General features: G+C 44.6%; 2 protein-coding genes across 2 annotated transcripts in view; both read right to left on the bottom strand.

Moving 5' to 3' along the window:
• Nucleotides 1-10,230: 10,230 nt before the first annotated feature.
• LOC143208821 (uncharacterized) lies at nucleotides 10,231-80,353 on the bottom strand. Its single transcript, XM_076423666.1, has 2 exons — nucleotides 78,268-80,353; nucleotides 10,231-10,710 (listed from the first exon to the last, which is right to left on the bottom strand). The coding sequence occupies exons 1-2, from the start codon at nucleotides 79,361-79,363 to the stop codon at nucleotides 10,343-10,345; spliced, it is 1,464 nt and encodes a 487-aa protein (XP_076279781.1). The 5' UTR covers nucleotides 79,364-80,353; the 3' UTR covers nucleotides 10,231-10,342.
• Nucleotides 80,354-143,459: 63,106 nt separating this feature from the next.
• Nucleotides 143,460-144,179, bottom strand: part of LOC143208710 (uncharacterized) — an 8,029-nt gene continuing 7,309 nt past the window's right edge. The window contains exon 3 of the mRNA XM_076423368.1: nucleotides 143,460-144,179. This exon is cut by the window's right edge and continues 1,384 nt beyond it. The gene's annotated coding sequence lies outside the window, so the exon portion shown is untranslated.

Here is a 144,179-nt window from a genome sequence, read left to right on the forward strand (position 1 = left end):
CGTCCGCGGCCTAATGACACCTGCAGGCTAAAAAGCCATGATATTCAACAGTCGGGCCGCTAACGAACTCTTGCGGCGCGCGATCCGCTCGGAAATCCAGCGCGGTGTTGCGTTGCGTTGTGTTGCGTCGATCCTGAAGCGGAATCTCCTCGGTCGACAGAGGTCGAGGCATTCCGCGCAACGAAACGGCCAAGGTTTTTCAAGGAAAATCGTATAATTCCCCGGCAAATTGGCCGTCGAGGATAGGAGAAAACGGAGAAGCGTGCAGTGCATAATTCCGGGAAGATCCTCGAAGCGTAAACGAGCCTGGGAGAAGCGTGTTACACGGACGAGCCTGGGCGCTCCGAACTGCTCGACGACTTGGAGTTCACTCCCGCTTGCTATTCTCTGAACCAGAAAACGGTTCTCGACGGCGTCGGCGACTCAGTCCAATTGTCTCGATGCATTATCATCCTTTTTGGCCAGTATTTTGTAGCATTACAGTTTTATCAGTCAACGTTTGGTGGCTATGTCTCAGAAGTGAACCATGCAAGTTAGGGGACTTGGCTGGAATGGTAGCGTGAATGATACCGCGGTGTTGGTCACATCTGGACGTTAATAGGTCGATAAGTTCGACAGTTTCACCGGGTCACCCGTTTGACCAAGCAACCGTTCACTCGATTAATCAGTCTTTGACGGCTAAATGAACGGGGCTCGCTGGGAACTGAGCTTAGAATACCGTCCGCTTCACGGTGGACAAGCCTATACGCATTGTACACACAGTGCGGTCGGAACGTCACCGAACCGATTCGACGCGACGCGATCCTCTTTTGCCGGTTGGTCTAGTTAGCATGAACTGATTGCCACCGTTTCATTTTGCCGAACTCCACCGAGTCGTATCTATACATTTTTAAATTTACTACTTCGGAAATTCATTTTGCATTAATCACGTTGTGTGTTGCACGTCCAGACGCACTGAAACTACGTTTCTTTCAACGCTTCTATCAGCAGGAACGATTTTATTCGCTGGACACGCCGTTCTCCGAGAGGTATAAGCATTCTAGGAGGCTATAAGTTTAATATCCCGAGTGACAGTGGTGGATGTTGGTTTTACCGGATTGCAAATTAAACGGATTGACTAGGTTGTATGGTTCATCCGAGCTGATCTGCTAAATACAGTCTAGCGATGCTAATACTCCGTTCCGTTGATCAAATTGGAAATGCAGTCGATAGGCAGCCGTATATGAGAATATCGTTCGATATCCTACATAGAACGTCTGATGGGGTTCCTAGATTTGATACGAATTAATTTATGTCTCGGCGAGGCGGTGCGGAGCGAGTGTGGTAACGAGAAGAGGCCTAGGGAGGCTAAAAATGTAGGAAAGTATACGGTTGGATAATGACGGGGAAAGCCGGTAGCCTGGAATAATAAATGAAAACGTACCAGCAGAAATCTGACGGCGACTTCATTGGGCCTGACAGCCTGTAAACGTCGAAATCCGAGCCGTCAATCAATCAGTCTGATTACCCTGTTCGATCGTTCACGGTAACTAGTCTGTCCGTCGGACGAATCCGGAACGATCGCTAATTACGGCGACATTGGGTATGGACGATACCGGGTCGAACGCAACGATGGACTGTAAGGATACGTGTACGTAGCTAGAGGCTGATTCAAAAGGCTCGTTCCAGGTTCTCGAGGACCCATTCACTGGTTGAACTCTCGGCCGCGTGCAGCCAAATTAATCCCTTCTTCTCGAAGTTCTCGGGTTCGCCTCGATCGCCTCAAAAGGGAGGACCATTAATTCACGAACGAACCACGATTCAAGGATCCAAAACGGACGGGCCCTGGCTAAACGGACGAGAACAGAGAAAGTGGAGAGAGAGAGAGAGTGAGAGAAAGAACGAGATGCGATACAGCTTCACGCTTCGAGCGATTCGAGCCGACATCTCCTCGACGACCCTCGACGAGTCCAGTGAAATAATCGTCAACCATCTTCCTGATCTTCTGCTTCTGCGCCCATCAAAATCTGTGCGTTCATTCTTTCAAACAGACAAGCATACGCTAACTTTCATACAGTAATTCTTGGTTACCAAAATGATCTAGAGAAGTTGAAGAGCTTGGTGCATAGGATGAGTACAGATCCGAACGATCGGCAATATGGAAAAATATGTAAAACTTCAACGAGTACAATTTCAATAATAAGTGGACTTGTCCTACTTCAGTAAAAGAAGGATTATAACCTGAAGATGGTCCTTTTATAACATTTATTTTAAAATTAAGTGTCCTGGAGCCGAAGATCGACTGGTCATGCAAAGGGGGATCGTACATTAGGAGACGCGAATTGATTTGGGTAATCGCGTGAAAAATTATTGGCGCAGGCGATACGTGCGTACGGAGTGATCAGGGATCACGATGACGTCAGGTTGACGGAACGGAACGGAACGGAACGGAACGGTTACCGGATAGGTTAATGGTAAGGAGGCCCAGGACCGCGGCAGGGTCTGCCAGCGGCTCGGCTCCTGATTACAGACCTCCGGATCCCCTACACTCTCGCTCTCACCTCGGTTATTGTACCGGGCGAGGCCCGAGCATCACTATAGATCACCGGCTAGCCGGCAGTTTGTCCGATCAGCGAAGCCAGAAGTGTTGCAACTGGTAAGCGTGGAGGTGGTCCTGGGCATTCCAGTTTCTAGAGAAATTTATCGGTGGCGTTTCGCGGCTCCCACCTCACCTCGCTACAAATTTGGTCAAGGGAACCTTGCAAGGAGACTCGGACACTTTTCGTTCAACGATTCGTCTGCAATCTCGTACTCCGGCGACGCAAAACACTTGCATCTGACTGCTTTCAAATCGGGAGCAACGAAGTCACGCCCACTTAAACAACGAACAAAAAGGGTGCTGGATATTCTTCTTATTGGTTGTCTTCTATCTACTTTCCTGATGTCACTTGCTCTGAAGTGGATTTGTAGAACAAGTATAAGTAGAGATTGCTACCCGGGGAACTGTCTTGGCTCCTTTGGAATCGGGAGCCACGAAGCCACGCCCACTGAGAGACACCCAATTACAGTTTCAAGGCCGCCGGAGCGTATCTGTAGACCCTAAGTCTATTTCAAGGGTAGTGCCATCAATTGCAGTTCGAAAAATTATAACAACTACATCCTTTTTCCTTCTGCGGGCAAGCCAGAATGCTCCCAAGGGCAAAGAGCTTTCATTGCTCGCGGTATACCGATTTAAATACTCATTAATTAACCTCCCAGGTGACTTCAGCGTTCTCGGAAGAAGTCTGAAGTTATTCGGGCCAAGCTTGAACGGTGTTGTACAGGCTTTGGTTTTTGCGACAGCCGATCGAGGTCGCCGCTGATGGATGAGGCTCCGAAACCGCCCCGTAAACAAGAAAGCTACAACGCCCCGGTGGATTGTCGGACCACGAGCAGTGTATTAAAACGTGGCTAAGTTTTAATTAGCCCGGAGGTAAGTAGATCGTCGATCGCCGGCAGTTATGGAACGTTGTCGCGCGATCAAATAATAAATTGGCTCGCGAGCATTTGGTGCCTTTCTAGTAGGTCCTACTAAGTAGGAGGACGGAGCTAACCTGGAGTTGAAGAATTGCCTTCTGTAAGTACCCGGTAACGTCATCTACGATGGGAATCGACGGAATCTGCGAGCTCAGGTAGCAGAGAGCTAGCTTACTAGGTCCCCGATGTCGCTATCGTTCTCACGTCCGCGGGGACTATTAACATCTAGTTAGCCGAGGCAACACCTACAGGGGGGAGTCCAGGTGAACGTGGTCGGGATCGCGAGCTCTCGTTAGCGGAGGTATCACGGCCGAAAATCAGTCCTCCTCCCGTGTAAATGAATCCCGTTGGCGGGAGGAGGATCAAAGACCCCGGTAGGCAGGTAGAGTAGTCGGTCTGCGAGGAATCGAAAAAACTGCGGCTCCAGAAAGGGGGACCAGGGTGGAACAGCGAACGAAGAAGCTTAGAGAGTGGGTGGAGGCAGCAAGAGAGAGAAGGAGAGAGAGAGAGATTTCGGCGCAACGAGTGGTCAACCGAGATGTATCGTATTAACGAGGCCGACTGATGGATCCAGTCTAGATTCGCCAGTGTCTAATTACATTGTGGACCGAGGGAAACTCGTTTCTCGCGTGCTCAACCCGGACGATCCCGTCGAAATTATGGATCTGCCGCACGGGGCCGCAGCTGACTGACGCATGACTGGCTGCGGGTTAAGCGAGTCAACGAGTAAATGAGTTTGAATTACGGGGGCGTGTCAATGCCAGGGAAATGATCTGCCCGGCCCGCTATTGAGGAATCTCCGCTTGCCCGGGATTATGCAAACGGGTCCACGCCGCCGCTGCATGTCGTTAGCGGACGGAACACTCCGGAGAATGCTTTAACGCTCACCGCTAATCGACTCTCGATCTTTCTTTCCCAGATCTACCGGTTAACAGATCCTAGGTACTCTGGTTCTATCGAGTTCTATTTAATCCTTCAAAGTCCAAAAATGATTTCTATTATACTCGGGAATTTTGATTAAAGAGATTTTTGGGAAATAAAAGTCGCGTGCGCGCATTGATATTAGACTTGGGAATTTTTGTAGTGAAATTTCTGTGAAGGGTGCCTCAAGTTAGCAAAATTTTGAAGACTATACCGTTTGAAAATTTAAGCTAGCAAGTTGAGGCAAATGGACCTTTACGTAAGATAAAAATGTTCTACCTATTATAAAACACAAAAACAGAAACAAAAATTAATTTCTTCACTTGACGTTTAATTTAATTACAATTGACATAAAAGTTTAGAAAAAAATCTATCTTTCGACTCACACACGCAACGTATGCAAACCATAGGCGTTCAAGTAATTTATGTGCCGTTTCGGATCCACCGATCAATTTCCGTCACAAGTGCATAAAATCCGGAGCCGGGTAATAGCAAATAAAAGAGAGGGACAGCGAGAGGCGTGGCCTAACTTCGGCAGGTGGTGGGGCGCGACCTTGGGCGTGCAGTTCTCTCTGTAATCTCCTCGTCGATCGTATTACTTTGGTAAAGTTGAACACCGGGGTACATGCATGGAACGGAGGTACACTCGTGAAGTAATAATGCGGTAATGTGGAATATTGTATCATTGTGCCTGTCCATAAAGAGTGGCGGCAGATGAGACAGAAAAAGGGAATAGTGGTATTAATGTATCATTTAACCGGGAGTGAGTTCAGCGAGGGTGGGAAACGGTAGAGTCGCATGACGGTATCGATTAAATCGATAGTGCCCTATCGCGTGAACAATGGACAATAGAAATCGGCGGCGGCGGCGTCCGTGGACCGCAATCGAGAGGGAGATGCGATCCTTTTTATTTTTCATCGGGTGTCATTCTCGTTTCGCGGAGACCCGGTGGACAATAAGCGAAATTACGCCGGCGTACCGGCTGGATATCGGTTGAGTTATTGGTGTATCGGCTATATCGAGAAAATTGGCGGTGGTCATCATCGCCATTATGAATTCTTTATTTGGATGTTGCGGCGGCTGAATTACAGGGCGGCGCGGGCTACCTTGCTTACTGCTTCATATATCGACTCGTCGGTACCAGCGATGGCTACGAACCCCACTCGAACACGAACAACAAACCTCTTGCCATCGGACTGGTTGCATGTGTTCATTCCACAACCGGTCATTCATCGCATCGTCCACGGAGAGCCGTCGAGAGAGTACTTACACTTCGTGACACATCGCAGGCTCGTAAATACCATGTAAATCACCAGCTTTCTAAAAACCCGACTCCTTTTGCTTTTACATTAAAAATATTGTTGCGCCGAGACTGACCGCCAATTTCGATAAAATGCTTTTCAAATGATAAATCGACCCCTTAGTTACCGTGGAGGAGGTATTGCCTACTGTTTATTCAAATGCATCATTTACTTACGAAGCGTTTCGTCGTTGATGACACGCGCGTATCAATTTGTACAACGAGGAGTTTCTGTATTTGGATGCAATAACAATTAGACCGGACATCCCTTTCCCAGACCGCTGATGTAATTATAAGACTGTGGATTTTTGTGCAAAATAAACATTACTGCATTGATTGCGGTAAGAGACAGGAGCCACATCAAAATATCTTGCAACCTTTAAATATTTTCTAGAATTGCAAATAATATATCTGTTTTCAATCTCGAATGCTCAACTTTTCCGTAAATGCATAAAATCCACAATCTAATAATTACGCTACCGCAGCCAAAAATCTTTACCTGTTCCAAGGTACTGAATTTCTGAACGACCAGAAGACTCTCAGAATACAGAGAAAACGTGATCCGGAGTGAAGTGTACAAGGAATCCGCGGTTTTCCGATCGTCCTAATAGAATGTTCGGCTAATGGGGGTGCGGATGCGGGATTACGCTGGAGCCTAGAGTAATTGGTAGATCGGCGTTCGAAGTTCGTCGTTGATCGAGGATTTCACGAAGAGCAAGGCCCGAGGATTAATTGGCAGGCTTGGTTACGACTTCCTGGTTCTCCCGGGTAGCCGTCGAAGTAGCGACGTAAAACGCGGCTCGGCGAACATAACGTTCGATTACATAATCCCCCGTAATAAAAGCGAATCACCCCGGCATGGCACGGCTCGGCAGAAGAGATGTCTCGGGACAGCTGACGCGTAACGTTGTCGTCGTTTAGCCGACATATTTTTTTACTTCCCGTTGTTTTCGACGCGACGCGACGCGGCGATCATATCGCTAAAACGCGTCTTATCGTTTCTCGAGAGCGGCGCAAGAGCAAGAGCATCGCCGCGACTGGCTTTCGCACACACCAGTCGAACCGTAAAACGTGTAATCAGCGTGCATGCTCGCCGGGCGTAATCGCGCTTCTAATAGACATCCTAGATTCAGCGGCGATTAATCGATCAACGGGCCGGTAACGACGCGTGTTTTATATCGAGATAATGGACGACAGGCTAATGACGGGCTCATTAACGAGACTCGATATAAAATGGTTCCGTTTAACATCAGATACTCCCGGCTAACAGGAAGTAGGTCGGTAATACTGTTCGCCCGGTATCTTCTCTGTACATCTCTCATTGCGGGAGAGACTGGTCGTCACCGATGGCTAGTTAGCATTTCTATTTACGAGTGACCGGCTTCGGGAAAGCGCCGCCGAGACACCATTAGCCCGACAACCATCGCCGTCAAGCTAATCGTGTTTCGCCATTACGATAACAGCCTGGAAAATCCTGCATTTACATTTCTTGCTGTCTTCGAATTTAAACGGAATCTCAAATCGCGTTAGGACGATGCGGGAAACCGTATTACGAAACGCTTCGTTTAACTTCACTGCGAATATATTAATCTATTACGCGAGAAATGCGAAAGTGAGACAGTGGCGTCTCGATCATCTGAATTGATCAGGAGGAAAGTGCAGTTCGGATGATAGAACTGCCACTTCGCCAATCGTTATCGATTTGCTCCTCACTGTTCTTTCGGAATTGAAAATATTATCGAACATGCACTCACGAATAAAAATAAAAGTATTATGTCAGCACGCTGATATTGGACTAATAAATCGCATAGCAGTGTCAATACTTCTAGCTCGAGACTAGTGTAAAGCCAGGTTGCCGGAATCTAAATAAATATTTTAATAATTATTATCCTAGTCTGGTGGCGCAGCGATGCAGAGAGTGCTAGGAATTTTGTAATACCGGTTGTTGTTGTTAGCGAACGCCCGAGCCGAGATGACTGGTTATGACGACTGCCAGAGTTCGCTTGAACAGGTTCGACCGGGAAAGGCGAAATGACTTCATCTTAATAAATTACGGCTTCGAATAAACCTTGCAAACGACTTCAAAAGGTTCTGGGAAGGGCCGCGTGTATCACGCTATTTTTAGAGAATAATTCCTACTCGTCTCACGCTCGCCTTTGAAGGCCCGCGATGGCCCTGTGGATTTGTATCTGCTGCCAGTTTTGGATCCGTTGTAATCACCAGTAAATTATGTGTTAGTGAATTGTGGATTGTGAATTAGTGAATGATGAATTTTGTAGTAAATTCATCTTCTTTATTAATCTTTCCATGTTCCAATTGTAGATACATAAGTTGATTCTAAGAGTACCTTTAACATCACTGAAACTGCTCCTGAAGAATAAAAATCTCTTCATCCCCTGCAGATACTCACCTGATTCATCCAATACCCTCTAAAATAGAATAACTTGTTCGAGAAGCTAGATGAATCAGTTTGCTAAATGGCATACAAAGAAAATTTTAATAGGAAGTTGCATTTGGTCGGAGTAGTGAAGAACATAGTAAAGCTTGTGTGAAAATCAGTACATATTACTTTTCTCGCTAGTCCGGCCGAAAGCAATTTTTAAACAATTTTCTCCGCCTTTCATGTAGCAAACTGATCAAACCAGCTTCTCTAAAAATCTCAAATCGTGAATAAGAAATTTTTAAAAAGTTATCAGAGAGCTTGATCGCTCGAGCGGATAATTGAATCCCGTTGGGGGTCGCATAATTCGCAATTAGGAACATTATAGCAACATTTCACAGCGAGAGGGACTTACCTGCCGTTCAGATCCTCGGCTTACGTTCGACACAGAAGTGGATCATCGGGAGAGGGTGTGTGTGTGTGCGGTGGAAATCGCAATTACAGCGCGGGTGTATTTTAAATGTCTCCATTTATTTAGACTCACTATACACAGTACTAAGTCCGACTCGCACGCACACATGCACGCACGCACGCACTCTCAGCTTCCCTTTCACGCGTCTATCACCTCGTAAACCATGAAGCGGTGTACGCGATACGGATTTACATCTTCTAACGCGGTCGTAAAGCTCACTAATTAAACTGATGATCAGGTATATTGCAGTGTCCCATCTATCGTTTATAATTCTTCTCTTCGAATTTTTACTCTCTACTCGTGTGTCCCGACGTTCCTATCTCTCGTTTACACGTAAATATTATCGAATGGGGCTGTTTGGGGGGCAAAGGGGTGGGGCTTCGAGGGAGTCAAGGGATGGGGAAACGACGTATATACAACTTATGTACAAGGTCTGAGGCTCGCATCGGGGACGCCTCGTTTCATAATTTATAATGCGCTAGAATATTTGCTTAATAACTTATTACCGATGCTCTCTCGCTCACTCTCACTCTCTTTCACATCATCTCTCTTTCTCCGGATCATTTGGCTTTCTCTACCATCCTCCTCGTCACACAATAAATACAATATAATACAGGGTGTCTCGCGGATTCCGCTAAACCAAACAGAATCCCAGCCCGCCCGTCCTCGAGCGCGCAGACACAGGAAAACGGAATTTTCGATCTCCATACCTCACGCGCAGAATTTTCCCATCAACAGAAAACGGCGGAAAATACGGTTCTTTGTCTTTCAAATGTAGCAGGACAGTTCCCGTTCGTTCCAACTCGAACAGTTCCACACGCATGGATTCGAAAATTTTGTCTGCGCGAAGTCTGCAATTCGCTCAACTATATTTTGTGTCACGCCCCACTTGGCAAGACGGTACAGTTAGATTTCGTGCAACTCGTGCAACACCGTTGACCACCGCAGCTATTGTACTCGTCGGGAGCTCTCGCTTCGAGAGGGAGAGAGACTACTTCATAGAACCGTTCATTTCCATTTTGTTAGATAGGTACCGATTAAAAATCCACGCGTATACGTTCCCGCGGCAAAATGCCAAGGATGCCGCGGAGTTTCCCGTGTCTACGCGGCTCCTAACCGGCCCGTAATGTCTCTCGTAAATTCCTCCGTGTTCCTCAACGTTATCTGAAACGGCAGCAGCTGGAAAATGCTCGACGAGGACTCGCCGCGAACGGAAGCATTCGAATATCGAAAATATGATCTGTCGCGGAGGCGGGCTCGAGAGCCAACGGGGGCCTGTGAATATTTGGCAGTCTTTCATTTACACAACCTTCGGACCTGATCCACCGCTCAAAGAACAGCCATCTTAATCCCCTTCGTTCAGAAAATTCTGTTTCGCTGTCTTTGTACTATTCCGTCCCTGACTTCCAGTCTCGATATCCAGAGAAGACCATCCTCAATTCATCGTTCTCGCATTCGTACTCGCTAAAAGTCAGACAAGGGCAGAGATTGCCCCGTGGAGCGCTCTGGCTCCCGGGGAACGACGAAGCCACGCCCATGTGGTGATCGATCCGCTCCAGAACGCTCCCGGAGCAAAGAACTGGCCCTTGCTTGCTCCGAGCGGTGAGCAACGGAACCGTGGTCGTTGAAATCGAGGGAATCCTCTCGATTGTAGATCAATGCGAATGGATGATCGACAGGCAGGCTTGGCGGTGGCGGCTGCACGAGATCCAGAGGTCCTTTCGAGAGCCTCGAGGGAATTTCACTTGTCGTTGGGCGACCGGCAAGATGGCTCCTACGATTTCTCGTCCATCGAGCTGGGCAGAGGCCGTTTCTTCAGGATCCCCAAGTCCTGTACGTTCTCCAGGAAGGTCTTGTGGTGCTGAGCCACCAGGAGCGGGTTCACCGTCTGCACGTCCTTCTTCAGCTCCTCCATGTCCCTCTTGAGCTTCGCCCTTCGGTTCTGGAACCACGTGATCACCTGGGCATTGCTCAGGCCCAGCTGGGCAGCGATCTCGTCCCTGTCCGCCGGACTCAAGTACTTCTGGTAGAGGAACCGTTTCTCCAGCTCGAAGATCTGCTGGTTCGTAAACGCCGTTCTGCTCTTGCGCTTCTTCTTCGGCTGTTGCCGGTTGTTGAACAGGTTCAGATGGTTCGCTTGCTCTGCAACAGAAACGCAAACTCGAGATTAGACAAACTATTCAAGCACTGTCCAGCAACGATCTCCTAGCAGCACAAATTGCTAGGACTGCTGCATGCAGAGGAAATAACAATACATATGTTTGGAAACCTGTTGGCTCAGAGTTGTGATTAGGGTCAGTTTAAAGCAACTCGTCGTGGTGTACACTACAGTGTAATAATTTAAGAACCATGAACTGGTAATACTGCTTTCATCGAATCTCTGAACATTGGCCATGCGGTCTCGGTCCTGCATGAAACGTGACTGACGTCACACGTGCGTGCGCAGCCCAGTGATGATACGTAAGGCGCTTTTTTTCGCGCATGCGCGACGATTCTAGCCTCAGACGGCCTCAGTCAAGTACGAAGATCGGGTACCTTGGCCGCCCCGCTAATTTTGCAAAATTTATTATGACTTGATTTTGAAAAATGAATGTATAACATGTGTACGTGTATATATTGCGACAACAGCGTAGGGCAGCGCCAAGGCCACCACAGTTCCCCACAAACTTCGGAGGTAGATACGTTCCTGATTCGCGAAAAAAGCGCCTTACGTACCATCACTGGCGCAGCCGCTAGCTCCACTCACACATACACAACAACAGTCTAAGAATGTTACGTGAAATTATTTGTTTCGATAGTTTGGAGCCATCTTTGATGCCTCCTAGAACTTCAGAGCTAGCCAAAGGCAAACTGCTTTCCCGAATAACATTGTCTTGGCTAAAATTTGATTGTCCCACCCAGTAGAGAATTTCGTTTACAACGTCTTTGCCAAATAAAGGTGTTTCCTCAGACCATCATCTGTTCACAACTAACTTGAATGACCTTTGTGCGATTCATTCGAAAAGCTTGGGGGTCTGTGACGTTTAGAGACGTTTAGAGATTAAATGAGGAATGCGTAGAACAGAGGAGGCAGGAATAAAAGATAGCGGTCCCAAATATGATTCCCGAGGAAGATGGGTCCGATTCTACTTTCCCAGAATTCCTGGTCGAAGCTAGAGACTCCGTGAAACCTGGTAGGCTTCCATAAATACGCCTTAGAACTCGAGGGCCGCATCTAATATCGAAATTTCTTAATCTCCGAACGAGAGAATAGAGGAGAAATGCAAAACGAATTGGAGATCCTCGGGGGTCTTTGAATACCGGGACCCTAGACGGTGCCTTCCGCCGGGCTGGTCAGCTCCGAGCTACAAATCAGATGCATTTTCGAGCCGCGGAAGGGGATCGACCTTTCTCTCTCACTCTCTCTCTCTCTCCATAAAAATCGTATTACCTATTCGTTACGGTGTTCAGTCCGAGGAATTCCGGGACAGCTTGTTGCCCTAGGGACGCTAAAAGCCCAGTTGTGTTTCGGACACCGCGAAGCAATTATAAGTTCGCGCCGCGCCGGTTGAATAATTAAGAGGAATGACTCGCGAACCTGCGAGTTTTCTAACGTCCGATCGCCAACGCGATGCCGGTTCGATCGTCGCAAGGAGAACTCTAATTGGTGGAGTTCTTGCCGCGGGACGAGACTCTAAAACTCCCAGTGGCTTATACAGTGTCTCGATGCAATTAGCTGATTGTGTTGTTGAATAATTGAGTGCGACCCGAACGCTCTACGAAGCTGCCGCGCAAGCCGAGCCGTGTAATTAACGTCGAACGAGGATCGTTGTAACAAAAGAAGCTAATGGGATTACAACTTCCGGTTTTAAACACTCCGAAACGGTAGCTTCGAAACAATTAGACCACCGAGCAAAGTTCAACGCTGTGGAACTGTCGTTTCTGCGTTTCGCCTGTTTACGGTAAACGAACAATGAAAAATGACGCCCTTATCGCCAATTACCAGAAGAATGCGATCTCAGTAATTTCTGTATATTTCCTAGATGCATTGTTACGAACGTACATAGCTAGACCAAACTCAAAGCATATAATTCTTGGTCAATTGATACTATTGTAGTACCAACTCTGTGAGCAGTTTTCATTCTTCAGATGGTGGTTTAACCCCGAAGTCACTAGTTCAAATCAGACTGCTAACCCCTATCTGTTAACCTGTTGCACTCGAATGGCGATTCTGAAGCGTCAATAAAAATTATTTGTGTTTAACAAATTCTGAAAAATTTTAGTGTGCTTCATATCCATGAGAAATAAGTTCTGGAATTAAAATGGGTTCGATTGCAAGGGGTTAAAAAATATCGGACACTGATCGAAGTCTTTTCAATTGTTATAACGCTCGCAGAGACAAATTCTACGTCATTGAATAGAATTGTTTATTGCATTCGAAGACACTCTGCCATCTCGCAGTGCTTTTATAATTCTTGGATATAATAGCATCGATACAGTAAAAATATAAAGACCTTATAGCTCGCCTAATGTATGCACCAGCAATGAAAACGGGTGATCAGGACTTTCCGAGGTTCAATTGAACTTCTTCGAGTCGCGAGGAACAAGGACGCGCGCCAAGGACAAGAAGCATCCCGGAAAACGGATGCGGAATTCGCGATGGCGTTAGCCATTAGGAAATAATCGAGTCGAATGACGAAAAAAAGAGGCGGCCGATGAGTCGGGGACAAGGCAGTCGGGGAGTCCCTCCAGGATCAAAGAACGCCGCCATCGGTCACACCTGCGCAACCCGAGTGTACAGTCCCACCTGAAAGCTAGCCCCGACGGTGAACAATCAACCTTGTGCTCCACGGTGTCCGGAGACGTAGCTTCTTCTCACGTTCCGACCCATTGAACCCCGCCGATCGAGCCCGTTTCTTCCCGACTCGCTTACAAAATCTTCACCCGAATTAATCGGCATTTCCACGCGACCCGACGGCTCTAACACAATAAGCCTCGTAAACTCACAAAATCCAGGCAATTTATTCCATCGAACAAAAATCCGCCGTTGCTGAATTTCATTCGCGCACAAATGAGCAGATGTAATTTAAAATAGTAAAAACGTTAGTAGAATTTAAACATTCTGTCATATTATTTTCAACCTTTTATCCATACTGACAAGAAAATAAATTTCTATTTCACTGCAGTTTGTTATAATTCAGGTAAAACATTTTTATTTTGCATAAAGATCCGCTATCTAATAATCAATTTTTATATAAAATTATCAAAGGTGTCTTTTAACAGCTTTCGAAAAAATAGCGTTGTATCAGTTCATATATTACTAAACGTGTTTGACAAATTGCTGAACGTTCAAGTGTAGAGTTAAAATAGCTTCGAGGGCAAAGGATGAAAAACATGATAAATGTAGAGAACATTGCCACAAACAATAATTTCTGAGAGTCAGTGGAGAGTGTTATACGACATCTTCGACGATCAAACCGTGGATAAAACCAATATTCACTTACCGGTCCGAATTTATCCTTTCCCAGGATAAAAAGCGACCGGGGGATTTATGTAGGACAAATCGGTAATAACTCAGGAATGAAATCGAGGAGCCCGAACCCGATCCCTCGCCGCTTAATGCCATGTAAATTAGCATCGGAACCGAGCCTGATAAATCGTCGGGCTATTTCCGTGGTCGAAAAAGAGGACTAGGATCTCGGGGCGGTTCAATTAAATCGGCGAAACCCGGAAACACGATTCGACAAAGAGTTACTCCCTCGGACACGATTCTGCTCCAATAACGACGGACGGATAGACTCGGAAGCTCGGGGCTGTCTTTAATTGCAAATTAAAAGAGTCGCGTGATGGCGCTCGGGTATAGAATAACTGCTCCGAAACTGTTACATAAACGGTTTAATTAAACCAGTCGCGCGTAGATTGCGGATTTTATGTATTTATGAGATGAATAAGTAGGGGCCATTTAAGGCAGCGGAGAGATTGACAGAATCGATGAACGTCGCATTACGTTCGACTTATTAAAATTATTGGAGAAAGAAGGAAGTTTCTAAGCGGTTCCTGTCTCTCGCAACTGATGCAGGAGGAATATACATATGTAGCATATACAGGGTGTCCGAAAAATGTGCACTTCCTTGAAAGAGGCGAATCTTAAGGTTATTTGAAGTAATTTTTAACTAACAATATTAACGAAAAATGCAGACCAATCGCAGCAGCGTCTCGGCCAATGGCAGTACTACCTCCAGCGCGACTTGTCGCCGAGTCGCAATCCGCTCGCTATAGCCGCACGCTGATTGGTCCGTGTTTTTCGGTAATAACTCCTGAACGAAACCGCGAAGAACATTTTCGCAAATGGAAAAGTTACTTCAAATGATCTCGGCAATCGCCCTTTCCAAGGAAGTACAACATTTTTGGGACATCCTGTAGGTCTGCAGTCTGATTGCGAAGAATTTCTGTTGCGGGGAATTGCAATTATGAATTTTATGTTCGCCGGTATGAAAACCAAGGCAATCGGAGCAGATGATGGAGATTTCGGTTCTTTGCAAGAGTTATAAAGGTTCTTCTGCGAACTTTCGCCGACAGTATCGACACCTATCAGCCGGATAATATCTATTACGATCCATTACGGCCGAGAAGATTGCTTTCGTAACGTTTCCGCAGAGCACAGCCTGCGAAACGTTACGAAGCTTGCACCTCGTTCGCGTTTTCCGGTTTTCCAGGGGCACGCGTACATCAGACGGCTTTCCGAACCGGAAACGACTTAATTACCGGCCGGGGAAATTTAATATACGTCGAAAGCGCTATTACGTCGTGATACTACGATCTGTCGTCCCGACTGTTTAACGTCGCGAGCGATTTCCACTTTTTGCCGATGGAAATCGTTTAATCGCGGGACAAATGTCGCCGGCAAATGTGGCCGCCTTTGATGAAAAATTACCAATTTTATTTGCCGCTTTTTCATTAGAAGAATTATACCGGTGACACCACTCTGGAGACAGCCGGTCGACGAGAAAAACGCTGTTTATCCAGCAAGGTTCTAAAAACTATTAAAAATCATTCCATCGAAAACGATTGTTAAGCAAGGATGATCGCTCGGTAGTTTAGTTAGACCGCGTATTAGTAATTGTTGCAAGGCGGATGCGTAAGCAGTCGGTCTTTACGGCGAATTTTTGCAAGGCAGATTTTTACGAGTTCTAAACGCGCGGCGATTCGCGGCCGGATAATTACAGCTGCGTTTTGCAAACTTCGCGATCAAGGCAATTTTTTAGTGGAGGGTTTTGATGGCCGTCGGACACGTGCAGCAATTTTTTCCAGCGCAGCGTTTGCCATTTAACCTTCTGCTATCTATGGACACTGAGATGGAAGCTCGTTGCGTCGTTGCGGAATAATGGAGATCAGTTATATCGGCTATAGCTGCTCCTTTAGTTAGGCACTAGTTGCCCGAGGAAATTGGCAGTGATAACGACAAGGATCATTGTGGAATATCGATGTTACAGTAGTTGGGACCTCGTTAACACTGTGCAATGGAAGACGGAATTATTTGACCAAATAATAAATGGATTTTTACATTAATATGCTCAGTGTACCAAGTTTAGGTAGGATTTGCGAAATACGAAAGGGTTGAAAGAGTACTCAGTTAAATATTTACTACGTGAAACAAATTATTTCGACTTTATGTTATTTTCGAGGTTGCTGAATTGACAGTCAAAGTGTAAATGAGTGGTTGACATTTTTGTTTCTGCAAGTGCTACGTCCAATGTCTTTTCTCGAGGAAATTGTCAGCGATAACGAGAAGGATCGTTGCGAAAAATCGAGATTATGGTGGTCTCTTATCGGCGGGGAGGTATTTTTTAAATGGGTGGTTGGTTCGACTGGCGCGTTCTTTCGGCGAATCTAATTCGGTCGAGAAAAGTGGGCAACAATTTTGTCGTCGGCCGTCCATTTTGCCGGCCAGAAATACGGTGGCGGTCGAGCAGCAGAGAGAAACACACACAGAGAGCGAGAGAGAACGGAGAAACGACGATAGGAAGAGAGCGGAGGAGTGCTCGCCGAGATATTAGTTTCTGCGGTCGACTCTCTGCGGAGATTTAATTCGTTTGATGTTCACGAATTCGCCGCTTCGGCTGTCCTTTCGCAACCTGCCTCTCTCGCCTCGCCTCTCCTTGGTCTCGCCTCGGTCTCACCAGCCTCCCAGCAGTCGTCGATCTCCGACTCGCGGATTTTCTCACCTTTCTTTGTGATTATACAGGCCCTCGCATTTAGCCGCGATCCACTCTTCTCGCCTTGCTTTGCTTTGCTGCTTCTCTCTCTCTCTCTCTCTCTCTCTCGCTTTCTTTCTCTCTTCCTCTCATGTCCTCCCTCGCTGCTTGGCGACGATGCGCAACGACGAGACAGGACGCAAGGCACGGCGACGCGCGCTCTTGGATTTTCAGACGGCGCGGCGAAGCGAATGCGAAAGCTGCTTAGTGCCTTGACGCGCTGACTACAACACAAGGATCCTCCGTTCCAATGAGGATTCAGCTTCCAACTGCGCCAAAAGCGATCTACCTGGTCTCATAAATGCTAAGAAGCCATCTTTTGCCGAACGACTCCGATGACGAACGGACTCTGGATGCTACCGATTTTTGCATTCTGAGAAGCTGGATTAGATAGACCGAGATCCCGATAGCTGTGAAAGTTCAGATGTATTTTCTACAATTCGAAAATCATCGTACAATTGATGTGCGAATGATAACAGAGGTTTAAACCATAAAAAGGGGTAGTCCAGGCAAATTTTGAGGTGGAGGCACTAAGGTAGAAGTGGTTGAGAAAAATTATGCTCTCGCGCATTGCTGGTTCTATTTAGGGGATTCAGACTTTTGTAGACAAAGTGGTTAATGGTTCAAGTATGTACTAGCTGAGACACTTAAAATTCTCTGAAACTATCTGTGGCTAGCTTGGGGTGGACCAAGTGTCTCCCAATGTCCTCTTAGCCTATCTCGGGCTAGCCTAAATTGAAGGGATTTCTCCTTTAGGGACACCGATCTATATTGAAGCTATCGAGTTCATGCATTGAACAACAGCTTCCATCAACGAAAGCGATCTCGATCAGCTCGATCTTAGATCCGCGGAGATTCCAAATTGCTGGGGATGGCGAGAGGCCCGAGTATGTACGAAATTCCGGATGCTCGCGACGGGGTTCACGTGTTCGACCCTTGACACAGAAGCTCGAGCGTGCGAGCGTTCTCTGGAGAAACGCGACGCGCTCCATCCGCGTCCGGGCTGTTAAGTAGACACGCGAGGTCCGAGAATGATCGAAGCGCTGTAAAAAGAAAGAAAGAAAGAGAACGGGGGAGGGGGAGGAGACAGAGAGAGAGAGAAGGAGTGGAATATAAAAAAGGGAGAGAGAGAGAGAGAGAAAGCAAGAGGTGAAATTCCAAGTGCACCGGTTGCGCTTAGGCACGTATCAATTGCGAGCCGACACGCCAATTGGCGTGCGGAAACGCGGCTGACGGCGCGCCGCGCCGCTTCGAGTGCCGACGCGGTGACTTCCGCTAAAGGACGCCGTACGTCTCCGGATTAACGCGTTAAAACGTGATTTACGTTGATGGTCCGTGGATGGCTTGGATGGCGTACCGGGAGGCGACGACGACGAATCACGACGCCGCTTTTAACGTATTCGCGGCCCCGTAATCGACCGGCCCCCGGAGGCTGCCGCGGAGCTTAACCGAGTTAATGAGCCACGACCCCGGCTCTCTTGCGACTTTGATTCAGCTGCTAAGATATGCCCCATTTTGATGGGACACCTTATTGGATCCTACTCGCGGAAACTCTTTCTCCCTCCTCCCACCACTCTCTCACTCTCTCCCTTTGTTTTCCTCTTTCTCTTCCCGCGAACCGACGGATAGTCTGGGTTAGGTCGGACAGGGATAATCGTAATTGAATGGACAGGCGGCCTCGTAATGAACCACCAGGTTTTGGCAGAGTCACCCTGTTAATCGAAACCGCGTGCTCTCTCTTGCTCTCTCTTCTAACCGGCCGTGCTTCCTCGAGTTCCACGATGTCAAAAGAGAGGGTTAGCCCGGCGATGCAGCAGGTGGTCCATCTGGCCACTCTTAGATCCACGGACCATTTGATCCGACGTAACAACTAGCCCCCATAATGGTTCTCTTTCATCCGACAGGCTTATTCCCGGTAGCTTTGTTTCGCCGAGCTTTCTCTCTCTGTTTTAACACCCGACCTCTCCCAAATTTATCGTCAGGAGACTGTGGATATTATGCATTTATGACGGAATTAGGTGGGGCGCATTTAAAACGGCGAGAAAATTCGAGGAATTTGAAAACGACGATATTTCAGTCGACGCAATGTTTATTTTGAAAAAGATCCGCAGTCTAATTTTCGATCTACGGGTCTTTACGCAAAGTCCCGTGTTTGTAGCCTTGTTGATTAAAACAACACTCCTATAACGCGATCAATTAAATTACATTAATTGGAATTAAGTGACACTGCATTACGAGAGCCTCAAAGAAATCTAATCTTGTACAATATAATATTTGGTGGACGAAAAAAATAAAGAAATGTGGCATACAAATAGAATCGAGAATATCAGGAGAATCAAAGAGATTCGAGGTGCATCTGGTCAGCGAAATGGAATTTCCCGAGGAGGTTGACGATGAAAGAGACAGACAGCGCGCGGCCAGCGGCCATTTTGGTTCCGCTCGGGCAGAAATCACTCGAGTATAGTAGCGTCGGAGTTAAGAGCCTTGACGATCTTGAAACGGTGAGCCACAGTTCTAATGGATTATTTGGTAACAGTTTCTTGTTAGCTGTCTCTGACACGGGTACATCCTCTCTCGAACGATATCTTGCGGTAACCGCAGCCTTTTGATGGTTCGTTAGCGCGCCGTGCAGAAAAGATCGCTCTAATATACTTATTATCCTGCCAATAACGAAAACTTTCTCAACGAAACAGAACAGAAACTAGCAACTCGGCGTATCCTCGGACACTTATACACCTATTCCAGTTGAATAAATCAAAATTGCGTTTGAAACGTATATCACAGGAGACGACGATTTATTAGAAAGCACAAACAAGTATCAATTTATAGGAGAACACCGAAGCTTCCGCTCGTTTTTGCAACGATTTGTTTCTTTCCCCAAATTCCCCGGCCCCCTTACATCACATCTACGCGGAAGTATTTTAGCTAACGATGTTTTACAATTGATCGGAGCAGCCCCGTTCCCCAGAAAAAGAACGACGCCTTTTTACGCGCTTCTTTCGGAGCAAACAGGCGTGACTCTGAACAGTGATACACGGCGGAACTAGCCTCGCAAAATAGCCGTGGATGCTTGTACTCTCACCGCAACGGAACGGTCCGGTTACATGTAAATCGATCCCGGAATGCCTGTAATTTTCTTCAAACGATCCTCTTTTTCCGAGCCCCGATCCACGCGGTCAGGAAAAAACCGATTTTACAAAGCAGCGTGACTCGTTCGCGGCTCGGATCGCTGGAATCGATCGCTAAAACATCAGAAGCTTTTATAACAATGCAGGAAATTCGAGAAACCACAGGCTGGTTGTGTAAACCATGGTTTCGCCGAATACTAACGGGCAAATCTTGTCTCAAGGAATAAACAAAAATTTGGACGTTTAACACTGCGTTTACTGCAAAGACGACAAGAATGTATAAATTCTTAGCCATTTTTTAAATAGTACAAACCCAAAGAAATGGATGTGTTGAATAATTCTTCACGGATGCAATAATCGTAAATTAAAAATATTAGATCTAGTAATTTTGATCAGCATCGGATTTTTTAACGGATTCGCATAACAGCGAAGGGTGAACGAAGAAACAAATAATGAAATTTATAAATTCCCTCGTCGGGAACGAACCACGAGACAAGATTGAAACAAGATTAAGGAAGATTCTCAGCAGACAATAAATCGGCGCGTGAGACAGCTTCTTCGGGAGCTGAATGCCTCGAATAAAGTCCCCTTTAATTTGTGGCAGTTGGAAGCGACGAATCAACAGTTTCATTGCGAGAAAGGGGAGCCGTATTTGTTAATAAAGATGTAATGGGGTCGTTCGTATCCCACCCGTGCACCGTAGGGTTAAAAGATCGGATTACGAGCCCGCCGAACTGATTTAGAATCGTCGAGCAACGCGTTCCAGCGTTTCTTCATTTGATCTCTTTGCACTCGGAAGAGCAAACGATGCTGTTCTCGAACAGCTATCGAACCCTGCGTTATAAGCCAGAAAACATGCTGCGAACATATTAAAGTGTACACGCGTAACGCAGTGTCTTACGATACCGCCGAGAAGCGAGCGGGATAAATCGTCGGCCGTGCGATTAAGATGCCTTCGAATTTTCCACTTATCACGGTAGAATAGATTTATGAGAATGCGGAGCCACTCGACTCGAGCCTGCTGGCCTTTATCTTACTTTTCCTCCTTGCTTCTTCGTTCTACTCGGTTCTGTTCCATTCTGCTCGATTCGCGCGGCTAACCGGTCGGCTAGTTTTTCGTCTACCTCCAAAAATCACGCGGACGCTCCTGGGACCGCGAGGCTAATCACTCTTCGATCATTCAGCGCTGAAATTCATCCATTCGATCGGCAAATCCGTCTAGATATGAATTTCTCGCAATGAATTCTTCAAAATTGTATCATCCACATATGATCGGCGTAGCGGTCAACGTGTTAGGAGGGTAACATGCGTTGCCATTATTTTTTTAGAACGAGACCAGAGCTTATAAATTAGGCAGGCACTGATAATGATGATCCAGACAAATGGAGTACCGCTGTGAAAATTCGAGAACGTGGAAATGGTCTAATTGGCTGCAGAGGAGACAATCCGGTTCGCGACATCCGCTGCGAGACGAACGGACGTATGGACGTCGCGGAGCAGGGGTGGCACGCGTCGGCAGTTCCTCGAATATTTTGCTAATAGGTTGTTCGCTCGCGACGAGCCGTCCAACCGAGGAATATACGAAGGGCACACGTAAAAAGAGGCGGGACAGCGACACCGTGGAGCAATTTGGAAGTGTCTTCCTTTGGTCGACGGTCATTTGTCTCCCCGGGGCAACCATGCGCGTCGTGTCTCTCTTTTTTCGGGGCCTCCTCCGCGTTCCCATTCCACTCCGGTTCCATCCCCGTTTCTCCGTATGTCTTCCTCCATCCCGCTCGATTCCTCGGGCTCCCGGAGGGAAGTTCCTCTTCTTCCCTCCCCCTCGTCCTTCCTCCGGCGAACCCGAGGGGCTTTGCCCACATGTCAACGATATATTTTCTGCCGGCCCACAAATCGTTTAGCGGGTAATTTTGAAATTGGAACACTTATTTAGTCGTTTAGGCCCAAGGGCACGACTGTCTCCGGACGGAAGATTTATCGTTCGATTTTTCGCCGCTTTACGAATGCGATTTTCTCCTGTCTCCTCTCGCTCTCTCTCTCTCTCTCTCTCCCTCTTTTTTGTCGGCCCTAGCTCACTTTTTCCCTGCCGATGCGTTTTCGCGACTGTTTGCCTCATTTTGCGAAAACCGACGAAAATCTGTGCCGCGCCGCGACCAATGCGATTCGCACAAATTGATACGGTCAACCGGTTATTCGTCAGGTGGGTCGATCCGTCGATTCTTGAGGGAGCTGGCGAGTGCCTATTACAATCATTAAGGGAAGAAATAACATTCAATTTGATTTCTCTTTCTCGCAATCGATGCAGACAAGTTTTATTTTGCATGAAGATCCGCAGTCAACGTGTCACTGAATATTAAAGATATTTTCCTTTCCGAGGGAACAAGCTAAAGTGCATTCACAGTTCGTGCCGAATGTGGAAATATGTCAGTCGAAATACAGGTTGTCTTGTATTGGAAGAGTCAAATGTTTGGAACATCATTTTTATACAAGAGGATAAGCCATCTAGGGTCAAAAGGCTGTCAGCTGGCGGCTAGGCATTAACATAACGTCGGACAATTGCGGACAGGTAAATCGTTAACATTACAGCGTTACCACGTCAAACGCACGGACAGTTGCGACGACGACGACGACGACGGACGTGTTTGAATGGTTCGATCGAAGGTTTTTTATTCGCCAGTGCATCGGTCGTTAAGTGGCGTACAATAGAAGGATCGAGGGACACGATGAACATAGGCTATCGAACGGGGTATAATCGAGGGTTCGATGGCCATCTTTCAGTGGGCAAGTGACCAATCGGTGGCTCGGCTGATACGAAATTGCCGGTTCGCAAGGGCTCTCGAGCCGGGGTCGAAGGGCTCCGCGATTCTTTTTGCTCGGCTATTTGTTTCCATAGCATGGCGCGACACGTGACACGATCGATAACGAGCTCCGCGGTTGTTTCTAGGCTCGGCGTATTTTGCACCGCACGCTGCACACACAGGTGCGCGGGTTCGCTCGTCCACGATGCACGGAAATATTCCCGTTCACATAATTATCCCGCTGTTGTTCCCAGCTCGCGCCTCGCCGAGCCGGTAATGTTCCCGTCAACGTCGGTTTTCCGACAGCGTCCACCAATCGTTAACGCGAGCGTATAAACAACGCCGTCGGAGAACGACGCGACGCGACGGTTTCTGTTTTTCCGTCGTTTATTACACGGCACCACATTCCCCCCGGGATTCTGAAGAATCGCGAACACGCGCGGCTTATAAATCGTGCGCCGTGCTTGGATAATTATATGAGCCGCTCGTAGGCCTAAGTGATTAACCGTCCCTCGAGTTTTTGACGTTTCGGAGCGGTTGATCGATGCTCGGACCTTTTTCCACTTAAAATACATTTTCTCGACGCTTTGCCTTCAGGATGATTTTTCAGCACCGTGTCGTATTTAAGAGAAGGTTAATCGTCTAAATGATGTCTGGGTTGCTAGATTTTATTACTGGAAATAATGTATTGCGGACGGAGTTCCTATTGTTACGGAAGAGTTTATTGGAAAATACAATCAAGTAAAACAATCAAGCGCTCTCGTTGTCAGCATAAAATTGTAGATTAACATGTTTAATAGACTTTAAACAGTGGACCTCTTTCGCAACCGTTGACGACGTTGAGGACCATTCGAAAGTGTATAAAGTCTTTTGTAGTCTGTTCTTTCTAATGCAATAACTATTTATTCGATTTAATAATTCAATTTTGATACTATACGAACTCCATCTCCATTGAAGACTTAGCTGAAGTGCTAATTGAAGATCGAATGGTTCAACTCCCAGCAAGATGTCGCACACAATAACGAAGTATTTCCTTAGTATGCAAAGCGTTTCCATTATGTTATGCGTCACATATGTATAGACACGGGTATTCAGTCAGTCAACGGCCAAAGGCTGGTTTAAAGATGGCGTAAAGTCGCGTAATATAGCGAGAGAAAATGTGTTCTCGCTCGACCGTTCAAAATTTGGTGTAATAGCCGTATCACTAGGTATAGACGAAGTTAGTGCCGTCATCAAAGAGGTATAGAATGGGTCAAACGTTCGTTACAATTTCTCGAAGTACGATTTCGTGAAATATTCACGAGCCTATGCAGGTGGAAACGACCACGCCGGCAACTATGGTTAATTTATGCAAAAGTCAGCTTGGGAAAACGTTCGGAACATCGTATACACGCTGCAATTTCTTCTATGTCTGGTCTCGATTTCCGTTGCTAACAATGCTGTTATCTTCCTTCGCAGTAGGTCGCGATAACAGTGGCAAATTGCGTTTAGGTATAGCCTGTTGTCGACGCCGCGATCGACAGGAAATTCGTTCCGGCCGGGGATGATGCTATCGATGCCCGGCATCGATGGATATCGATGATATGGAAATGCTATCGATAATTGGATGCGTCGATATTATCGCGTAAATATCGATAAGTTCAAATTGCTCCGCAGATTTGTATGCGAAATGAAAATTGCCTGCGTTAATTGCGAGATACCACGCGGGCATTTAATTACTATCTTAATAATGGTAATCGATCAAAAATTATTTTACCGTGCAGCGTTTGAATTTTCTTCCTAGCCAGATTTACTTTATGGGGGCGAAATCGACAATTTTTTTATTGTTTTGAATTTAGGCAGCAAAAAAAGGTGTAGGGTAAACTGTACTATTGCTGGCACTGTAGTAGTTGTTGGCACTTGTGTTTTATTAAAATTTTCGTTACGAGTACGTATACTTTATCGCTTCGTAACGTAATTTCGGACTGCACTACATATGTAATAAGTGCGTATATGTTTAATTATAAAACAAATAGCCTGTTTAACATTTACTTCTCACTAATGCCAATGACTGTACTATTTGTCTCACGATTGTTATTCACTGAATATATTTTATAATAAACGATTTATGGCTCGTAAAACTGTCTGATTTTGCTGAAAAATCTCTATTAGCTTATAGTAATAGCAAGTTAAACTCGCTTAAACATTTTAAAAACAGATGAAAAGATTTTTACTACGATTTTGGCTTAGGATGCCAATCATTGTACAGTTTACCCTAATAGATACCTTCACGTATTCCCAAAGTATCATAGTTTTTTGAATTTCCGGATTCTCTTCAAAATCCGCAGTCTATTCATGACCGATTGTATAATATGTATAATGATTGTGTAATCATCTTCTATACCTCTGTTTCCACCAAATAAATACTGTTCATTCGCACTCTGTAGCTGTAAACATCTAATTCGAAAATGTGCAGGTGTATGGAAGATTCTGCCAAGCGATCCAGTACTCTCTGATATACTCTAATTCGAGCAAGATAAATTCTTTTTGATGAATGAATTCGCAGTGACACCAATAAATGATTTTAAACGATAAAAATTCGTTCGACATTGTAACAATTCTATCGCATCTGTTCGCTCACCGATAGCTGGAACTATCGATTAAATAGCAGGGTTCCTAGTTCCAAGCACCGAGGCGACGAATCGACGACTGTCGGGGGTGAGAAGGTTAATTAAATTTTCCGTGGAACAGCGTCAAATTGAGTCGGGGCCGAGACAAAGTGGTCGGACAATGGCTAGTGCCACGGTGAGAGAAAGGGATGGGCGGAGCAGGAAATAAGTATGGCCGCCATTTTCGGTGAGATTTGTCTTCATTAGGACTTCCTGCGGCGCCGTTAACGTCCCACCTGGTGCTACAAGGTGTTGAACCACTCGAAGCAGTGATATTAGCGACTGATGAAACGATATTGCTCCTGATGGGTGGTCTCCCCTACTCGGAGCCCACTGATGAAGATGCGAACAGTTGGCTCTCCTTCGTCTTCTACGTCTTCTACGTCTTGGATCACGACCTGACCGACTCGTGACTTCGCCTACCGTATGCCGATCGTATTTTATCGCGCGTGCCTTCGACTGCGATCTCTATGTCGGTTCAATTCGCAGGAAACAGCGAAGATCGAACCAACACGGTGCTACCACTCTAAATTACATCGGGACCATTCGACGTCTGATCTACAGCGATTCTCATATTATTCTCGTCAGCATGCAATCGTATTGAAGATGAAGAATGTTTAAAAAAGCTTTTCACCCTTTTCGCGTGACCCAGATCTTAAAAAAATTCGTATACATATCTTTTGGCGGCACTCAAAGTGTTGAAGCAGGATATATATAGCTTGTTCACTTGCGATTTTTTGTCTTCCAGGATTTTTGCAATAAAATGTTCTGGGTCAAGTGAAAAGCCTGCAGGTTCTCGAATGAGATCAGTACCTCGGAGTGTGGAGTGTTGAAATGAACAAAATTGGAGTGATCGAGTACAAGTTTGTCGGTAGGCCGTTTGATAGTATCGTTAAAGGGGTATCGTTTTGCAAAACACGGGGGTCTGTCGCGTACGATGTAACGAGGAATGTAACAGCGTTGGCGGCTCGAGCCGGCTCGTTCACCGTCTCTTGAAATAACAGGGACTTCAAGAGCCGTTTGACCGCGGGCGCGGTGATCCTATTAAGTCGGACTTCTTTCTCAGATTTCTATCTTGCTCCATCCTCGAGGACCGCGTGTGTATCTACACACCCACCCCGCGGCTTCTTCTCTCCGTCGGCCGTTCCTCCGCGCTTCGTTTTTGCTATTTCCAGCGACTGTCGCCGTTTACTCGCTTTTAGTGGCTTTGAGCCCGTCGAAAGACAGTTGCCCGATTCACGTGCCGCTGATTAGCGTAATTATCAGAGAAATTCCTCGCGCCGAGCCGAGTCGGGCTGAACGTGCCGCCGCGTCGCGTTTTTCCGCGCGGAAATTAGCGGGGATGGTGCTTCCGTCGGCTGCTACACGGCTTCCATTACTACAAAGTCTCCGTCCCCCTTATCTCGTTAATTTTAACTCCCTCCCTTCCCCTCCTCTTTACCTCGCTTAACTCGAATTATCGCGATGCAATTGATCGGCTTCGTTGCAATTGATTTCTTCTCTCAATAATTTGTTTAGGTTCTAAACATGGTAGCAGTAATATTAAATTCGTCTGATGTTTCTTCCATTTTGCGTTTAATCTGCTGATCTTTGCTATAACTGATCGACGCTACTACAACATTACAGTTTACACGTATGTGGGTGCTGCGACACAATGAAGCGGGATAATTATTCGTCGAATTAAGAAGAAAACGAAGGGAAGTGGGAGAGAATCCTCCTGGGATGCCGGCGGTGTTGACTCACGCTGGTAACAGCTCATAAAGACACCACGAGGAGAGAAAGAGGGACAGACACCGTCCGAGAAGAGCAGCCACCACAGAGAAACGGAGAGGAAGAAAAAAATGGTTAGTGGCTTCTAATTGCAGAAGTGACGACGCCGTAACTAATGACCGGGAGACGACGTCCTGTCAGTAGACGCGACGAGACGAGCGTCCTTCTACGAGGTGCGGACGAGCGCGCATTTTAAACACACCAATGAAAACTATAGCTCTCCCGATGATTCTCTGCCTCCGGAAGTTGTTGAGCGATCATCTGACGAGCGACGAAGCTTTTTATGCTGTTTCCCCCCGGAGATATCGTTGTTATTCTTATCCGGCTTCGATGATCTTAGAGGGGGACAGCAATTTTATGGAAATTTTGCGATTTTAGGAAGTGCAAGGTTATCTCTCGCCTCTTCGGTGCATTGAACAGTTTAATGCTAAGAGTAGCCGGATGGATATTTGCGTTTATGGTCTTCTGCATTCCGACGCGCAAGCCTACTTGAACTTGACGCATCGAAGAGTTTTATGTTAGGTGCACCGAACGAGTCGGGGCGTTTATGATCTCTTGTTTTAGTATTATTAACCTTCGTGCTCTGCTCGGATCAATTTCGCGTGGAAGCAAGCCCGTCCTGTTAATTATACTCTTCGTTACAAACGGATATAGGCGTATTAATTTACGAGTCTTTGTTGGTCTTGATTGAATAGCAACTCTGACCTCGTTTGATTCGGGGAGTATCAGTGCAGCCATTATCGGAGTTGTCATTGGAATTAAATCTGTAGAGTTACTATAAGCTCTTTCGAGGTAAATTAAGAAACATGTAGTTTTCTTTACTGTTTTTAATGTTGAAGGACGATCGTATTCAACTACTTTACGAACATAATCATTTCTGACGGGGCTACATTTTCTCAAGAATAGAAATAATTTTTAAATCAAAATTGTAATGAAAGGGAATAAGAATTTATTTATCTCTTCGGTGGTTTTATCAAGTCGTCAGAGATGTGTTGTAATCTTTCCACTGTTTAAAGTTGTACTCACCTATTTTTGCTATAAAAGCGTAAACTAAACACTGCCAAAAGAATGATTTCTAACGAGGCTACAAAAATTCTCCAGGATCGAAATTATAGATCTAGAAGCAAAGCAACTAATTTTCCCGTCCATCGTCGCCACGAGCGACATTAGGCTAGCTCCACGTGCGGCTAGAACGACGTCATTTCCCTTTGGGTTCAACCCCGGAAACCCGGGCCGCGATTCCCCTGGGTGCAATATCCCGTCAGAGGGTTCGTGGTTCACGGTACATATTGAGTAACACGGGCCACGGGTGTGGTAAATCAGTCGATGCTTCTCGGAAAACAATTTCTGCCGTCGCGTCAGGATACCGCATTCCAGCAGTTCCTCGAACGTGTCGTCGCGGTTGGTTTGCCAGGACGATAGCCTGACACTTTCGCCCGTATAAATCAGCGCTGGTCCAGCCCCGAAATTTCTCGAGAAGCTGCAGTTCCGGGAGTTCCTGCGATTTTAACGAGCGGAGAGGCGCCGCAGACCTTTTTCTCGAGGAAAGAATCCGGCCAGATCGTTCGCGCGGCGATTACTAATTATTTGGCAGTCCGGCAATCTCTGACGCTCAAATCAGAGCAATTTGTCCAATGAAAGAAAAATGAACTTTCTCAAGCTTCTTGCATTTTGTGTAAACTATATTTGGTATATAATCAGTAGACTTTTCGGATCTTCAATGGCTAAATTTTAAAGAATACAACTTTATTAATCAATTATATGTGTATAGTCACAATTTTTTCCTACAATTAGAAAAGAGTGCAGTATAGTTAGCGACATCAATGAAAATCGGGCAGAAACTTATGCAATCATCTAATATTTCATAAATATGACTTTTTGACTTTTAGAAGTAAAATAATTATATAGTAATTACTTTCTGGTAGAACCTATCTATTTGCATGTAATTTGTAGTAGTCGTAATATGCTAGAATTTGAAATTCGTTACTGATTAATTTTGGGCGATAGTATGTGTTTCACGAGGTGACAAAGTGGTGGGAAAGGTGGATAATCGCGCAGGCTAATGCAATTAATCGCATGATGTTTGAGAAAAGGTATCGCAGACGGGCCCAATCGATCACATAATTTATTTTGAGCGGTTCCTGTTGGTCGTATGGTACGCAGAAGGGGAGACAAGCAACTGGCGATCGTGGAGAAAGGCTCGAAGGGCTCGAAGGGCGAAAGGTGGCGTGACGTGCGCCAAAGGGCGGTGGCTATCGACTAGACAAATAATAGAGCGGCGTTCTCGAGCGAGCTGAAACACGGCCGAAGGTGTGCAAGTACGAACGAAATAATTGCCTCCTTTCCTGATATATTAATTACACGCAACAGTCGGTCCGGGAAATTAATACTCCGATTGCTCTGCTAACCCAGTGCTTTTCTCCAGACTGGCACCTGTTTGCTATTTCATTTTTCCATTAGCCTTCATCGATCCTTTCCGCTCTTCTAATAATCGTCTGAAACTTTGATCATCTGAATTGACTTTTCCAAATAGTCGACGAGACCACACAGTGTTGTATTAATCGATCGGACCAATAGCAATGATTATGTTGCTTCGACATTCAATTAGAATACACAGCCTTTTCGAATGGTCCAGTTTTGTCACGTTAAATTTGCACAGTAAACAGAATATAATTGAAAGGAGCATTTAGTTGACAATAACTAGACTGCGGATCTTCATGCATCCATGAAAAAATTGTCTGAAAAAAAATCTTAGAACATTGTAATATCGTTTTCAATGTAACAAAGTGATTAGGGGGTAAAATCCATTTTTGTTTTACCTCTGCTTCCCACAACCAATACAGAACATTTTTATTTTGCATAATGATCCGCAGTCTAGTAATAACATTCATTATATTCAAACAAAAGCACAGCATTACTCTTTGAAACAGAACTGGTCGTTCAAGACATAAAACAATTTAACACGAACATCGAACGTAATCCAACATCTGGTCATTCCTAAAAAAAATTCAGCAGTGGCTAGAGAACTGGGAAACTTTGCTCGAACCTCGACCCGCGACGATTACAAGAATCACGATACCCTAATGGATGAAAAGATTTATTACCGTAGAAAAAAAATGACGATCTCGTGATCGAGGAGGTTCAAGGCTACGAAACGCCGATCCTGCGGAATACTGATTCGCCTCGTGTGCCATAAACCGATTCGCCTGTAAGTATTCTGATGTGTCGTTTGGCCCGGGAAAGGTCACGCGAGAGAAAGAAACAGACTAGAGAAAGAGAGAGAGCGAGTGAGAGAGAGAAAGAGAGAGAACTGTGGAATAAAAAAGAGGAGGGAAGGAGCAGCTGACAGCCATATAATTAGCATATATAACACGGTTACGCGGCGATGGGGAGCCACCGATTCCCGGGATCTCGCTTAATGGAATGACGAATTAAAATCGCGATCGAACGCTCGAATCAGCGTCGCGGGCTCTCCTCACGGGCAGAAAGCTGTCGTCCTCGTTAACGTGTCGTTGCCCGTTAAATTCCCTGGAACGTCGATCCCCGACGTCCTCCATTACATTTTCTTAATGCGATCGCCGCTGTCCAATGATTCTACCGATGATTCCTGTTCATTTCGATCCGTCGAACTCTCTGTTGCACAGACCCGGAGGAACGTCGGCCATGTTTATGGCTCGGCGAAGCTGAAACCAGACCTATTCCTATAATCGTCTTTCTCTTCGTTGTCCGTCTATCGCTTCTAATTTAATTACAACCCGTTAAGGTAAATGATGCCAACCGTTATATTCCATAGACACCGCGATGATTATTCCATCGAAGCGGATCATTGTGCAAAATAAAAATGTTCTATATTAATTGTAAGAAACAGAAGCTAAGTGAACAACTCTTTTTCTCCTTGATCATTTTAACAAATTGAGCGCAAGTATCCTATCAAATAACATTCTTTCAGACATATCGCACCCACCGCAAGAAAAGTGACATACATAACTAAAAAAATTCAGAATTTGAGAAAAATCAACTTAAAGAATACTATAGAACTTGTACATATTTTTCAATGACATAACCTCAAAATTGCCATTTTACCATGTTTTTTTTAGCTTGTGTTACTTTTCTTGCGGGGGTGCGATATGTGCTTTGTAGAATTGAACTATATGTATATTTCAAGGAATTTTAGAGAATTTTCCGAGAGTATTCTACAGTTACATTTCGCAATCCTCAAGAAAACAGTGTACCTTCACACCGGCAGAAATTAGTCTCCAGTGTCTTCTCAGTTCAGTAGGGAAGGACAATCGAAGCAGCATTATTTCAGTCGCCTGGATACCGAACGACTTTCTTGATTTGTCGTGTAAATAAAGCTCAACTGATCGATATATCCCGAAGTTGCGAACAGAAGATCGAAATTCCGCGAGAGGGAAGACAAACCCTTCCGGCGCGGCGATCGCATAGAGAGGCGAGTCTCGGTGTCGTTTTTGCAGGACGCGTGACGAAAGTGCGATCGATGCGCAAGCGTTTTTACGGTACCAATTAATCGGAGTGAAAAGGAGGGGCTTGCGTCCGGGCCGGCACAAAGACGCAAAAGAGCGGCCCGCGACAATCGATTCGGACAGGAAATTAAGAACCTGATCTCGGGCCGGAGATCGGCTGGCATTGTTTCGACTCCTTTTCTCTCAAGGAAGCGTGTCGAACCTGCTCCCCGATCCTGTAGGATCGGAATCCTCCACGTCGCCATTCACGGTACCTCAAAATGCAGTCGATGGAAGCTTTATTACTACATACACGTAATATACCTCAAACAAATTCAATCATTAAAATTGTTCTATCCATAACTTATATTGACTATATAAAAATTCTCTATAAATACAAATAATAAATTTAATAATTCCCATTTTTTTTAAATCTTGTGTGCAATATGTCAGTGATAGCATTCTTAACCTGTTAACTATGGCTGTCGTCAATAGACGACGGTACGAAACTTTCGTGAGATACGGGCGTCAACAATAAGCGATTTGATGAATTATGCCGGGAACGGGGGTCTCTTATTGACTTCTATTTATTTTATAAATAAGACAACAAGCTCAGAGGGACTAATTTTCTTAGCAAACGTATTTTCTACATAATATATAATATCTATAATAATTTTGCCATAATATAGATAAAAATGAATGTATCAGCAGTTGTACAACTCTTCTTTTTTTTTGTTTTGCACTGAAACAAACATTTTGTTTTGTTAACTAAGTTTCTCGTAACTAATTCTTGTTGGTCGCATCCACAGGAGATCACCTAGAAAGGTGACCACTGGCGAGTAAAAATAAAAGTGATGTTGCTCAGTCGTAATCGCGCATTAAGCCACCAGTGTGTCCTGCTCCTTTATCCCAGTCCATTCTCCGCGTTTTCATTTTAATCGGCGTTTACCCACGCGCAGCAGAAAAAGCGTTCGATAGGATCTCGGTAAAACGAGGTTCGAGGTTCGAGCTCTCGAGCGTCATTGTCTCGAGAAACGACGAGGAATGACGGGGCGGAACGTGTTGCAACTTTCTCTTCGGTAATTAATTGTCCGGCGTGCAACTAATCGCGGACGTCGTCGTTCTCTCGATCAATCACTCATTAGAATGGTAATTAACAATAATATCGTCGATTAATCACCGGAGTACTTATCGACGTTTTATCCGTGGCACAATGGACCGTGCAAAAGGGCCCGCGTTATTAAGAGCTACGAATCCGTAATTGATTGATTTTCTGTCGCGATCGTTCCGCCGCGAGGGCTTTTTCCCAGTCGATCTCTCGCGCTTTTGTTTCTCGCCTGTGTAAGCGGTTTATGTTTCAACTGTTACGTTGGGAAAGCTTTGCCCAATCGGCGCAGGTGCTTAATGGCGCATCGATTCATTAATAGAATCATTTGTCCGGCGCAGGTTTCGTTACGACCGACAACCGCGTAGATCGCCTGCGTTATTAATAAGCCTGCGCCAAAGTATCGGGTATCGGGTATCGAGTCTACGTGTATTACCGAGTGAATAATGCGAGTGTTGCCTCCTCGGGACGCTTTGATCCTTTCACCGCCACTCCCGAATGTGCTCGCTCTCGCGTCGATCTCCGCGATTTTCCGTTCGGCGATCTCTTCGTAACCCTTCGTGCCCGGACGATCATACTTTCAGGCGTTCGAACAAAATTACAGACAGATCTTGGGCTAGATTAAAAGATCAAGGGAAAATACCAAGAGGAAACGGACTTCAGCAACTGCGCCCTCACTTTTCACCAGACTGCAGATCTTTATGCAAATTGAATTTCAAGCTTCTGTCTTGAAATATTCGGTGTACAAATAAGTTCGGTGCCTTTTGAGCATACTTTTGATCTTTATTTATTAAAAAAAGGACTGCACGCTACGTTTCGAAGCTCCCAAACTTCTTCAAACGAGCGGAAAGTGCTTGTTGAATTGCACCAAGTTCCACAGCAGGTTTCTATCGTGTTTGACAAGGATTTTCATACAATAATTGCTCTAAAAATTTCATAAAATAAACAATAAATAGTTCTAGAATTTTATATTGCCATCTCCTTAGTAACTACAGAGGCTGTTGCTTAACGAATGCTGGCAGGGAACGTTTTAAATTTTTCTCCAGCTTTAAACTTCACCTATTTTGCAGTATATTTTTATTATCTTGCATGTATCGAACCAGGAGTAAAATTCGTTCCAGGCCGAAGAAGAAGATAACGGATAGATCTAGGTCGAAGATAAAGAGATCCATCAGAAATCGGAAGAGAAGACAGCCTCCAGCGATTGCAATCTTTCTTGTTATCTTGAGAGTCAATCGGGTCAGAAATGAAATCGATTCAAGCAGAAAAGTAAATTATAACAAATTTCAATGTCTATACTAAAGAGATCAGTCATTCCGATGATATTCTTTGTATGTGGCTGATCACTCTGAATATCGAACTTGTTTTTTTCTAATCTCGAACTAAGAATGGAATCCACCAGGAGTAAAATAAGACTTCGCGATAAAGTGATCAGTTAGAAATCACAATAAGAGGACAAGTCGGAGGAGAAGACAGGTTCCGCAGGACCTATGGTGTTCCATTTAGTTTTGCCGGTGCGAAAGGCCGCAAAAGGCAGTGGCCAGCGATGCGCGACAACCGGAGTAGCCTAATTAGCAGCCGTCTAATGCAGTTCGCTAGCCGTGTAAATTTACCGGGAGCCTAATCGCCGACAAGTAATGATACCGCGTTCTCCCCGGGAAGCTTCTCTATCAACGATCAGAAAAACGGCGGACAGCGAGGTTGACGATGACTCGACGATCTCCTGTCCGATTACTCTTACCGACAAACCCTCAGAATTTTTCCTGCCTTCAGCGTAAAAGCTGCATGCATGATTCTTACGTAGGAAGATCCTGTACACACCCCTGAATACAATGACATATACTTTTGCAACATCATGAACACATTTCGAATGTTCAAATGTTTCAAGTCCTTTGAAGTCCGACAAAATCAGCACGTTGATGGCGTCTTTACAAATTATTTGAACATGTTTAAACTTCGTAATGCAATAAAAAAATACCGTTGTATTCCGGAGAATCTATAGAATTTTTCTGCGCAAGAATCGCCTTCGTACCTCTCAGAGTCAGAGCAGAAAAATTCGTAAAGATTTGACGTTTCCCCCAAACTTACATTTTTCAAACACTTGTTAACGAAGAGAATAATCAGCAGAAAATTTCGCGAGGTTTGTCTACGCGGACAGCCTTTATAGTAAAGGCAGGGAAAATGATTAGGATTTATTTTTTTTCGAAAACTGAGCGCATACGAACTTACAAGAATCGTCTACCGTTGATCGAAACGTAAAATTAGCGTCATCGGCAGCTCGACAACGGCGACACGACCTTTCCGACTAGTGAACGGTAGGAAAAATGGCCCCGAGGAGACAGCTGCGCCAACAGATCGCGAGCGAACGGTAAGAACGCGTCCGTTCGTTCATGCTCGGTGTTCCGGAAGGCTCCTGCGGGTCCCGCAAACACGGCTAATCCCCTGTCACATTAAAATCCATGTTTTCCTAATAAACAGAGTCCAATTAGCCGGTCGATCGCCTGGATGCGCGGCTTAATGTCTCGCGAAAGCGAGCAACAAGATCGTAGACACCGCTTGCTAGTCAGCGCAGCGGCGCGCGGCGCGGCGGCGGCGTCGTCATTACGACTTTGCAATTAAAGCGTGGTAGCTTTATGAAATTTTGTTGCCGGCCTAACTAGTCGTTACCTTCGATACTGATCTACGGCCGCGGTGCGCCTATTCTTCGCGGATGTCGACCGTTCTTATCGGCCACGATTAGCTGTGTACTTGCTGGATAATGGGAGGCGGTATATCATCGCAGCGATCTGTTAATCGACCGGCGAGGAAACCGAGGAAATTGGTGAAATTACCTTGTTACTCTTTCTGACAGTGTCCCGTCAATTCCTGGCCAAAAGTGAACACAATTTTTCTTGGAGAATTTATCTAATTGCATTTTCACTAATAGGGTAACTGCACCAGTGAATGACTCTTGGGCCAATGGAATATATGACTCTTTTTCGTAGCTGTATTCCTATTGGTTTATATTGGTCAATTGACCATTAGTTTCTAAGATGGCCTATTTTCACCAAGTGCGTTGAGTGTGTGCAACAGAGCTGAAACTAGTAAGGTATGTATACACGACCTTTTCTTTTACACATGAGTTTTTATACTTTTCTTTTACACATGAGATAAAAGTTACTAACAATATAGATGTACGAGGGTTTAAATATTGAATATAAATCACAAAAATAGCTATAAAATGAATATTTCGTTAAAAATTCGTTGTGTCTATTCACTGGTCCACGATATTACTGCTCATAGCCCAGTAAATGAACAGAGTGTTCATGAAGTGATAACAATGGTAGAATGTGAAAAAGGAAAGGTATGGAAATGGCCAGAGATTCCAGATACGGTTTGGTACAAGAGACAGGATGTTTTAACGAAGATAACGCAGCCAAAGAAAATTAATTCTAGGGGATTTTTTGTGATTAAATAGTTAAATAAATAGGAGAATATTGTTTAGTAATTTTGTTCATTCATTGGACCATCATTGTTCAATTACTAGAATGTAGTGTTCATTGACTGGTATTTTTATATTTCTTATTTAACGTTTAATAAAGAAAAATAATAGTAATTTCATTTTATTTGTGTTCATTTATTTTTGACAAATGAAGTATAGGGAGCCATTTGGCATACATGAGATTCCTTTAATTCACATACTTTTTTTAAAAATAAAATATCTTCCTGAACAATTTCTTAAATGTTCATTCACTGGTGCAGTTACCCTACCAGTTTTTATTGTACAATTCGAATTAGAGTTTGAAATAATATTGGAAGCGGCTGATGTAATACTGTACTGTAATCCTTTACTTTCAGTGTTGGTAGCTTCTTAGCGCATGGCCTAAATTTATACATTCTCCGTGTATTTTATAGGTAATTGTATTATATCCTGGTTCCGTTGCCTTATTTATACAGTTCACCGACGATAAATCGCGGCGACGACGATGTAATCGTCAGACACGAGACGTCGTTTCTGCGAGTGACGATCAACGAGTGATTAATCATTACCGGAGCACCTACAGCTCTCGACGGAAACGAACGTTTCTTCATCCTCGTCCGACCAGTATGAACAGCCAATCAGACGTAATTGTAGGTGTCGGCGCCTCAACGCCTCCGCCGGATACCGACGAGATCGCGATCGATCCGTATCCAGGAATATCGATCAATCGAGTCGGGACCCGTTTCGTTAGCGCGCTTGTTGAGCGCTCGTGCCAATCGACGGACACGGGGATCGATTCGAGCAGGTGTGGGCCAACATTCGGAGCTGCGAGGCCACGCCCACTCAAATAAAACACACCGGGAAAGACGAACATGTCTTCTGTTGCACTTTTTGTGCTTTGTTTCCAAGTTCTTTGCTCTGAAGTGTCTGGAGAATAGAACGGGTCCTTAAAAATTAGTCGATGGAGCAGTGAGGTGGTTCTTGAGGAAGTCGGAGCAACGTAACCACGCCCACTCGGAGTAAAATTTACAAGAAAAATAAAGTAGTCCTCTATTATTGTTTTTCTACCTTTTCTCGGATTCCGTTGTACGTGAAGTGTTGCTTTAGGATACGTTTTTAGACAGATGTTGCCCTTCGGATATAGGTAGTAAGTACCTATACGAACTAGACTTCTGTTGCCAGCCAATTACATTTTCACAAAAAGTGTTCATGCAAAAATTTGCCTTCGAAGGTACTAAGGTGGCACTTTTGGAGCCAGGAGCAACAGAGCCACGCCCCCTCACAGCACTCTAGACCAAGATACCAAGACACAGCAAGACGAATGATCTTCCTTCGAAAATCGAGAGATTTTTTGCTCTCCGATATCATTTCGTCACGCGTGCCTGTTTCAAGTCCCCGATCTCTTTTTCCAAGGTTTACGTCATTTAAATAAAATTTGGTTCATTTAATAAGCAAACCTGCGGTGTTTTTTTGAAACAAATTACACCTGGCAGCGACATTATCATTTCAAATTAGCTGGACACCGCGCCGGTTCGTATAAGGTACGAACAGGCCGTCATTACATCTCTTTCTCACTCTCTCTCTCTCTTCGCGAAATTCGGCGTCGATGGTGTTCGCGATACGCTCGCAGCCATCGCTGTGGCCAGATATAAAGGAACAGGCATTAAAATAATAGCGAATACATTACCGGGAAGGGTTTTCGTGCGTCGTTAATGCTATCGGTCCGGAGCCCTGCTTACAAATGCAATTTTCCCGAAACATTACCGGTCGCTCTTTTCGGGAAGAAGTAATCGCGCCGGCGTTGTACGTTTCGCAATAACCGACGAGCAGTCGCCATTAAACGTAATTGTAGGGATCCTTCGATCAATCAATTTCGCTGCACGTTGCACGGCGCATCGGGGTGCATCGGAGAGCTCGCACGCGCGTATTCCTCGGACCCGCTCGGTAACTTCGTTTATCTACGGTATCGGCCATTAAGCATCGTCCACACTGGCGAGCAACGAACGAGGCACTTAATCTCTCCAGGAATTATCTCCGGTTCGAACTTAAACATCGTCCTCTGCCTTTTCCGATTTGCTGACTATCCAGGAAATCTTGTTCTGAAAACTCCGACAGAATTTAAGTGCTATCACTGTTCTGGGATTTGTAATCTTTCAACGCGAACTTTACAGGTGAATAATTCTATTTTTTTATATGTATGTTTTTATTCCACACAAGGAACGATCGATTAAATATCAGTTTATTTGAGTTTGTTTATGAAACCGTTGGTTGTTTGTTCATAGTATCGTTCAATTTTCTAACCCAAATGATCCTCACTTGACGTGTTACATTCTAAACGTAAAGACGTGTTTTGCTTGTGCTGGCTTTGTCGTTATCGAATAAACTCCGTTCAGTTAATTTATATAAAGTGTTCGGATTATTTAATTACATAATCTAATGTCTAATTTGTTTAACACTAAATCTACCGAGCCTTACAAGTAGCCAGTACATGCTGCTCGACTAAATATATTTATTTAATCATTTACCATAAAAGCAGCTTTATAATTTCAATACAATTGTGAAATCAAAAATCTAGAACTGGTCGTGGTTAATTTCTATTTGGAAAGAAAGTCATAGTTGTTGATCGAAAGTCAATTTTGTAAAAAATTTAATTCCTAACTCGCGCGCAAGCTGTCGGCGTTCAATCAACCCAATTGCATTTGTTTGAATCGGCTCGAATAACTCGCAAGGGTTAAAGCCAATCGAAACACTGTGCATACAAGCGAGAATCGCCTAAATCTGTAACGGCCACATCCGCGCGCAATTAAACTATTATTAACCTATTATTAACCTATATTATTAACCTATCATTAACTACTATTAAACTATAAATTAGACGATTAATCTAGCGACGTGGAGAGCCCGCAACGATCCACTTAAGGACTAACCACATTGTGATTAATATTTAACATGGCCGGAGCAAAAATTCTATAAATTACACGTTCGTTGGGGAACAAAGCCACAAGAGCGGCGGAGGAAATGGAACAGCGATAAGGCTAATATATTCAGTCGGAAAACGACCGTGCGACTTGCGACCAACGGGGCGCACGATCCATCAGAATGTAACTAAGGATGTATCCGATAGCTTTCGGAGCCAGTCAGCGGCAATAAGGCTGTAGAGATTGACGAAGTGAGCGAGGTTTGTCTGAAAGGTCAGAGTCCCAGCTCTCGGAAAATCTCGCGATTCGGTTGATCGAGGCCGATTAGCTTGTTGCGTAATGCTCTGCGTTGTACGGTAATTGGAAGGATCGGGCTGGATCAGGCTTGGATTGATCGAGCAGGGTGATCGTAGGCTGCGAACGGAGGCAGAGGGAGAAAGAGATAGAGAGAATACACAGTGAGAGGAGAGAAAGGGACGAAGAGGGAAGACGAACGTGCCGGTGCACCGTGTCAAACGTCGCCACCTGTAGACGTACACCGTGGCTAAACCGATTGCGTTTCCTCCGCTGCTTTCCCCGGGCTTTCCACTAGATTGAGTCCTGCGACCGTAATTGGATGCCCGGGGAAGGCTAGAGCCGCTCGTGGGAATAATCCGCGACTAATCGGAGACGCAGATGCACCGTGGAAATCGATATTGTTGCACCAAGTAACCAGCCAGCGAGCAGGTGTTGCTCTCTTTCGCTGCTGGCTGAAATTCAACCAGCGAATCAACCAACACACTCGTCCGGGTATTCTTCCCGATGCTAACGACGTGTTTGCGAAACCACTCGGGCCTGCCAGTTGCCGAATCTTCGTCATGATTTGCGGATTTTACAGATTTTCGACAAACGTCAGCTGCCGCCATTTGGAACAGTGAAAAAATTAAATGAACTTTTCAAGATTATTAAAGGCAGACAGCAGTTTCTGAATGACACTACTGTGGCTTGCAATTGCTGCGGACAATTTTTAGTTTGCACACAGATCCACAGTATTGTCATGATTCACACAAGAGATCTAATGGTACATTTTGTTTTTTATAACGAAGGAAATAAAGTTCTAGCCGATTCACCTCTATCTAAATGTATATGCAAGAACACAAATCTGCACAACGTTCCGTTGCTATAGCAGTTTGGAAATGGCTTTCGAATTCATTCGGCTCATGTACCCAATGTTGGTCAAATTTTATTTTAAATAACAAATAAGCGTGTGACTTTGATTGAAAATAATAACGAAACTTTTTATTTAAATAAATTATTATTTCTTATTTGCAAATAGAAGATTATTTATTATTTTGATTGAGGTGGAAATTAAATAAATAGCTTTTGGTCTTCTTCTTATTTGTCAATACAAATAATAATTGAAATTGCATTTGTAAATGCATTCATTTAGACTTGCTCAACTAATAAATAACTTGTTATTTAAAGTTTTATTTAAATAAATTTATTTATTGCCCAACACTGTGTGCATGTACCTATGTAAACTTCTCTACATATACGGATCTGTATAAAGTCTAGTTACTGGTTCAAGAACTGCTCTTGGATTGATTTAGCCATTTTTTGTGCGAGAATATACATGTACATTTGATTGCTGCACTAGTTCGCGAACAGCTCCCAGATTCGTTTCACTTGTGTTACAAATTTTTGTGAGTATTAATCTGCATAACGTTCCGTAATCTAGTTACTATACCAGTTCGAGATTGGACTCGTTGCCCCGGCTTTGCGTGAGATCTATTAATATATTTGATCTGTCTCGTTACGATTCTCTACGAGATCATGAACGCGAAATTATACATACTAAACGAGAGCGATCTAGCCGAGGTAGAGCTGGATGTCGGATCGATTTGAACGCGATCATAGCGCGGAACGATGTTTGTTTTCGAGTAATGGGGCATTAAGCTACGCAAATCGAGCGTGCAACCGGATAAAGAAACGCGGAAGCTCTCAAGAGGATGCAACTCGATCGTAACGATCGTGTCCTAAGAGCAGGATGATACTCTTCCGAGAGCGGATGCATCGATCACTACAACAATGTTATTTCATTGATGCACGCCGAGGTCCGTCGAGATAGAATGCAGGTTTCGTTGCACCGTGCACCGTGCACCGAGGCCGCAGCGATGCAGCAGATACGTGACGTTTTCCGCGCACATCAATTATTGTCACGCAACACCGTGGGCTAAAGTATTTTTCCATTGCCCGGCAGATCCCGAGCTCCACTGACTGTTACCATTTCAGTCAGCGAACAATGGCTGAATTGTTCAAAGGCGCTCCGGTTCGGCGATTTTCGAAAATCAGTCCAAGTGCTCCTCTTTCATAGAGAAATTCAAATTTGCCTACAATTGTAAATCAGTTCAAACTCGATTGTCCTCTTTGCTAATGAACGTACCAGCAATTGTAAATTAGTTGAAACATTATTGTCTTCTTTTAGCAATAGGTTGGATACCGACAAAACCAAAGCAGAGTTATTCAAAGGAAAACAATTTGCATTATGAAGTTCGCAGTGCATCAAGCAGTTTGTACATGTTGTGCGATAGGAATCTAAAGCTTGGAGAGCAAACCAGAACAAGATATGATATAATAATAGATTGCCGACTTCGATAATTACGACTTATGATAATGATGAGATTGCAGATTTCCACGCAATGGTGAGTTACTAAAAATCTCGAGCGCTCTCGTGAAACATAAAATAAATATTGTTTGACATGTTCCCTGTGCCATTTAATGAATTAATTCGTTCGAATAAGTGAATAATAATAATGATCAACATCTTTGTTCGTTTACACGAATAAAATAAGCAAATACTTATTGTGAAAGAAACGAAAATCACGTGGCAAAAACGTGTTGGGGTCTATAAAATCTCCGAAACTGTCGTTTAGAGATCTGCAGTCTAATAATATGTAAATGGAGACTAGTGTAAAAAGGGGATGCATAAATTTGCATAATCACAGGTGTCGGGTAAAGATAAATTAAATTATTCTTGCTTTATATGTATACAGCAATGATAAAAAGTTCCGAGTATAATTGATCAACAGGGAGAAGAACGTGTATAATATGCTATAAATATTTTTATTAAAAATAGTACGAGAGGAGACAGTTCCTTGAGCGTGTTCTTCAGGAATTCCAGAAGCTGTTAAGGGTTGACAGTAAAAAGCAATCTCGGCGGGTGTTGAGAGGGTCGAGGGCTAGAAAGTATAAAGGACGCGTGTTTTACGGTTTTGTGAACGCCGAGCGTTTCAACTAACATTCCACGGAAGCCCGAAGGAATGGAGTTGTCCCTGTCCACGACGAGAGATTTGTAGGTCGCCGTCTCTCGGTGTAGCCGCCCAGAAAACATTATGACATCAACAGCTTGTACACATTGCACCCGGGTAAAGAACTAATATCCAAACATGCGTCCAGAACAAATTATATAAATGCAGCAGACTTCCTCACCACAAACCTGGACTCATTTTAAATCTTACCGCCTCTATTTTCGCAAAACAGCAAATTCAAACGGATCCAAAAACTTTCAAAAATTTCTCTCGTAAATGAAACTTCCATAGATTTGAAAATTGAAGCCTCCTCAAAGAGGATGTACGATTTTCTTCACTGTTTTATGAAAAAAAAATGGGGAACAAGTTCGGTCGTCTGAAGCCCTCATGGTTGAATTCGAAGCTCGATGAAATGAATCATACATTAATTTTTATGGTAGCGTTGTAAAGCTTCAATCTTTGAGTCTATGGACACAGACGTCTAGGAATTTCAAGAAGAAAAGCATGTTTCTATTTTACGTTAATCTAGAAATGCATCGAATGCAGCATGCTCGCGCATCGTTGCGTCGTTCGATTTCCTTTCGAAACGGCACCCGCCCCCGATTTCGCCCACGGTGGTCGATCGATCACCGCCGGCGGAGCGTTGTAATTAAATTCCTTGTTGCTCTCGCTGCGAGCAAGAAACGATCGGCCCAGTGAATAATCGGCAAAACTCGCGATATGCTATATCGGTGCGCGTCGAAGCGATTTCGGTGTCGCTCGAGTGCCACCGCGTACTTATTACCGTTTCCACGCGATTAAACCGAACCCATGCACCGAGCTTGTGCATCGAACGCTTGGGAGTAAAAGGTCCGGCGAACGGTGCGAGAACCAGTGACAGAAAGAGAGAGAGAGAGAGAGAGAGAACGTGAATCCGTGGCCAAGAGGAGAATTGACTAATGGACATTAGCAGGTGTTTATTTCCGACAGAGCGAGCGTTGGTTCTAGCTCGTCATGCAGCAGGCACGCGTGTCCAATTTACATGGAATGTAGTCGAAAGGTTCGACGACGTCGTTTACCCGGCCGAGCTTGAATTACTTTTATTGGCCATTCTTTTTTCTCTCATTTACCACCTCCCAACCCCAGTCGTTCGTCCTCTGGACAAGTCCCTATCTGTCCGACCAAAATACTGGCGAAATAGGTAACGTCCGATACGGACAGTGACTCTTCGAAAGAGAACACGTTGACTGCCATGTCGTTCATACGAGAGTCTATTTTTAAGACTTAATTTTGTTGATTATACAGTCTTGATGAAATTTTCAGCATGCGCCAAATTAACACAGATCTACTTATATTTCACATTTTCATTACTTCATTATTGAATATATTTCACGTCATTCGGTAAATCGATGTTTCCAATTGCTTAAAAAAAGCCGTCATTCGCTGCAATTTTAAAAAAGTTATTCTGACTTAAAGGGTATTCGAATACTTTCTGGGGTCACTGTATGTAACGATTAGACTGCGGATCTTCATGCAAAATAAAAAGTGTTCACATTGATGCAAGACACGAGTAAAATAGCAAATCTGATCAAATAATACACCGATGTCCTTAAATCATTGTAATATGTCCACTGCTTGAAATTGTTGTACCCTTTTTTATCAAAAATGCATAAGGTCGCAGTTTAGTAATGATCTTAAAAGACAGTTCCTAGCACGCGCGTTTTCGTCGAACGAATAATTCAGTAGAGCGTAGTCCACCGAGCCAGCGACGACAAGAGCGTTTTGCTGGAAGTCAAAGCGAGCGACTTAAGCTTGAGTTATATGTCGGTCGGTGAAATTGCTAGGTGAGCCACAAGGTGGTTCTCATTTCCCGAGCGGCTTTTCCCACATCGTCGTTGTCTTCACGAATCGGCCGCGAACGACGAACCCCGACACGTAAGTGTTCATAAAGCGGCCCCGGTAATTAGGTAATGACTCCCCGGAGGAGGATTGGAGGCTCGCCAACAAACGCGGCCGTCGTGTCGCGTCGCGTCGCGGGCCGATGGCGCTGACGACACGGTGATAAAAGATTTTCTTGTCCCCCGCGTGAATTACAGGCTTCGCTTTTTTCAAATTATTCCTAATTGCCGCCCGGACTAATGACACCCGCGTGTAACCACGTCTGCTCGGCCTCCACGCAATCGTTTTGCTCACTTCTCCGTTTTGTGCCTTGTCCTTGCTGACGCGCGACTATATTCTCGAATTGGATTCCTGCCACGGAAACCTGGCACCGCCAATTTCGAGACGAACTAATGCTTCGGGCTTCAGATGAACTCATCCGTCTCGCGAGAATTGAACTGGATTGTCGTGAATGAAACTCATCTGGTTCGCGGAACGTTTTTGAAACTTCATAAATTCTTGAATTTGGTGTGAGAAGCAATTTAAAGCTTCAGAATATTGTAATCCAGCGAAGCTTGGAATTGAAGAGAGGAAGCATAAATCTCTCTTCGCAAACGTTCGATTTCAGACTTTGACCAGTTCATATTTTAAAGGTTGGAGGATCCCTATGTCTTCGAATAAACAGATCCCCATGGTTCGGGTTCGACGCCACGATCGATTAAGGGCTCCCAATGCTTTATTTGCGCCATTGACGTCTAAATTGGATGCATGAATGGAGGTCGCCCGCGGCGAGCAGGCTAACGGCACCATGTTCAAGCTTATGGGAGGCACGGCCGTAGACCAGAGCCCGAGATAAGCCCTCAAACACGCCGCCCGCACGAGTATCTGTTCATGATTCGAAGCAGAAGCCTGGTTCGCCCGCAGGACACTTATGCTTATGGCACGGGGGCAGCAAGATGGTCGTCTCCGATGTGCTGTGTGTGTGTGTCGCGGTCTATCCACTGGATCGTTTATCCTTCGTCGTCGATTAAGCGAACGGCCCCCAAACTGGCTGAACGGAACAAGGACACCCTGCTGCCAACGATTGTGGAAAGACAGCCGCCGCCACCATGAAACTTCGTAAATGCCACCTACTGAAATAAACAAGCACCACCAGTTCGGAACTGCAGTCGATCGCGAGCGCCCGACACTTTAACCCCATTATGTCTTTACAAACTGGAGCGTGTCGTTATTGCCGCTACTATTAACTTGTCTCGTTACCATTGTACAAGCTACTGTCCAAATAAGTCGACTACTAGGACAGGCCAACATCCTTTATGCGACAGAAAAATTCTTCTGCTTTGGGAAGGCAGCCTTATATTTCGTGGCAAGAAAAAATTCTTCTAATTATGTTACCGTTGTTAATTCGCTATGAGGGTTGCTTTGGGTCTGATCTAGCTATGTCATTCTTTTCCATGTCTGTCTAGCGATTATTCTACAACGAATGGATCAATCAGTATGAGTACGAGTTGCTCGTACCAGATCTACAATAGAAGCATTGATAAAACGAGTATACAATAAACCGTGATAATGTCCTGCTTTCGGATTGAATCGGTAAACGAATCAAAGGGGAGCATTGTGAAAAGTGATTGCGCCGATGCAGAGCGCAGCGATTCCGAAAGAAGCGATCAGGTCAATTCAGGAGCGAAGGCTTTTAATGGTGACGATTATCCGACGAGCTGGTCATCAGCCACCGATCTCCCCGTATTATTTCAACGTCTATCCACCCCGGTTGTTTCCTCGCTCTCGGCCAACAGATTGCGGACTTAATCGGCCGTGAAAAGAGCAAATCGTTTCGCGCGATTATCCGTCGCGCTGTCCCTTTCTATCTCGCGCGGTGCGGGTCTCTTCCCCTCGTTTCTTCCTCTGTTTGAACGGTTTTCACCCCCTCCGGCGCGGCGTCTCCACGGTTTGTCTCCGACTGGTCGACTATTTGTCCTCTCGCCCCCTGTTCTCGGTGTGTCTGCCCTTCTTCAAGCCCGGAAACCCGAGAGCGCCCCCCACGCTGCCACTGTTTCACCAAGGGGGTGCGACGTTAATAGTTTTCGCGCGGAAAAGGTGTAACCGATTCGTAACGGCCGTAAGATCCACGAGAGCGGCAGTAAATCCGCTGGCCCGGGGGCGGTGACGAGGGGCGGCCCCCTCCCGCCGTTTAATTATTCCTCGAGAATTCAGCAATTTTCCGTTTTATTGAACCCGGCCCCAGCGAATCACCCTGCGCGTCAACGCTCTCTAGGTGCGTACCGTTCCACGGAAGCGCTATTTTTGCGCTGGGCAACTTGAATATGAATTTCCGAAATGCTAACGCGTCGATTGACACTACCACGGTCAAATGACTGGTTTTATACAGGGTGTTCCACAATTCGTGAAAATCCCGAAAGGGGGTGGTTCCTGAGACCATTTCAAGCGACATTTTCCTTTGCAAAAATGTTATCCGCTGCTTTGTTTAGGAGTTATTACCGAAAAACACGGACCAATCAGAGCGCGACATAGACGCGAGTTGGCCCGGCGCGCCAACTGTCTATTGGCTGACTGTGCCAACTGGCGTCTAGGTCGCGCCCTGATTGGTCCGTGTTTTTCGGTAATAACTCCTAAACAAAGCAGCGGATAACATTTTTGCACAGGAAAATGTTGCTTCATATGATCTCAGGAACCTCCCATTCCCGGCTGTTGAAGGAATTTTGGGACACCCTGTATATTACAATTATTGAAATTATAAAAATTCATTTATGGAAAATAGTGGAATAAATTTCCTTGTCCAAGCATTTATTATATTGCAAATTACGGACAAGCTCAAGAAATGTAGGGTTGCCATTTTTACAAGGCAACATTTACCAGATGCCGTTAATAGTAGGTTTAATGTTGACCATTTCGCAATCACAATAATTTGGTAAAATCTAAAATTAGAAGGTTGAGATTTCTAATGCTAATTGAACCTTCAGTCCTCCTACCCCGTATTATAGTAGACAGCTTTAGCACAGCTTATGTCAAGTTAAACTACCAGTTAAACTTCTGTCGCAATTAAGTTATAAATTTCCAACTTCAGGAATTAGATGCCTGCCTTTGATACACTGACTTTTATATAATCGTTCTCAGAGTTTCAACACGATTTCGAGTTATTTGCTACAACAAACAGCAATTGTCTTTATTTGCCTGGTATGGACGTCACCTGCGGAAATTTGTTAAAGTTTCCAGTCTCGTTAACTTTTGTTTCGAAGGAGTTATAGCTGTGGAGAGTGTTAGCTGTACGTATATGTAGAAGCAGTTATCAGTGTTTGTGTTTTATAAATTTCAACTTGATTATCCCACACAAAATTTTATACTTCTATTTTATATTTTATTCTTATCGAATCGGCGAAACCAGCTACTGTGAAGTAGTACAAGATTGTTCCAATTCTTTCACGGACATGATCTCCATTCGTTAAATGGTTATTAATTTAAAGATACGGAGGGTAGTGGAGGCTCCAATTAGTTTGTTTGAGGGTTCAGAATGGCTATAATCGAACACGATTCACTTAAAAATGACGAGTTTAAAGGTTTGTCTACTGCACTCGCTATCGTACAACAATCTCCTAACGTGTCTGTCCATGGCTGACCGATTCCCCTTAACCTGTTAACCGGCGAGGACGAGCTACCTCGTCATTCGTGCTGCGTATCTTTTCATCTTCTTCTTAATTTAACCAATGACACTTCAATCATTCACTTTATTGTCCAATACATTATGTATATGCTTTGATTATAATCGATATTTTGTCAATCTCATTTGTCTTGTATCACAGCTTTATACATATGTAGATGTAGATGTTCCTAATTGGATCGTACACAATTCCCAGATCAAGACAATGACAGTGAACGATTTCGTGACTCATTTAACAACGTTGTTATTAATTTGAATTGAACACTCAATGCATCAAATTATAAATGAAAGATAGCAATTACTAGACTGTGGATTTTATGCATTTACAGTGACAAAAATGAATACGTACAATTTAAAGCAGCGGACATGTTAAAAATATTTAAGGACATCGATGTATTAGTTTCAGCTTAATGGGATAATTACAAGAAGAATACTATTTGAGTATTATAATATACTTACAATATTATAATAATATTGAAGAATATTATTTGGCACCTGTGTAATATTTTTTCTTTTGCATAAAGATCCGCAGTCTAGTAATTATACAGACTCTTTTAACACTTTGCGACGAAAATTCCTTAAAATTCTATTTAACAAAATAAAAATGTGAAAAATAAAATATATGGTATATTCCTTTTATCTCTTAACGTTCTCGAAATGAATATACGAATATAAAAATTAATTTCTCAATTTGGAAAATAATTCCATCGCCCATACACGAGTGCCACGGCAGGGATCAACGTTGCCATCACTGAAAATTATACAGTTGGCACAACAAACAGTGGAGAATCCTGCGCGAAGTGTTCGGAGCCCAGGAATTTTAATGGGATCAGGAAACATTGTTCCCCGATCGATGTACAAATGTCGTTATCGGATATCCAGGACGTTCAGCGGCGTCGGTAAGTGACGTTCTTTCCGTAGAGGGTGGTCCAACAGAATACCCGAGGAAAATGTATCGACATAGCGGAGATTTTATTAAGCGGACCGGCGTCTGCGGCACATAAATCGGTCCATTTATTTTACGCGAGGTGAGGCAAGCGGGAAGGCAAGGCGTTTTGTCCCCTCTCGGAAAACCACTTTTCCGAGGGAACCGCGCAACCGCAACGGCGTGGTGTTTCCACGCGAGATGCCTGGAAAAATGAGCCCTCCTCCGCAGTCCGCTGTTTTCTCAAAGTGCGCGATGGCTAACAGCGATAAAACCGAGATCGCTGAATTCCCCGGGCATAATTAAACGGCGCCCTTGGGACAGACGCCTTTTGTCTGGGATCTCTCCGAGAGGAAAATGGAATTCTTCGACGTTTTCGGAATCGCGAGGATTTTACGAGGAACGAGAAGACACTCGCGAAAATGGACGAACCATCACCAATGAAAATTTAGCGCGGAGGTAAAATGGAAAATTACTAAATTCCTTCAGGACAATTAAAGCTTGTCCTTGCTTCCCTTCGTCCTGGCTGGCGGTCGGTTCCGGACAAAACGCTCGATCATCGAGTAAGTCGAGCTGCTGTTGCTACTTTTGTTCTCTGTAGAGCCGGTCTAAGAGCAGCTCTACGAAGTAAACACCTGGGAAAATCGACTCCTGGAACGAATTCCTCGCTGCATAATTTATCCGACGCGAGCAGACGGGACGGAAGGGGGTGCGCAGGTTATTTTAACACTTGAGAGATAGTGCGAGGGTATAAATCAGCCTTCAACGCCATTACATACACTGTACTGAAATGTCAATTGTCCTTCGGGGCCCTGCTGAATAATTTTCATCCGCCAGAACCACCGTCGTTATCTACGACTCGAAAATAAGACAGGACGTGCGACTGTCGCGACAAAATTTCCGTTGCTACCGTTTCCGCCGTTCCAGCTATAGTTGGACTGGTTAAACCAGGCTGTCATTAGCCTGTACTTCGATTCTGTAGTTACTTAGCTTTTTTATACTATGTAGTTAGCATATGTATAGTCGCATTGACGTCAAAACTTCCCTGTATTAATTGCAGGCCACAGGAACTACATAGACATTTATTCCGAATCATTTTATAGAGTTGAGAAGAATATACAGTAGTAACTCTGAATTCCTTAAAGTTCTTATTGTTTTGCATATGATCTCATTTTTTTATAAATGCAGCAAATCCGCAGTTTAATCACAATGTAAGATGTTTGAAATTTGTGTAATGATATATACAAATGTGTACGTGAAATAATTCGTGTTCTTCAGCGTTGAGTGAATTTTATGCATTCATGATAAAAATGGGAAGGTCTAATTTTTGACAGTAAGAAAATTTGAAGAATTTTGTGCAAAATGATTTTACTTATTGTCAATTGCAATTTATTTATGGAAACGAAAGGAGAGTCTACTGATTACCGAGACTCTGTGCTAAAGACTGCAGTGACTAAATTGATCTAAGCCAGTAATGGTGAGCGAAAAAGAAAACGGTACGCCTGCAAATATTTGCGCAGATCGGTTACCGGGTGTCTGTTTAATTGTAAGATGAAAATCGTCGGGACTTGTGCCGGTGTCTAATATTTGACTTTCAGATCGGCTCTCGCGACTTTTTCCGTGTTTGTTCCGGCGTAACGCGAGGTGGTTCGTCAAACGATTCGGACAACGGGGAATTAATTATCTCGAGAGCGCGCGTGCGACGCGACGATTAATTTCCTCGGTGTTGAATACATGAATATACGTGAAATCAACTAATCTTTCGATCTTTTCGAACCGTGAATCGCGGTTCTCTGTCAGAGTGAGAGAGAGAGAGAGCGAGAGAGGAAAGCAAACAGACCTCGCGAGATAAAATCCACGGATTTATTCGCCACGAGGAAGAGGTCGAAAGTCCAGCTCTCTCGCGAATTCCTGAGTCCCCGGGGCGAAAATAACGAAAAAGACAGAGCACACGGAGCGTGCAACGTTTACGAACTTTCTCGCCCACATAGCTCCGACGAATTCACCCCCTGTCCTATCCTGTTTCATCCCCTTTCGTCCCCTCCTCGTTCCAGACCCTCCGCCATCCGAAACTCGTCTAGAGGCAGCCACGACTCGGGCTTCTCCCGCGGTGATCAACCATTTGTCACCACGCTGCTGGATTTCCCATTTTCCGGCCGATTTCCCCGCAACGATGCTGACATCCCGCCCCACCTCGCTGTCAACGACCCCTCGACACCCCCAGCATGGCTGACATCATTGTGCCCCTACCGTCGCCTCGCGTCGTTCCACAACGTGTCCGCCCACGCTATCATGAGTTTTCGGGATCGTGCCACCGACCAGACACGGTAGAATGAGATGGTGATGCCTGTCCCGCTACCATTCGCTACTAACGACGACGAACTGCCATACTGCCGACACTGTTGCGCAACAGAACCCCGAAAAACACAGCGAAATTCGCGCTTCCCTCTTTTCTGCGTTCACCACTGCAGTTTTATTTCTGCACCTAGCTGCACCAACTTTGTTACCCCTGTACTCGAAAGCGTATGATTTTTTTTTCTGTGATAAGTTCAATTCCATTCTGGCAATTATACATTATTAATCCCCGCAGTATGGACCTTCCGAAAATGACGGTTATTCTTTCGTTAACAATTTTTAACTACCACTCTAGAGCAGATAAATGATCGTGAAACGTTGTTTTTAACCGACTTCGAAAAAGGAGGAGGTTACTCAGTTCGATCTGTATGTGCCTTTTTTCGCTATTTTCTATGTATGTTCACCGATTACGCCGAGATGGATGGACCAATCGGAACGAAACCTTTTTCATTTTGTAGGGTATGTCTACCGATTGGTCCCTTGAAAACAAATTTTGCATTTTTCCATTCTTTGCGGTTTTTATTGCGAATAACCAATAAGACCGGGAAACCATCCTATGGTGTTCTACAAATTCTGCTCGTTCCACTAAAAAATGTGGAATAAAACAATTTTATAAAGAAAATTAAACCGACCTCGAAACGCACTAAAAAGTATGAAATAATTTCCATTTAATTTATGCGAATACACACGAACTTAAATACAACACAATCTTTTCGGAGGCGGCGCAAAATTGAAAATTTTCGTCACTGGAAATTATTACGAAAATTCTTAAGTTGCGTTTCGAAGTCGGTTTAATTTTTTTAAATAAAATTTTCTAAATAAAACTTATTGATCAAGATAAGCACTATTATAATCATTTGTCTTATACAAGCCTGTCATCTTCCTTCTTAAGACTTTTCTAGCATCGACAAATAGTGTATCGATTTATCTGATACTGGATCGAGTACCAGCATTGAACCAAAAAGAAGACTTTTCATAACAAGAAAATTTTCGGACTCCTCCCACCAGTTTCGCGGAATGTTTCGAAATCGTTTTGGGTGTCGAATGCACAATGGTGCAAGTCGTTTACCTTTCTCGAAACAGGAAACACGCGTCCCGAACCGATCGGAACGTGTATGAGCCACGTCGTAAAACGCTCGGACGTGTTTTCGTCGCGTTGACACGAAGACAACGATCTCTTTCGACAGCGGAAACAAGGAGAAAACTCGGACCCTTGCAAAATTATATACTGTTCGTCTGTGAAAGAGAATCGGGCTCAATAAATTTTCAACTTCCGCTGCTCGTTGGCACCGTTGAGAACGCACTTCGATCTTCGGGCTCGAAGACAGCTGGCGAAAGTCCTGCGAAACTGTTCCGGGCCGCCGAAACCGCCTCGGACGTCGTCAAATTGCTGTCCGCTTTTTCATGCGTGCATTTAGTCTTTAATCTTGCGACTCGAGTACATTATTTCGATCAAGAGCTGCAAACGTTTCATGTAAATTTACATTTTTTAGTACTAGGTACATAATTAATAGACTACGGATTTTATGCGTTTGTAACAGAAATGAGTAGATCAGATGCAAAATAGTGAAACCGTGAAAACAATATGGAAACACTTTTGGAACACTTTAAAATTATTTAAAAAAATAATAAATATCTACTATTGCCGCTGTCAATTGATGCAAATAATTTTTACTTTGTATAAGTATCCGCTGTGTATTCCTTGTCAATTTATATTTCCACGAGGATCCATTTCAGACACCAAGCACGAAGGAAAGGATGCGATGATCGAGGAGAAAAATGTCCTCAGTTGTTCGAGTGTCGAAAAAACAGCACTTGAAGCAATCGCTAGAGCAATTACAATCTTTGGCAGCGTTTCAAAGTAAGCAATGCCTCTAGCATCGCATGAAGCCAGTCTGCAAACGTGCTGTAAACCGTGTGGAGCCGCATCGAACGACGTCAATCGTCTATTCGCTTCCTGAATCGTCGCTAACCATGGCCTCTGTACACGGCAAAAGACGCATTGGTCCAGAAACAATATTTTATAAGCACATACGGTGTTTTCGTGTGCCGGTATAGCTTCCTGCACCTCGGAAGAGTTCGAGGAAAACGGTGATTACAAGTCTCGGAGCGTGTATGAAGCATTCTCTGTGGATGGTGAGGTTTTAAAGCGGTTCGGTGCGACTATCGTGAAAGATTGAAGGGTTTCGTCGCGAGTCGAAGCAAATAGAAGTTGTATTAACCGATATGGAAGCATAATGCGCTAGTAGATAGCCGAGGTAACGATCAGGCATCCGGTAATGAGGATCGCGTGTGCTCTGGCTGAGCGTGGATGCTCGAGTGTCGGCTGCTACAGCGATTTTCCTTGTCTTCGGGCCACCACCCTGTTTTCTCCCTTCGCAGGAGCTGCAATATCCGCTGTTTAAGGGTGAAACGCGATACCGCGGCGCGGGCCTGCCTGCCCGCCTGCCTGTTCGTTCGATATCTCGTTATAATGTGGCAACAGCTAACACTCGTTAACCTCCGCCGAGAAACCTTGCTCTAGTTCAATCATGTAACAGTATCCGGGCGCCTAATGCTCTCGGGCCGAGAGCCTTAGCTTCGACGGAAAACCCTCGGATCGATCCTTCTCGGAGAGCCCAACGGATCCTCTTTAAATCCGCTAACGAGTCTCGATCGGATTTATCCAATGGCAGAGACACTAATCGAGGTGGCAACCTGTTTGCCGGTTTTCCGCGCTCGTTCCACGCGCTGTCGAGAATAGATAACAGAAACCGAGATAACGCGCGTGTCCAGCGCGATCGTTAAAAATTTCGCCGATCTTAACGACCTGAAATTACAAGCCACACTCGTTCCAGTTTTTCTTTCCCTATCTCCAGCTCGCAAACGACTGTGAGCGTAATTGCGCTCGACCCTTTGCGAAACAAGGATTATTCGGTGGCCGGCCATCGCGCACCGCACCGCTGCGCCGCGCGAATAAATCACTCGGCGGCCGATCGACCATAAAGTCGATAATCATTTGCGCCTCGAACCAGCCGGGGGCTGTTCTAATTGCTTCTAATACGCGACGGGAATTGTTAATCGCTCCGTCTCGTTTCCCGGGCCATTTTTTCTCTCGGAACCCCGCTAATCGAAACTGTCGAACACGACCTCTCTCCATTGGCGACTTTAATCGCTCCGAGATCGTTCGAGGGAATTAGAGCCTGCGATCCGAGAGAAACTAGGTTCTCGAATGTCCTGGATCGTCGAGGTTCGAAGCTGTTCGATTTTATTGCGTTTTGAAAGTGTGCTCGAAGCGTTTAGTGCCCCGTGTCAACTGCATATGGTTGATGCTAATTGTTCTCCCAATTTAGAAACTTATTTCTAGTGGGATATATCAGAATTGAATTTTACTAGGATTTTTAACGGAGACCAGGATTAAAGGAGGAATAGTCCTGGAGCAGATGGGTTGTCCTTCGAAGAGAGATTAAAACTGAAAATGTCAGAACGAATATTACTGTCTGTTCCTTTCATTTTTTATTCAAAGGTCAAAGACCTCAAAAGTACCAGGATAATGGTAGCTTTACAAGAACAGGCAACAAAGTTTTGTTGTAAATGCATTACTATTCGCGTGTAATCGTAGTCCAAAGACAAATTGTTTTATTGTTAATTGTTAATTGTTCCTTTTGACTCCGGTCTCCCCTATAACTAGTAATTTAATTATAACTAGAAACTCTTGCCGTATTACTTTCTTCGCGGGAGCAATGATTAAGTCGTCTATGCCCTAAACAATTGTTTGACAGAAAAAGAAAATAAAAACGTGGTAAAATTGATATTGATCGTACGTCGAATAACACTGTACTTCGATTTAAAAGAGACGAACGACATTCGTATTTAGTTGACCTTGTTTGAAATCTTCGTAGGGGGTGTGACCGTTTTTCTTTTAATTTATTTTAGGTCGCTTTTTTAACTGCTGTGGTTATTTCGCGAGTGGTCCTACAGTTTTTATAAGGTGGGTTCCGAACCATCTTGGGCGCCACAGTTTAAAATGGCACATAGAATACTTCCAGAGGGTGCCGGCAGCGAGACACGAAGGGGTGTGATTTGTACTGGATGGTGGTTGATGAAGATGGCAACGTTTGGGGCAGAAATTTGGCAGAGAACGGTCTGGCGAGATCCTAGAATGATTGCAGGAACATCGACAACGGCACTGTAGAGTTCACAGAGGACGCTGGCCACGTCGCGACACGATTATTCGCCATGAAAACGGAACGCCGCGTGTCACGGAAAATAATCAACCCTCGTTTGCGCGATATCTAACGCCGCGAATCCCGGGTATAGTTGTGCCCGAGACAGTGCGGGTGACTTATGAACCATTCGTTATTTATTTGAGCGTGTTTCGCTGGTGCCAAGTCGTTCGATTGCTCGCCTATAGCGCGGTGGTAAGCAGACTGCCGCGTGCGCGCGCGCGCGAGCTGCGGCGGCTAATGGAATAGTCTAGTTTGCCGTTAGTCCCGCGCGACCGGAAGAATTATCAATTGATGTTAACCCCTTGGGAATTGTTGTGCAATATCAACCGGTTCTGCAAAACTTTCGGTGAAGTAGAAGTATGGTTTTGCACAGCGCCGCGAAGTTTGTACAATTGGCAGAATGAGTAAGCATTTCAAGAGACGATGATACACTTCGGATAGAATAGCGTATGAGAAGTAACGTTTGTTTTTTCTTTCTTTTTCGAAAAGTAGATACCGAGTTGCGGTTTGCTCCCGATATTTGTTATTCAGTCGAGGGAGTAACGTGCAGTGACGGAAACTTTGCTATTCTACGGCTATGTTTGGCAGCCTTAACTGACAACCGCCTCGACTATCTCTTTGCTGAAAATAAAACAAGGACGCGAGGCGATGGCATTTGCAACTGTTGTTTATACCGTCGCACAACAAGCAAAGCACCTTTGAGATTCCCGTGTAAGTTTCTCCTTGTAAAAGATATAGTTGAGCATTATAGATGAGCTGTACATATATTGACGACTCTTCAACCTTTCAGTGACAGTGTTGGGTCTATAGTGGCTATACAACAAAACACTACAAAATCGTTCCGTTTCAAGTACAGTTGAAACGACATTATTATCATTGATGCGCTGCTCCGTTCTACGCGTCGCTTGATAACTGCAAGCTGTTTATTTTCCCATAGTATGGTCCTCCGTGTTCGTAACGTTCACCTGTGGGGTGCGATCGCCTAGTGCCCGCAGGCGATAAATATCATTTTCTGCAACGACGTTATTATCGTTGGTATGTTTCACTTTGTGTGTTTATTGTCCTATAATATGGTCCTACGGTGGCAACGTCCTAGGCGTGCATGATGATACACGTGGAAACGGTAAATATCATTTTCTACAACTGCATCGATTGCGACGGGAGATAAATACACCTGGAAATTAAATTGTATCAATCTTTTAACCCTGCAGTGGTCGCGTGGATAATAATTGTTATTCGTTGTAATTCTCCACTCTGATCTACAGAAAGGTCTTCAATTTCCAAGTAAAAAGAACGGCAATATTTGCTCCGACATGTTTAGTTTATAGCTTGGTGGTTTCAAGGGATAACGATTGTCATTCGCGCGACTGCTGCCAGAATTTTCGTCGGTGCACAGCTTCGCCGTTAAAATATTTCATTAGAAGATAGTCGTTAATAGACAGCGGATCTTTATGCAAAATAAACGTTTTCTACGTGAATTGCAACAAACTGGAGTGACATAGAAATTGCTTTTCATTCTTAATATGTTTAATAGGTTGAAAATAATGAACCACTATTTTTAAACTCTTTTAAATGACACCTACCCATTGTTGTCATAAATATATGAAATCCGCCGACTAGTCACTAAATCTTGCACTGGGATTTTCTACAAAAAATAGGATAACATTTATACGAAGATTGTGGACAATATCTGTGAGAATGGTAACGGACATGTTAAGCCCTACTTACTTATTTCTATGAAAGGTCGTTATAAAATGCACAGTCCGCGTGTAATAGAGTGAAGAGTGAGGACTCCTCGAGAGGCTATTTTCAATAAAAGTGTCTGCGAAGAGAGTCTAGCATCAGGGTTGTGTGGCACGAGACGTATCGATTCACCGGGTGGTGGCAATGACAGTGCCTTTCGCGTGGAAAACAAACGATCCAACGTCGGATCGAGGATCTAGGGAACGAAGGAGACCGTAGGCGTTTCTCCTCGGTATATCGTTGTAGGTGGAATTAATCTGAAAAAATTGTACACCGTTAAATAGATGAAAATTCTGTAACCGAACGTGATCGTACCTATCAAATAAACGGTATAGCTTTTAAGACTGGAGCCCCTAAAACCGTTCGCGATTAATAACGTCCAATTAACAGAGAAACGAATTGAATCCAGGTTTTTATGATTCCAGTCGTGACGCGGTACAGCGGCCAGAATGAAGAATGCATCGGGCTAATCGATCGTGGAGTCATTAGCGCATTAGCCATGATAGCCTTGCTCGATATGGCGGCACCAGAACGGCCATGTTTGTTCTAGATTAATGTCTCGCGGACATGAACGGTCGGGCGTTTCACGTTCTTTAATCGGACAGCAAAGGAATCGGCCGCGCGAGTCACGCGGAAACCAACCAATCCCGCGGCGAGACGCGAGATCGTGGCAATTTTTCAAATGTCACCGGATGACCGCGATTTCAACCGTCTCTCTTGCTCTCTCTCTCTCTCTCTCTCTCTACACGATCGCTTAAAGTGATTTCACCGAGCAACGCCGCACCACGCCGTTTCACCTCAGCTCGATTAATTGGCTTCTCGCGATCAAATCTCCGACTAATTGGCCAATCTTCGTCGTACCGGATAAGAACCAGTGGCCGAGGGATCTCGAGGTCGTTGTTCCGACGGCTAACGTTCCCGCGGAAAAGAAATACCTCGCGAGCTAGACGGCCGAGAGACAAACCGCGCTCGCATTGTTTTTGCGATCCTTCAACGATATCGCCGTAATACTATTAACACGTTCGTTGCCGGCGGCGTTTAGTTCCGGCAACGGCTCTCGTAAATACGACATTCTGTTATCCTCCGCGTCTGTTCCTCTCGCCGATTCGTCGCATTTTGTCACGGATTCGCAACGAACAGTGTGCTGCACGCTTCGGTTCACTAGTTGCAAACGAAGCGAATAATTTTGTTCCAAACCGAGCGGTTCATTGGCAAAGAAGAAATTGATCATTCATCTTCTCATCGCGTTGACTTTTTAGCTGCGCGGCAATTAGCGACACCACGAGACAAATGAAGTTAGGAAAATGAGGAACAGACGGGAATCGGACGCGTCATACTACACGTCACCTACTTTGGATAACAATGTGTCTAAAATTAGACTTTCTTCATCAGTTCTTGCTCTATGTCTAAATGAATTCTCAATGATCAACTATTGACAGCCACACTGCGGAATTTTGTGCAAGATGTTTTCCATTGATTATGGGAAGAGATGCATTGACAACAACAGCAACATTCTTGGCTGTTCCCAGTGTTTCACTCTTTTATATTTCGCTCGGCTAATTTCTTCACGAATGCATAAAGGTCCGCAACAAAATAGAAATATTGGATTTGGAGAACGAGCTTCTTACACAGCAGGGGCTAGACAAGAAGTCACTGCACTTCTTCCTCGTGGAATGAACGAATGAATCAAAAAGTTGCGAGCGAACAAAATTTGTCTACGTCGATTGAATAAGAATCCGTTCGAGTGAACAGTTCCGACGTGTTTCTCGGGTATCTGGCGACGAATCAGGTGGCACAATAGCTGCTAACACCGGATCCGAGTGAAATTTACACGAAAATTAGAACGAACAATCCAGTGGCAGGAAGCGGGCCGATCCTAGACGCGATAGTATCTTTCGGAAAATACGTTCACGTATCGATCGGCCGCGGGCGAAAGAGGCGGCTTTTGTTTCGGCCAGTTAGCACCTCGGCGTCGAAGGAATTAACACGATCGTAAAGTTTCGTGGAAGGGAACGCGAACGTCCGTTTGCGGCTCCGATTTGCATGGCTCGGAAGAAAGAAAGGAGGACAGAGAGGGAGGAGAGAGCGAGAGAGACATAAAAGGCAACGTGTGCTTTGAAATTCGACCAATTGTATCGAAGCGGCCGCGTTTCAGGGAGAAGAGACTTGTAGAGTCGGTCGAAATCGAGCGATGTTTGCTGGCAATTTCTCGGCCGGTTCACGTCTTCATTCTTCGACGGAGGATCTAACGAGGATCCAGCCGGAGGGAAGAAGCGTTCCCGAGCGGAAGTCTCGAATCCGAAACAATGAGGGAGCCGCTGCGCTGCATGGCGCGGCGCGGCGCAGCGGTTTGACGCGAGCCACACCGAAAGGCTTTATGGCTCTATTCTTGCAGTGGCGTGGCGGCCTGACCGGTGGTGTTCTTCTCCCTTTCTCGGCTTCTTCCTTTTCCGTTCGCGTTCTGCTCGTGCGCTTCTTTTTCGAGCCCTTTCCGTTCCATAGTGCTCTTTCTCGTTCGTTCTTCCTTTCGTCTGTCCGTGCGTCCATGCGTTGCGGTCCCAACTTCCCTCTCTCTTTCTCTTTCCCTTTTCTCTCTCTCTTTCTCCCACTTTCCGAGCTGGTTCTCGTGTGTATCTCGTACGTACACGCGCGATAGCCTCCGGGCCGAGCGGCTCGGAGACCCAGAGACAAGGCAAAAAGGAGCCATGGTCATCCTCTGACAATCAGCCCGAACCCCGGCCGAAAAATACGTGACACGCGAAAATCAATTTCAACGGTGGTTGGGCCCCGTACACCGCCATGCCACACCACGCCACGGACCGAGAGCCACGCTCGAGAGCCTGGTTCTCTCTGCACAGCCTATTATATCGGCCATTCTTACACCGACGGACGTCAACGGTTACACCGTCGTTTTATTTACTCCTGTCGGAGACAGAGGAACCGGCTGGCCGAGTGCGGTTCCCGTGCGAAATTCGATTTTACATTTGACATATGCCGCGACCGCGCTCCCGCCTTTCGATAGAGTGATTAACGCAACCTGGCTGCGACTAGCTACCAGAACACTGTCCTCGGCCCGCTATTATTAGCTCTATGCCAAAGTTCTATTCGTTTTTCATTCGAGCCTCTTTTATTTATAACACCAGGTTTGCTACCGGTGAGTGCCGAGATGTTTATTTGTCGACGTTTAAGTTGGATGGTTGGTTGAGAAAAAGTTAAGAAATTTCAGAAACATCAATGTGTTCTTGTCAACTTACTAAAATTAGTACAAAGAACATTTCACCTGACTTCTATTTCTTGTAATTAATGTACAACATTTTTAGTTTGCATGAAGATCCACAGTCTACCCAGATAGCACAAAGACGTCTTTAAGAACGTCTTACATATTTTACAAAACTGGACGTTTTAAAGACGTCGTGTGCTATGTGGGGTAGTCATCGTTCCAGTATATTATTGTTTATGATAGACACCAATGCATACATCTAATATATTCGTACGTTTCCTGCAGCTAGAGTAATGTAATAAGTTTACTTTCAACGAAGACAAAAGTGATATACAATTCCTCAACAGTCAATGAAAATCCGACCTACCATTTCCTAGCTTGTAAAGAACGAAAAAGAAAAAAACATTTTTCTATGCATTGCGAAGACCCGTAAGAAAATTCGCACGACTCACACGACGCGTTCTGATACGCTTCAAACCTAACGAAACCGCCGCCGTACGATTTCTCCAAGTAGAATGCCGAACATATTGGAAATGTTTCCACGACAAAACAGAACAGTCGTATATTCTCGATCCATCTCTCCGATTTCCCTAAGACACCATGATCTGGGAATAAATCAGCGTTCGAAATCCGTGTTCGAAAACAAGCAATAAAGTCGAAGGCCAGTGTGAGGTTCGCATAAATCCAGTACCGTGTCGGCCGGGTGTAATCTGCGGGGAATTTATTTCTATTTGTCGTTGGAGGGTCGCCGATGATTCTACTACGTGTCCCGTGGTGGTAGATTCGTCGATCCTGTGTACAATCTGCAATGATTTCCTCGGCACGCGCGTCGTTTTCTGCGGCAAGAGTTTGCCGATGCGGGGGTGGCGAACAAAAGGGGGTTGTTTGGAGAGTCGTCGTGACGAAACGAGACGGCTAGACGAATGGCTGGAACGATTATTGGACATGGGGATCCGGCGAGAGAGCAAACTGAGATGGATCGATCGCATAAATCTCCCGGCGCGGCGCGACGCGGTCTAATACGAAGCCGATGCTCTGAAGCTTGAAGCCGAAGCTCCCGAGGACGGGCCACAGAGTACAGAGAGCACGGACGAGAACCTCTCCGACGACTGACATAAATACGACTTAGCCGGGACCCGCGATCTCCGCCGACTAATTGAGAATTATTCCCCCGCAATACACCGCCCCAGGCTAATTCCACTGAGTTATCGGTGGAAATCCTGTCGAGAGGAACGACACCGGGATTACGCGCGGCGAATGAAATTGCTGAAACATCGGCCAACAACGAATCACCTCCCACAGGAATCGGGCGCTACCCTTCCCTTCGATTCGACACGATCCAACCGATTACCGACGAGATCCCGATAATGCGCCGCGCGCTGTCAAATCAACCGGTTGACGCTCCGGGGGAACATATTTCATCGGGCCTGCCAATTTGCGCGAGACTTTTCTCAGAAAGTTCAGGCTCCTTAATCTCATTCTGCTAGCTTGTACTTTTATATGCGTACACATGTATATCGATGCAGTGACTCGATTTTTCGAAGAAGAAACTGAACTGTTCAGACACTTTCATCACAGTTTATTAGCTTACACTTTTATATTGTGTCGAATAGAAAGTCCGCGCGTTTCTATCCTAAATAAATTCCACTGTATGGTTTTTCATCGAGAGTGATTTATTCAAGCAATGATACAACTTCCGTCTCTATTACTTTCTCCCACTGTTACTCTAATTTTTTTAATACTGTCTGCGAAAAATATCTTTACAATATTGTTTCCATACACTTCACCAATGTTTTTATACCACGAATATGCAGCTTATTCATTTTGGTGGATTTTGTGACAACGGAAAAATTAAAACGAAACGCTGAAAATATACTTGCAATTGTGACAAGAGGCAGAAGAATAATTAAACCAATGAAACCAATGATGCGTTTATATTATATAGAGCTTCAATATTGACAATATTATGGATCGTGTAGGGCCCACTTAAGATTACGAAAACAAAAGAGTAACTGCTAATAACTATCTATCTAATTGCAAATGTCCCCTCATATTTAGTTTGTCGACGAAGTGTTGACAACGTAAATGATTGTCGCTGCGAATCAACGGTGCAATTGTTCTGAGAAGATACTTTTCGACCGCTCCGGACTCGTTCTACAAGCTCGTGTTCTGAATGTATATTTGTCGAAATACAGAGTTCCCTTCAACTTCGCACGACCAACAACAAGCCATTGACAGTGCAAATTGTAGAATGAATCGGTAGCTACCCGGGGAAAAACATTTTGTCAGTTCTTTCAATTAGTGGTAGCAAGATGGCGAACTTCTCGGTTCAGCCTCGCGCCTTCGCGACGTAGTACGTATCTCGAATCGTACGAAACTCCTTTGCAACATGTGCCATCGATTTATCGGCACAGCCGGTGAATTACTAGTCAGTGTGGCTAATAACACGTTGCCGTAATTGAAGCTTTACCGAACACATGTATAACATGTTTCATTACTTTTTAACAGCGCGTGTGGCGTTTTTCTTTCTTTCCTTTTTTTACACCGAGAAACTTGCATCACGACAAACATACACGGTGCATATAAACTAGACGATCTTTGGATAAGAAACGTATCGAATGATTTTTCGTGGTAAAAACTTTCATGAAACATTGAATACGGAGTTTCTAGCGGAGAGATCGAGCATGCAAGCTTGTTGCACAAGCGGTGCGGTGTCTTCGTCGGTTGAGAAAAAACTCGAAGACACCTTGTAGACTCAAGTATTTCTCGCACGCGCACGGTAAGCAAGGAAAACGCGCGCTCGTGGTTTCACGAAACGCGGTTCGTCCGTTTTAAAAATTCACGACTTAGCGCGGCTCGTGCAGCTCGTGCAGCGAGAATAACGGCATTGTGCAACCGATAGAAACAAATAAAACGTCTCGCAAACGAGTGGAGAGGGGTTGCAAAAGCCGGAGGGTCGCGGAAATTCCAGCTGCGAAAAGGTAAACGTTCCGCTCTCCGAAGTTCGGTTTCGTGTCTATCTGCCTTACCTGTAATTCCGTTTAAACCCACCGCGATTCGCCAGGCACTTTTTTTCCCCCATGTGACACACACGATTTCGATTCGCGCAAAAATCGCGGGTTCCCGTGGCCCTCCGACACTATCCGAGTCGGAATGATACCATTAACGTCGCTTTACGTCCAGTTTCGAGCGACCTGCAACGTTTTATTACAATGTACACCCGGTCATTTCGCCGGCCACGGCTCGACGTCACTGTATAATACAATGTTGTACGAACATGTCACAATTTTCAGGCCAATCGACTCCTCTTGCGTGCATTAATAGGCCGGCAAATACACCCAATGCCACGGACCGTGTGCAGCAAACCGTGCACGGAATGAATTCAATCCGCCATTGTCCGGGAACCGACGCGTTGCCACCCTACCGACACACGGACTGTCGATTTCCACGCTAAAACGATCGTTCGACAACGATCGCTCAACCACCGTTTACAATAGGCAACATTTGTTTGAGCGATTCAGCTAACCAACCCCGAGTCCTTCAATCAACACTCGAATATTATAAAACTCCTAATTTATGGAATAGAATGGAAAACCTCAATAAAAGCGTTTCCATTTTTATAAGGCAAAATTACCAGGTACTTTTAATGCTTGGTAGGTTTAGTGTTAGAAAGTTTACATTATCACATCGTCGCGTCGTCCGGCATTTTGTTGTTCGATCATGACTGGTGCAGTGCGTAAAAAGGTGTTGAATCGTACATTATTTTGGAAGTTTAATTTTAACTTGTTGTGCCGAAAACATTTAAAATTTTATTATCAGCAAATACGATCGATAGAAGAAACATATTTATTTATGTATCTATTTAGACATTTATCTATTTTATCAATGGTGTGTCTACTATAAGGGTGTAATCCAGAAAAATATTAAAATACGATGATCGAAATCGGTCAGGAAAATATTGATGCAGTATGTTCGAAGCGGACAGAATCGAGGGGGCCGATTCTGAAAATTATTTGGCTACTTCGTACGAGGGGAAATTGGAAAATACTGCTTCCCAGAGAGAATTGAAAGATCTGGGAAACGGCGGTGGAACAACAGTTTACAAATTATGCCGTCGCGTAAGTGATTGGCGACCACCCAAGTCCCGACAGGAGACACTCGACAATATTTACCGGTGGTTTTCGGTAGACAAAGGACCTCGTGCTGCGAGTATGGTCGTATTTTCCGAAAGAGGAAGCGGATCAGCGTGAACCGATGGCGCAACAGGACGCTCTCCTCGACCCTCGGGTTTCGTGAGCAAGAATAAGGTCGCGACAGGGTGCGCGAGAGCTTGTGGAGAGAGTAGTACGGTCTCGGGTGTCCTCGAAGACGGCACACTTGTTCGGAAACCGAATGGTCACTTAACGCAGCGGGGGTGCCCCGAGTCGTGTCGGGTAAAAAGTCGGGCTGGCATCCGGGCTTCTGCCGAACAACGGGGGCGGAGCTGGTGTTTTGTTTGCTCGGCAAACTGTCACAACAAGTCGAAACACACGGCCCACCCTCTTTTATCTAATGCTTTTTTCCCGCAGTCTCTCGGTCTCTCTCCTTGAGCCACGAGGATCCGGAAACTCGAGAGTGGCCCTTTAACGGGCCCCTTGAAACAGGAAAAGAAAGCAGAAACGATACGTCACGTGCTGGAGTAGCGGAAAGCGAGCGTCTCTTATTATCCTTTTAAACAGCTACCACCGAAACGCCAGAAACCGACAGGACCGTCCTTCTTGTCTCGAGACGTTCCCAATCCGTCCGAGCCACTTCTGTACTTGTCTGACGTCGTTTTAACGCGTTCATTGCCATATTGGACGCTTATGAGTGACACAATTCTTCAAGAAAATTCGTCAAAATTTACTAGTTTTAAATACAGTCACAATAACTTTTTCATAAATGAACGAACAACTTCAAGTTTTCTGCCAAGCTAGATTACTAGATGATGTCTAACAACGAATAATCGATTTGAAGAGCTGTAGGAAAAGTCAACGACAAATTGCGGGAAAGATTATGGTCGTTAATCTGGAAACAACTGGTTCGGTAAAATTCTGTTGTGCCGATTGTGACCGCGCAAAAGTTTTTAATCATTCCGACATGATCGGAGAGGATCGATGGATCGCTTATTAGCGAACGGATGAGCGATCCGCAGGCTCTCTCGATCCGGCGCGTTACGTGAATCGTATTACATATCGATTGGCAGAATGGATTCGTTCAATTACATGCAACACACACCCGGGACGTTTAATTACGGAATCGTTGCTGAGCGTAAATACTTTCATCGGCGCTTGTTACGCCGACCGAGCAGCACCGCACCGGCACCGGCTCCGGCTCGTTATTATGACTGATAATACCGGCGGCTACCGGTCGTGTAACCGGCGACTATGCGCGTTACCGGCGATGTCATACTCAGGCTAATTACCAGGCCGATCGTTTGTCGCTGTAACGAGCCGCCGCGGACACGTACCCGCGCGTCCGTCAATCAGAAAACATAATTACGCTTCCAACCCGGGGAAAAAGAACGAGAATAATTAATATTTGCCCCGACTGTGTGGCATCGAGACCGACTACTTCAACGATTATTCCCTATCGAGAACTTTCGTGCTTCGTCTTCGTTCCCGAAGCAGAGAAAGTTCCGTGACACTTCGACAGGAAAGAGAAATTGATTAAACGCGACACGAGCGAGCGGTCCTGTCTTTTTCGAAAGAAAGGGATTAATTGGAACAGAAAGTTAGACGTCGATTACCGGCTGATGGCGTATTGTAATTATCAGTGAGCGGATGTTACGCGTTTATGGCAGCAATTGGTGGACGCAATTCGAAGGAGTGCAATCATTGGACAAATTTCTGGAACTCGTCAAGTGTTTAAAGCACCGAATGGGAAAAGATAAAAAACGAAATGAAAGAAATTCAAACGAGGAGGGTTGGGTTAAAGTTGTATTGTTTACAACTTTCCGAAGCGATTAAAGAAGGAAAGAAATATCTGTTCGGGGCATCGATTGCTTGCAGTTATATATTTTGCATAAAGATTCGCAGTCTAGTAATTATTTTAATCACCGCAACCATCTGGACGCGTGATCCTGCGAACGTCAAACGACTCGGTTAACGACAATAAAGAAACCCGGGTAAAAACGATGTATTTTTTCGCGAGAATGCCACCGCAGTCCATTAACACTTTTCGCGGAGAGCCCGTGCTCGCGAAACGATCCGCTCATCGTGACAATCCATCAACGTTGAATTGGATCTCGCTCGAGGCTCTCTCTCTCTCTCTTTCTCCCTCTCTCGCCGTCTCTCTTCGTATTAACCGAACGAGAAAAATAAAGCGAACATGCCGTGCCGTGCCATTTACGATGCGGTCGCCTTCTGCGGCCTTTACGACGAGCACGGACCATCCTAGCGACTAGCGAATAGCCTAAGTCCCCGGTAAAAAGCACGCTTGGCGGGCGTTACGTGTGTTCCGCGAACCGAGCTTTGCGCAGGAGCGTTTTACGCTCGGGATTCGCGACTGCAAACAACATAAACGCGAATAGCTCGCGATGGATGGGCACTCAAACGCACGAGCGAACCGGCAAAAACCGTTTCACGAGCATTTTTTCACATGATAATGGTACTCTTGATCTGTGAAGCTACTAGTAACTTGGCGGCCATGAGAAAAAACTATTTTACTCAGGCAGGTTATATATCTTGACATATAGTCAATACAGGGTTTGTCTGGAAAGTAATGCGGCCACATTTTTTTTTTAATTCTATTGAACATATGAGTACAAACCTTAAAAATTCTTCAAAGTAGGATCCTTGGGCTTCGACACATTTTTTCCAGCGCGATTTCCATGCTTCGTATGCTCCCTGGAAAGCGTTATCTGGAGCCTCTCGTAGTACCCTCGTCGCAGCCTCGTCGAGCACTTCCAACCAAAACTTTTTCGTACATTACGGGGAAAACAGTAAACGGTACTTCTTAGTTGGATCACAACACTTCCTCAACCCCGTACAGTCCTGACTTGTCTCCCGCCGGCTTCTTCTTGTTTCCAAAAATTAAAAATGTGCTAAAAGGATGCCAGTTTGAAAGCGTGGAAAGCGTCAAACAGGCTGTGACGAGGGTACTACGAGAGGTTCCAAAAAACGCCTTCCAGGGAGCATACGAAGCATGGAAATCGCGCTGGAAAAAATGTGTCGACGCCCAAGGATCCTACTTTGAAGAATTTTAAAGGTTTGTACCCATATGTTTAATAGATTTTTTTTTCAAAAATGTGGTCGCATTACTTTCCGGACAGACCCTGCATATCGTGTTATTGTGATGCGATATCGAAGGCGTCAGATTTCCTCAAAAACTCATTTTTCCATCAATAAATAGCAAATTGGTATGATCAAATGTTCTAACATCGTTCCAGCAGCCCCAAGGAGGTCGCGTATAATCAAAAGTCCAGCGATCGACTGTCGTAAATCGATAGCATACTCGATACTCGACCTTGAAGAGAGAGACGAAGAATCGGTGTTTCGGTGTGGGAAGGGGGCTCCTCTTGTCGAGGAAGAAGAGGACGAAGAAGAAACCGAGGAGGGAGAAGAAGTCGAAAAAGAAGAGGAGATAAGAATGCCGCGTAAGTATAGAGAGCATAATAATCAGAAGTAAATTGCGGATACGTGAGGCTACCGTGTTGTACGGGGGCCCGGGGCCCGGGGCTCTGGGGTCTACTGGCCGTGTCCGTCTGTTCCTCCGGTTCTTCTGTTATTCTGTGAATGTGTTGCGCGCAGTCTGCATACATACATACGAGCGTGTCTCTGTGTACAAAGTGTCGTTGCACATAAATAATATATACAGGGCGACCGACCGCGTGTATCACTTATTTAACGGGCCCTTTCCACAGAATGCTGGCTGCTCGGAGAAATTGGCACAGAGCTTCAAAAGAGTGTCCCCACAGGAGCGTTTACGTAACACAGAAGAATTACTTAATTTCACTGCTGAACTCAATTCTCACCAAGCTGCACCATGAATACGTGAACGATACCAGGACCGTTTTAGATCGAACTAGTTTTTTGTGGAAAGTACTCAAACGACTGATCGGGACATAATTTCGTTTTGCAGGGAAAATAGACACGTTCGAAAGGTCCGGCCGAAAATTAATTCCCGACCCGACACCGGGTCAGAATTGACACAACAGACGGAACACCCAGTATATAAATATTGATGAGCAGGGAGGTATAGGACAGGGGTGCAGGTACGTATGATCGTCCAGAGAGCCTAGCCCACCGGTACCGGTAATCTAATTTGAATCCCGAGAGGCCGCTGGCTGAGCCGCGCCGGTAATGGAACACGTATCGAATAATATTACGAGCGATTCGATTCGATATCATTCGTAATTTCGGGCCCGAGACCGCAACTCTCCTGGGTCGAAGTAGGTAGCCGGCTGTGTTGTTGCTTGTCGGACCCGATCGCTCGTGTGAATAACACGTTTTATGCGTATTCCGGGTGGCAAAGGGGTACAGGAGCATCTCAGGGAACAGGGAACGAATCGCCTTGGCTCTTCGATCCTCCTCGCAAAAACCGAGACACAGAGCGCGATCTCGATCTCGTTCGAGCGCACTCGAACCCCCAGCAGACTGAGTCCCGTGGAATGGTCATGATCGAATTCCACGGGAAGAAGCGGGACGTGGGAAGAGCCTCGTCGATATTCTCGTCTACAGACTCGAGAAGAATCGAGACGAGACAGTGGATCGTGACCAGATATATCCGAGAACCCCAGGGACAGATCGTCTCGATCGATAGCGGAATTTCATTTGCCCCGGGAAAATTGCGCTGTACCCTTTCGCCAACGCCGCGATCATCGAGACTCGCGTGAATCCTCCATGATCTATAGATCCTCAATTGCGGCCTTCGCGACTACGGAATTGTGCTTGAAATAAGCTGCCGCTTTGACCGGCTCTTCCCGATCGTCGTCCCGGTCGGAGACTGCGCCGAGTGATTAGAGTTGGCCAATCTTAACCACATGGAATGATATTTTTTGAACCGTGAACTACTAAGCTCTGTGCATTTCGACGAGGTGTAATCTCTTCGACTGTTTTTATGTTGACTGAATAATAAATTGACTGGAAGATACTTTTACGCGTCTTATTCTATGTACTTTGTTACAGGAACACAGATGCTGCCATTTTCCAGCAGTCGTGTAAAATGGTCGTCTGTTTTTCGAAGCAGGAGCTGTCCTGTTCACTCTTGTCATCGCAAAAAGCTTACAATTAGATCATAAACGCTTTTACGGCACCTAGAAACTGTAAAGGTAAATCTTTCATGTCTGATGCAGATTTCAGTAAATAAAGAAGTCTGAGAAGATTGAGATTATTACTTGATTGTGACAGATAATTTGTTGAAATATTTATTGAAATACATAAGTTTACAAACTGTTTAAAATCGTGACGACACGAATGACACCCCCTCTACAGTTCATCCCTTGTGTAATACAATTTGTTAATGTTCCTCTAAAAATTTTACCAAATTCCACTGAATGTCCATTCTTTGCTCGCTACTATATTCATTTATATTTTTAAAATGAGCATTTGTGCAAATATGTTAAATACAAAAGGTTTTGAATAATCTATACATTTTGGTTGGCTACGTAACGGTCAAGGGCTAGAATCAGCTAGACACCTAGTCTCTATTTTTGTATAGGGAAACACAGGTCTATCCATTTCAGAATGGGAGGACAGTGGACAGTCTACCGAAAGAGACATTGAAAGAGTAAAAACGGAAGGGTCGAGAGAAAACAGAAGTAGAATCAATGTTCTTCACCCAGATCCCTCCTCGGCCTCGAAATTGCGGGTTTAAAGGCTCGTACCGTTAAAACCAGCGGGTTTCTCAAGGGACGGAAGGGTTCATCGAACCCTCGGACACAGCCCGGTTCTTGTATACAGACATTTGGAGGAGACCCAAGCGGATTTCACTAATATCGGACAGTTTTCAATACGCGTGCGTCCAATCATCCGGACTTTATAATGTTCCCTTAAGCCGCGCGCGGCTGCCGTCACGCCGCCTCGCCTAATGTTAGCCCGTTTAAAGAACGTATATCATAAATTGCGTAAAGCGAACCACGCACCGGGTTTTATGCCGCGCTGCCCGGGGCAACGGTGTTCCCCCCCGTTTCTGGCGGCCCGCCACGTTTCTCTCTCATCGAGAGGGCAACCCTTAAGGACCCAAGGAGAGCCCTCGGATATTGGGTCAATTATGAGATTGCAAAACCCTACGTAACTTTCCCTTTAAACGGCTCTCTCAATGATCGGCGACTTTCGACGCTGCGGGCGAGCCGCCACGAATCGTGGAAACCACATGGAAAACACTTCGTTTGTATGTTCGGTTTCGAACACCAACACTCTGCCCTGCAGAAACAATTTTTATTTCGAGGCTGGGATGTTTTATCGAATTTCCGAACATTTCGACAGCTCCAGAATGTTGCGTACGACTGAAAACGTTTTATCAAAGTGTTCCTGTTGTATGTACACCGTTCACTACAATTTATTTTACGTTCACAATAAGGTTCATAATTTATTTAGAGGAAGAAAGATATTTGTTGCATGGCTATGTAAAATATATATTCTCTAATGGCTATAAATAGTATCTCTAATTTCGGTTCAAAAGAAACTAATCACATTGAGATCACCTTTAGCGTCCTCGAATGAAGTGCCCACGCAGAAAATATTTCCTCAAATATACAAAGACGTTGTCGATGCCAATTAAAAACACCTTCTCGAATTTGCAACAGAAACATCCCCAATGCCAATTAAGCTGTATCATTAAGCTCGCCATTAGCATATTCGATTACAGTATACGGCGAAATACTTTCTGAAATATGCAACAAAGACATCGTCAATACTAATTTGCACCATTAATTTTAAACTTGATAATATCGAATCATTTCTCGTATCCACAGTGCCGTGTGAATAACAAGATCGCGACGACACCGGTCAATTACGAATATCGGGGTTAATTGCGAATCGATGGTCGATTTCTGGGCCCGAGAAGGATCGACGGTCCTGTGATCGATCGGATCTTGGAGAAAGTGGTGGTGGGTTTTGTCGAAAAGCTTGTCTGATTGGCGCTCTCCGCGCCGCGCCGTCGGAAGCCCAGGCTCGCGTTTTCTGTATCACGCTATATGCAAATGAGACATATGCTCCCCGGCCGCGCCAAATAACAAATTACGCGCCGTGTAGGTGGTTGTGTATAGGTGGGCCTAAAATTACGTGGCAGGGCCCCGACATGGACACGCGCGAACAATCGGCCGGTCGTGCAACGCGCGCTGTTTCTTCGCAACGTCCGCGTCCGTCCCGTTGTTCTCTCTCCTCGACATCCTCGAGTCGAGTGGGGACGTGTTCGTTTGTGTCCAGGACCTGTTTCTGTGTGTCCAGGCCCAGTTCGCGCCCAGGAACCAATATGTACGCGGGCCGATGCCGAAAACACGCGCCTTTCGTCGGTGGATCACCTTCTGTGAAAAGAACCGACGAGTGTCGACCGGTTGTTCCGCTTGGTCACGTTCCACTGTCGCTTCTTTTTCGTTTCGTACTCCCGCAGATAATTGAACGGAAGTACGAAAATGATGAACGACGCGTCCCGCTGCTCTCCGACAATCCTTGTCCTCCGACGACGAGTCCTTTTCCCGAGTCATTATCCTGCCACCGGCGCGGCGCGCAGCAGAAAGGATATTCAATTCCCCAGGATGCATCTCGCTTCGACACGTTCCTCCGCGAGCGTTTAACTCTGTCTCGGGATTTCTTGATCCGCGAATCAATTTCCTCTGCTTCGGTTCCTCTCGCCTCTTTACCTTCGTCGCGTCCATGTTTCTCGCATTCCTTTTCGTAGCTGTTCAAAGCCATCTCGAAAATCGAGTCTCCCGAGAAAAGCTGTTTGTAACCCCTCGATCAAATTAATCTCCGATTGGAATGACGAGCGTAACGAGACTCGTGGTATCGAATGATCCAAATTTCTTCAATTTCGTTTGTCCTGTTTCTTTACGATTAGAACGTCTGAATCTTAAGATATTCAATATTTTGATTTGATTTATCCTGTTCCTCGACGAGGTTTCTTTATCTCAGTTTTATTAAATAAAATAAACTCAATTGTACTAAGGTTTCTGATTGACTTGATCAGTTTTACGAGGACTTAGTGATAGTAGCTTTCTTAGTTACACTCGGTAAAATAAGTCTCCGTGCACCCTTTAAAACAGAACAACCTTTTTATAATTATACCAGAAATGACGGCCCAAATAAAAAAGTTTTAAAAAGTGCCTTTATTATTCTTGCATGCATCCTTGTCAATTGTAGTTTTTAGAAAATATTTTTTGCAAATCATTCAATAACCAATGCTTCTAATTGCTTACAATTTTCAACGTTTCCTCTCATCGTTGTAAACATCAATAGCAAGAAGTGGAAAAAGAAACTAAATAGAACGTTCCATCTCTCTTTGCTTCAAATCTTGTGAGCTTTCCATTATCTACTCCATTTTGTGATAAACGCATCAAATCCGCAGTCTATTGATAACATGTCGACAACTATAATTATAACCATTATTTTTAGCATTCACGGTTGGAGTTCAGAAGAGCATCGATACATTTTTGCAGGAAGCAGGGAACGATTTGCGAAAATACTGGTATCAGTTCTGCGTCTTTCCCGAGACAAGTGAAAGGAATACATACAAAGCGTGTGTTCCCACAGTGTGACGCGGACATCGAAGATGTAGCGTTCAAGGATGCATGACAAGAACGATCACGAGCTGGTTGAACAATGTTAACATCATCGGGAATGGCTAGAGGACAGTTCCTGCGATCATTTCCTCGGTAGACCGGTTCCCGAGTAACTAAACGCGTAGCTATTGCTGTGCATAAAAATTGCATTGTTAGGGTCAATCGAACGAAACAGAATCGTTTTCCGTCGCGTGTCTCCTGGATGAGCAGCGAGGACAATGATGGGAAACGAGCCACTTCTCTCTCACAGACCTTTACTAAATATTTTATACCAACCAGGCTTTCCACGAACATAACTCTATAGATTTTACTTTTTCCATTCCGTGCTTCTAGGAGTACTACAATTTTTATGCGTTGCGGAACGGTTTTTCCTCGATTCTCGTCTACGTTCGCACGCTGACGGAACTAAAGCTGGAAGGATAAAATTAAATTTTCTCCGGTATACGACAGGCGAAAGTAATTACTAGAAATCGTAAAACAAATTATTGTGCGGTTTTCAGAATCTATGTAACTGGCAGGAATGTGCTAAATGCTTTTTTCCCGAAATTCCGATTAATTTGTAACTGTTTTCTAATTTTTTTTGTACACCTTGTCCAGCGTAATTCTTCTAACCTCTCAAAACATATTCCGATCGTTTGGTTTAATTTGAAGAAAGTAATTCTGTTTTAAGAACCACGTCACCCCCGACAAAATCGTCGACAGTAGTTTAGCTGCTCTAGCTCAACGGGGGAAGCGATTTCCTTGGGAAATGCATGGGGGGTGTCTCGTTTGAGTGGCCGATAATGTGCCGCCTAAGTCTGCTTTGTACCAGAGCTACGGTGTTTGCGTCGGCACGGGGAAAAAGAATAGTTTCCCTTCTTTCTCGAGTAAACAGAGACCGGGCGGGGGTTGTAAAACAATTTGCCGAACCCGTGGCAAACAATGGGCGATCACGAGGATGGTACGGCCACGCTGGAGGATCCTCTAGGCACCGTAAACCTCGGCAATCTTCGTTTCGAACCCCTTAATTTTATGATGATTATCACGGCGAAATTTCTTCCATCCTTCATTCGGAGGCTGAGAGTTACGAAAAAGTGGGTTTTATGGTGGCGATGTCCGGCTGAAAACTCGAAGAAATCGTGTTTTCCGTGTTCAATGTTCTGTATTTGTGCGGTCCGCATCGCCTGGGGCTTTTACTGCTCAGGCAATTGGATTAAGGAAACGGGGAGCAAAAGATCGTCAAGGCTCTATCTCTGTTTGCGCTTCCATTCCGGTAAGGGAATATCGTCTGGTAAATTGGAATTTTTTTTTCGAGTTGCCCTCGCGATATTCGCACACGAATCGAGTGACAAGTACGAGATATTCTCCCCGGTTTTACTGTGAAGCTTGGTCACTTGCGCGAAATTATAATTCCATTAGGCCAGGGAAACGTTTCAATAAAGGATACTGGCAATTAACCGCAGGATCGAGCGTTTACAGTCGGCAATTTCGGCTCGACCCTCGCTCCAGCCGGAATCGAGCAACGATCTCGACCTTCGTCCTTGCTCGAGAGAGAGAGAGAGAGAGAGAGAGTGAGAGAGACAAAGACCTTTGTCCGTTAATTTCAAGAGCACGCCTCTTTGAACAATAGGCGAAAACTATTCCGGCTCACCGTCCGAGCAGAGTTTACACTCCGCGTGTAAACCCGACGGATTTAACAACGAACAACGGTTTAATCGCAGGGCATACAGCCACTAATAGACGACTCAAACAACGACCGAATGCTACTGTGATAGTTAATAGGCTCCTCTAGCAATTGGCAAACACCTATAGACCGGCAGACAAAGTCCTTTGCGCTGCCTCCAGATTCTACTGTTAAAAGCTTAAGCATGCTCGAACGAAAGTTTATTGAACGGGAATTTGAACCAGTGACTAGTGTCACCGGACTTACGCAACTATCATTTACATAAATAAGTTAATCGCTTGCGAACTGATACGCTCTGTTGATACCAGAAATGAATTGTGAAAAGGAAATGGAAAAGAGTTGTCGGGTCGTTGAGAAACGGTAATAAAAGTCAAACGAGACTATTTTTCTAGATAAGCTATCGTTCGATCCTCCGCGACCATTATTTATTTGCATCGATGCAATCTATTTCGACGGGCTCTATTCTTCTTGGTCACTTGACGGTAAACCTACATACCTGAACTATCATGCGTGGAAATGATGACCTCAAATAAAATCGCGAATATCATCTTTCTATTCAACTACAAAAACATTTTGCCCTACAATGGAACAGGATCCTACAAAGAAACGTTCAATGCATCATCTGATATCGCAAGATTAAATTGTTCTAATTTCCATTCTTACGGAAAATTAGTTAGTCAGGGTTAATGCGAAACAGATACGATTGTAAGTTGAACAATCGAGGTTAGAGCTTGTCAGAGATCACAGTGTCGGAGAGACTTGTAGACATACGTTGAGCTCCTAATTTTAATTGGATCGACGAAACTCTACATATATTTATCTGAAAAATCAATTTTTCTACCCCCTCGAACCACATTTTAGCGATCCACGATGCGACATAAATCGTCGTCCCCATTGACTGAAACGGAGTAAACGTTTACCGACACAGTGAATGGCGAGCGTGCATCCCCATTAAGCTGGTAGCGTAATCGTTTGTCCCTCGTGTGACATCAATCTCTTCTAGCAATCTCGAGATCGATATTTTCCCCTAGCATCGGAGAAGTTTAGAGAACGAGAGAGAAAGCGAGAGAGAGAGAGAACAGGGCTGAGAGAAAAAAAGAAACGCCGAGAGACACCGCGGGGAACGAATAGGAAATAAAAGATAAAAATGTCATCCTCGTTCAATTACGGTGCACCTCGTAACAACCACGCGGCTACTACTATTAGTAGCGTTCGTGGAAGCGTGCTTCTGGAAAGTAGCACTTGGAACGTGCTCGACGACTCTGCTACCAGCGTTTCTTGCCCGAGAGTGTCGTGACCGGAGCTGTCGCGGTGCTCGTCACCGCAACACCGGTCAGACCGACTTCCGATCGGGATTTGAAGGTAAATATTGATCGCTGTTGATCCACAAACCCCCCACAACCTTGTCGAAACACTACTACGATTGCTTGCACGTTGCTTCCGAGAGAATGCAAGATCAAGAAAATGTCTGACATGCAGAATTGGAGGAAGTGAACGATGCACCCAATCTTGGATGGTCTCCAAAGGATCGATGCTGGCTCTCGATCTTTTAGCGCTGACAACTTGTCGAAGAACTATTTACAATTACCGGGAAGTCTCTTCGAGGAATCTAGAAAGCTAAGAGAAATGTCTGACATGAAAAATTGGACGAAAACGAACGAAGCACCTAATCTTGGATGGTCCCCAAAGGGCTAATATCGAGGGTCTTCTATTTATAGAAAGCTGATTTTCGTAGGCAAGATAAATTACTGTAGAAATATCTTGATAGCAGGTTTAAACTTCGGGAAATGAGCACTCGCAGCTCGTCGGGTAATTTGGCCACGGTGATGTTTCCCCGAACACGGATCCGACTGTCGTCGTCGAACTGGCTGCACTTCCGCAGGCGGTAAACCGTTTTCTAATGGGCAGAATTTAAGGACAATTTGCTTCCGACTTCTGAGTGATTGTATGAGAATAATAGAGCGTGACAACGGTCCGCATGGAAATTGGAGTACGCGCGCCTTGGTGAGCCTTCTTTTAATGTTCATTCTTCACTTTCGAAATGAGGTAAATATACAATAATCGCATCATGCACGCGCGCGTCCGACGCCACAGATGGGTGATGAGGGGTTGAATAATTCACGTCAGGAACTGTACGCAACGGAAATCGGTAAACTGTTCTCCAGTGGATATTGCTCAATCGCTACCTCGTTACAACACCGGTAACTGTAACTTTCGCGTCGTTTTACCACCTTTACCCTTCCGGCTGATCAACCGAATCAACCGTGTGGAATTAATCAACGTTCCAAATTAAACGGTGTTCTAATTGAATACATGTCAATACATCTGACATGTCGTAGCGGCGAAATTTTCGTTGTACGACCAGCATGATGAGAACGAAACAAAGCGCATTCTATGATATCTACTTCGAGTAAGTTCGACAGCAATGCTTTTGTCACGATTTGTTTATCACGACTTCGTGCGAAGAGATAGACAAGAAATTCTTCTCTTATTAAACTAAAATAGCCGACTTTTAAATATTTAGCAACGTGTCGATGCTCCATTTCTTCGCGAATTATTAATTTCACTGCAATAATGATGGAATTACATATTATTCTAGAACTAAAACGATGGTCACGCGAATATCGTGCAGCAAAACACTTCAGATTCTAAGTTAGAGATGAAACAGTTGAGTCACAGGTTTAGCCTACTTTTCGAACGCAAACATTGGTCCGCAAAGACCGAATCCATCCCGATCTGTTTCTATTCAATGATTGCCGCAGACGAAAGCAAAAAGCAGTTCGAATCTTCGCGGATAATTGAATGAAAGAAGTCCGAGGAGCAGCGAAACGAAACTCGAACGCCCACAAAGAGCATCAATCAAAATCAAGCGACGCATTCAGCGGCTACACTCGCGGCTACAAAAGACAGGCCCCCCCCCCGTCATTGATAAAAACCGTACCCCGATTCTATTAGGTCCCATTCGCACGTGTCGGCGAGTTGCTCTCCCGAAATTCGCCATGTAACTTATGGAACGTTGTTGTTTCGGAGCATGGGAGACACGTGAACGGTTCCCGCACGATTCCTCTTCCATCGTGTCATCCGAACGAGGTCCTTCCGGGCCCTAACCCCCACTCGATCCAAAATAAAAACCTTCGGCACACTGTGTGGGATACAGAATTCTTCATCCCTTATGCTTCATATTAAAATCTCGCTCCCTTTAACTTTATCAGAATTTGCACATTATACAGAGTGGACTAAATCCGTGATACAAATGCGGTCTGGGAAGTAAGTTCAGAACAAAATGAAAGTGAAGCTGTGTTGGGCGAAACGAAGGACAAGAAATGGCGGGCATGTTGATGAATTGAAGTATTTCTTCTTTATTCTTGTTCGAATAAAGTTTTATGCAGTTGGCTATTCAGATTTAATTCTATATTCGTCGACTATACCGCATAAGGGCTAAAGATAGTATCTCCACTAGTGCGCCAAAGCGAAAACCATAAGCAAACCGTGAACCACTCACCTTGACTGTGTTCGCCAGCGTCGAAGGTTTTGCTGGTCATCTGGAAGAGGGCGTCGAGGGGGCTGCCTTGCCCCGTGGTCCTCTTCCCGTGGTGTCCGGGCTGTCCTCCATGCTGCTGCGACGTTTTCCTCTTGAACTGTTGCTGCTGTTGTTGTTGCTGCAGCGCGGGATGATGTAGGCCGGGATGCAAGCCGTGGTGCAAGCTATGATGATGCGCAAGAGGATCGGGGCTACCGGAGTCGGAGACGGAGCTCCTTCCGGAGGACGACGAGCTGCTGAGAGGCGGCTCGCTGATGGACCCGGACATGGACGCCAGGGACATGCCCATCAAGGACAGGTCCCTGGGCGCGGTGGAATGGTTGTGATGGTGTAGATGGTGTTGTCGATGAGACGGCTGTTGCTGTAGATGATGGCGATGATGGTGTCCAAGGTTCGACTCTACGGTGTCCCAGGGTCGAACGATCTTCGCCTTGGGTCTGTGGGAGAGGATGTCGAGGATGCTGAACGACTTGACGCCTCTCTCGTTGGTGTCGCGATCCCTGTCGTCCTCCTCGTCGGACTGCTGCATCGGAACCATTTTCAGCCGTTTCAGAGGTTTAAAGTAGTCGTCGGTGGCTCCTGTCGCCGATGGACCGTTGCTGCTGGTCCTGCTGTCCAGCTCCTCGTCGTCGTCGTCGTCCTCTTCGTCCTCTCGCAGTGTGGTGACGGATTCGCCGGCGCTGCTCTCGCGAGCTCGCAAACTCCTACCGTTCGACATCCTGTACTCGCCCCTCGAGTAACTGTCCTCGTCGTCGATCATCGAGTCCCGCTGGTAGCTCCTTCTAGGGGGGCTCAGTCTGTCGTACTCCTCCCTGGTCTGCGACGACAACCTCTCATCTTCCTCAGCGGTCGGCCCGACGACCACCAATGGCAACGGGCTCGGACATCCGACGGAGATCTCGTCTTCATCGTCCTGTGCCTCGCCTCGGCCCGGCGAGCCTCGGCAAGGCGTCCGTCGGTGCACCGGCGAGGCCAGACAGCCGGGCGTCGTCGCGCTGGAAGACACCGTCGTCGACGGCGACATCGTGTACGCTTCCGTCATCTCCGTGGTGCACATCGCTGCTGCGCCGAGTTATCCTGTTCGATTGTGTCGAGATCTGAATTCGATTTCCAACGCGCGCGCGCACGCTGCCGAGCGAGCGAGCACTGACACACAAACACGCACACGGTCCTCTCTCAATCTTTTTTGTCCTGCATCACTGTCGCGATCGATTACTGTTCCCGGACACCGTCGATAAGAGTCGCACACATGTCCTACGCACTGGCACAGCTTCGAGAGAGATCGCCAACGATTGGAGCAGAGCGTTAATCCCCCCGAGTCATCCCGGGATGTCTCTCTCTCGCTCTCTTTTTCTCTTTCTATCTCTCTGTTTCGCGGAACACCGCTGCCGCGAGCGACTTTTTCACGCAGTTGTTCCTTTCAACGGTGCACTGTCATTCCGCTGATCGTCCTCCAGTCATCGTCGCCCACGGTCTCACGTTACATCATTGGGAGAGCCCGTCGAGCCTCCCACCGGCGGGCCGCCTGCTCGTCATCCTCGAGGACTCTCGAACCAGCTATCTCAGGCTCCTAGGTTCAACCCGCGGTCAAACTGTCACTGTCCACCCCGCGGAGCCGTTCGCTCCGATCATCTCGCGCCGGCTTCTGCTAAGTCTCAGTCTCAATGACGAACTCTCATCCCGCACACCACCGAATAGTGTCGAAACGCGTCGACGCACTCGCGCAGAAAGAGAACCGTCGATCTCTGTGTTGTCGCACGGTAACACTGTGTTCGTTGGCCTCTGCGAGGTACGGTCACGGGGTCCGAACGAGTCCGATGGTCCCGAGGCCAGCTGGGATCGGCGCGGGCATGCGGAACGAGCGAGCGAGCGGTCGATGCGCGGACGAAACGTCGATAAACGTCGATGGTGAACAAGCTGGCGGCAGTTGGACGGGCTCGGTGTATCAGGCCAGTCCAAGCCAGTGACTCGAAATGGTACGGGGACGGGGATCCCGGGTATCGCCGGGTTCCTCGAGGGGCGTGATCTTCTTTCCCGACCGCCTCGAAACGGTCGTTGGTGGGGGATAGCGAGCTCGAATCTCCTAACGAGGCTCGCGGTCGCTCGCACCACCTACCGCAGACGGGGACGAGCCTACCCGGGTTGCTTTACACGAGTGGGCCGTCCCAAGCATTTCCACACCCACTCGTCCCCTCCTACCGACCTAACCAAAGCCCCTACGACACGGCAAAATGACGCTGCCTCGATGGAATTTTTACGAGATGTACTTAACGTCCTGTGGCGCTGCTCGAGCGGCCTCAACGTACCCCGGCCTTCGACCTTCTTCCTTCTTTCCTCCCTTACTCGGCCGATATCCCCTTTCGAACTGTCTTTCTCTTCTCTCCGCATCTTCCTTCTCACTCTCTCTCTCTCTCGCTTCTCTTGCTCCCTCACTCTCTCCTCCATTTCTTCATCTTCTCTCGCTCCGTATACACACGCTCGGAAATCTCTTCCTGTGGTAAAGCCTCGGCTCTCTCCGACGAACGTGGGACTTGACCCTCCACGACGAAAACGCCTAACGAGGCCCACCGCCGTGATTTCATCCCACCCGGGCCGACGATTCCCGAGTTCCGCTCCACTGGGACTTATCGAAACGCCCCGGCAAAAAATCGCACGACCCGTCGCGATCGTACCCGCTCTCGCCCTCGATCCAACGCAACGCCTCGATTGCATCGATCGGTAATTATACCAGACCGAGGTGAGATTGTTCGGGTAGGACATGACCCTACGGAGAAGTAGAATGGTAGTATGTATTTTGGGAAAAACGGTCAAGCGGACGGTGATAAAATCGTTTTCGCAACCATTCATTAATTATAAAGAAAACTTCACCTAAAGAGATCTTTGGACAATTCTCTAATGAACGTGTTTTGAAACTGATTTGTGGGAAGAGTGAAAGAGTATGTTGCCAAAATGTTTTCAAAGGTTGTTATACGTCTGTTGGACACTGCTAATCGGTTATAAAAAAATTCATTGTGTAATCGTTATTACGCATCAGGATGCAAAATGAAGGATGAATGACATTCAGCTATCACACCATGACCTATGTTTCCAGACATCCGATTTTTACGTTCCTGTCAGGCTTTAAATCAGCCTTTGTCTGTGTTTCACCCTTACGCAACATGGCGTAAAATATGTATACAATAAAGACGCCGCGATAATAGTAGGTCGTAATGCCATCGTGAAACTTTAAAGCACGCGATGATTGGTAATGTCGTAAGCTCGGCGATCGTTCAAGAAAAATGTAGTGTAAAGAAGATCGCATAAAAACCGCTAAATAAATGGTAAAACGTCTTCTATAAAAACTATATCTTCCGCGGATGGGTGAAAGAGTAGCGGCAAATTTATTAATCCAATAAGCTGTCTTTCCACTGCACTTTAAATAAACTTTTCTAGAAGATTAACAATGTAAGTTTACATTCACTTGCCCATCCAGTAGAGAAATAGTTTCTTGTCGAGGAACGGGGGTCAAAGGAGTTCGTCGAATTATAGTAGAAATTCTCCCAGCAAAATAGTCGCCTATAATCGATCGACATTTATGCAAACCACGGCTGCACGGACGATCGAAATGAAAAGTTTCAATTCTACCGAGAGATAATAATAGAAACGATTGCGCAGTACGTCTACCGGCAGACAAAAGCGGTTTTACAAATTACTTAAACGCGATAGCAGAAACTTTTCTACCCCAAGTCTGTTCGAACGATTATTATTGCGCAGATGGGTCCTGGTAAAATCGCGTACCCTTCGCTCGTTGCATCATCAATCCGATCTCTCCGCGACCGTAATCGATGGATACGAAGCCACGAAACATGGAGGATCGAAAGAAATCGGATTGCGATCCCAGCTAGGAGAGAAACAGATCCCACCGAGCTTAACGACCGATCTGTGGAATGGTCCTGCGGCCGGTATAGTTCGGCCGGTGTTATTTTTTGGTTATGCTCGCGTTTCAAGGGGAGAACGATCGATCGATCGATCTTGACAAGCGGAAGCCGGCCGCGTCGAACATGTTTCCGGAATCGGTTGTGGAAACGGCGGAGTCGCGCGGGGCTCGTGTAGGTCGAGCGGCGGAAAAATCGGCGTCGAATGACGTCGTTTCGAGCGTCGCTGGCCCGGAACGGGCCTAGAAAGGTATCGGCTACTATTACATACAGACTATTATCCCCGGATCAGTCCTGAGAATCGATTCACCCGTGTAATTGTGGAGCAATCTGCGCGCGGACGGCTCCGTTGTCCCGACACCGAGACATATCCATTCCGCGTCGACTCTGCTCCGCTCTGCTCCGCTCCGCTCTGCTTTGCTCTCTCTCTCTCTCTCTCTTTTTCTCTCGGAGTCGTTAGAAATTCCGCGGCCGTGTCTCCCCTTCGAATTCAGCCCCGTCGCCCCTCGCCTAATTTCCTTCACAGTTCACCAGCATCGCGAGAGACCCCGTGATTTTTTGCGCCCCATCTGGCTGACATTCTATCCGGAGATGCTCGCGTGACTGTCCGGCCTAAACGACAGAGAAGAACAAGCGTCCTCGGACACAGTGAAAAAGGACGAATCCTTGATCCATCAGGCTTCGGCATCGGCTGAAGCTGAATTTTTCGCGTGTAACATTTCGAGCTCGCCAAGAAAGAGAGACCCATTCGAATTCGAAGTCGTTGCGGTGAGGACTACGAGCCCGTTCATGGCACAGACAATCGCTGTCCGCAGACTTACGTATTCATTTTTCGAATCGCACGCCAGACCACAACGGATAGGAAACGGACCTGTGCTGTGCGAACCTGAGCCTCGAGATTGAGTCGCCCGGATACTGACATCGAGCAGGATGAACCGTCGACTGAATGCTCCAGCGTCTGCCGTTCACCACCAACAGGAACACGCCGGGTTGATTTCCCTAGTATTTTGTAGATTAACCCTCGGACAACGGACGATTTTTATAGCTATATCATTGGCAATACTTGGGATCGTTCACAGCTCTAATGAATAATTTTTTAAAATTTACCTTTGATGATATCTTGTGTATACATAGACACACTACTCTCTTCAATATTCTCAATGAAACAACTATACAGTTCGTTTAATTGCCACAAATTGAGTACTTCAATGACAATTTAGATGTTCCCCTTCGAAAATGACTCTGGCACAGCACTCGGAGGGTTAAAAGATTTACAGAATAAATAATTTTCAATTCTTTTAAGTCATTCTCAAGAAAAAAGAGAAATTCCTAAGTAGCTCGCGTGTCTTGCACTTCCAGTGCTATGTCTATCAGAAACGGAGGACGGAATTATTTGCCCAGATTAGAAAATTAATTTCTACCGGTAATATATTGTGTGTAGGAAATTTAGTAAGGGTCTGAAAAATTCTAGAACGGTGAAAGAGTATTCTTGCAGGTATTCTTTAATTTTTCGATTTTGATTTCATTCACAATTTTTCAGACTGTTGGGTGGACACTGAAAGTGCTAATAAGAGCCGCTATTTCGCGACGTACGAGAGTGTCATGTTGTCACTTTCTTCGTCACGGTCTGTCAACAGTGATACGCGATTGATGAAAGTGATGGAGTATGTGCAAGAGAAGAGGAAGCTTGCAGAATTCGCCGATGATGGTTTTGGATTCTACGATGCATGTTGTTTTCGGCCGATTTCATGCCTGCTTTGGAGTTTCTTGAACTGGTTTATCAAATGTTTCAGACTCAGTTTTATTGCAGAAGACTGTACGAGTATAGTTTGTCGAAGTCCTGATGCTTCCTGTAAGGACCTTTCGAAACCAGTTTGTTCGTAATACAAGTTAACTTGCTCTAAAACTTTGTAGTTCCTAGAAATGATTCGAAGTAATATTTATCCGAGTCTAAGTTGATTTAACAATGTTCTGTCTATCGAAAGCTGTTTAATGAGAACACCAAGACTCATTATCACAGTAGGAGCATAGTGCAGAACGAAACGCAGATTGGAGCAAGCAGTAAAGTAAAGAACAACGTATTAAGCACAGTAGAGAACAAAGTAGAGTTCGAAGCAAGGAGCAAAACTGTATCTATAGAGCAGAATATGGAGAATAAAAGAGAGCTCGAAGCAGACATCAAAGTAAACGGCAGCATAGGAAGCACGGTGAGAAGTACACAGTAAAGACTTAAATATTATGGAAATTCAAGCTAAAAAGTAAAGAGTAAAGTGAATGACAGAGTGAAGTGGTGTTCACCAGGAGTCAAAGAGCGAGGCATAGAATATGTAGTAAACGCGTGTGGAGTAAATTGGGGATGAAAGGATCGAGAGCACGAAGTGTATCGTCCGGGATCGTGTAAAAATATTTCGAGTGTTTCTGGCAGCGATCAGGGCGATCGAAGAAGCGTGAATGGAGAGAAAGAGGAGTTAAAGAGAAGAGAGCAAAGCTAACCAAAGAGCGGTTCGGGTCCGGCCCTTTTTCTTCGTCTCTCGACCTTCCCGTCGGCTTTTCTATCCCGATACAAAGAGGCGCGAGCGAGCCTAATTATTATGATAGCTCGCCACTGGATTCTGTCGGTCCCTTTGATCTACCGCCGTTTAGCATGATCCCCCGATATTTAGGTAGGGCCCATTGTCCTGCCTTGGTGGTAGGGGAACACCTCGTGCAGCGATCCGCTGTTCTGGTGGGGCGACGACTCTTCACCGACGAGCAACGGATACACGTATTTACAGCTGGCCGAAGCGAGGTCTCTCGCGGCTCCTCTCCGACGAGGACACGATAAACTATTCATCAATGAGCACTTTTTTCGGGTGAAATTTACACTTTACACCGCGCGCGCCTCCTCCTTTCCTCCTTCTCAGTCGGTCCTCGTCGGACCACACGCGAGATCTCGGAGAACCGAACACGATCTCTACCGTTCTCGATTAATCTCCGCTGCTTGCTTTTTCAGCCTATCCGCCCCGCGAATCCTTCACGGCTGTGTTTGCCGGCCACGCTTTATCGCCGCTAATTTACTGTAATGTCATTCATTACCATCGCCAACCGACAAAGTATAAATTAAGTCAAATATAATAAATTAGCCTCGTCGATTTCGCAAGACCAGCAACTGGAAAGCCGAATACACCTTCGGAGACACTGTACATTGATTCTGCGGTGGTTTCAGCTTCGATACGGTTCCGTAGAGTACTCGATTACAAAAAGAACGATGCTCGGACGTCATCTAGGCCACTCCGATGCCAGGGAATTTTGCGAAACGCTACGGAAGAAGCCGCGCCGTAAGAAGCTTTAGCGACTGCTCGCTAATGAAGGGATATTTATGCGATAACAGCGCGCTGGCTTGTAATCCGTTGGGAACACCAGCGCGGATTCGGTGTCCGACTCCGTGGTCGGATAAATAAGCGTGCAACGACCAAAACCTTTCGCAACACGCGCGTATCCGCGGGCCTGATCCGCCTCGGCTTTCCCCTTGCCAAAGGTTTCGTGACATTTGCCGGAATGTTAGCGGGTCGAGGCATCGGTGAGATCCAAACGAGAACCCGGCCGAAATTAACATATCCGAATGGCGTGACTCGCCGACTCGGTATCCCTCTTCAACTCCGAAACCTTATTGCAAAATAATAGCGCTGAGAGCTCGGCCACAGTTTTTAAAGAAAGTATCAATTTTCTGATGAGTCGCAAGTGGAGCAAAGCAGACATTAAGCGAAAGGGTATATTTATTTTTTCATCCTGATGAGTCGAAAATAATGGAGCTACGGTTTTCGATTCTTCAAATGTCTTTACACTTTTGCGATAAATGCATAAAATCAGTAGTGTGTTTGTAGTACTTCATTATTTGACTTGGTGGATTTTCATGCAAAATAAAAATTTTCCAAGATTGTTCGAAGAAATTAAATGAAAATGTACTTTTTCAATCATTTTAATAATAGAATAGAGTTGTTAAATACTTTTGTCTTCACGATTTTATATTTTACCGATTCAGTTTTGTCATAGATGCATAAAATCCGCATTCTATTCATCATCATTCTTCAGTAAAGAGTATACAGAGTTTGTAAAGATGCAGAAAGGAGAAGATCGTGTGCACTCTGTTTTAGCTCTGACGTTCCACCTGGCAGAGAATGTTTCTAATTAATCACGATCGTGGATGTCGAATAAGGCGCAATCTGACTCTGCGATCGTCAAGAATCTCGGTTCCAGCGGGCATTGCTTTTTCGAGTATCGATAAGTAGAATCAGCGAGTAGCCATCTATTTACACCTTGTCGGGCTTAATAACTCGTTAAATTCATTTTAGAGCCGACTGTCGGTAATACTGGGAAACATGCGATTTCCCCTCGGAAAAGTGTGTGTACCCGTAGTTCGTGGTGGCCGCGGAATAAAGTCGAGTCGTATCTATGTATGGTTGTTGGAAGGCCAATGGGGGTACTCGCAATCATACGGGTAAAGCGACGTGACGAGCACTAATAACTATCCACGACACCGTTATTCTTATCAAGCCGTTCCATCGAATCCGAAGCTCTCATTCAGCTGATATAATGGACACCTATACTTAGCAGTAATTGCCGCATGCGTCTCGTAATAACGATCCAGTGAACAACTCGCAGGCTATGGAGAGAACACTTGTTTGCGACTCCGCTTGAAGGCTACTCCGTCGACGGGGCCAGTCGAGGGGGCCCGACTTTGACAGCAGCGCTGTGACCCGTGCTCTTTAAACTTTTCACCGTTCTTGTTACTCCGCCAACTTTGACCGACATTCATCACGATACCCTCGATATAAGTTGTGACTCGAAAATTAGCAGTATTAATCACTTTCCTCGTTCGGGCCTTTTTTAGTTTTACTATCATCCACCGTGGTTTCTGGAAGATTGGTCTTGAAGAGAAAATGTGATTCGACAAAAGTCGATTTTACTCATCGTTAAGAGATCTGAAAGCATCGAAGTCTGTGACTTTCTCTGGCAAACATTCTCCAGGTTCTCCAGCAGAGCTAGGCTCCGCGACCCGTGGACTTCATCCCCTATTGTATGCAAAGTTCGCTCGCGGACGCTGTGACGCTCCATAGGCGCAGTCTCGTTGGACGTCGCGTCGCGGCGACGCCCGCTAATAATGTGTGCACGACGTCTTCGGGTCGGTATCGACCTATTCCATCACGTTCTGTGTCCTCTCCGCGTTAGACGCGATACGTGTACTTAGCCATAATTGACGAGAGCCAGGGCCGAGTCACGCGAAGCCTTTCCCGACAGCAGTTTAACGTGGCTGGGCGCATGTGCGGCTCCGTAGTCTCTCGCGCTTCCTTCCTCTCTCAATCTCTCTTGTTCAGTCTTTCTCTCTCTCGTTCACCCAATTGCCAGGACGTGGGGGTAGGGAGAGCCTATCTATTTCTCCCTTCCTTCGATCCCGGGCACGTACGCGGGATAGAGGAGCACGGGCTCGAATTAACCCCACTTCTCGGCCACCGTACTGCCCTCAGCACGCCCTCGCCTGCTCGCTAGCTCGCTCGTCTCTCTCCTGTTCAAGGTTATCGTCCGCTGTTCCTGGTACCACCACCCTCGACCCGTCGTTCGCCGTCAGAGCTGCCGCTTCGCAGTCCACGCCTCCTCGGCCTCCTGATTGGCGAACCGGCCGGAACGCGGCCACCAAGCTGTGCTCCCAAGGACCGATTTATATCTTCGACGGCGAACCCCTCCTCTCTCCCGCCAAACCCCTCACACTTTGCTCCCCTGCCCCCTGTCCTTTTGACCCTCTCTCTCTCGAAGGAGAGAGAGTGAGAGCTCCACTCGCCAAAATTTTTACGTCCAACCCCGGGGGTGGTTGCGTCGTCTCGACGAGACTCAGCCCCAAACCCCTCCGCGTTCATCGTATTTTTCTCATCTCCGACCTGGCGATCCGGCCGCCGCCGCTGGCGAAATTACGCGCGGACCCGCCTGATTTAACGAGGTTTCCTCGGAGACCACGACGCGCAGCCCTCCGCGATCGCGAGAAGGGCTACGATAGTCTCCGGCCCCCTGAAATTGAAGTATCGGCGACCCGAGGCAGGTTCAAGGCGGATGGGGTTCGATTCTGTTGAGATTTTGCTCACCCCCCGCGAACGGTGCGAGATAAAACCAAATGTAGTAGCGAAACTCGTCACTGGCTTGTAAAGGGGATGTTTGATTTGATCGCGAGCTACGAAATCGGGAAAATTGAACATTCGGGGCAGGGAGTTCATTGGAGATTGCATCTCAATGCCTTCTGCGTATTCATTCATACTCTGGAGATACTTTAGAGCAGGTTTTTTGATACGGTGTACGGACCACTGTCCATATCTATTAGAATCTGACGATCGCATTGATTATAAGACTGCGGATTTTATGCATTTATGGCAAAAATAAGAAGCTGTAATTTGAAACGTTACGAAGGCTAAAAGTATTGAATAGTATCATTACTTTCGACCTACTAGAATGATTAAAGAAGGAAAGACATTTTGAAATGATTCCTATGACTTACAGCAGAACTTTTATTTTGCATAGAGATCCGCAGTCTAATAATAATGGCAGTTGTCATTGAGTTGTCAAAGTGTCCAGATAGAACCTGCAAAGCTTAAAAATATGAATGGACAATGAGAGTCGAGGGCGGTTTGGGGCTGTTTATTGAAGTTGGCAGCCCAGTGCTCCCATTCGACAGCGCAAGACGACCTGTAGGGTAGTTAGCGGATCTCAGAGAAGCCATGAAATCCTCGGAGATCCGCTTTTGCGGCTGTCGAGGTAAATACCTGCAGATGACCAGAGGTTCTTCGTCTGGCGAACAATGCTGGTCGATGGCCGCGACGAATCGGACAAACGACCGGTCATTGTTAACCCCCGCGAAGGTGTCGGACCTCCGGAGCATCTCTTATTAGGCACGCGACCCTCGTAGAAGGAAGATGGCTGGCGGTACGACTGCGAGTCGGATGGTAGACAATGCTTCTCCATCTGAATCTTCTCGGAGAAGAGTTGTGCGGTGGATGAAGCTGAAAATCGGCGAAGCTTCCGTCCCTTGAAGAGACCACCGGTAATTGTTCCGGGAACACGTGGGACACAACAACTGGAAAATTTAATAACGATGTTCTTCGAGGAGAATAGAAAGTATAAAATGGAGGGGTATTACGGGGGAGTAACGCACGAATGGACAGTATTTAACGATATGTAGAGACGGAAGTGACGTAACCAGTCCGATGAATGGCTCTTCAATCGAACAGAAAACTCCGTCTCGCTGATAAAAAGCCTTTAGTCGCGATTATATGTAGTGTCAGCCTATCAGCTCCTCATTTTTTTTTATCGTGGAAGGCCGCACTCGGCGAGAGATCAGCCATTTTGTTGGCACCGCGATTCTACACCAGAGCGTTTGCCCGCAACTCTTTGTCGAGCACCGTCACCGAAAGCAAACCTTTCAGACAAGGAGTTGCCAGTCTCCTACGCTTCTACACGGTCCTTGTTCCCCTGTAGCACCGGGGAATTCGTGTTCTATCGCCCGGAAATGATTCGATATAGCTCGGGAACGTCTGCCAGCGGAGTCAGGGTGCTGACAAATCGAGCGTCGTCTCGGTCACCCTGGAGCAGCAGATTCTTTCCGCTCCGAGCTCGATCGATACTCTCCGCTGACGAACACCATTTTCCTTCGAAACGAACCACCTCTTTCGACGATAGCTAACAGATTTTTCGACGATTCCTCTTTCCATCCGGGAACACCCTTTTAGTCCTAGTTGGAAACGATAGGCATGCGGCAAAGAGAGTAGATTCTATTTGTAATTCTATTTGGAATACTTGGACCGTGGAACTTCTTTAAAAACCGTTATGCTGGATGTTCCGATGAGAAGATATAAATAACAATCTTTCTGTGACAGGGTGGCAATCACCGTAAATCACATATTGAAAAGGATAACAATCACCGTAAGAAATATTGAATACGGTGATTTGTAACGGTTAAATTGATATTGTGAATATTATTGCTGCTAATCATTTACCTAGATAATTCACAGTTCAAAGTTTGTTTGTATTTCTGTTAGAAGACCATTTTCAATCGACGTTCCAGAGTAACTCGTCTCCATGGAGCCTTTCTTATACAGATTCTGAACTCTGTATCTCTCTATCCGATAGGGACTCGGCGCAGACTCTAATCTAATTATTGCGGCATGACACGTGGTCTCGGTAGCGTTAAATCGTTAATAATAGTATACTGATCAGTTCATAGGAGGTTTTAAAGGCTGGTACCTATAGAATCGGTTTGAAAGCGTCGAAGCCACTCGAGAGACAGGCCCGTTCAGGCTAGAATCGAGGCAATCAGGGCCATTCTCCGGGGCAGTCGCAATTCGACGAGCACTCGTTTCGCCATTATTAAATTCCGGAGCGTTTCCCACGGCTTTGTGAGGCCCGGAGCCGCGTCGAATCGACGTGGCAGTGCGGGCGCGCGACATGTAAATCCGAAATCGATGATGAACTCGGCAACGAGAGAGAGTGCCCTGTCTTCGTCGGACTCGTTCCCGGCTATAGTTCTCTACTCCAGGCTATCCTTCGCGAGGTCTATAGGCGGTTAGACACGCTTACCTACTTCGAGCTGGTATCTATGGGTGGGTTCGAGGATGACGTTCGATGCCTACAGCCGCGTCCACAGAGCCACGAACAGGCCAGGTATAGCAAACGTGAATACGGGCACCGGTTCGGCTCCGTTCACTGTCTTTCTCTCTTACTCTCTCTCTCTCTCTCTCTGCAGGCGTTTATTTGCGAGCGTGACTCTGGGTCCGATCGATTCGCGATACTTCGAGAGAGTCGGAGCTCTCTGAAACTGGCTGCCGCCGTACTCGTGAATCTGCCTGTCAACCAATCTTGTCCCCGTCCCGCCTCGGTTTCGACGCCGATCCCTGAAGAATCGACCGAATTAGGCTGCGATCTTGCTGGACCCGATTTTCGATCGCTTGCGACCTTTACCGATCGCTCAGTTACTCTACTGAATTTTTATGCGTGTGTATTTGGTCGTCCAAGTCCGTCATAGCATTTTTTAGAGTTTTCTTTACGAAAACGTCCTCAAAGATTCTTGGATTCTTCGCTATGTTTCTAGATATCGTCCAACTATCTTTATTAAATACAATTTAGCGAATTATTTTTCAAGAAACATTCGTATTTGTACTTTTAGGTAGAGGAACGCTTACGAGATTACCACCAGTTTCAAATTGACTCAATGCTTTAGGAAGATGAATTGTTATGGATAAAAATTTCCGACATCAATTACAAGGTACATACTGGAGCCCAATAAAAAAATTGATCATCCTGTAAAAAATAAGTTGAAGATAACATATTGATACTTCTAAGTTTTACTTTCTAGTAAATTCTAGTATGTCCAGTTTCATCAACTCATTTTTATCATAAATGTATAAAATCTGCAGTCTATTTAGTTACGCATTTTTCTAGGAGAACAGATGAGTAGAAGATTTCTCTGTGTAGAGTGTAGAGGGTACTTCATCCCACTTTGGTCCAAATATGCTATAAAATATCCCCGTCTAAATATAATTAGGTTTCTGAAAATTTGTTTCAAAGTAGCATTTAGAAGCTAGTCAACTCCCATCCATGGTAGAAGATATTCTTGCTCGGTTACACCGACATGTGCATGTACGAACAGGTACGTCAGCTTGGAACAAAAACAGCGTTCGAAAAAAAGAATGAATTCTATATAACAATAAGTTGGTTGGCGTAGCAATGACTGTGAAGGAGCATACAACATACTCGATATAGTTTCATTATTTAAATGTAGAGAATGGCGCAACCGCACTTCCGTTTCCTGTGGCTTTCCTCCCGAACGGCTAACTCATGCTCGTACACATATTCTCGAAGTTTTGCCCGCAGGAGAAACACAAGGAATAACAATGGCGATCTTACTTCGTCCAACATCAAACGCATAGAATTGTTTCCCACCTCGATGTTTTCACCATTGTTTCCGCAGCTCAATTGACGCCATTAATTTTAAAGCCTGTTGTCCATGGTTAAGAGTTATTCAATAGATCCTTCAACACCAATAGCAGCTCCAATCGTAAACCGACAATTCACCTCCCAATAATGCAATCTAATCATTTCAGTTGGGACTGTTACGTGGAAGATTTAGAAACTTTGCTACTCAACATTCTTTGCACAAAAGGATAGATTTTCAGAGTAGTTGTTTAGTATTTTTATAAGATTAACAAATGCAGGGTATTTGGTTGGCTATACAAGGGTTAAGGGGCAGTTCATTGCACATAAAATGGATGATTATAGAAAAATGGAAAAAGGTACTAGACAGAGACAGGAATAACATCGTCTTCCTCGATTACCAAATTAAATCCTGCTCATTTCGCTTGCACGATGGCGGATCAGGGCGATCTTTGATCGTCAACAGTTCGAAAATGAAACGGAAATTGTCTACCACTGAAGTCGACCACCCTGCATGCATAATGTCAGCTATCGAGCTGGATCAGTAGTCAGTTCCTAATCTTCGAAATTTAAATTCGATAGGGAAAAGAAACGAGCAGTAGAACGACTGCGGCGAAGAACGACTAGCGAGGAGATAGCGAACGAGTGTTAGTCACGCCCATCGATACCAATAAATCGTTGGAGCAGCTACCGATCGAGCAGCCAGCAGACTTTGCCCTCTTCGGAGCTCGCAGCAACGGTCGCAAGTTGTTGCAAGAACTGGAAGCGTCCATTTCCGATTCCCAGCGCGGTTCTTTAACCAACGAGAGACGTCAGCCCAAGGCGTATCATTTAAATTACATACCTAAATTATTCGAGAACGATTAATCGAGACGCGTTTAATCCGGTCTCCCCTCTGCAATCTAATATCGACGTTTCAATCTAACACGGATATATGTCCGACTCACACACTAACTTCAACAAGACATAGTGCGAGTTCTTGGAAAAATATTCAACAGACATTTCTATACCATTTTTCATTTAGTGGCCATCGTCCACTTTGAAGACGTGAGAACGGTTCTCAAAGTCGAACGAAACACGTTTCTCGAAAATATTTTGGCCACTGCAGGGCGTAAGACAGTATAATTTTTTATGTATCGCAGAATCTTTCAGAAAAAGTCATTTGTTAACACTTTACCTACCGGAAGCCTATTAATAGGATTTTCAATGATTGCACTGTACCAAAAGAAAGCCTAGAAATTTTCTTTCACATTGCAATCTTCAATGAAACTATTAGATGACGTTATTGAGGGCGACTTATTAGTTCACAATGAAAATTGCTGTTGCTATTGAAGGTTCCATTAAAAAGTGTTCAGCCATGTACCATGGATTTCTCAAAATTATGCAATAATCACCGGTCGGTAATGTGTTAAAATAATACACGCTAAGGATTTGTATCCTTGCAAACTCATATACTTGTATGATCTCTAAAACAAAAGAGGAGGTTTTCGGCATCTAATTTTCTGCTATTTAACAACGCTTACGAATTGAAATATATGTCCAGGCTTGTTTCATCGACGATGATAGAAACGTGTACAAGATTTTGCACTATAATACCGTGTTAAATGTAGTTAATTTTTGCCAGTCGTTAGAGGAACTCCAGGTACCCAATATCAGCTCGTGCATGTTAAACGCGTCCACTCGCGAGCACGGGATTAGCGGTGAAAAAGAAGAACGAGCTCGTGGAGTATGGAGGATAATAATTACTCGAAGAGAGGAGGCAGTTTCCTCGTGAAACAAAAAACTAGAACACCGACTCCACCTGTTCCTCGAACCGCCTAAATTTCCCCTTCTTCCTGCGGATGATCCGATGAAGCCGTCGACGACCACACGGTCAGCTGACGTTCAGCCGGCGCGGAGCGGCGCACACGTACCCCGCCTAACAGCTTACTCTTCGCAATTTGACGTGTCGTCCGAGAGTGAAAGAGAGAGAAAAAGAGAGAGAGAGCTCGACAGCCTCGCCGGGAAGTCGGGTACTCCATCACCGAGTTACATAAATCTCTTCATTGAATGACCCCGATAATTGGCGCAGAGGGTCCGGCTAGGCGCAGTTTCGGGGCTGGCCCCCCACACTCTGGAAAAGGGCGTGCATGATCTCCCGGGGCTGTTCCCGTTCATCGAATCATCATCTCCCAACGAAACCCATCGGACTCGCGAAACCAAAGAGCCTGGATACCGTCCTGCCCTGTCATGTTAATCCTTTGCAGCCCTTGTAGCTACTAGCTACTCGTTGAAGCTGGATTTGTGTCGAGCCCGCCTAGATGTAAGCACCGTTGCCTATTTAGAATACGCGTGAATGATTCAGAAAATAGCTTTAGCGTTACTGCGATTAAACTGTGGATTGTTTGTAAGAAGTAAAAGTTGTTTTTTAATTTTAATTTTGGGTAGTCGAAAGCAATAGGTATACTGTTTGAAATTACGGCAACCCTTTCTTTCAAAAATAGACTGCGGATTTCATGCATTTACGGTAAAAATTGGTAGGGGCGATTTAAAGCTGAAGGGAGATTAAAAGAATTTAAGTAACTTTTCGAAAATTGTGCCGACAATGGACATTTCTGGAGAAGCTAGAAGACGTGATTATCAAGATGCCGCGAGAAGAAAATTTGGAAAAAATTTTATTCGATCGGAATCGCGCGACAGAAACGGTAGAAGTGAGTTTTTACAGCGGTTTTATCGTAGTCGAGGAATCGTCGTGCAGGAGATGGGGCTGCGATACATCATCAGGCCCATTGGCACCGATAAAAGGCCCGGCCTGCGATTCGCAACGACAATTACGCGTCACAATTATCGGCCGACGTGAAATATCGCTGGCATCTCCGCCTGGACGTCTCGTTTCCGCTCCGAAGCTGCACACGCGATATTCTCCGGTCCCCGGAGTTGTGTATATCGGCCGGGGCTCTCTTCTCTCTCGGCGGCGGGCTTCGATATTAACCGCAGTTCACTGTGCGCCCGATGCTCGGTCGCCATACGACGTCGTAAATTCCTTGTGTAGATTTCCTGTTGCGGTCGCGCCACTCCGGCAAGATCTGCAGCCAACATGGCGACCCGTCGAGAACGATCCAGCTAATCGAGCTCCCGGACAGATACGATTCCGCAGAATTGCCCGTTTCAACAGAAAATTCTGGCTAACCCGAGGAATATTTCCGTGAACAGAGAGCCAATTCTCCTTTAGTGCTCGATATCTCTATTCTTTTCGTTGAATTGGCCATTCGATGCACGAGAGCCTTGTACGCTTCATTTCCAGGTGACTGGAGACGATTTTCTGCGCTCAATCACGCTGTTTCTGTGGCTGCAGGTTTGTGATCAATGCTGATGATTAAGGGGATGATCTTCTGCAAGTAAAGTCGACGAACCCTGCAAGCTGGGTCAGCGAATGCGACCCCCACAGATTCAATCAATAAATTTTCTTCATTTTTGTTTTTCATTGTAGCGAAGACAATCTCAATTCCAATTTATATAAGAAACAAATTTAACCCCTTGCATTGTAATATCGAGCTAGAGTCTCAAACTTTCCAACGAGATCTACTAAATATGTTGCTAATTTTTTTAAGCCCACACAAAACTTCATTTTGTTGTTGTTAATACGTAGCCGCTCGCAAAAAATTATTCCACGAGGCTGACTCGATGTTACAATGCAAGAGGTTAAGAAGACGAGTTCTGAATGGTCTGTTTCGCAACGATTCTCTGCCTCGACTCTCCCTCTTTCCATTAAAATAATAGGATTCTAGTTTCCGAAGAAGATCCTCGCAAAGAGTCTTGAACAGTCATGGCTCCGTTCCTCTCCACGGAGCAAGAACAGTGCCTCAGGGCAATTCGTATTAAAACTCTAAAATTTCAGTGATCTCCCCGAACGATCCGTCTATTTGGAGCATCCTAGTGTCACGAAGAAGAGCTGAAAAGGCGTGAGTGTTTGGTGGAACGAGTTAAGTAAAATTTGAGCAATTTCCACAAACGATTCTTCTTACTCGGAGCATCCTAGTGTCACGAAGAAGAGCTGAAAAGGCGTGAGTGTTTGGTGGAACGAGTGAAATCGTCGATTAGAGGGGTAGAGGAGCGCGTGGCTGGTGACATGGCGGCGACAAGCAACCCTCGTCCCCCCGTTGGCCCCTCGGCCGTTCGTAGTTGCATTCAGCCGGTAATCGCGTCGCTCGGGGCAGTCAAACACTCTGGATGTCCCGCGAGCACAAAAGCCGACGCGAGTCGAGGCAACGCGGCTCAGCCAGTCAATTCCAGCTCCATTTAGGCTCCATTTAGCCCGAATCAGTTTCACTAACCGCTTTTCAGGAGGGGCGTGGGGCGTACGAGGGAGAGAGAGATCGTCGTTCTCCGTGTTGGAGAACATTCAACCGATTTGGTCGGCTCGGCACTGTGGATTTTCGTCGACTGCTCTCGAAGCTGAGAGACCTTTTGTACCGGCCACTCCGTGACGTTTCATCAATTTTCCGTTCCGGCTCGCGCCTCATGCCTCACGCCGCCCCTTTCCCTCATTTGGCGCGGCTCAAAGTCGAGGGTCGTCGATCGTGGCGACGCAACGGATCTCTTCTTTTCTCCCTTCTTCCTTCTCTCTCTCTCTCTCGCTCTCTGTCTCTGTCTCTTTCTTGTTCTCTCTTTCTCTCGTGGAGGTTCGTGAAGCCAAACGACATCGACGGATTCGTCACGGTCGGTCGTGGGGAGCGCGCGCGATTCGTCCTCGTCCCGGCGGCCACTGAATAGTCCTTGATGACTTGATACTTCGGGAACGAAAGAACCAGGCGCCCCCCGTGTTACTCGTCCCCTTCCCACCTTCGTCCCTCAGACGTTTTGTTCGCAGCTCCGAGCTTTTTCAGGCCGCGGGAGACACAACGTTTTAATGTAGATTAGAAGAGCCGCGCGACACCGTCCCGACAGGATCAATGTCAATTTAGCAGAGTCAGTCCTGGAACAACGCCGGAACACCGGCGACTTCCGTCCAGTCGAGACTCGAGCACCGTGTGGGGCCTGTACCCCGGCCACACGGGGCGCAAGGAAAAGGTAGACTGCCAGGGGAACCGATTTCGGAACGGCCCCCCTCTCCCTGCTCTTCCTCCAGCGAAACATGGAACTAATCACTCTTAAACCGAGTCATCCAACTAAAGTCGATGATTACCTCTCCAAATATCAAATCGTCCCACAAACATCATCTTTAAACAATTTACTTCAAGCTTACAGTAATAACATATGCACTTTTGATCGTTGCACATCGTTCTCGTCGATCCAATTTTTATCACTCTTTGATCATGTTTTCAACACATCCTTGGGCTTCTGGATTAAAATACTTCTGTTGCGGTTAGAGATTTCAGTCCATCTATAATGTGTCTATGTATATCAATTGAGCCAAGTTTGTACATAGGTAATAGAACTTCTAACTTCTAACAGAAATGAACTTCAATTGGAATGTGCAGCTACCGCTCGCTTCACACGATGATCTAAGAAATGAATTTTTGCTGTAATGTATTTAAGCGAAGCAAACGTTGGAAGTGCAATTAGAATTGCAAAGATAGGTTGGAGGTGTAATCACTTTGAGTTCGGAGGCAATAATTAACTCGTTGCACTGGGAGACTTCTCTCGGTTCATCCAGCAACGACTCGAACGCATTTCTTCATTAATGAGGTCTGATATAAAGTTTTATCAATTCAGTTTATGAAACTATCAAGTTTTGCAAGTATCATCTACAATCTATCTTTACACGTTCTCTCGAAAGAAACATCCTAGTCGCCGACTAGATTTAGGATTCTCAGTCACTTATCGAATCCTGGGGAGATTAATATAATTTGAGTAGAGTGGAAAGGTTGAAATTAAATAGAGCCAGTTTAAAAATATTGAATGAGAGTAAATACAACAGAGTAGGAAACGTTAAATGAAATTTTGGGCCAGTTTAAAAGTTTGAACGAGGGTAAATAACACACAGTAGATAAGGTTAAATTAAGTAGAGCCAATTTTTCCAAACGATCCAGCCCAGTAAAGCATTCCGAAAGATGTTTGCAGTGCAAAAGATGGCGAGGATAGGTTGGAGAGCGTGTTCCGAGGGAAATACCTGTTGGAGCGAAGATTAGCGAGCGTGTTTAGAGGCACAGGGAGGTTCTCGTGCTGGCTTCCGGATTTCCATGGATCAATGATGGCCGCGGCGCGCAGCAAGCTCAAAAGGTATTACACTTTAGTGGCACAGAACTTAAAGTAAGTATATAAAAGCAATTCGTGTGTGGCCCGGAGATGGCCGGTTCTTCACCTCGCGAACGAGAAGTCGGTTCCCTTTGATGTTCTGCCTACCCGCGTCTGGTGGGAGTCACTTCTCCCGTCTCTTGCCCCCACCTCTCAACCCTTCGTTGAATCCCTTTACCAGCCACGCTAACCTTCCGCGTCCTTCTTCCTCTCGCATCTCTTGTCCGCTCGTCGAATCGCCTCTTCCTTCAGGTTTCTTCTCTCTCTCTCTCTTTCTTCGCCTTCTACTTCTCCCGTCTTCCTCTTTCCCCTTTCGCTTTCTTTCTCTTTCTCTCTTGCCCGAGCATTTTCTTCATCGACGTTTTTACACCTCGAACACACGCCTCGCAATGTACTTTATGCTTGGCTACCTGAGATCGCGTCGCGATACGCGCCGTCAGAAAAACAAAAATTCCGAACCGCCAGAGGACACGTCGCCGATTCCTACGACCACCGTAATTAGCGGATCGCGGCTCTTTATGACACATCCTCGCCCGCCGAATACGGCGACACTCGGTTTTTACACCGGCCAGGACCTTGTCCGGTTCCTTAACGCGTTGACTGCGAGCAATCGTTTGTTTAGTCTTGCTAATTGACTCCTTTGACTCAGGGTTAACCCCATCTTAACTCCTGAACCCAGACGTTTTACTCAAGATCCGATATATGTATTTTTATCTTCCACTTTACACAGGTTCAATAATTTATTCAATACAGAGACAAATTATCTAACACAAACTCTGCTTCGTGTTATCCAGACATTTATTCAACCTAGAACATTTTTATGTAATGTATCCACTGTATTTAACTGACCTGAAACATGTTCGTCGTATTACAGTCTCTTTCATTTCACACGTATGAAACTGAGCACATTTGTCCATGGCTAAAATATTTATCAACTTATTCCGTAGAGACAAATCCGGCGACGTAGACATTGTTTTCTATTACAATATGCTAATTTTTTATGAGAGTTTGATGTATGATGTATGATGTATGAAGTTTCAGCGGCGCCTTTCATGATTTCTCGTACAGTAGTCAGTGCATTAATGCTGTTAAAATGTTTGTTAGCTGTCGCTCGATTGTCCCTTGTATCTATTTGTTCGCTGAACATAAGAAACTCAAACAGCTCCGATCATCTCAGATATGTATTCAGTCCCTGACGATCTGTTTGTACGGGATAAACGTTAGCTCCTCCTCCGAGATAACATGAAAATTGCTATGCAAATAGAGATATTTAACGAGCGAGATTTCGGCCGGAGTGCATTCATCTTTTATTCAAACAGCTTAATAAACTAGAGAAATCATTTTACAAAGTCTGCATGTGCCCGGTAACGAGCAGATATCTCGACGCCTGAAACAACGAGCGTTCAGCCAATCGGAAAATGAATTCTGACAGGCCTTCGAAGTTAATATTAATGCGACGCCGACTTTGTAACCGGCAAACGTAACAAACCAGATCGGTGATAAAATAGTTCAGCCCGTGCATGGGGCCCCCTCGTTGGGAATTTCTAAAGGATGAATTCATTAACGGCGATTATTATACGAATATAACGATCGATATAATCGCGTCTGCAATTACCGGTGTGTTTATCCGTTATTACCACTCGTTCGGATCGTTACGGGAACGTTTCATTAGCACTGTGACATTTAATAATACGTCGCCGGACTGAGGAAAACGGGACACGTGTGTTGTAAAGCATCGGCCAAGAAGTACCGTTGTCGACGGTCTAATCGGTGCTTTATATTTAGATATAAGCCCACGCCAAATCAGCCATGATTAATAGAAGTTTATACGACAGTTCCGAGCCGCATAACCAACGATAATTGCTGGCCAGCAAGCCGCCTGTCCTCCGAGGTCTCTATCAACAATTAATTGTCCGACGGATTCACTTGATACAGCGTTATCAATAATATCCACATTTTTCCCGAATGGAAAATTGCCAACATGATTGATACGAATTGTTCCTCGGGAGCAATAATTAGGCAGGGCTCGAGATCGGTCTGGAAATAGAATTGATTTTTCTTTTCATTCCCTGCGACCTCTACCGGTGTGCAGTTTCCTTTACCAAGATCTGGTCAATTATCTTCGCTAGAAAATTTGTTAAACATTTACGAAAAGACACCATCCCCGATTTCGATAACCTCTTAATATGCTTAATAATCCAACTATAAATTTTTTATGCATTTTTGACGAACATCATCTGGTGCAATATAAAACAGCAGGATTGAAAGAATTTAACTTATTAACTGTTTTGCTTAGTTTCAAAAGTGTGCAGTTGAATGCCCAATTATCGTTGAGCTAGCATTATTTTTGTGCTTTATTTTACACTGCGCCAAGCACTCTCTTAAATTTTATTTTACATGACGAGCATACTTGTAGACACGCTCGACAAAAACAGTGAACAGATTAGGAGAGCCAACATATTATTTCCAACTTATTAGGATTGCCAAGAAGAGGAAGAAACTTCCACATGGCTACTGTTTCTTGCAACAGATCCACAGTCTAGTTAACAAGACTCTGCTTGGCGATCGTTAATTAACATGCACCTGTCAATCAGATCATTCTACATGGAGGTATCTAACACAAACGAAACTTCAACCAGAACAACTTAACAGTGCTCCAGTTTCTTGTTGACGCAGCTAATTTGCCGATAAGAAGATTGCAAACCTCTCCGTCGAGCATGTCCGACTCATTTAAATCGCGTCTTCCAATCAGCCCATCCGACCGAGCCATGCAACAGACATCAAACTTGATTTTTGAGCCTGACAAGCTCCGCCGAGACTTGTGCTAATCATCTAAATTGCACGGTTTAATCAAACCGCGAGACCACCTAACTTAACGAACATCAGACGTGATTTTTGATGAGGCCAGCAAAGATGCTAGCTCCGGGGGCTCTCCGCACTCTAGATCCATGTAGTAGATCGAATCAGGGTCGAGAGATAAGATCTCGTTTTCCCCGTGGCGGTTGCAGAACAATGATCCGCGCGGAAAGAATAGGCGCGAGCAACAATGCGGCGCAATGAAATCAATCGAGCCGTTTAGCCTGTGCGCGGTCGCTCTATAATTTTCGTCTATCTCGACTCACATCTGACAAAGAGGTCATCCAATTACGCGGACGCCTGTAAATCAGCCGGTTGTCGACGCCATTGAGAGCGGGTACGAGCTCGGCCGAGGCAGATTGAATTAAAAATTATCTACGAATTAATTAACGATAAGAGAGACAGAGAGAGAGAGAGAGAGGGCGTCACGTTAACGAAGCGTGTCGGCGTTTGTCTATCGCTCTGCGTACACACCGTGAGGCAACGCGCGCGCGACGTGCGTGCGTGCAGATGAAAGATACAAACCGGTGGAAAGGAAGAACAGGCGAGAGAGGGAACAGGCCAGACACAAACGCTTTCGGAATTCCAGCGTAACGTGAAATTAAGAATTACACAAGCAATTACCCTGCTCGGTTAAAAGCCTAACGCGGTGCATCATCTTCCAATTACTGCTCGCACGATAGCCCTCGGAAAGCCCGTGCTACGCTCGGCTAATACCGTTATAGTTTTCGCGGCGAACACCGCCGGTATCGGCACTCCGGTACACAGTTTCGCGAGGAAACTGTCCGAGGATTGATCACGCTCACGACTCGGCGAAGATTTTACCGAGAAACACTGCGAGGATTCGACGATGCGAGGTTTATGGGTGTCGCTACTCGAATATGACGGCTCGGTGTGGTGAACGTCCTCGCTGAACTCGCGATTTTTCTTTGAAACGATTAGACTGCGGATCTTTGTGCAACGTAAAAGCTATTCCTGTCAATTGCGACTCACAGGGACCAATTGGATAATTCCAACGAGTTCTCTGATGAAATGCATCAAATTCGCAGTCTAATTATACCAATGCTTTTCGAAGAAGAACCACGCAGTGTCCGTGACGACGGTAATGGGTAATTTGGAATAAGATTAAGAGAATCGGAGAGACCTAGTCAATTTGTTAAGAGAAGAAGAACATTCGTAAGTGGCTCCTGTTTCTTGCGACAGATGCAGGCAATGTTTATTTTCCATGAAGATCCGCAGTCTAGTAATCATGTATTTTTCCTCGGAGAGATTGCAAACGACAAAGAAGTTCGTAGCCACACAAAGAAGATCGTCCGGGACGAAGAAAAACCAGCAATGTCGGATCATCTGCAGCAAAGTGATTCGAGTGGGCGTCGCGCAACAATTTTAACGCTCGATTAGAAAGCATCCGAGAGTCCCGGTAATTCCGGGAGCCATTAGGTCTCCCGAGATTAAGTCATCCAGCGGGATTCAGAAGAAAGGAAATAATTCAGCGAGGTATGTATTAGAAACGTTTGATGGAGCGGCAGTTGGTCATCGGGAAACGGTGTTGGGGCGACTTCCGGTACGATCCGCGAGATCTATCCCGGTAATTAAAACGATCGCTGGCGGTGGAAAGAGCGAGGAGCAATTCCGGGCGTTGATGCACAGATGATCTGAGGTAATCAACGAAATACCGTAACGTCTCGCCGCCTTTTCTCCGCTTCGGCTTGTTCCCTCGGCGCGTTCTCTCTCCATTAGCGTGTCCTCGGCACCCCTCATGTAAATTGTCCGCGGCGCGGCTCCGCTCTGCTCGGCTCGGCTCGGCCGTGGTATAATATCATTTTAATGACGAAAAAGCCAGCGTCGGTGGCAATTAATCCACGGAAAAAATCAGATGCGCCGGGGCTCTGTTGTGTGTGCCCGTCGATTATTATCCCCGGTGCTTGTCTTCTGTCTCGTCTCCTTCGAGAGACAGAATCCAATCCTCCGGAGTCCCCCGATTGTTGGAGAAGTGTGGGTGGACGTTGGATGCAATAATCGAGATTAGAAAATGTCATTAGACCGAAGCAGAGAGATTCCGGCTACGGCTCTCTCGCCCTAGAACCGGGGCTAAATTGTTGGAAATGTTCCGTGTACGAGGCCCGATGGACAAGAGACGAGCCGCGGAGGGAACGCGGGGACGACGGAGTTATTATTCCTGGAAACTTTTCGTGCCGGAATAATTATCGCCCTGCCGCGTTTCGTCGGAGAAATTCCGGACCGCGAATGCTTCAGCTCGGAATGCGAATCGAGTTGTGTGAGCCGCTCATTTGTCGAATCGACTCGGCGAAAATCCTTCAACGTTCTTTCGATTTTTATCGTTCAGCGACGCGGAGCCTGGAAATTGAGGACATTTGTTTCACTCGAGATAGAGTCGATTGATTTTGGCTGTGAACCGTTCATGTATTTATACAGTAGACTAATGTACGTATTTTGTATCCATATTATCAAATTTTTTCATTCTTCCTGCTTCTGTTTGAATGAAATTCACGGTCCGATCGGAAGCCATTGTCTCGGGCCAATTTGAAAGGTGTTGCGCAGCGAGTCTCCGTGCGGCACCATCAACTTTGCATTAACATCTTTATAAGACGGTCCGAATGACTATAATTGTGGTGTGCGCGCGAGGAGGAGACGCGGCAGAAATAAATGGATCTATCAAACGTTATTCCCGCACGGAAAGTTTACGGTACCGGGAGGTAATAGCGTTTGAAACGCCACTAAAACGGAGCAAGTGCTAATTTGAAAGCTGTAATAAAGCTGTCATCGAGCCGACCTATTCCACAAATCCACGTAGAAAGAACGCCGTCGGTTCCAGAATAAGAAACGAGATCTCTTTTCGGGATCGCGATGATTTACCATCCATCGAGAAACTCTGCGGCGTGGGTGTTCACCACGTCGCGCGTCGCCTCGAGGAACTTTGCCGACTCTCGAAATAAAACGCTCGCTTCGAACCTCGCACACTCGCCTGTGCGAGATCATTGAATCGGGTTCGATCACTCTCCCTTGTATCTTTTCATTAACATTTCACTATTTTATTTGACGCGATTCCTGGAACCATTTTGCCATAACACTTTTAACTAAACTTTGCGACGATTTCCTTCAAATTAATAATTGATACTTCGCGTGATTTCATGAGGTACAAGAAACCGGCGTTGTGACGTATTTCTTGTACATGAACATTTCATATTTAATTATCTCGTAAATTAAGAGTTAAATGATTCATCAGATGAGAAACATGATCAGCAAAGTTCAATTTTGTACGTTATACCCATCGCTGGACAATTTTCTAACTATTCCTCGCAAATTTTTGGCAACTCTCTTTAGCATTTGATAGAAGGAATTGAACACTCAGCTTCATGGTTGAATGGCTCGCAAAGCTAAACGCTTCAGCCAATAGGACGCAAAATTCGATAGCCAGAAGCGTTCGCAGCGAACGATACGTTTCTTCGAAAGCCAATCCTGGAAACTGGCTGAAAGGAGGAGGATTCCACAGCGATTCGAGCGAAGGGGAAATGAGGAAGCTCGGGTTCGTGTCAGAAGCGAATTCCGTCGATGCAGATGAGTTCCAGCAGCAATCAACCGTCTAGCATAGACCTCTTTCCGATTCGCCTCGACAGCGGTAATCTAGCCGCAACCAATCTCCACCACCTACGAGCCACTATTTGCGCTTTAGATTTTACTGGATCCCGTCACGAGACCGACGCCTTCTCATTTCCATCGTTTCCATGGCGGAACACCGTTCGTGGAAGGAACACCTAAAACCGCGGGGCTCCGGGGAGAAATTCATCGCCCTAATACCCCGAGTCTCGCGAGACCCAACCAACTATTCGGAAACTTTCGGTCTAGCTCCGAATTGTTAGTCGAGGGAATTATTAATTAATTAAAACAATTAAAAAAAAAAACACCGTACATCAAGTTTTAGGGTGTCATTGTAAGGAGGAATCTGTCGCATGTTTAGACATTTTCGGAGAAACGTGTCTCGAGCTTTCCACGTGTTGCAAAAGTAATTTAGAAGAAAATGACTGATGAAAATGGAGTTTCGAAGCTTTAAAACGAGTCTAAATTCATTGCTGTACCATTATTTTTGGTTAAATGGCGATGATGGATTTAAGTGGGAAGTTGTGAAATGCGATGCTTCACGTTCGGGACGTGTCTCTGAGAATTAAAGATATTTTATTCGCGCTAAAGACAGTCGCGAAGAGCGTGTCAAGCGATAAAAATCGATTCTTAGAGTGGCTATAAATTAGTTCTACGAGGTTGCACGGTGCCCAAAATGCGGGGGTATCGAAAGAGAAAGCAGGAACAAGGATAGCTCGAGGATAGTATCGACGACATGCACGGTGCACTTCCTACGAGCGACGAATCGGTGTACCTGTAATCTCGGCGCGAGCTGAAAACCGTAATTTCATCGTAACGTGGGTGTACCCAGGTAAATACGTTCGGGTAATCATCGACGAGGCTTGCAGCCGTGCACGGAGCCCGCGTTGCATTAGGCTACGGTTATACTGGATGCGATTTCCGATCGTATACGACACTGATCAGTCTAGCTTACTCCCACGCAATTCTCAACACCTCTGCATCGTTCTTTCGACAACGCATACAATTAAGTCATACGCAGAACGCGGTGAACGAGCAGAAAAATCGCAAAAGTAATTGTGTTTATTATCGATCCATGTTTAAACCATGTTGTAATTTGTTGTCTCGTAATGCATCGTTTGTTACTGTGGCGAGAAACGCAGGACCGACGCGACGCATCGACTACGTAAGACTACACGTAGATAAAGGAAGCTATCAACCCTTGTTGTTCAGTGGTTTGCGACACGCGAGACGTCTGCCGTCGCAGTCTCATCAAATATTCAAGCAGCCCGGCCGCCGTCCCACGAGCTGAACTGCCAGCGATGGCCGCTGCTATCCTGTAGGGTTTTTAATAAAATGGCTGACGCCACAGATCAACGCTAAGAACCCCATGAATTAACAACTGACCGCTCAATCCTTCCAACTGGCTCGCATATTATTTTCTATTCGCAGCCCTGTCACGCCTACGACGCACCTAGTCCCTTCAAATCAACGAGCAAACATCGTTTACCTCATTTCATGTCTCACAATTGGAGACCTGTCTGTAAATAACGGCTGAAGTTATAAATGCTGAAGTTGTACTTATTGTTGATTTATACATATAGTTGTATTTGGTGGTAATTGTTGCATGCAATGTTTAGAGCAATTTTCTATTCTGTCTAATCATTACACTCGTTAAAGTGCGACTGTTTACATGAAGAGAATGTTTGCAAAGAATATAGAGATATCTATTCTACGATTTTAGGGGAAGATATATTAGGTCAAGATACCAAAGTCTCTCGAAGTGGCTAGGAAAATAGTAATTTGGGTCGCGAAGGACCCGGTCACCGGCCGGAGGGTTAATTTCCCTTTCTTGAAAACGGGCTACGCAGAAATCTCGCTCACCGGCAAGTTCTCCGCGGACATAACTCATCTTTCACTGGGGCGAGAAGGGAGGGGTTCGCATCAAGATGGAGAACACGCAATTTTCGCGCACAGGCTTGTTCAACCGGTCGTTTGATCCGCGGCGAACATGCGAGGCTGCACAATGTCGGTATCGCGTTCGCGGTTGCACGGAAGAACGGCCATTGTAACGGAATACTATTTATTAACGTGTTCCGCAAACCCTTCGCGAGGGCACAATGGCACAGGAGGCAAAAGGGCGGTGGGGGAAGGGCAGGGTCAGAGAAAGGGGTAGCGAGCAACGTGGTGGACCACCATTTAGCGATTGTCCGTTTTGTTTACATGGAAATGTTCGGCTCGTCAGCCAACCCGCGCCGAAGCGACAAAGTATCGACTTGAATACAAACGAAACAGGAAACCAATTATGATGGGAAGTAGTAGTACATATTGCGAGATACGACATGGCGGACATACGTTGCAGCCCCACCGCCACAACCCTAACGTGCTCATTGTTTCCAACGCTGCTTAATTTCCGGTTTCGTAACAGACCTCGGTGCCTTCTTTCGCTCGCCGACACCTGGGAATCTATCTTACTCTGCTGAAAGGCTTCCTCCGTGCGAACATCTTTCCAAATTCTTCCGTAACATGCATTTGCATTAGCTCGTAACGTAACGCATCATTCAATAGATTCGTATCTGAATAAAACCTTGTTTGGACTCTATTGTCGTGAAAAAAAGCAAGCGTATATTGATAATAATTCTCTTATTTTCCCAAAATGTAAAATTGATCATTGATCATCGACTAGGTTCGCTGCCACGCCATATACATATGCGTAGCACTATTATTCGTCGGATTTGAAAATTAATTGTTACTGTAACATAGTATATTGAAGAAAATTAATTTAAATTAGGGAGGAAGGAACCCGAAGTGTTAAAGAAACCATCAGAATTTTTAAAAACATTTTGGAGGCCTAGAATAGTACAGAAATTAGTCGGAGGGTTAAATTCCGTTGATTCTGCTGTGTTTTCCGGGGATTGTGATTGCGCAGTGAACGTGTTAAGGAGGTATCTCGTTTCCAACGTTCCAAAAATCAATTTTACTTCATTCCCTTCAAGTGTAAGTGTTCACAGCGAAGAGGAAAATTGAAGATGTGAAATTACCTAATATTGGTGAAATGTTTAAACGGTATTACAGAATCATGGCAACATTAGAGACGCCAAAGAAATCTTCCCTATTATCTCCTCGCCTGTTGGATGGCTGTCAATAGAAATTAAAACAATTTTGCTCGACTAAAATCGAGTCAGTAGAGCAAAGTTGCAGCCGGTTAAGACTTGCAACAATAGTAGGTAATGATTGTAACGCATCTTTCGGGTCTTCGTGCAAACTTTTACAACTTTCGTCAGCAGTGTGAGGATTCTAAACTCATTGACTAAGGTTGCGATCAATTTTCAAGTTTTACTGGCGTGTGGCATCGACTTAAGACATCATTCTCGGGGCGCGATTTTCTCGCGCAATCGGCGCACAAAGTCGGTTTTTTTCCTTTGTGGCAGGCTCTCGTTAAATCCGTGGCTGCCGCGGAGCACTTTACCCGGTTCACCTTTGGCGAACGAGCGCGTAGAATGTTTATGAGCTTACGAGTATTTCGCGTGTGCCCGGGTAATCGCTTCTAGTATCATTAACACCGGAGCATATAAGTCACGTAGATTTGTAGGGCGTCGAACGCACGCGCGCGCCGCGCCGCTTTCTACGTGCATAGTGATCGCCGCGTCGGTCTTGCGGGTGCAGTCTTGCGACTGGGTTAAACGAGCAATTTTAAACACGATGCGACTGGTTAATCCACAGGTCGGACGAGCTCGTGAGATAAACGTCTGTCGGATAAATTGCGGTAGGGAAAATTGTACATTGAAAATCCCAGCGGAAAGAAAATTGCATAAAATCGGCGAAAATGCGAGGAGCAACGGATATAGATCGCGTAAACAACTTGAACAACGTCCTAAACGATGCCACAACAGTCTGGCAAGACTACAGATGTATCGAGGAAAAATTAATAGACGCAATCACGCTAAACTTTCGCCAAATCGATTTCGTGGAAAATCTTCGGTGTTCACCGGCGAACACACACACACACACACGTGTCGAACAATTGCAAAACTCGTAGTTTCGCTAACAGCGAAAACTTTTCGAATTAGCGGAGGCGTTATTGATCAGAGAACTGTCCCGTCTCGGTGATGGACATACTGTCGCACGAACCGAACTCGACCGATTTTTATTATGCAGCCAGCGAACGAATGTAGCGATTGACATTTAAAAAGCTACCATAGCTAGCTACATTGTACGGGGGCATAAGTATTTTCTGTGTTGCCGGGAGTTGTTCGGCTCGGGAAAGGAAACGGTAGTTTCCGTGTGTGGCTTTTTAATAAGTAATCAGCTAGCGATTATCGGTCGCCGGTCTGCGCAGGGGCCAAGATTACAGGGAGCCAGCCTGGGATCATTTGAGCGACCGAATGGAGACTCCTAATGACGCTTCGCGTCGATTCCACGGTCTGGAATTCATAAAACCACCCCCTCGTACGATTTCCCGCCATTAGTCAAAGCCGGTGGAACACGGTGCCGGCAATGGTCCCTTAAAGATGGCGGCTAATGTCCCTAAAGAGCCGTACCCGCGGGCCCTCTGTCGCCCCCGGGACGTCTTAATACGTCCAATTTGTCCGGCAAAACGGCACCAGAACCAGGACACTCTCGGCTTTCGTGACAATGCGCCGAGACACTCCGCTCGAAACCGTTCAAAGGGACGAAAACGAGAGCGACCCGCTACCGGAAGACTCTCACGGCTTCTCTCCAGGTTTGCACTCCATTTTGCGACGTAATGACACATCCTGCAACATTGAACGCTCGCGCTGCGTGCCACGCGTGCATTCACACGCACGCGAATATATTTTTTTGTGTCAACGAGACTCCACGCTCCGTGGTTTTACACGCGATTCTAGCCGAGCAGAATTTTACCAATTCCTATTTGTTCGTCGTCATTTTTCTGAGATATTTTATTTTTCCATATTCTCGTCTATCTTTACAGTCTTCTTCGATTCTACCTTTTGCAAGATCTTCTATATTCCTGCATTTGTAGACTGAACATCTTATTGAAATATGAATGTACTGTGACAAATTCAATATCTACTAATAGACTATTTTTATTATTTTTATTTTTTAAGTGTGCATACGGTCATCTACGCGATTGATTAAGCACTAACTGGTAGAATGATTTTTTTAAAATTGAAGGAAACGACTTTTTTGGAATCTAACAGGAAGATCAGTTCAGTGGACGATGTGTAAAATGTAGAAAAATTTTTTCAAGCTCCGAAATAAATTGATTGAGCCCGTGTATCGTCTCAGACGGGAAATTAAATAGTTCGTTGTTTCTTTTTTTTGTTCAGGTAGAAATACATTTGAAGCCAATGTGGCGCTCGCGACTTCAGCCCCCTCCTATGCCAACGAGCGCTCGTGCACACTCGTTATCTTCGAGGAAGTACGCTCGGTACCCTCCTCTGCAATTTTAATAACGACATCCTTCGGTTCCACGCAAGATGGCGGACTTGGAGGCGTGTGTACAGGATGTGCCATCAAACTTACGAGCAGATATCTGCGACTTGTTAACCCAGGCGAAATGGTCTTTTCGAGTGCATCTTCATATGTTTATCACAGTCCTCGCGCAACCGAATGACTAGCTCAAACAATTTCGTTGAAACGATGTACGCTGCAAACATTGATTAAAAATATAGTACTCGTTTCTACTTCGTCAGGTAATTTTTATGTTTCATGAATTTGCGTGCATTACGAATATAAAATCCGTATCACTTTCTGATGCGCGCTGAATTATCGAAATTATATAAAAATTTTCCGTCGAGTTGAACCGTTCCCTGGTAGCCTAGGTTTGCACCACACAACACAATTAGTGGCGCCAGTTTCGCAAAGCGTCCACGAGGCAAAAAGACTCTTTTACGCGAGCTATACATTCAAAACTCCGTGAGAAACTAAAGGAGACAAAGTAGCTAGCATATAACCTGATAAAACTTTATTCTTCCAGCACCGCGTCAGTTTATTGGGACACGTGTCACTAAAAAGCGATTCTAAAAAAATAATTCCGACCCTAGATATCGGATCGTAACTGTTTCAGCAATCTGTGTCGAGCTTGATCTATTATTGGAAACGACTTGGTAGATGATTATATAAACTGTGTTATTATAAAAAAGTAGATTTAGCTTAGAAGTAGCTCTATCTCATTTCTATCGAAAGTTCTTTGATTTTGACACAGATTTCGTCGGTTTGGCCCATAGTGTGCCACAGAGAGAATCGACGGAAGTTGTTGGCTATACATATGTAGAATGATCAGTACGAAGTGTATAAACACGAACCGGCCGCGGCGTGGCGGCCGTCGCACGAAATCCTCCTCGATCGCATCGCGCCGATGGACGCACACCTTTTATAATGAACTCGTCGACACTCCATTTGCGTTCGAACCGAAAATTACCTCCCGTCCGGGGCTCTCTGTTTCCTTATTATCCCTTTGCTTACCTTCCAATCGTCCCCACATCCCGCTCGCTTTCTGCATCTCGTTCCCGAAACGAATGCAGCTTTGCTCTTATACATACTATACAGTACATATGTGTACACCACGTCCAGAAAATTGGCACATTTATATTATTATAATTGAATCACAGTTAACGTTCGATTCTGGAGGAAACGCAGCTCTTAACTCGTCTTTAATGTGTACAATTTGTTGTTCGATTAATTTCTATGTTTCAGTTAGGTACGTCGCAGCTTACTTAGGTCTGCATTTCGGTTAAATTAACCAGAACAGTTACACGCGAGGATGAACACTAGAACAGCATAACGAACGAGTCCAAATGACTCGCCTCGGATTCCTTCTTTTACAATTATCGAAAGTATAACAATCGTTTTGTGAGAACCTCTCGAACGATCTTCTTCAATCAGGTGTACACAATAAATACAACCAAGAAGAAATGTGATCGTGTCATTATCATAAAGCATAAGGTAATTTGAGTGTTAAATTCACAGCGTCATTAATATTTCTGGGAAAGGCAAGAATATTCTCTCTTACAGGACTAACGATTGCAGATATTATACGTTGATGACAAAATCGATCAGCTGGTGCAATTTGGAATAGTACGAAAATTTGAAAAAATTGAATTATTAAGATTATTCAACGCAGAAAGAATATTATATAGTTTCTGTTTCTTGTAATTGATACGGACAATTTTTATTTCGCTGACGAAGATCCTGATTGTTCCAAACTCGCTCCAACAAATCAATCGCTCACTGTCTATTTGTTTACGAGATGCTCGTATGAATGTTTCTGGTCAGCTTATTTGCGCGACATTTGGAAACCGACAGCCGGTATCGTTTCTTCGATGGAAGCCTCGAGAAGATTACACACCGCGACGAATAGCATAATCCAGCAGGCATCACGAGCTCGGAACCCGCCATTACAGGCTTTCGTAACTATTATAAAACAATTGTTTCCTGTCTAATCGGAACCAGTCACCGATGAAACGCGGAAAAGCCTCGAATACTCCGGGAACGGTATATTACATGTTCTCTCGTCGATATCGTCGATTACTGAGGTAATCGTCCGGCGACGCTGCGAATCGATTATGCCGAGAGCGTGTTCCACGTTTCCCGAGCAAAGGGTTTGTATCGCGTGTCGACCATTGGTTACAGACCCACCGCATTTTCGAACTTTCCATTCCCACCACCAGCTGATCGATATTTTCCGCGCGAGCTTGTTCGTCGAGCTATCGTTAGCGCCATACGCGAGAACTCATTACGGTTGTAAATTGTAATACGCAACGGTGGCTCATTGATTCGCGCAATGCTCGATAGCTTGCAATGAATGTTTGCACCAATCGCGAACAACGTTTCCCCACATAAGCAAAACACTGGAGACTTCTACTAGGCCCGCAGAAAAATATTGTTCATTTTTTCGTAGTGAAATAATGTCAGATGACTAGGTAACATTTTGACATATAAAATCCAAAGTCAAATTGTTACTTTCCGCCCCGGTCTCCCCTACATGTATGTACAATTTCAGAGTTCAAGCATTGCTGCGTGTCTCGCTGCGACCAATTAAAGCTAATAAATGAATGACAGCGAATTAACGAGGACGCGCGCGATTTTTTACCGCGAAGACTGAGATTATCTCGCTACCGACCTAATAAATCGAAATGTTCGAATCAACCGCGCCTAATTGGCGGCTCAAATGGCCACCATTGAATCGATTTATCCATCGGCGAAATAACAAACGTGTCCCCGCGCGTTTTGCGAAAAAGAAGAGAGAGAGAGAGAGAAAGAGAGTAGAGCGACTACCGTCTGTCAGGTTAATAAATGAACTCGGCGTCGCATTTTCTGTTTCCTTTCCCCTCCGTGACGGCCTCCAATTAAGACATCATTTCTGGCCTGGGTAACTCGCCGCGAAAGCGGACGTCGATAACCGGTACAAAGACAGCAACAATTGCGTGTCGGGCCGAGTCGGGCCACGCGTCCAGCTATAAAGGCTCAACGGACGAAACGAGCAAGAAAAAAGAGGAGTGGGAGAGCGAATTTGTTCGGCAGTCCAGTCACCTTGTCTCACCTACGATGCTCGGAAACCTCGGGAACCGATGGCGATGGTAGCGGCCATACTTTGCCAGTACTTTGAGATCCAGGCCCTCGAGCCTAGAGGACCACCGTGAATCGCCGAAAATTTGAATAGCCTGCCAACTGGCTCGGATCTCGCGCGGATACACCGTGAAATGGATTACCGGCCGGCGAGCTTGTGTTTCAAACCGGCCGAAGAAAGAGTGCGCGGGAGGCAATTAGTCTCAGCCGCAAGCTGCGACCAATCGATTCCCTTACTACGATCCCCTAAACCCTCCATTCAAGAGTCATTGTCAGCGACACAATCGATTGAGACACCTGCACCCGGGGCCGTGAAACGTCTCTCTGGCGAACATCGAGATCGAGAACTGCGTCGAGTTGCTTGTGCACCTCTGCTAGAGAAGATGAAGTCACTACTTGGAATGCCCATCCGTCAGTCTCAAAGGTTCAGTGAAATCAAAGTAATTTATGTATTGAACGGTCAAATGACCGACTTCAGACTTTTATTTTGCAACTATTGAAGTTGTAACGATGTCCTGATGGATTGATTCACCGCGTGAAACAAAGCATGTTTTAAAGTTGTGGCAAACCTGGTTGTTCAAAGGTTCGTCCAAAAACCTGTAATATTGAATGACTGGAGGCCCTGAGCAGCTAGTTCTATGGTTAGCTATTGAGCAGTTTTTGAGGAGCCTTCTGGAGTAGCCCACTACATGTAGAACTCTAAGAGTTCCGCTCGTTAGCGGTCGATACTCGATAGAGTATCCCTATGGTCGATAGATGAGCCGAGTTGCTGACAAGGTCCTCGCCTCTGATCATCTAATGTATGTACCCATCGAAGAAGACAGCTCGGACAGCTCGCGGAGCGTCGTCAAAGAGGCAGAATGAGCAGCGATCGGTCAGGGTGTCGTTGTGCGGCGATTAAGAGGTAAAATTGAAAGGTCAGGCTGACGTGCGCAAACACGAGTCGTTGGTCCCATAAAGTGCCGGCACACACCGGATGGATTGTTGTCCCGTTGAACAACAACGCCAGTCGTGATGGCGGACAAAACACGCGGGCGCGAAGGGATTACGGTGACTTAACGCGCGAGTCGAGTATCGGCGGCGTATCGGCGAGCAAGAGCAGGTTTTACAGAGGACGGTTGCGATGGGATAGGAAGTTCCTCGTTCATCAGCGAGGTTTGTCGGATGATCAATTGGATATTGCCGGTGACCGGTGGTCTCGCTCTCGCTCTTTCGTGCTCGTTGGCTCTCGGCCTCTCTCCGGCTCGGCCCATTAGCCCCGAGACGCGGGGATCGGATAATTAGCGAAGCATTCGCCCGATTCTTGCCTCCTTCTACCGACCGGCAGTCTCTTCTGTCTCTCTCTCTCTTTCTCTTCTTGCCTGGCTCAAGCCGGAGAAGAGTCCTTAATAATTGTAACTGGACACGAAGCCAGCAGCCTCACCTCCAGCGTAGAGTCCTCTTTCTCTTTTCATCGCCGTGTCTCTCGTCTCTATCTCCTCCGCGAGAGTTTCTTCCTCTCCTCTCCCAGCTCCTCTTTCCTTTTCCACCTTTCCCTAGATATCCTATCTGCTCTCCTCTCTTTCCTCCTCCTCTACCCTATCTCGTCCTTTTACCTCTGCCTCATCCTCTTCTTCTTCTTCCTCTTCTTCTTCGCTGACTGTCTTCTCGGGCGCGCTGCCCACTTTACAATACACTTTGTCCATCTGCCTTTTAAGGAGTGAAAAAATGAAAAAAGGGGGCGTGGCCAGGGAGATCAAAGGGTGCCGCCGCTGGTACCTCCGCCAACGATAGAGCGAGACCGTCGGCTGCGGGGGAGAGAGAGCAGAAAGAGAGAGAAAGAGGGACAGCAGAGCGACCAGACGAGACATACAACCACGGTGGTATGCACGCCACACGCTACGCCCGCCGCTACGCGTTACTAAACCGCACACCAAGCTCGCGCTCGAGCGCGATCCTCTAAACTGCAATATCCTATTCTCTATACATACATATATCGTCGCCGCATCCTCTTTGACGTCTTCTTCTCTTTTTCCAGGTGCCTCCTGCAACAATACCAGCCGCAGAACGTTCGTCTTCTCGTGGAATCGCGACGAGTCGCCCGAAAAACCTCAAAACGCGCTCAGCCGGTCGTTCCGAATCAAGATTTACCAGTTTGGGATCGAAACAAGCAACTTCTCAGAAAATTTCAAACGACAGAAAAATAGGATTAGGCTTCTCTTTAACGCTTCGAGTGCCGCGTCTATCAGAAATGGGAGACGGAATTATCTCGCCAGATTCGAAAACTGATTTTTGCGACGATCTATTCGAGTGCAGCAAGTTTCTTAGGATCCGCGAAATGATAGTAGAGTGGAAGAGTGTTCCTTAACTTTTGGATTTTGATATCAAAGTGTTCAACGAAATTAACAAGATACATTTTAGCAGATTCTGTTTGAAATCTTCTCAAACTCAAATTGCGTTTCCTTCACCGGTAAGATGGATCTCCTGCGGATCTTGCAATCTTGCACCTACGATCTATAAATCACAGTACCAGATAGATCAATAAGTTGGGATCTCGGATAAAGATCGAATCGCGATTGAATTTCGAAAGATCTGGCGCAAGTTCGCTCTGGATTCGAACGTTCCACAGTTTAAGTACGAAAAGGGAATGATTAAGTTGGCACCGGTGGCCCAATGATCCGCTAATGAATTCCCGTCGCTGTTTGCCGGCTATTTATTCGGAGCATCAAATACGCCGCGTCCCGGGTAATTGGTTAATAAAACCCCGGAAGGCAGCCTCTCTTTCCGCCGTGATTAATTGCACCCTCGAGCGGATCTGCTCTTATTTTCGAACTTGGACAACCGACCCACCTACCCTGACTCTCTCTCTCTCTCTTCCCTTCTCTTGCTCTCTGTTGTATTCCTCTTTCCCGTAATTAGTCCCTGTTTATCGCGTTGCGTCATTCGCCGTATCCGAGGGAAAGATACGGCTTTGAAACGCTTATCCTCTAATAGCATCGCCTGGGGAAATTCGTAAAAAATGGCATTGGACGGCAGGCGATCGCATTAATTCATTTAGTTCGTGTGTCGAACGCGAGACGCTTTTTTCGAACCCTGTTCTAGCAAATAAAAATGTTGCCTTCGACATGAGACGCTGTAAAATTGCGTTGGGAAAACCGACTTGGACGTTCTTGGGTGATCGTAAATTAATTTACATTTCAGGCATAAAAACCTGCACTGAAAGTATAAAGTGTAACATCATTGAATATCGTAGGAATTATTGGTTATCGACGTAAAGGTTAACGAAACAAATTTAAGATGTGACCCTCATCCAGTTAAAATTTCGGCTGAACTTTCACACAGGGGACCAAAAATTTTCAACTTTTTCGAACGTAATATTCCATAAAATTCGACGAAAGAATGATAAAACTTTAAATTCTAGTGGGAGGAATCCAATTTGCAGTGTGCGGAGTTGATTCGTTTCAAAGTTATACAAGAGCAAAGTTGCTCGATTTAAAGCGCGTTTCACTGGTTAGAGTTAGAGCTAGAGCTAGAGTTAGAGCGGGTATGATGTAATGAATGGATCCGCTAGGTCTGGATAAGTCTTTCTCGCACTAGAATTTCAAGTTTAAACATTTTTTCGTCGAAATTTATGTTCTAGAGGAAATGATGATTTCTCAAGTGCTTCTCTTTTTATCAAATTGGTTTGTTTCTCTTTCCATCCCTTTGGAGAAACATCAGCGATCTAAAGAGTCACTGATCGAAGCACCTAAGAGGCTCTAATCCAGTGAAATACATATGTATATTTAAACAGACTATAGAAAACCAAAAAACTGATTTGATCTCCAAATCCCACGCACTGATCATCGATGGCACGGCCTCAAGTCGACAAGAAAGGCCCACGACAGCCATCGTTCAATTAATTCGCCGGTGTTCTAAGCGACTCTCAGACTCCGAAACGACTTCCCAGGTTATTCTAATTGCGGTGGAGGGCCAGGCGTGGACAGGACTAAAAACTATAGTCGCCGCGATGAAATCGTTCGATCGGAACGACTTCGTTAAACGTTTTTGTTTCGCAGCTCGTGAAGACAACGGAGAGAGAGAGGGAGCAGCCAGCAGGTTCGATGACAAAAAGATAGAGCCCTCACGGACGCAGGAAATCGGCGCAGTGCTACCTACACGACACTGTGTCTAATAAATAATGATGCAGCACTTTGGCAACAAGTCCGAGACCGTGTGCAGTCCTCGGACCCGACCGCCATCTTGGTATCGTTTACACGTTACGTGAGGGGAATTATTAATGAGACCGGAAGGAGAAAAGGATTTCCTCCTCTTTCGTACGATGGCAACTAATTTTCCTCTCTTGAACCTATTTGAACCGTTCGATTTACGATTTACGAAATTGTTAGAACATAATATCGTTGGGAATTATTCAAATACAATTTGACTTCGAATAAGAATAGCGAATATAACACTGAATTACTGTAGACACTGGAAGCGGCTTGTCGATTCGCGAATGAATTTGCTGTGTGTTGCCATTGGTCAATTTATCAAGAGATCCTTGGCTAGTAGCTAGCGTCTTAATTATATGTATGTATTAACTAGCAACGAGCGAGTAAGAATCTGAAATATTTTGATTCGATGTTTCTCATTCGCAAAAATGTCTGGATAAGCGATTCATGGTACAAGTGCATTTAAATCCGCGAAATCGATTGTTCGCGAGCAGTCGCGTTGCAACGGCGAGGCTTTAAGGAAAAAAGGATGGAAAAAGAATGCAAAGGGAGAGAGTGCAGGATGTTGCATCGATGGTGGCGGTGGTACAGCACCTGAGCACTCGGTGGGCGTACGCCAAGGGCGAGGGTTGAGGTGTTATAAGCGTTCAAATTGCAAAATTGCGGCGCCATTGTGCGGCGATCGTACGGGTCCGAACTGTCTCGAAGCGTTTCGACGTTTATGACGTTGGCTTGATTTACGATTTATTTATGCCACTCAGACGCATCTTTGTAATAATAATAATAATAATAATAATAACAATAATAGTAGCAGCTACTCTGCGACATGGCACAGAAGGAACGAGGGAGGCTGCGAGAGAGAGAGAGAGAGAGAGAGAGAGAGAGAGACCGAGAGAGAGAGTGAAAGAGAGAAAGAGAAAGAAAGCGAGAGGAGTGAGGCTGCTGCCTCTCTTACGGACAAACGACAGCCATTTTAAGAGGCCCTTAACTCTTTAGTGTTCCCGGGAACAACGGCAATCTCCATATAAAATTCGATTCCCGCCGTTTAGTGGCCCCACCGTAGAAACTCCTGGTGTGCGTACCAGGAAGCGGGGGCGTGTCCCCCGGGCGGATGCATAAAAGTTGCACTAAGTAGAGTTTTAACAATGTGTTTAAAACCCCTTTCGTCGTCGTTCCCGTCGTCATCGAGACGACTTTTTGTTCCCGCGCGGCATGTTTTGCCCGCGATCGCCTGGAAAAACCGAATTTCTAATCCGCCTGTTTTTCTTCTTTCCCTCAACGATCGTCGTAAACCGCGTCACGGTAACCGTATCTCTACTTCGTGATTTCGCAACGTCGCCTCAAGGTGAACAATTATTCCATTTCATTATCAACGACGCGAACGCTTTATCTCGCTTCCAGCCTTTTTTACTGTCGCGTGATCCGAACATTATCGAGCAACTGTACGGTGTAAACAGGACGGCGTGCGAGATAGTCAAAGTATCGGTCATGCAAATAAAAACGATCATAAACCCTGTTGCTTTCCGTATGCATTCAATAACATCAAACTGAACGATCGACGACGAAACGGCGAGTTTCCATTTTTGAGGAAATTATTCGAACGAAAAGATAACGAGTCAAGTGCCGTTTCTACAGTCACTTAACATTGTATTGTACATATGTATATGTTCGTCCTACAGTTTATTTTTTGTTTTCGATTGATACACACAATGCAAATTTAGTATAGTTTCCAGAGCAAGCTGAATGGCGTGAAAGTTTAGGAAATAATCAAACCTTAATAAAAAAGCTTTCAGAACGTGATTATACTCATTAATTCCTTATTCAACTATTGGGTTGGCAAGAAAGTAATTGCGGTATTTTAAGATGAAATAAAACATAAAACCGAATTTCTTTATTCAAGCGATGAACATTTATCAATGAGATATTTTCTTATTTGTTTCTTTTAGCAAAAAATTATCTAACAAAAGGGAAAGTATCTTATTCAATAAAGATCATTGATATATCTTATTCAAAAAAGATCATTTAAAATACCGAAATTACTTTCTTTCCATCCCAATATAAAGTGGCGTTTGTATTTTTCATTCTTTTATTTAACATCATTTTTGACGATCAAATTGTTCTCTAGTCTCTCGCTTCCTTTTGTCGGAGTCCTCACGTTTCGAGCCCTATCAAATTCGTTTTCGAGGTATAGTTCGTTCGGTTGGCATAAGCGGCTGTGGCGCGACATCCGAAAGAACGTCGACGCATCAATCTTTTTACTGGCCAATAAACATGCGCATACGAATGAACGAGAAAAATAATGGACGCGTCTCGGGCCGCGTTAAACCCGCACCGCAGGACGACTCAACAAACTATAAAATGAACTGCCGTTTGTATACGATTATTACTGTTCAGGTGTCACTACCGTTCGCGGGTAATACGCCATTCACGTGCCCGCCTTGCCTCCCGTACCCGTCGCGACGAAGAATGACGGTGCCAGCGTGTCGTAGGTTTCTACGAAACCGTGGATAAACGCTAAACAATTGCAAACGAATGCGTCGTCGGTGAACACACCGGGGAACACTTCAGTTCAATTGATTTTTACCGCAAGCAATTTCTATCGGCGCAATGTCCACGCTTATGGCGAAATTGAAATTTAGCGGACGGCCCACAGAACTTTCACGCGCTACTATAAACCTAGGAAGAAACACGATCTCCAATGTTTAATGTTGATAAATTATAAATAGGTGGATTTCATGCATCTATGATCACATTTGACAGATGCTATGCATTATTTTCAGCTGATCAAAATTATCAACACCAAATCTAGCTAGCGTTAAAAGTATAAGTAGAGCAACACTAAAATTGAGATTGTCCGCAATTTTCAATATAATAGATGTTTGGACAGGGAAAATTATTCCGCTATTTTTCATAAATGAAGTTTCATAATCTCAACAATTAGAATATACATGGAAATCAGTAAATTAAGTAACGATTGCGGACAAGTCTGTACGCAGGACCGGAAAGGATTAATGTTCGTAGAATAGCTGTTTTTAAGCTGACGGTTATTGGTACGAGGTATTTCCTAGCATAAAGAAATCAGTTGGAAGCCGTCGCTATAATGGTAACAGTCATGCGATCTCATTGTGCAGGAGCATTCGGAAAGAATTGTGAGAGAGCAACAAGTTAGAACCGATGTTTAGCGGGGTGAAATTTCGGGCCGGTCGGACCGCCATTAGTTACGACACCAGCTAACAGCCAAACCAAAATTGAAAGCGTCTAGAATTAGAAGGGTTCGCCGGAATTGTGCTATCGATCCATTGGAAGAAATAAGGGCCGGTAATTGATATCTGGCTGCTTCGCCAGGAACACCTGACAGACGCAGCTGATCACTCTCTATTAAAACGCCCCGAAAAAAGGCGGGGACGCGTGACCGCAAACACTCGAATTTTCCTTCGAGTCTACTATGGCGGTTGGCCAACGCACGTGCACTGACAAAGGAACTACAACAATTCATATCCTTTTTTTCTTTTTTCTTTTTAGAACAGAGGAAAAAATACTATTACGCACGACCCCCCCTCTCCAGTTCCATGTAAGGCGGTTGAGGGGAAGAGTGTGGGACTCGGCTCTGCCAACGATGGCCAATTTTATTGGCCCCTGTTTAGCTCATTAGCATCCACTTTCGGTGGAAGCAACCAGTTTAAATTTTGGGTAGAATCGCAAATAACCTGGTGCATCTAGCTTGAAGATACTCACAGAATTTATCAGAGCACTCAAGATCTAATCACGTTCACAGGACTAGAAAAAATTAAAGTAGTAAAAAATCACGATTATCGGGGTTTTCAAACGTTCAAAGAGGGCAAGGTTCATCCGCTAAATTCTGTGTTACATTTTCGTTCGAACCGTTCACATTTTGGATAAAGTCACGAATTCTCTGATGAACTGGCGTTGAAAATGCTCGGCCAATTAGACAGGTTTGCGACTCTCGCTGCGATTCCGTTCGCGAAAGGCTGCGTGGTCGATGTCTGGGGTAGATAGCGGGACAGGCTCGCGTTTCCCTCGAACGGAGCATTTCGCATAAATTAACGAGCCTCGGACAGTCGTCGTGTGCGGCCCGTCATTTCGATCCGTTTGAAATTTACGGCGTGTTGCCGTCCGAGGGCGATTAATTCCGTTTGGCCGACAATGGCGCGGACGAATAGCAATGTAATGGGACCAGGTCCCCACGGAAAGGTTCCCATCATTTTCGCGTATTCAACGGAGCCCGCAGAACGGCAATTACTGGTTTCTTTAGGGACTTATCGGATACAAAGTACGCCGGCCATTATGTCTCCGGACAAGAATGAACGCGCCACGAGTTCCTCAAGGAGCTACGCTTCGCTGAGCCCCTTAACAATACGCTAAATACACTCCGCGACGATACGTAATTTTTATTTTTGCATCTCCTCGACAACCACACCTCTCGAATGTCTCGTCCCGAGAAAAATAAAACAACGATCATGTTCGCGACGCGAACGGGGAAAATTCTTCCGACTCCCATGACTTTGGACGTCACTGCGTATGTCTGGTAATATAATTAGACTGTGCGGATGTTTGTGCTCTTACAACATGTTGAAACATGCAAATTACACATGTGAAATATTAAAATGTACATAGTATATAAGCGAAGCATGCGAAATAGATATAAAAGAAATATTAATAGTAACGTATTCATGGGGTTCATACATTAATAATAAAATAACAGCATAATTATGACTCAGGTTACAGCGAACCACAAGCAATTTTCTACGTCACTCGTAGATCCTATTGTGAATATTATAATTATACAATTATACAATTAGTTCAAGTACAAGTTCAGTCTGTAACAAATGTTTACGAGTTTCATTCAACTTTTAACCTTTAACTACCCGCGTTGGTGTAAAAAGTACACCAATCTTACGTGAAAATTCAGGGCGCGGGTAGTTGAAGGTTAAAAAGACAGTTGAATTAGCCAGTGAATCGTGACGAGTCTAGTAGATTTTTTTCCGGAATGATGGTTGCACTCTCTAATTGTAAGAACAGCGTTTCTTAGCGCTTGCCAAGGGGCGCACGTTCGGCGTCTTTTGTTCTCGAGGATCGATCGTTTTAAATTACCCCGAGGAGAGCCACTGCACCGATATCATGCGTGGCACAACAAGTTACTGCAAAATGGAAACTGTGCTCATTTATTCATGAAACCTGTCTCGCACCGCGTTTCGACGACGGAGAAGCCCCGCGAGAGCTCGACGAAACGCAGCCCCCGATGGTCATTCCCCTTGTTCTTTTTCCCCATGGTTTACCAGCTCCCGCGATTCCACATATTACTACAGATATAAAACCATCGTCAGCCTTCGTGCGTTCTACGCGTGTTTCTTTCCGTTCCTCTTCGGTCGGCTTTTATTACAAATGGTTCGTTTATTATAATCACGCATGTGTCGCCCGCTCCTGAAAAACGGCTTATAATAGCTAACGAGTCTCGTTTGGGTCCGGCGAAAATTGTATACCGTTCCGCGGTTCTGCGCGAGGTTTCGCGGCAATTTGCTTAAACGAGCGTGGCGCGCGACAGTTGGCGCGATGTCAAGCGATTATTATTAACACTTTGCCCACCGAAAAGCCTGCCTAACTACCCGCTCAGTTCTTAAGATTCGAGGATCAGTAATCGGGATCTATTCAACCGATCGTTCGGCAGCCACGGCAAATTAATTTGCGCAGCAACACACTTGTACAATAATCCATGCTTGTCGATTAAGAATCTCGGATTTAAAGAATTAATCAACTATGTAGTTTTTCGATGCAAATTGGTTAAATATAAAAAATAGGGATAATTGGTTAAGAAATTGGTTAGAAAGAACGTTATGAGGCTTGAACAAACAACTTGTTTTTGCACGTAAGCAATAAGGAAATTGTTCTCCTCTTCTCAATATTTTCTTTGAATTTCCATTTGATCTTTTTCGGCTCCTCGTCGTGATCCTTTTCTTGAACGTCTCACGGTGGAGATTATTTAGACGTTATTTTATGTGCAAATAGAGGTAAGTGTTTGAAGTGACAATATAAGAAGATCTAGAACGTGTTAATACGGGAGCTGTCGGTTGCCAGGTCCGTAGGAGTATTTTTCCTTCGCAGGGTCGAGGAAAAGCGAGCGGTCGAGGGTACGCGCCAGGGATGCTATCGGGGCACCTGTCGACTCTAAATCTTGCTACTTAAGACCGCTAAGTGTCACGGTCATTTCTCACCCTTTCGTATTCAGCATCGCACTTAATTGGCTAGCGCGTGCTCGCGTGTTTCCACTTCGGATGCGCCGCGCGTGTCTACTTCGAATTATTCTTGGCGCGCGCGCGACCCCGCACTTGTCTCGATCTTCTCGAATTTAATTGAATTAACCGTTCGAGAACCACTGACCTTTCCGAAACACAATTCAAATAGCGCTTCGACAATATCGCACCTCGTTCTTGACAAAAAATGTTCGAGCAGTAACGCTTTTCTAGTTCATTGAACCCTTGACTCATGACTAGACTGCGGATTTTATGCATTTATGAGAAAAATGGGTACGTACAATTTAAAACAGTGGAGGTATTAAAAAGATTTAAGGCCACCAGTGTATTAGTTTCACCTTAATAAGATAATTAAAAGAAGAATGAATTTGTTATTTGTCTCCTGTGTCTTGAGAATCAATGCAAACATTTTTTATTTTGCATAAAGATCCGCAGCCTACTCATGGCAGAATAAAATTCTCCTTTTCCATTGTTCATATTTAACCCCTTGCCGGATTTTAACGAGTCAGACTCGCGATGAAGATTTTAACAGAGTCTAACAAATATGAATGTTAGGCGTTTCTTTTTAGATGCAATAAAATTTAATTCCGTTTTTAATTAATATTTAAGCATTAAAACAAATGTAGCCGTACAGGAAATATAAATTTTCTTTTCGCTTCTACGACAGTGTTGGGGATAAAGACGTTTCAATCAGTGTAACTGTAAAGAAAGTGGCACGGCAAGGGAAATTATATTGGGGACAGAAAAATTCTAATTATTGTAATCGCGAAGATAATCATACGGTACGGGGTTAATCAGTGTCAACAAACTACGGGCCTAACGACAGATCGCAGATTTTCATGTGAAAAAAGGTTGACAATGATGGGACAGGGGAAGCGTTAAATAGAGCACGCAGCGGGTTTCCGGGAACTCGGACTGATCGCTTAAATAAATTTCTCCGATCTAGGAAATGAAATCGGCGAGCAGGTTAATGAAAGGCCGCGGTCGCGAGTTTTCTTGACAACGGCAAAAAAGCTCTTTGACGATAAGGAAGCGGCTGTCGCGTTCGAATCGCGCCATTTAATGCCGCGATAGGTCGCCATCGCTATACTGACGGATGCGGAGGCTCTCGCGATTTGTTCATCGGCACTTAATTGGTTGGCGTGTGCGCTGACAACCCGCTGTTTCTCGCTTGACGGCCATTACCTCCATGTGCCCAGTTGCCATAGTCACGTTGATATAAACTCCGATTTTTTCCCCGGGAACAGACTTTCTCGATTCCGTGGGCATATTTCAGTCTGTCAAGCGAGCGCGAACGAACGACCAGGAGGATCCATACGGGCCTGTCCAAATAGATCTCCTCGTGCCAGCCACGTTCTTCATTCCGTAATTATACCGACGAAACAACAGATGCAATCGTTCACGTTTGACCATGTCCCGGGACGTCGATCCAAATCTGAAACGCTAGCCAGACGACGACGACGGCACAGCGATTGCTAAGATGAGATGACTTAGTTAAGCTTGAGAGAAGCATAATTGACCCATAGTCCGACCTGAATGATGTCTAAACCCCTAATAACGAAGATGGTGAACTCGATCACTAAGATCACCAATGCAAATGAAAATACTATATTTATTTGCATGTAAATTGCCCCAAGTAGGCGTGGCCTAATCGCTCCCGCTCCGAACGGCAGCACTCTACATCAGTCCAATTTTCTGTCTAGAATTTCCGATTTCTAGGCATTTGGAGATGCAAGCAGCGCTTGGAGATGCAAGCAGCACCTGGACAAGCAGAACGCGCGGCGGATTGTTCAAAATTAGCAGGTCCAGCTATTCCGAGAGGTTGCCGATCGTCGGCGAAGGGTAAGCGGTCAGGCCCAAGGCGGAGGGAGCGCAAACGCTCGGGCAAGGAGCGGACGTCCAAACGCACATAATTTAATAAGGAACGTAGTTTATGAGGCGGCGCGGGAGCCGCGCAACCGGCAACAGTTACAGCCGAGATTTAACAGCTACGACGCGTAACTTCTGCCCGCGTCTCGTATCGTCTCGCCTCGTCTTGTGTGCGTCGCGTTTCGGTTCCTCCTTCCATCGCATCGTCTTTTCTCTCTGGTGTTTCGCGGTTCGTCTGTCCGCTGCACGCTCGATGGAGAGCGGCGTAAGCCGGTCGGCTTAATGTTGTTTTAATTAAGTAGGCGGTTAGTCGAAAAGAACTCTGCACTTTCGGTTCTCTCTCTCTCTCTCTCTGCCCGCTCCCTTTACTCCTCTCCGTCCTCGAGGTTCTCCCTCTATTTCGAGAGGTGCGGCAGAAGCTAGACCGCATGTGTTCCTCGTATGTTCAGACGTGATGGACGATTTCGCTTGACTAATCGCCGTCTTTTTAACCATCCTCCATTACTCCCCCGTCGACGTTGCGGTTTCCAGCGCTGTCGGGAAGGAAGTCGCGATCCCCTATCTCTCGCTGAATCAACCTAAACGCATCGCGATCTCGTCATCTTAGGATTTAGAAAAAGCGAACGATCACACAGGTGACGCGATATCGAGATACCAACGCCACGCCGTGGAACCGGTATCGCGTATCAGACGGTCTTCGCTACCAACCATGCTGCTCGCACGCGAATGCTGTTGCATGTCCCCAACGAATGCCGCCGCCTTTGATTTCTCCGCGAATGATAATGGCGACCCTATCGTCGCCGAAAGGTGGTTTCGCGTGTGATCGAATGTAGAAATATACTCTGCTAACTTCTATGCACAATGTTTACGTAGTATAAGCTAGAAAAATGCACAGGGCACCAGTATGTGGTGCCAACAGCAGTCGCCAGTAATTTTATTTAATCTGTTTCTCTAAAAGGTTAAATATTTCAATCGCTAGAGAAAAAAGGAGCTGGATTATATTCGCGTTCTTAATTGGCCTCGACATTCAGCTTAGTTATCCGAAGGTTAATAGAATGAGTCCCGGCCACGCGAGAGAGATCACGACTATCCGCATCGTTTTGAAAGAGATCGCGACTCCGATTGACGGCCATTAGCGGCCGGTTTCATGCCGAAATGAGTCAATCAGCGATGGTTCCGAGTAATTATTCGAATCGTCGAGTAAAATTCACGACTGGCCTTTATCGGAGTCATCGAGAATTGGCATGGGCCCCCCTCCGCGCAATCCGCTTCGAGTCTTCATTACTCCCGTTCGATGTTTCGATAACGACGCTACCTAATTTTACGGTTCGTCGGAGCGGCTCCGTTTAATGCGCTCGCCGATAATCCACAGTTACCATTTCGGGCCCTCGTTCCTGCGGATTTGTCAGAAACGAGAGGTGGACGCGTAGATAATGACCGTGCAACGCGAAAACTGTTTTCTCTTTTCTGCAGCAACGGGAAATCGACGCGACGTCTTTGGGAAAGTCTGTTGCTCCTCGATTATCTCCAGATACGATCGAGAGCCTGTCCCCACCGCCGTGTTCGAGAGACGTAAATCGTTCGATCGTAAACGACGGCGAATCGATCTGGAATTGAAACATAACGAAGGATAATGTTTCATTCGATATGTACCAAATTACAGTGCCGAATGACGTTCAACTTCTTCCTACGTGATTCGCCGTATGGCCGAAGACACGCAATCATCAGAAATTACAAATTAGCGAGTAATGAAGCGAGAAATAACGCTGTTGCGAACCTGTCGCGGCCGACACATTCTATTTACGTATCCTTAGTAAAAACTTCCGTGATTAATGTTACGGGGAAAACTACAGTTAGGAGGTTGCCGCTGTTCGCGAACCGATAGCTAGCAAAAACGAGATTGCAGCTGGATAGCGTGCTGAAATATTGGTATTTCCTGTAATTAGGATATTACGTGCGTTATATTGTCATTTATAACGAGCGTGGAAATTGTTTCCGAGGCTTGGGTGCGTTCGATTAGTTGTCTAATTGAAAAATGGTGATTACCCTCTTCGTACGAGCGACTCAACGGTACGATGCCTCCATCTACCGATGAAAGTAATACTGAACTTGCTAACTCAATGGGATCGTGAGTAGTGTTTTATATATATAGATCTGTTTAACAATAAACGAGATCGCAGGCGAGCTATAAGAGTAGACCCAACAACCAATGTATTTTTCTGTCACACGCTCGTGAGGTCCTACAGCCCCATTACCATTTTCCTGTAATGTTCGACGTTACCGATAACTCAACAGTCTAGCCTTGTTAGTGAGAATGGAGTATTCTGTATACTTCGTTTCTACAATACATTTTTATTACAATGTGGGGTCAACAAATTCATATGCCATTCCTTGAGGCACCGACGGGATACTATTAAAGATTCCCAGCCTCTGTGCTATTCAGCAACATAGGCAAATGGGCATAGGTGGGCGCGACGATAACGTGGAACTTACAGTGATCTGAAATACCACATCGCTAAATGTTCCACCACCCACGAGATACTGTTAAAAATTGCCAGCCTTATGGGAGCCGGGAGAACGTGTCACCCGAATATTTCGGTGTTCTCTTACGCCCTCCAGGATATATTCTGAATGGAGTAAAAAACAGAAGGCCATCGACATGATCTCGTCGGTGCAGAAGGCTACTGACCCTTTCGGGTTTCTTGTGCAGCAACCTCCTCGTGGTGAGACCTGGGCAATCGGTATTATCCTTTATTTGTAAGAACTTCTAGTGTCTTATGAATAAAGGATAATATCGAGCTAATAGCTACACATTTAATAAATATGTTGATTTTTCAATAAATTCTATTCCTATACCTATTGTCTTCCATAACATTTTGCAATTTCACTTTCCTTCAAATCAGAATATATGTATAATAATGTCCAAGCTGATTTGCCCCGGGCGTGAACAATGTCATATATCGTCTGTTTCTATTTAGGTAAAGAGACGAGATAGTATTTCGTCGGTGATAGTATTATAAGGCAATTACAGAATGGGTAATGTGAGCATTCTATATTATATATATCCTTCTTCTTCTACTTGACGAGTATCTCGTCGGTGGTAGAACTTTTAGCGATGTGGTATTTCAGATCACTGTAAGTTCCACGTTATCCCCGCGCCCGTTCGCGCCTGCACCGACGAGATACTGTTAAAGACTGCCAGCCTTACGGGAGTTGGCGGGACTCGAATTTTTCGGTGTTCTCTTACGCCCTCTAGGATATATTCTGACTGGAGTGAGAAACAGGAGGCCAACGACGGCATTTCGTCGGTGCAGAAGACACTGTATTGGTATCGTGTTAGCAACGCGCCCGCGCGCTACACTCACCAGCGTACCTTTACTATATCCGTGTGCGCTGCTTGTGCGAGCCACAATCTATTTTTAGAACTTGCCATGTTGCCATGCTTTACGGCTTACGGAAACGAAACTGAAATTCGACTGTCGAGCCGTCGAGCGTATGAATCGCAATCTGGAGCTAGCCTTCGGGTCCCCGTGCAGCGAGGATTTTTTTTTTATTTTTATTTTTCATTACTTTTTTAATTACATTTTTTAACCTTCCAAAAAATTAAAAATGTTAAAACTATGTTCAAAATATGTATTCATTTTAAATAGAAACGTTTTGTTACTGTCATAATTGCATTAATAAAAATTGGTATATGATCGAGAACAGGTTGATGGTATTTATTTGGACTGATTGGAGAATACGAAAATGCAGGAAGTATTTTTTAGTTTATGAAACAATTTGTAGATTTATTAGTTGTCAAACAAATAATAAAATAAATTGTATAATATATATAAATTGATTTTATACTAGCATACACAAGTTTATTTGATCTTCTGTCTTCCTATAATAAAAAAACACAGTCATAACTATAATTATAATAGAATTTCATAAAATATTGAGGTTATTGCAAACTCATCTTTTTTCGCGATGATGCTCTAATTTTATTGCTTCTCTCGAATGTCCATTTCCTTCCGAGACAGTGCGTTTCTAAGTGTAAATAAAAAATGTTGATATAAAATGTATCATAATTAAACTACAATTATTCTAATAACGTAGAATGTAGTACATATTAAGTTTTAATTACCAGGATTTTCTTCTTCGACGTTAAGCACCCTTTACTGCTTCTCGTAATTTACGTATATGGACATTAGGGTGGACCTTATTTTTCGACCATGAAATTTTTTTGTCCCGTAAACCAGAATTGTAACAAATGTTGAGAAAATGATCTGGAAAAATTTTGGGGCCGATTGGATCATGGGAAAATGAGGCGCAGCAAATTTGAAAATTTTGAATTTTTTAAATCTTGACATAAATAGACGTTATGATATATCGTTGAATTTGTCTTTTTTCTCTTTAAGAATCCATATATAGCATAAACAGTTGTTGATAGAAAAACATCCGTGACCTTGAAAACTTGAAATAATGACTTTGAAAAAATTTTTTTTCTCTGATACTATATCCACCTCCTTATATACTACAACTTTTGTTTGAAGAGATTTTTCATACATACATAACTGACAGAGATATTAAGGGGCGTAATTTGCATTATTCGGAAGCATACAACTGCGCATATAGCTATTTTCATAGCTACATGCTGCCGAATAATGAAAATTACGCCTCGTAATCGAAAAAATAGGACTTTTGAGGCAGATAGCGCCCTAGATCGATGTTTTATCTAGCGTTTTTGACTAGTGAAAAACCCCGTGTTTGTATTATCGAGAAATGAGTAAATGAATATCTTGCAATCCTGGAAGTCTCTCTACTACCTGAACTAAATTCATTAATACGCTCCAATCTACAAAAGAAAAACAGTTAAAATATCGGAAAAAGAAGTTATTATGAATAATAAGTAGACTGACTGAAACATAGACTGAAGGTGGTCAATGATACCGCTGAACGGGGCGTTAAACTAATGGAGGATCATATTAAAATTTTATATAGAAACAAAGTGGAGAAATAATATATACTATACAAACTGTGATGGAATATCGACAGCAGTATCCTGACGCCACAAAACAGATTTGTCAAAGGATTTTTAAATATTTTTTAATATAGAGAGAGAAACACCTGATCAATCCCTACATGCGATTAATTGCATTTTTAAGAGGCATTGAAGACAGCTTATTAACTGAGAGTTATTAAAGTTTTCATTTTCCTCAGAGTCAGTAAGTTCTTTATTTTTCTCGGAGTCATTAAGTTTTCCATTTTTCTTGGAGTTATTCAATTTTTCATTTTCCTCAGTGTCGTCAAGTTTTTTCATATAGTCCAGTCGGCAGGTCGAAAAAAGGCGTCTACCTGGAAAGTATTCCGAACTTAATGAAATTTTGACACGTCATTTAGGGGTACTCTGGGGTGTCGAATCTCAGTTTTCGACCTCGAGGACTCTGTGCTAACTTGGGGAGGGGGAAAAAACCACTACTTTTATTACCTTGTTTTGGTTTTTCGCCTATCGGGCTCGAGTCGGATACGCGATACATCAGACACATCGGGAAGCTTATGACTAGACTGCGGATTTTATGCATGTATGACAAAAATGTACACGTTCAATTTAAAGCAGTGGACATGTTAAAAATATTTAAGGACATCAACGTATTAGTTTCAGCTGAATAGGATAATTAAAAGAAGAATACAATTTATATTTGGCTCATGTGCCGTGCAGTCAATGCAAACATTTTTTATTTTGCATAAAGATCCGCAGTGTACTCATGACTCACCTTTGTCGGGCGGCTTCTAAAACAATAGAACAAGATCGCGCGAACGAGTTATCGCGATACCCGAGAATCAACTGTGCGTTCTTATGAAATAGATAATAATAATAATGGTACGTATTTCTTTCATAACTTGTCCATAATGTGATTTTTATATAAGTACATTAGGTATATTCGGCAGACATGTGCATGATCGTTATTTGTATTAAAATTTGAAATAATGCACGTTTCACGTGAAAAAATTATAAGAAAATATTTACAACGTGGTATGTAATAAGTTATGATAACTTTTCAGTGGGTGATGTTTTTATTAACTGTTAAGTAACCTACTTAACTATCATTAATCTTACACAAATTCTTAAAAGATAATATATAGTATACAATATAAAATAAAATAGAAATTAACTTAAAATAAAATCATATAAAATAAAAAACTAGAGGGTTATTGTTGCTCGCTCGCTTCGCTCGCTCGCGAGTAGGGTTGTTTTTGCTCGCTCGCTTTGCTCGCTCGCGGATAGGACTGCTCTTGCGAAAGGGTTAGTGGTACGCATGGCTAGTAGTACCTATAGCTATTAATGTTTTTTTTTTATTTGGTGTGTGACTCTCCACGAGCCACACAAAGAACTTCCCGATTCGTTAGTTGCAGTATATTATTATCATTATTAAGTGTACGTTTTAAGAAGATTATACGTTTTCAGGGAAATTCAATAGTTTTCTACTTATCAAAATGTTTGCTATATGGCGTCACATTAAACCAACATCGTATGCTCGTTGCTCGCTTGGTTCCTTGTTATAGCATACTAATGTTGCAAAATAAATTGTCTTAATTAGTTTTTCGCAAACGATACAACTCCTCATTATCCGGGTTTGCAGTAGTGATCTTGGTTTTCTTCGATACTGTTAATTTAAATTGTCCCAAAATATATAAACTGCGCTCAATTTTGAAACTCTGCTCAGTGCTACATACAATATTTGTAAAGTTCGCCTTTCTGATTTTTTAAAATCCAAACATACTTTCTCGTATGTTTGTCCCTGACTTTTATGAATCGTAATCGCTTCAGCAGGAACCACTGGAAATTGACTACCTGTGATTTGATATTTTTCCTCACTCGACATATTTACTTAATTCGATATTTTTATTATTGGTGTAAAATTTTGATCAATATTTGTGCATTTTTCATATAATCACGATAACGAGTTCTTACTTTCACTCCTACTCTGGCCAATTGAAAATCTAACCACAATATAGACGGAATTTTAGTATTTTCTTGAAAAGTAATAAATTTTAATATTCCGCATGTGTGCTCCATTAATCAATCCGTTTTCAACATCAATGTTATTAATAATTATCATATAGTTTATATTAATTTTCAATTTAATCTCAATTAATAATTCGTTTTGAACTGATTGTTTTTTTAAAGATTGTAATATAAATTTTTTTTTGTACTTTCATCGATATTCTTTGAAAATGTATTCTCGCGAGTAGAGATGATTAACTCACTCTTGCATTGGGATAATTTTCGATTATTGTAAGCGGAAACATCATCGTAAGGTACAAAAAAAAAGTTAAAAAAAATTTTTTTTTTTAAATTTTAAAGAAATCGAAAAAAATTTTTTTGTGTAATTACGTTTGTTTCTTCGGTGGAAACTTTCCGTTCTCTCGTATAAATTGCATTGTTGAATGAACTTCTTTCGAAAAAACTAAAAAAACTAAAAAACTACTTGACCAAAATGGACCAAAATCTAATCAGCTCTAAGTTACAGCGGGGCATATCGATTGCATCATTCATCATCCTGATCGCGTTGTTACTTTTTCTGAAAACGTTAACGAAAAATTTGATTACATAGAAACGGCCATACGCGCGCGCACGCACACACACACACACACACACGAACATTTTGCTGAAAATAGTCTAAAATGACTGCAATGACCATGAAACGTGAAGATCTGCTAAAAAATCGATTTTCGATTTTCGGGGTCATTACAATAACTTCCCTATAAAATCGGGAAGTTAATTATATAGAGCCTATAGATAATACAGAATAAAATATAAACACGAAATATAATACGTATAATGTTTATATTTATATTTCGTTTTTAATTATTGCCATACTTTACCATATTGTAATCTTCTAGGTGTATTGTATAACTTCCGTAAAGACATTTTAATGATATTATCGATACATATCTAAGTTCATTCGGAGAAAATTCGTTAAAAAGCTAGAAATATTGTCTTTTAAGTTTTTCACATGAAACGTGCATTATTCAAGCTTTAATACAAATAAAGAGCAGGCACGCGTTTGGCGAATATACCTAATGTAGTTATAAAAAAACCAAGTATATTAAAAATCACGTTATAAGTAAAGAAAGAAAACCATTATTACCATTATCTATGTCATAAGAACGCAGAGTATTTGAATCTCGGATAACGCAATACCTCGTCCGCCCGAACTTGTTCGATTCTTTTCGTACCCGCCCGACGAATTCGAAGTCGAATCGAAGGGCCGCCGCCGGACTTTCTGCGACCCGACCCGACTCGAACCCGAACATCGAGCGGCCCGCACATCCCTAAATTATTTATAATTATAAATATATTATATTAAATGACCTATATTATAATAACCTATATTAGGTAATTATTATCACACTTTAAATAAGTAAATATGGCTCAAATTATGCCGTATTTAGGCTCATTTTAATTAGAAGAATCTCACAAATACGTTGGTAATTCCGTAAAAAAGATTGAAAAATAAAAAACTTTCCTATGTGCATTGATGTAATCGGTACGCAGCCTTTTGAACTGTGTCGGCTGCCTCGTACCTCAGTCCCTCTTTGTCGTTTACGAACTGTCGTAAAAAAAGTTCAGGTACCTATGTTGATAGTCTAAAAATATGATCAATGCTATTTTTCAATTTCTCTAAAAAACCTGCATTTGTCGAATTTTTGCGTGTTTTTCACTTTGTGTAATTAACATTTTGAACCAAAAAATCGGGAAAAAATCTCAAATATCAATTTCAATTAAATGCAATTATATGATTAAATTAATGGAAGTAAATGGGGAAAATGGACCGAAAATTGAATGGCACAACGGCTGTTTAAATAATTCGAAGGACTATCTCGTCCGGCTAGGCCCTTCATTCCAAATTGTAATATTCCAATATTCCAATATCATTTTAAATATATTCAAGTACTATTTAAAACTATTAATGAGTTTTAACAAGAAAATATTTTAAATGGAAAACTAAATTTTGACATATAAGATAAGATTATAGCAAGCTTGCTATAAATGTCGAAAACTCGAGTCTGGCCAGAGACATTCAATTTTCAGGAAACACTATTCTATGATGACGAACGGAGAAAAGGGAAGTGAAGCTCGGGGGCTTCGGTCGCCGTGGAGTGGAGTGAAACATTGTAACATGATACGGGTCGGGTCGGGTATATCGGTGTGAGACTACTAATCAAACAACAAAGCTTAATTATTTATCATTATTTTTTTATAGGATTTTCCTTAACATATTTGGTGAATTTTGTTTCTTTTTATGAAAATGATACCAAAATTATATAATTCCGATGATATTTGCTTATGCAATGAGCGACGCAAGTTTCGGACACAAAGAAGGACAGCGTCGGGAAAAAAGAGACGCGGAGAGTCCTTATTCTTTTAAGATTTCGACTTCGACTTCGTCTGCTAGCTCTTCGTCTCGTCGCACAATGTACTCATAAATGAATCATGTTTCAGGAAGTGGTTCAGTTCAGAATGAAATAAAATAATGTTACACGCACTTTTTAAATAGCGTCATATATGGTGCAAGAAATATTCGTATAGAGTCAAATAGAATTATTTTTTTAGATATCTTCGTACGAAATACTGCCTCTAAATAACATTGTATGGATAGGAGCCGTCGAAAATTAGTTTAATTAGTTAATACTTTTATCTTGTTACTACCTCTACTTTAATAATTGCAGTCAATAATGCTGTCGAGCATTACAAGTATGGGATAAATAAGTAAAAAAATTAATTTTCTGTTTCCTACTAAGGATCTTAATAAGAACGATTGAATTTTGTCATTACACAACATAACAAAATATTTTTTAAGAATCATTATTTTATATATAAAATGCAATAATGTTCAAATTACTTTTAAATTCCAATACATTTGTAGAATATTACGTAGTAATTACTTCCATTTTTCCTACATCTATAAACTATCGATTATATTGTAAACAATTATTACAATGGTGATAATAACGGAAATAAGAATACAATAAGAGAATTATACATATACATATAGTATTATAAGGCAATTACAGAATGGGTAGTGTCAGCATTCTACTATATCATTCTTCTTCCACTTGACGAATATCTCGACGATTGTGGAACTTTTACCGCTGTGGTATATCAGATCACTGTAACTTTCACGTTATCCCCGCGCCCACTCGCGCCCACTTACCGGTCCCGCTGAATAACACAGGGGCTGGCAGTCTTTAATAGTATCTCGTCGGTGGCGCCTGCTTACGCTCTCGTCGGTGTCTCTGCTTCTACATCTTGTCTGTGCTTTTGATATTTGCTCACTAGGAGCGCCACATTCAAATCTCGATTGCTCTGTCGATAAGATTTGGCTAACAGTTTGAGCGTTTTGTCACAACGTCAAATGGCGCTATTTTGAGATTTTAATTCTAGGGCAAATTTCAAATAAATTATAAGCAATATTCGTAATTCAAAGAAATTTCTAATAATTCAGAATGGACAATTCATTTGGGATGCCTGAATAAATATTACACGAGACAAGTGATTGAAATTTAACTCTTTCAAATGGTTTTTATTGATTACGTACATTTCCTATTATCATTTTAACGTTTCACTGTAGTTCATTTAGTATACAATTTATACTTTGGTCACTAGATGCTAGAAACAACAAATTGTAGTATCAATACCTTCAGTATCTTTTATAAATTGTATGTTGCACGGGTGAGCGACAATTGAACACATAAATTAGTACAACCAGGACGCGAAGAAAGCCGGAATCAATAAGCTTCTTACTCGTCTAGTGCAGATTAAGTTCGCTGTCAACGCGTTGTCCCTTAATTCGCGTTTATCGCAGTCGGAACCAAAGCGAGGGTAGTAAAAACGACTGATCTTCGTTTTGCTCTCAGAAGGATGTCCCAGCAAAACTGAGGGAGCGACCCGTGCAAGATCTCTCTCATAAAATCAAATAATTCCTTGCGAAGCGTCTTCGGCGCCCGATATAACCGCGCTTTGGCAATAAAGGGCGAGCCCGGTGGCTCGTTCAACGACCGTATCGAAAGGGAAACGAAACGCGAACGTAAACTGAAAAACAATCGTGTGAGCGGCGGCTGTCACTCCGGGAACGAGTTGGCATCCGCAGGCCGAGTCATCTGTTTCCTACGTCGGCACGGTGTCGTTTATTTTTCCAAAATGGCCGCTAAAACACCGTGCCACCGTCTAACGAACGCGAGCCCTCGCGAGAGAGAGTAATTTGAAACCTATTTATAGGAGGCTGCCTAACCCAGACCTATTGGCAAACGTTTTTACAAAGTAGCCGCGATCAGGTTCTGCCCTGCCACCGGAAGCCCCGATCGATATCCTTGGTCGAGTCTTCGTCCTTGAGTTCGTTCGTCTTTTTATCATTGTTGTCCTGAAAATTCTTCAACACTGCAAACAGTATAAATTATCTGAGTAGAGATTCGATTATACAATAAAAATATACATATGTCAGAAGAGTTCAGGACAAAGGTCCTGCAATATTCTTTGAAACGCTTTCCGGTGAAGAGACACTTCCTGTTCTACATTTTGAGACCCTCGTCTGCTTGAAATGGACAACGGATAATTATTTGCCCGTGTATAAAAATTAATTCGTCCATTGACGTATTTAGAAGGTTGGAAATTGAAAGTTGAAATGTGTGATTGTTCTTTGAAACTTCCTGTATAAAAATTGAGAAATCGAGATGCCTGATACAGACACCGAGTATTCTTTCTCTCCATTAAAACAAATTAGTGTAATGCTAGACAATTTTTCTGGCTGCTAGTGGGCTAATCAAAATACAAGTCCTCGTTTTAGTTCCTTCATTGCATGTTTCACTAACAAGTATGTAATTTGATAATCGTAGCGGAGGAGGATAATCGGACTTCGCGTTTTTTAATTTGCACCACGAAGACGGAAAAGGTTTCTCGAGGGAAACGACACTTAATTTGTCGAAATTAGGGCCGAAGTGGAGACTTTTATGGTACGTCGGTGGTAAAAAGGAGATTCGAGCGAAAGAATTTTCTGAACTCGTACCCGCGGACCTGCATGAAACGCCGCTGATTGGCCGCTCGTGCGCCAATTTTCCCCGACGTCGCTTCGCCACGAAAAATCGGTAAATTGCTTCTTTGAAATGCCGGAAAAGCGGAGGAAATGGTTTCCTCCGTAGTTCGTTCCCGGCGAGTTCTTCGCGCAGATAAGCATCGTTGCTTGCCTGATCATCCGTACGCTCTCTCCGGCTGCTTCCCTCTCGCTCGGCCGCAAATTTAGAGCTCGCAAATACCGCGTTCGCAAACCTTTTGCCGCAGATCCACCGGCGGCGGATACATTTTTCGTATTCCGGATCGTTTTTAAACGATTCCTTCAACAGCGGAATATTTCGTCGATTTTAATGGATTCATCACCAGTTCATCGATTCGGTGAATGAGACAATTTCTGTCGAAAATTGTTGGTTGTAGAGATGCCTGTCCTTTAGTTTATCTGAAATCAAAAATATCAATTAAGATTTATTCTAGACACAGACGTCTGATATCATTTGCAACATTCTCGGTAAATTTTTGTGAAAAAGATATAAGCAATCCGTCAATTTTCCTACAGGTAAAGTGATAAAAGAACTGTTTTTTACTACACCATGGAGGTTTACTACACCGCTGCCATCAAAAATATTGGGTCAGTGTAAAAGTTTGTGCTCGATTTTGTATTAAAGTACAAGGAACTTTTGCACTTACCTAAAACATCTAAAAAGTATGGTAAATAAAAATGTGACAGGTTCTGAGCATAGTCGAGTATACAGTTCAACGAAATTGTTGTTCGAGGGTTAAGGAGAAACGAAGCTATTTTTCGACGCCGATGAATCGAACTGCACCCTTGATCAATTTTCTTCTTCCTCGAGTTAGTGAAATATAACAAATCGGATAAGATGGAGGTAAGTATTTTCTCTCGGTGAATGGTCTGCAGTCTGCGTACGACTACGAGGCGTGTAGGACGATTAACATTTGCCGGAGATGCTTTCGAGGGGGTTAATCGTATCCCGATAACAAAGTGCTCTCTTCCTGCGTTCCAAGAGTGTTCGACAGCGAATTTACCACTCGTCGCGGCCTGTTCACGTGTCTGCATGTCCTCCTGGTCTCGATGGAACTGGGTTCGGGCGTTTTATTCAAGCGGTGCGCGTCCTGGTAAGGCGGACTGGAATTGCCGGTTCCAAGTTTGAGATTTTCTGCCGCCACTTTTCGTCTCTCCAGCCGCGACCTCTTTCGCCTGCCCGCTTCCTTTCCCTTTTTATCTCTCTTATACACGGTCCTGCCGACTTCTGACACGCGTTTCAATTGGGATGGTTGCCAAGGAGACCTAGGAGCCGGAGTGTCACGCGGACTATTGAAGAGGTTAAAGGGGACCGCGATTCCTTCGAGAGGAGAGAACGGTGTTTCCACCTTGCAAACCGTCGCGACGGAATCACAACGCGATCTCGTCATTCGCCGAAGTCAAAGATTCGTGGAGAATCCCGAAAAATTCCGCGGTGGTTAGCAACGGTGATTTCGTCTCGATTTTCTTCGGGAAAATCGAGAGACAGCGGTTATTCGACGGTGAAAAGTATTTCGCAGGCCGGATTATACTTTTAAATTCCCTTTTCGCGGCCATTGTAAGAGGCGGAGCGCACCCCCGTGGAAAAAATGGGAATTTTTTTCATCCCCGAGCGGAAATGGCTCGTGCGAAATTGATAATAGCCGGTATGCAGCCGCCACTAGCCAAATAAATTGCGAGCCTTTCGACGGCCGTACCTCGAAGACAGGAAATATGGAACGTTTCCGAGGAAAATCCGGATCCTCGAATCTGATAATTAACTCCTGTAATTATAGGCTTTAGAATGCGACACACTCACACACACGAGGCAACTAAACCGAACTGCGAGCGAAACAGCGAATATACGACGACGGTTCACGATTCACAATGGAAACCGGGGGACGAACATTTTCGATGAAGCACGCGTTTATGCAAATTCCTCGGGCCACGAAATCCGGGAACGATTTCGACCGAAGAGACGAGCACTTGCCCCCGGAATTTCCTATCAGTGGAACGTCGAATAGAAGGAAAAAAGAAGAGAGAGAATGAGAGAGAAAGAGAGAGTGAGCGAGGATGAGGAAGCACAGTGCGATTCGAAGCGGGAGTACGTCGGTCTAACGACACCGGTGGCGGACTTCTCTCCCGAAACAAGAAAGGGACGATTTGACGCTCAATCAACCGACGAAAGCTAATTTTCATTAGCTGTTAATAGCGCTGAACGGTCTTCCTCCTGTCCAACCCTCTCGTCCGTCGCGCTTTCACCCCTTTTACACGTCCTCGGCCTCTAGCGCCAAGCCGAGCCGATCCGCGGACCAAGTAGACGAGCCCTCTTCAGCCTGATGTTAACTCGGGATGACTGAAACCGTTTCGAAAATACTGTCGGGACGGTTCGTTAGCGACTCGAAAGTAATTAGCAATTTACTCGAGCAGAGCTGCTGTGGGACAACCGACGCGACGGAAGAGCGCACCTTCTCCTGATTACAACTCTAGTCTTCGACGATACGTTGCACGGAAACGCGAAATATTCCGTCGGAGGCAGTCATTTCTCTTCGAAAATTATCTCGCGCGAATTTATTACAGTTCATAACGTTAATTAAAAATTTTCAACCAGTCTGAGGCATCTACATCCAGTTTATACCATGTTTAGAACCTTTTCCTTATTGGAAGATGAGTGTTTGAGGTGGAATTTCTTTGTATCTTGTGATTTAACTCTTTAGGAATGTCTGTGAAATTTTCAGTTACAACCACACTGCTTATTTCGAATTTATCGATTTCTGAAGCGAGACTGTAGACGAACTTATCATAAAGGACAATACCTTCCGATAAGAAGCAACCTACAAAACGACGCGTTCTAATATTTTTAATTTACGATTATTGAGATTGTAAAGACGCATCCATGAGGATGCCAATTACTCGTCACTAGACTGCGGACCTTTATGCAAAATAAAAAATGTTTGCGTTGATTGCAAGACACAGGAGTGAAATAGAAATATCTTTCTTCTTTTAATTACCTGATTAAGCTGTAACCAATACGGTGATGTCTTTAAATCTTTTTAATATGTCCACTGCTTTAAATTGTGCTTACCCATTTCTGTTATAAATGCATAAAATCCGCAGTCTACTCATCACATTTCTTTCGGTATACGATAGTATAGATTATATAAAAAAGTGGCTAAAAATTTGTATATACAGACATATTCTCGTTATTTTTAAAAAGTCATGTAACATAGTCATTAACAGCTCGAAGAAGAATTATTTTTCACGTGTGTCTTCTGTCGCAGTTAACATGAATTAATTACAAGTTAATCTCATGAGCAATTGGCCGTGTTTTTTATTTGGGAGGAAGTTGTTTGCATTATTTGATGGGAAGCGACGGGTTTGTCGGAAATAGGTCACTCGATCCGAGCGATTTGCAATTTCGAAGGCTGATTATTCCTCGCGCACAATGGACCGTGTTAATTTCTTAATGGAAACCGCAAGTAATCCCTGCTAGTCCCGAAACTAGTAACGACCCGCGTGTCAGCACAAGGCTTCGTTTAACGCAAGAGCATTATGGCTTTCGAATGTTTAGAACATGATATAAACGTAGCAGTAATGGACTGCAGAAACGACTATAAAATCCATCTTCCGACCGATCCCAGCTCGTTCCGCGCGAGTCAACTTTGTCATTGATGATCGCGGGGAGAACGAACGGCGAACGATCTGATCCCACCAGAATTCCTGGCCGGCCGGATCTGTTTTTAACTTTTCATTGCAGGAATAACAATACCGCGCGGCAATTGCGGGCAACGCTGGCTCAAAGACAACTACAATGTTCTTACGCCTGTTTTCTCTCTCCAGATATTCTTCTCTTCATCCATTACTTTAGACCAGACTCGTTCCATCCAGTTACGAATATTCTATTAATCGGAAATTACGTTTATCGTTCTGTTTACTGTACTCGTGATTTTAATGATTTTGTTGTTTGAGATCCGCTTCTCTGTTCTTTGTAGCATTTCAATATTATGCAATTCTTTGTATCTTATAATGTGAATTTTTATTGATACACGTTTATTATCGTGTAGGTTTTTATTGAATAGATTATTATTAAGTCAATTATCAAGACGAGAATTGAATTTCTTGCATCCTCTGTGTCTTATAAATAGATTTTATTAATGACAAAAATGACCAGATGAAATACAAAACTGTGAAAACATTTAAGGAATTTAACAACAATCTTACTTAATTACCTCCAGCTCATAATTATTGGAAAAAGAGATAAACGTCTACGTAATACGTACAATTTTTGTTTTTCATAAAAATCCACAGTCTACTTACAGTTGAGACAGGAAACTTGTATCTTACACAACTATCTCCAATCTAATGATAACCATTTTTCTTTGAAAGAAAAAATCAGGGAAGGGTAAACTTGAGGGAAAAATGATTGGACAATATTCTCAGGTACAAACACCGACGCACTTACAGCAAAGTATCATTCCACGCCATCGCGGAGGCGTTCGAAAAAACTGAACGAGGGTTGTCCGATGCCAGGCGCGTTTTATTGCAAGCAGATCTATAAAAATAATTTTTTTCCTCGCGGCCAGGAGTGCAGTAAAATTTCGAAGTAAGAGTGCATTCCGTCCGTGAGGAGGGTGTCTAAAACTCGGCAACAGGAGTCACGGCGAAAAAGCGCCGCAACGCGGCGGCCTTTTGAGCTTCGGCCTCCTTTTTATGCAGATCGGTCCGATGGAGGCGCAAAGACCCTTTCGTGGAGGATAATGTAACTTCTTTGTTTATAACAGATGAGTGTCAGATCTAGCCTTTTTTTCCTCGTCCGTCGGTTAAGTCTGCTCGTCTCCGCGTCTGAATAAACAGATCTGATGTCTGTCGGGCCCACCCAGACGGAGCTATTAAAACCCTTATGGGAAAGCTCGGTTCCATCGTGACTGATGGAACGTCGATTCACCGATTGCAACGCTCGATGGATGCTTCCCGTGCACTTTCTACACGGTATCGAATCATTTAGAGTCTCTCGAATCGATTTAGCACTCGAGAATTGATAAGCAAACAAATCTGCGATCGCAAAGCGACTTCTTTTGGAGAGACCATCGTTCCACATCAATTATTCTGCGGACAATTATGTAGAATGGTTGCTCCTCCCCTTCTGAAGGAACTACGCACGATATATTTTATTGAAAAATATTCTACACGTACTTACGTTAATGACATACGTAGTTACATCAATGAAATACTTGAATAATTCTTGAATTGAACAAAATAACTCTTCGGATAATTGGCAAGTTTGTTTCTTTTAACGGAACTTTCATTCTAACCGAGATGAATGAATTAATTCAGGTAATTAGAAAGTGTATTTCTCTTTAGAGGGAAATTGTTATTGTAAGATGAATTTTTGGGATAATTGTAAAGCGTATTTCTTTTTGTGGGACACCGTAGTTGCATGATGCACGAAATAATTCTCGGGATAATTGGAAAGTTTGTCAGATTGGAGGGACGTAATTTTTCGTCGCTCAAATGACGGCGTTCACAAGCACGCCGTAAAAAAAAAGGAGATACTTGCTCGAGAAGATGTCCCGGGTCAGGCATGTCAAGTTTTTACGGTCCCCCGTGGCCGTGACGCAGACGTTCGTTAAGAGGGGTAAAAAGTAAGACGTTCCTGTTCTTTCTCCTTTTTTCTCTCGGTTTTATTCCGTTTGCTTTCTCAATAAACCACTTGATATATTTCGAATAGATCTGTATCATCACATAGGTGCGCGGGAACAATGGTGTTTTGGGCGCTCGCTTATAATAAAAGTGTGGTAACGCTTAAACCATACGTGGCATCGGTGTTCTTTGGTTTTTATTGCACGTGGATCGCGACGATGATGACGGCGGTCCTTCTAACGCATCGGCCCAATTGTTTTTTAATCATCGACGTCGATTTAATCCCCGAAGTAGGAAAACGAAAATTAATGGAAATCAAGAGTAAATCAAATATTTTCGACTGGAGTATTTAGTGTAAATTACCCAGGAATACTACACTAGAAGATTCAGAGATTTCGAAGAGGAGGGTTAAAAAAGATGTTGATGATTTCACGCGCCTCCAGGACCAAGAATAAATAAATACTTCGCCCACCGATACCGTTTTGACTCTCAGATTACATTTTATACAGTTATTTACACGCTAATTTACACGATCCTCTTCCTAGATTACGATAATATTTATAGGTAACTTCATAGTTAATGGCGCTACGTCGAATAATCGGAAACCGTGCTCTTCAAGTCGTTATTTCCAAGTGGCTACGCGCGATCGCGATCAAAGACCATTAACGCTAGATCCACAGAGCATTCAGACTGGCTATTTTAAATACATATATCTAATGAAATCTTAATCATTTTCCATGCACCTTT

The sequence above is a fragment of the Lasioglossum baleicum genome, chromosome 5 (assembly GCF_051020765.1).
Source record: "Lasioglossum baleicum chromosome 5, iyLasBale1, whole genome shotgun sequence".
Lineage (NCBI taxonomy): Eukaryota > Metazoa > Arthropoda > Insecta > Hymenoptera > Halictidae > Lasioglossum > Lasioglossum baleicum.

Bases quoted from the DNA above. Each gene is read 5' to 3' on its own strand.
- LOC143208821 (XM_076423666.1), bottom strand. From the start codon at position 79,363: ATGTGCACCACGGAGATGACGGAAGCGTACACGATGTCGCCGTCGACG. The intron at 10,711-78,267 runs GTGAGTGGTTCA...TTTCTGTTGCAG, and splicing joins CGCTGGCGAACACAGTCAAG to AGCAAGCGAACCATCTGAAC.